This window comes from Athene noctua, chromosome 17 (genome assembly GCF_965140245.1).
Source record: "Athene noctua chromosome 17, bAthNoc1.hap1.1, whole genome shotgun sequence".
Classification (NCBI taxonomy): domain Eukaryota; kingdom Metazoa; phylum Chordata; class Aves; order Strigiformes; family Strigidae; genus Athene; species Athene noctua.
Window position 1 is genome coordinate 17059639 of NC_134053.1, and position 140954 is coordinate 17200592.

At 50.6% G+C, this 140954-nt stretch overlaps 4 protein-coding genes across 4 annotated transcripts; 2 read left to right on the plus strand and 2 right to left on the minus strand.

Annotated features, from left to right (window-relative positions):
• Positions 1-27497: 27497 nt before the first annotated feature.
• Positions 27498-58980, minus strand: LOC141967607 (electroneutral sodium bicarbonate exchanger 1-like). Its single transcript, XM_074921565.1, has 26 exons — positions 58933-58980; positions 57398-57479; positions 56928-57056; positions 56354-56489; positions 55980-56140; positions 55418-55606; positions 55221-55309; positions 54943-55100; positions 54487-54574; positions 53884-54030; positions 53617-53705; positions 52970-53144; positions 52696-52829; positions 51754-51999; positions 51547-51652; positions 50983-51144; positions 50217-50330; positions 49702-49863; positions 49337-49588; positions 48516-48584; positions 47810-47983; positions 47579-47710; positions 47061-47158; positions 30521-30587; positions 27664-27772; positions 27498-27544 (listed from the first exon to the last, which is right to left on the minus strand). Exons 1-26 carry the CDS (start codon positions 58978-58980, stop codon positions 27498-27500), a joined length of 3363 nt encoding a protein of 1120 aa, XP_074777666.1.
• A 325-nt stretch (positions 58981-59305) lies between these two features.
• On the plus strand, positions 59306-67610 carry LOC141967609 (transmembrane protein 209-like). The gene is made up of 9 exons (XM_074921566.1): positions 59306-59451; positions 61860-61918; positions 62675-62813; positions 63736-63979; positions 64339-64540; positions 65148-65335; positions 66049-66120; positions 67045-67141; positions 67474-67610. The coding sequence occupies exons 1-9, from the start codon at positions 59306-59308 to the stop codon at positions 67608-67610; spliced, it is 1284 nt and encodes a 427-aa protein (XP_074777667.1).
• Positions 67611-77003: 9393 nt separating this feature from the next.
• Positions 77004-85306, minus strand: LOC141967610 (transmembrane protein 209-like). The gene is made up of 9 exons (XM_074921567.1): positions 85161-85306; positions 82693-82751; positions 81797-81935; positions 80631-80874; positions 80070-80271; positions 79275-79462; positions 78490-78561; positions 77469-77565; positions 77004-77140 (listed from the first exon to the last, which is right to left on the minus strand). The coding sequence occupies exons 1-9, from the start codon at positions 85304-85306 to the stop codon at positions 77004-77006; spliced, it is 1284 nt and encodes a 427-aa protein (XP_074777668.1).
• Positions 85307-85631: 325 nt separating this feature from the next.
• On the plus strand, positions 85632-116944 carry LOC141967611 (electroneutral sodium bicarbonate exchanger 1-like; the record flags this gene model as incomplete). The annotated part of the gene is made up of 25 exons (XM_074921568.1): positions 85632-85679; positions 87132-87213; positions 87555-87683; positions 88122-88257; positions 88471-88631; positions 89005-89193; positions 89302-89390; positions 89511-89668; positions 90037-90124; positions 90581-90727; positions 90906-90994; positions 91467-91641; positions 91782-91915; positions 92612-92857; positions 92959-93064; positions 93467-93628; positions 94281-94394; positions 94748-94909; positions 95023-95274; positions 96027-96095; positions 96628-96801; positions 96901-97032; positions 97453-97550; positions 114024-114090; positions 116836-116944. Coding segments are annotated over exons 1-25 (3316 nt in total), but the record flags the coding sequence as incomplete, so codon positions are not given.
• Positions 116945-140954: the final 24010 nt, after the last annotated feature.

Consider the following 140954-nt stretch of genomic DNA (forward strand, 5'->3'; position numbering starts at 1 on the left):
ACAGAAAATTGTCATGACCTTAATTTGCTTTGGTTTCATTTCCTTTGGAAGTGGTTTACACTCTCTGTATTAAACCCTGCTCCATTTTCATTACAGCTTTCACACAGGGATTTTATCCCGTTTAACTAAAGCACTTGTTATTCACTCAGTGTGTGAACTTGAATTAAGTATCTTGACTCACCCTGTACAGAGGATATGTAAGTCAAGTCAGAAGAATTGCTTAGAATTGCTTTCTTCATTGGTACTGACTTCAGTTGTCTGCAGACACAACACCCCCAAACGTACGCATGCACATACCTGCATAGAGGTAAGTAAAGATGTCTGGTTGCTTTTGGACCGACAATTTTGCAGAAAGAATTCTCGATGGTTTGCAAAAAAAATCAGTAAAAAACATTTCCAGATTTGGTGAAAATATTACTTTTGTCTCATCTTAATTCAAGAATTATTTTTCTCAAGAAAGTTTGATCTTGGGTCCAAGTGTGTTTAATAAGAAAGTGTTTGAAACCCTGATAATGATGCTGATGCTGTAGATTTTTATTACCCAGCATGGAAGTACTTCAAGTTAAACATAAATCCATGTTCTTATTTCATTTTCTTGGGGACGATGTCCAATATGGCAAGGATCACAGACAAGGATTATCTGCTTCCTTTTGAAATACTCTTTAAATTTGAATCTTCAATATTCTGCAGTGCTGAAATTGTTCATACACTTCACAAAATCCATGAGCGAGCTGGAAAACTAGCAAATAATTAATTTTCTTTTCTTCTTGTTCCCTGCCCCATTAGCATCCATTCATGCTTCAATCTCTTATCATTTATTTATCCCTTTCTGGAAGCTCTCCTGCCGTTTATTCTTTTCACGGCCCAATGTCGTGCTCTCTTCTCCTTCCGGATTCTTCACTCTCCTGTCCTCATTTAGTCTATTCCCACTTTTCTCCCAAAGACTTGCTGTTGGGGGTGGGTGTGGCGTGGTGCGTGCGCGTGCGCGCGTGCGCACGCCTACACGTGCCTAAATCTCTAAACATTGGCAGGACAGGATTATTACACCCTCTGCTGGAATATTCTGTGTTATGGACATACATTTCCCAGAAATCATGTTTTCTTTTCAAGTCATTATACGCATTGTCAGCTCATGTTTACAAAGGAGCAGTTTTAAACCCACGTCCTTGTTGTCATTTGGTTGGCTTGTTTATTTCTCTTCATTTAATGAAGGCTTTTGATGATGGCAAAATTGTTGGTGCTGAGAGCACGTGTGAGACTGCCTGAAGAAACCGCATGGAACGGCTGTTGTGAGGTGCTGCTGACCAAGCCTCTAAGCAAAGCACTGGCATTGTACAACTCCTGGCTATCGCTCTGATGCTTCTGCAGTTCCGTGAAATTCTGAATCTGATGCAGGAGACCTCCAAATCCATAAAGCAGAGAGGACTTAACAACCGCTTGGTGGAAAAATGCAGGGAAGCTGGCACAATGGGTCACTCCCCTCCCCCTGACAGGTGCACCCTTCCTTAATAAGGACCATCTTGCACATCTCTGATGGGCTGCTGACAGCAAAGGTTTAACATTAAAAAGCAACCAACCACCGCCTAGTAACCTGTTATAGTTATCCTTGCTAATTAAAACTGCATGAGACAAACACATATATTTCGAGGCAACTTTCTCTTTGGCTTCAAGGGTATTTGTGCCAGGACCTCAGGTTCCATCTGACAGACAAGACTTCATGGTGCCCAGCTCTTCCAGCTCACCACGCTGTACATCTGCAGCCACACTGGTGAAGGTTGTTCAGGATTTTCTGGCCCTGCCACTTCCACTCAGGAAGAGGAGAGGAACCGTCGCACTCTGTCGTTGTAGGAAGCCTGCAGCTCCCGCATCTCAGGAATCTGTTTATGCGGCAAGGAACGCAGGGATCAGGGATATCCCTGCCAGATGATCTGTCCCAGGGGTTAGAAACAGACAAAGCAGTTCATCTGCCTACAGAAAATCCAGGAATGTGTAAGTAGATCGGGGTGCATAATTATAGAGGAAGTTTACGTGGGATCAGGAAGACCCTAAGCACAGAAGTTTATCTATAGACAAGTATGATGGAAAATTGGAGTGAAAGAACATTTTGCTGTCACTGTTTCTTTCAGTTACACTACAGACATTACCTGACATAGGATAACAAGCTTTGCTTGTCTCTGAAGTGTGAAGTTGTTGAAACACTGTTCTGTGATTCTCTTCAGGGGTACACAGAGGAACACCATGCTCTTCCTTTCTTTTAGAGTATGGTCAGCTCCCTGTTTGGAATAAAGAGAAATATTTTCAGTTACAAAGAAACTGGTAATATGCACGTGGAAAATCAGGTCTGAACACCAGACGAGCTATCTCATGCCCACCCACACAAGAACAAGGAGACGCACTCCGGTCACATCAAGCGGGATGAAAATGCTAAACCCCGCTGAACAAGGACCTTGAGCCAACCCACTTATTTAGCACAGACACCAGTGGCAGTTTCCTGGGCACCTGGGCTGTCACTAGGAGTCTGACTCAAGAAGCAGCCCAGAACTGCTCCTCCGTTGGACAGGTAATGGCAAGAGATCGTGACAAAATGATACAAACATCTTCAGGAGAGGAGCCGAAGGTGTCGCTTACTAACTTTGTCTGCAAAGGGATTTGGTGCTCATACCCAAGATACACAGGCATACAGAAACAGTCGAGTATTGGCGAGATCATCATTCAGACCTAACGGCTTCACGCAGCTCAGTGCAGAGGAGGAGTAACTTTTGTGACAGAAATTTTGGATGACACAAAAGGGCGGGATGTGAGCAAGAAGAGGTAAGATTAAAAACTTCCTCCCGCTTGTCTCTCCCCTCAGATTCCTCTCTGTGTAATCTTCATTAGTCGATTGACTTCTTATGGGTGTCCTGTAAGGCTAGAGGACAGGTTTGGAGCCTCGGATCCATGCACATCGGGGAACCACCCAAGCACCCTGATGTGGTCTGCTGAAGGTCTGAGGAGGTGTTTAAGATCCTTGAGAACAAAGCAGGTAAACAACACTGCAAATCTGAAGTAGATTGCCGAAATCTAATTAGAAAAATGTCCCACCTCAGAAAAAGTATTTTCCAACACTCCAGCAGTTTCCAAAGATCTCTGTGATGTCTGACATAGTACACAGATGGCGATGTGTTGCTCCTAAAGGTCACTGAATCTTAACGCAAATTTCACTGTACGCCCCCGTTTTGGAGGACGTCTCCTCAGCTTGCTGTGTGGAAGGTTAACAACGGGCAGATTCGCAGGCCGTGCTGCAATACTCACCTCCAAAGATGAATTTCACACGCTTCTGGTGGCAGCAGCTGTCCAGATCTGCATTTTGGGATGGTTCACAGAGAAAGGGCCCCTTCTGCAAGTTGGGGGTTCCGTCTCAAGGCTTTAGCAGGGACCGATTCCGCTGCTGGAGACGCCTGTGTTGACAACTCTAATGCTGGACACGCAGGTAATAACCAAGGGCAATGTGAGAGGATTAGCAAGGGATTCTCTGTGGCCATCTGGGTGGAGAGAGGAACTGAGTCTCCTGGATGGACACCACCCAAGGCTGCTCTGACAAGCAAACAGCTTCAGCCAGTGTTTGCCAAACATCTTCTCTTACATGAAGTTGAGCCTCAGGCTTGGAATTCCGGCACCAGTCATCACACAGGCAGGTGACAGCTTCTCTTTTAGCATCAGAGAGAGAAAGATTAGCAAAAGCTTCCTGGACAATGAACTTCTATAGCTCCTCTGTGACTCTTTTGAATGTTTGGGGGGAATTGCTGGTGATGATACATTCATGGCTAGGACACTGGAGACACGTAACCCCTGGGAATGGTGTTCGTAAGCACGCTGCACTCAGACTCCTTTGATGGTCTCAGCTCTCTCGTTTCTAAAGAACATCCCACTTCATTACATCTTTTAGCAATAAGTAACTGGTGTTTGCTTGTGCCTCGCATTTCTCAAGGTCTCAGAACCAACAAATGCTGTGCTGTAATAGTGGGGTGTGGCTTTGGCTTCCTCTTACGACCCCACCTCATTTCACCATTCTTTGCATCCAAGCCATTGCTTAAGAGGTGCAGAGGAGCGCAGTGACGTGTAACTCCGGGGCGCCGTTCGTGCTTGGAAAATGATGTTGTGTTCTGTACCCTAGAACCCACGCAGGGCTGTCATCTTCTGCCACTCATGGATCATCAGCCACTGAAGGGCAAAGGGGCGCCATCAAGCCGAGCTGTGCCACCTGCACGGAGTCTTGTTTCTCGGGAAGATGTTGCAGCCCATACAATAGAAAAACAGCATTCAGAGCTGTAGTCAGTGTCCCCCGGAAAGGAAGAAAAAGCAGCTAGAGAAAAGGTAGAATATTGGGTACGATATGCCGGCACTGCTTAGCAGTTTGGTCTAGTTGTGTTTGGGCAGACGTCTCGTGATGGAGAATGCTTCCCCTTATCAGTGATGGGCAGCCATTGCTGCACAGGCATGAGAGGCCTTCAGGTAATCAGCTGCACTGGGAATAGTTTGAAGAGATGAGAGTTAATTAGTTCAGGGTAAACCAAGAAGCCAGAACACTAAAAGCCGGTTACTTCCAGGACACAGCTAAACGGCTTTACAAAGACAAGAAAAGGCAGCATCTGATAGTTCTTCCAACACCTGAGCTCTGATCACTAAAACAATGGCCTTATCCTCCCCCAGGAAACTGAGTTCTGGATGAGGGCAGATTTGGGAGGGGTTTTGCAGCGTTTTTTAGAAATAATTTCTGCAAGGCCTTGTAAGATACCCAGTTACTCATGAACAGGCTTTAATGTGGAGAAAAACTCATCACCATGAATCAGGATTTCTCTGGAGAACCACTACTGGAAGCAAACTGATCTTCCTTGCAAAGTCGAGCTGTCCCTTCTTCAAGTGGAGTGTGCTCTCAGGCAACATGGCCACCTTGGGAACAGCCTCAGGTCAGCCTCCTGCCAGCTGGTCCTCTCTTCTCTGACAAGAAGAAACTGTCCTGCATAGAACTAAGAACTCAAGGATTTCCTTCCCATTAAAATAGCTAAGAACTCTGTCTGTGGCCTCAGTCCAGAGCTGAAACATGAAGAAGTGCATTTCTGGACATTCAAGCACGTTCAATAGCTTGCATAACAGTTCTGTAAAAACAAAAGGGTGCCAAGGTAGGCTAAGCCTTCTCGGAGGCTGATGTGCCTGGACTGAACAACAGGGATAAGCCAAAGAGTAGTCAGTGTTGTTGCATTAATGAAATCATGCTAGAGCCCAAAGCCAGACACCTTCCCTGCTCAGTCCCACCTGTGCAACAGCTCAAAATCTTCCCAAAGCAGATGAATCGGGTAAGGAGCGGAGCCACACTGCAGCCAGCCACACATGGACGGAACCCGGCAAGCAACTCAACCTGTGCAGCGTGTTGGAGCCGGAAGCACTGAGCTAGCCCAGGGCTAGAGCAACCACCACAGCCAAACACAGCTGAAACTGCCAACCCCGCTGCATTTTTACGTGTGTCCTGATGAGACGCTTCGGCCTTTCTCTCCTACGTTGTCTTCTTTAGTACAGGAATAGGCACACGGTTAGTCTTGAACAGGTTGTTACATTATTCAGCTATTCAAACCAGAGAGGGACCGAGAGAAAGAGAGACGTGCAGATGACCTGAACTACAAAACAGTATCATTGACTACAAAGCACAAGACCCAGAGACCGGCTGTCGGTTTTGTAAGGACAAGAAGTACACGGAAGCGTTGGCAGGTGGAAACCTAGCACGAGACTAAAGATTGTGACCTATCACCAGAAGGCAGCGGATGCTCTCAGAGCTGATCTGACATGTGCCAAGACATTTAATGTGGGATCTCCCGGTGCAGATGGGGTGAACAACCAACTTCACTGTGCTGGCGACAGGGGCCAGCCCTTGGGGCTGGTGCATGACCGGTCAGCAGCGTTCTCCGGGCCGGCTGTATGGTTTTTGTGCTCCAATCGTGCGCAATGTCGGATCCTGCCTGGCCCCAGGTGGCCGGAGCGTCTCTGTTCTCAAGCACCGAAGTACCACAGGAGAGCCCTGATGCTGCATGTCCGGCAGAGCTGGAGCTGCTCCTCTCAAGTGCCAGGGTGCAAAGGGGTCTGCTCCTGCCTTGGCCTCAGTAAGTAGCTGGGGGACTGGGGATTTGGCAATTTGGGGAGGGGCGTGTTTTCCAAATCCCCCTCTTTGCCACCCCCTCCTCCCCCCGGATGCTCGGGACCTGCAGGGCACCCTCCCCTTACTTAAGATGGAGCTTAAGCGGGCACCCAAGAGATGGCAAAATCTTCTCACCAGTCACTACACGTACATGAATCACCACACACAACGCATTAATTTGCATTTTGGGGACAAAGAGACATCTTCTAGATTTTCAGCACACCACTGAACTTCAGAGTTCCTTGCCTACTGGTACTCTGCTCCTTACTAATAGGATTGCTTTTGTTTGTACCTTCGGTGCTCTTTCCCCGAGGAAAAGAAGGGAACCACTTGTGGTGGGTTGATCTCGGCCAGATGCCCGGCAGCCAGAAAAAGCCAGACCCAGGGATGGAACAGCTGATTTCAGCGGAAGCCTCTGAAGCAAGTCCAGAGCTGGTCCAGGCCGTGGGAAAAGAGGCGGGGAGGAGGGGCTCTGGACAACACCAGAAGAAGAAGGAGACACTAAACTTCTTAAGTGTAACCACTGCAAACGTAAATTCAAGAACAAACTTCACCTCTTTAAGGGATAACATTCCACCACGAACTTGCCCAGACAATCAAGGATTTCTTAAAACAAGCCTGTTTATTGGATATTTACATCGGGTAAATCCCTCCTGCGCCTCCAAGCGGGAGGAGCATCACAACAGGGAGCAGACGTAGAGGCTGCATGGGAAGCGGGGACCCAGCTTGTGTTCAGCTCGTCACAGGGCAGAGGAGGAAGCACAGCGCGTAGTTCATCAGGTGCTCCACGGGGATGCAGCAGCGCCTCGCCGGCAGGTCCCCCACAGTGCCCAGCTCTGGTGGAAGACGTGCCCGAGGGGTGATCTCAGGGGCACGAGCAGCAGGCGGTTGGTGATGTTGTTCTTGGAGGTGCTCAGGTGTTCACAGGCGCTGTCCCATCCCAAGGCTGGATGCGGCCCCATCAGAGACGAGTTCTTGGGAAGGGCTTGGCAGATGCAGCGAAGGCTTTTCTCGACCCAGGGAGTCACAGGGCTCTGCTTTGCCCTCCCAGTCCCCCTCCTCTCTCTGCTTCTTGGCACAGCTTGCAGCTTCCCTGCTGGCTGCCGCTGTCAGAGACAGCTCTCCTCCGCCTGCGCAGCTGGTAGAGCTCAAGGAGCAGGAGCAGGGTTTCGGCAGAGGTCCAAAAGCACCAGTACTGGTAGACAGCGTGGAGCACGCCTACCGGAGTGAGGCCAAACAGCTTCTGGCTCCTCTGCTCCATCTGATCCATCTGCTCCATCAGCCAGGTCATCTCCTGCTGCTGCTGCTTCTCACGCTGCTGCAGGAGGTCTTGTGTGGCCGGGTCACTCTGGTCATCCATTCTCAGCACGTGATGCAGGACGGTCAGCACCATCAGGACGCGGGTGATGCCCACAGCCATGGTCTGGAGGAGGAGGGAGAGAAGGGGCTCAGTGGTAGTGGGTGGGAGAGAGATGGCGGCTGGAGCAGCAGGGGAGAACATGCAGGGGCCTGGGGACGGGTGGGAGAGGGCCAGAGGGAGCTGGGAGGCAGTAAGGGGGAGGGTGGTGAGTGCTGCAGGGACGGGGACATCTCCCCACAGCCCCCGGGCACTGGCCGTGGCTGGCAGCCCCGGCACCCCTGCGCCCAGCCCCGAGGGCGGCACCTGCCCTGCCCCAGGCGCTCCCCGCAGCGGCTGTGCCCACGCACCCGCTGGAGAAACCCCCCTCGGGGGCCAGAGCTTCTGCCCCGGCCCTCGGCCGGCCCAGCCTTCCCCCCGCCACCCTCACTCACCGCTGGCTCGAGCCGGACTGCAGCGGGTGCTGCTGCCTGGCACCCTGGTGACACCCTCGGGGACTTCTCCTCTGTGATGTCACAGGCGCCAGAGCCCCACGGGGACACCCGCCCCTTGGGCCACGGCCGCTGCCCCAGGCTCTGCAGCCCCTGCAGCGGGCACAGCACAAACCCCCTGGCAGGACAGAGCTCCCGGGGCCCCTAAACTGCCCCAGACAGAGCAGCGGGACAGCACGAGGGCGGCCCTGGCTTGCACCGGGAGCTCCACGACCCCGCCTGAGCCCCAGGGCTGGGCTCCCGGATACTCCAACCTCTGTTGGATTGATATAGACCTGCATTGCACCCAGAGACTTCTGACTGCCTGGCCTGTCAGGAAATCAGACACCCCCTGGTCACAGAATCACACAGAATCGTCTAGGTTGCAAAAGACCTTGAAGATCATCCAGTCCTCCAAACCTTGACCTATCATTGACAGTTCCCAACGACACCAGATCCCTCAGCACTGTGTTGACCCGACTCTTCAACCCCTCCAGGGATGGGGACTCCCCCCCCTGCACTGGGTAGCCCATTCCAAAGCCCAACAACCCCTTCTGCAAAGAAATCCTTCCTCAGATCTAGTCTAAACCTGCCCTGGCACAATTTGAGGCCAGTACCTCTTGTCCTACCACTTACTATTTGCTTAAAGAGGCTTGTCCCCCTTCTCTGCCCCCTCCTGGCAGGGAGTTGCAGAGGGCCAGGAGGTCTCCCCTCAGCCTCCTCTTCTCCAGACTGAACCCCCCCAGTTCCCCCAGCTGCTCCCCAGCAGACCTGTGCTCCAGACCCTGCCCCAGCTGCGTTGCCCTTCTCTGGACACGCTCGAGTCATTCAATGGCCTTTTTGGGGTGAGGGGCCCAAAACTGAACCCACTCATCGAGGGGCGGCCTCACCAGTGCCGAGCCCAGGGCTCAGATCCCTTCCCTGTCCCTGCTGGCCACGCCAGTGCTGACACAAGCCAGGATGCCACTGGCCTTCTTGGCCCCCTGGGCACACTGCTGGCTCCTGTTCAGCTGGCTGTCAATCACCCCCCAGGTCCCTCTCTGACTGGCAGCTCTCCAGCCACTCCTCCCCAGGCCTGTAGCCCTGCTGGGGGTTGTTGTGGCCCAAGGGCAGCCCCCGGCATTTGCCCTTAGTGAAACTCCCCCAGCTGGGCTCAGCGCATGGCTCCAGCCTGGCCAGGTCTCTCTGCAGAGCCTCCCCACCCTCGAGCAGATCCACACTCCCACCCAACTGGGTGTCATCTGCAAACTGACTGAGGGGGCACTCGATCCCCTCGTCTAGATCATCAATAAAGATGTTAAACAGGAGCGGCCCCAACACCCAGCCCTGGGGGACACCACTCGTGACCGGCCGCCAGCTGGGTTTAACTCTGTTCACCACCACTCTTTGGGCCCGACTATCCAGACAGTTTTTTACCCAGCGAGAGTGATGAATGTGCGTCTGTTAGTGGCCGTATTCCCACTGTCTAGCAAGGAAGAAATGTAATGTGTGTCAAAAAAAAAAAAAAAAAAAAAAAAAGGCCTTTTTCCCACGGCAGCAACTTCTCTTCTTTTTAACATCGTTTAGGCAGGGATAAACCAGCATGACATTAATAAATAAATAAATAAATAAATGTTCATGTCTTAGCGCAGTGGAAGTGCTTCTCAATTACTTTTTCATTCACAGAAAAATCCTCCCAACAGAACACCTGAATTTCAAAGAATTCCGCTATTATAAAGGCATTTCTGCCTTCTCTAGCTTAATTTTTAGGTCTTTATGCAGGCGATCTCTGGGTTTGGAGAGGGATCTCTAGGTGAACTTGGGATGCTAGGGCTCACACTAATTATCCTTCATCATCCTAAGGGAACTTTGTTACGGTGCCGGCACAGCGTTGCCTCCTGTGCGTCCCCCTCTGTGACGGGCCCCTGGCAGGCAGAGACGGTTCTGCCTGTGCAGGCAGGTTGCCGGCCTGGGCACCCTCAGAGGTCGGCGTCACTGACTGAGTCGAAGGGCTGGTGTGGACAAGGAAGGACACTTGGAAATTCATTCTGGATTAGAATCCAATTATTGAAGTGATGTGTTTAATCTGGGTTGAGCCCCTGATTGGACAGTCTCACAGAAAATTGTCATGACCTTAATTTGCTTTGGTTTCATTTCCTTTGGAAGTGGTTTACACTCTCTGTATTAAACCCTGCTCCATTTTCATTACAGCTTTCACACAGGGATTTTATCCCGTTTAACTAAAGCACTTGTTATTCACTCAGTGTGTGAACTTGAATTAAGTATCTTGACTCACCCTGTACAGAGGATATGTAAGTCAAGTCAGAAGAATTGCTTAGAATTGCTTTCTTCATTGGTACTGACTTCAGTTGTCTGCAGACACAACACCCCCAAACGTACGCATGCACATACCTGCATAGAGGTAAGTAAAGATGTCTGGTTGCTTTTGGACCGACAATTTTGCAGAAAGAATTCTCGATGGTTTGCAAAAAAAATCAGTAAAAAACATTTCCAGATTTGGTGAAAATATTACTTTTGTCTCATCTTAATTCAAGAATTATTTTTCTCAAGAAAGTTTGATCTTGGGTCCAAGTGTGTTTAATAAGAAAGTGTTTGAAACCCTGATAATGATGCTGATGCTGTAGATTTTTATTACCCAGCATGGAAGTACTTCAAGTTAAACATAAATCCATGTTCTTATTTCATTTTCTTGGGGACGATGTCCAATATGGCAAGGATCACAGACAAGGATTATCTGCTTCCTTTTGAAATACTCTTTAAATTTGAATCTTCAATATTCTGCAGTGCTGAAATTGTTCATACACTTCACAAAATCCATGAGCGAGCTGGAAAACTAGCAAATAATTAATTTTCTTTTCTTCTTGTTCCCTGCCCCATTAGCATCCATTCATGCTTCAATCTCTTATCATTTATTTATCCCTTTCTGGAAGCTCTCCTGCCGTTTATTCTTTTCACGGCCCAATGTCGTGCTCTCTTCTCCTTCCGGATTCTTCACTCTCCTGTCCTCATTTAGTCTATTCCCACTTTTCTCCCAGAGACTTGCTGTTGGGGGTGGGTGTGGTGTGGTGCGTGCGCGTGCGCGCGTGCGCACGCCTACACGTGCCTAAATCTCTAAACATTGGCAGGACAGGATTATTACACCCTCTGCTGGAATATTCTGTGTTATGGACATACATTTCCCAGAAATCATGTTTTCTTTTCAAGTCATTATACGCATTGTCAGCTCATGTTTACAAAGGAGCAGTTTTAAACCCACGTCCTTGTTGTCATTTGGTTGGCTTGTTTATTTCTCTTCATTTAATGAAGGCTTTTGATGATGGCAAAATTGTTGGTGCTGAGAGCACGTGTGAGACTGCCTGAAGAAACCGCATGGAACGGCTGTTGTGAGGTGCTGCTGACCAAGCCTCTAAGCAAAGCACTGGCATTGTACAACTCCTGGCTATCGCTCTGATGCTTCTGCAGTTCCGTGAAATTCTGAATCTGATGCAGGAGACCTCCAAATCCATAAAGCAGAGAGGACTTAACAACCGCTTGGTGGAAAAATGCAGGGAAGCTGGCACAATGGGTCACTCCCCTCCCCCTGACAGGTGCACCCTTCCTTAATAAGGACCATCTTGCACATCTCTGATGGGCTGCTGACAGCAAAGGTTTAACATTAAAAAGCAACCAACCACCGCCTAGTAACCTGTTATAGTTATCCTTGCTAATTAAAACTGCATGAGACAAACACATATATTTCGAGGCAACTTTCTCTTTGGCTTCAAGGGTATTTGTGCCAGGACCTCAGGTTCCATCTGACAGACAAGACTTCATGGTGCCCAGCTCTTCCAGCTCACCACGCTGTACATCTGCAGCCACACTGGTGAAGGTTGTTCAGGATTTTCTGGCCCTGCCACTTCCACTCAGGAAGAGGAGAGGAACTGTCGCACTCTGTCGTTGTAGGAAGCCTGCAGCTCCCGCATCTCAGGAATCTGTTTATGTGGCAAGGAACGCAGGAATCAGGGATATCCCTGCCAGATGATCTGTCCCAGGGGTTAGAAACAGACAAAGCAGTTCATCTGCCTACAGAAAATCCAGGAATGTGTAAGTAGATCGGGGTGCATAATTATAGAGGAAGTTTACGTGGGATCAGGAAGACCCTAAGCACAGAAGTTTATCTATAGACAAGTATGATGGAAAATTGGAGTGAAAGAACATTTTGCTGTCACTGTTTCTTTCAGTTACACTACAGACATTACCTGACATAGGATAACAAGCTTTGCTTGTCTCTGAAGTGTGAAGTTGTTGAAACACTGTTCTGTGATTCTCTTCAGGGGTACACAGAGGAACACCATGCTCTTCCTTTCTTTTAGAGTATGGTCAGCTCCCTGTTTGGAATAAAGAGAAATATTTTCAGTTACAAAGAAACTGGTAATATGCACGTGGAAAATCAGGTCTGAACACCAGACGAGCTATCTCATGCCCACCCACACAAGAACAAGGAGACGCACTCTGGTCACATCAAGCGGGATGAAAATGCTAAACCCCGCTGAACAAGGACCTTGAGCCAACCCACTTATTTAGCACAGACACCAGTGGCAGTTTCCTGGGCACCTGGGCTGTCACTAGGAGTCTGACTCAAGAAGCAGCCCAGAACTGCTCCTCCGTTGGACAGGTAATGGCAAGAGATCGTGACAAAATGATACAAACATCTTCAGGAGAGGAGCCGAAGGTGTCGCTTACTAACTTTGTCTGCAAAGGGATTTGGTGCTCATACCCAAGATACACAGGCATACAGAAACAGTCGAGTATTGGCGAGATCATCATTCAGACCTAACGGCTTCACGCAGCTCAGTGCAGAGGAGGAGTAACTTTTGTGACAGAAATTTTGGATGACACAAAAGGGCGGGATGTGAGCAAGAAGAGGTAAGATTAAAAACTTCCTCCCGCTTGTCTCTCCCCTCAGATTCCTCTCTGTGTAATCTTCATTAGTCGATTGACTTCTTATGGGTGTCCTGTAAGGCTAGAGGACAGGTTTGGAGCCTCGGATCCATGCACATCGGGGAACCACCCAAGCACCCTGATGTGGTCTGCTGAAGGTCTGAGGAGGTGTTTAAGATCCTTGAGAACAAAGCAGGTAAACAACACTGCAAATCTGAAGTAGATTGCCGAAATCTAATTAGAAAAATGTCCCACCTCAGAAAAAGTATTTTCCAACACTCCAGCAGTTTCCAAAGATCTCTGTGATGTCTGACATAGTACACAGATGGCGATGTGTTGCTCCTAAAGGTCACTGAATCTTAACGCAAATTTCACTGTACGCCCCCGTTTTGGAGGACGTCTCCTCAGCTTGCTGTGTGGAAGGTTAACAACGGGCAGATTCGCAGGCCGTGCTGCAATACTCACCTCCAAAGATGAATTTCACACGCTTCTGGTGGCAGCAGCTGTCCAGATCTGCATTTTGGGATGGTTCACAGAGAAAGGGCCCCTTCTGCAAGTTGGGGGTTCCGTCTCAAGGCTTTAGCAGGGACCGATTCCGCTGCTGGAGACGCCTGTGTTGACAACTCTAATGCTGGACACGCAGGTAATAACCAAGGGCAATGTGAGAGGATTAGCAAGGGATTCTCTGTGGCCATCTGGGTGGAGAGAGGAACTGAGTCTCCTGGATGGACACCACCCAAGGCTGCTCTGACAAGCAAACAGCTTCAGCCAGTGTTTGCCAAACATCTTCTCTTACATGAAGTTGAGCCTCAGGCTTGGAATTCCGGCACCAGTCATCACACAGGCAGGTGACAGCTTCTCTTTTAGCATCAGAGAGAGAAAGATTAGCAAAAGCTTCCTGGACAATGAACTTCTATAGCTCCTCTGTGACTCTTTTGAATGTTTGGGGGGAATTGCTGGTGATGATACATTCATGGCTAGGACACTGGAGACACGTAACCCCTGGGAATGGTGTTCGTAAGCACGCTGCACTCAGACTCCTTTGATGGTCTCAGCTCTCTCGTTTCTAAAGAACATCCCACTTCATTACATCTTTTAGCAATAAGTAACTGGTGTTTGCTTGTGCCTCGCATTTCTCAAGGTCTCAGAACCAACAAATGCTGTGCTGTAATAGTGGGGTGTGGCTTTGGCTTCCTCTTACGACCCCACCTCATTTCACCATTCTTTGCATCCAAGCCATTGCTTAAGAGGTGCAGAGGAGCGCAGTGACGTGTAACTCCGGGGCGCCGTTCGTGCTTGGAAAATGATGTTGTGTTCTGTACCCTAGAACCCACGCAGGGCTGTCATCTTCTGCCACTCATGGATCATCAGCCACTGAAGGGCAAAGGGGCGCCATCAAGCCGAGCTGTGCCACCTGCACGGAGTCTTGTTTCTCGGGAAGATGTTGCAGCCCATACAATAGAAAAACAGCATTCAGAGCTGTAGTCAGTGTCCCCCGGAAAGGAAGAAAAAGCAGCTAGAGAAAAGGTAGAATATTGGGTACGATATGCCGGCACTGCTTAGCAGTTTGGTCTAGTTGTGTTTGGGCAGACGTCTCGTGATGGAGAATGCTTCCCCTTATCAGTGATGGGCAGCCATTGCTGCACAGGCATGAGAGGCCTTCAGGTAATCAGCTGCACTGGGAATAGTTTGAAGAGATGAGAGTTAATTAGTTCAGGGTAAACCAAGAAGCCAGAACACTAAAAGCCGGTTACTTCCAGGACACAGCTAAACGGCTTTACAAAGACAAGAAAAGGCAGCATCTGATAGTTCTTCCAACACCTGAGCTCTGATCACTAAAACAATGGCCTTATCCTCCCCCAGGAAACTGAGTTCTGGATGAGGGCAGATTTGGGAGGGGTTTTGCAGCGTTTTTTAGAAATAATTTCTGCAAGGCCTTGTAAGATACCCAGTTACTCATGAACAGGCTTTAATGTGGAGAAAAACTCATCACCATGAATCAGGATTTCTCTGGAGAACCACTACTGGAAGCAAACTGATCTTCCTTGCAAAGTCGAGCTGTCCCTTCTTCAAGTGGAGTGTGCTCTCAGGCAACATGGCCACCTTGGGAACAGCCTCAGGTCAGCCTCCTGCCAGCTGGTCCTCTCTTCTCTGACAAGAAGAAACTGTCCTGCATAGAACTAAGAACTCAAGGATTTCCTTCCCATTAAAATAGCTAAGAACTCTGTCTGTGGCCTCAGTCCAGAGCTGAAACATGAAGAAGTGCATTTCTGGACATTCAAGCACGTTCAATAGCTTGCATAACAGTTCTGTAAAAACAAAAGGGTGCCAAGGTAGGCTAAGCCTTCTCGGAGGCTGATGTGCCTGGACTGAACAACAGGGATAAGCCAAAGAGTAGTCAGTGTTGTTGCATTAATGAAATCATGCTAGAGCCCAAAGCCAGACACCTTCCCTGCTCAGTCCCACCTGTGCAACAGCTCAAAATCTTCCCAAAGCAGATGAATCGGGTAAGGAGCGGAGCCACACTGCAGCCAGCCACACATGGACGGAACCCGGCAAGCAACTCAACCTGTGCAGCGTGTTGGAGCCGGAAGCACTGAGCTAGCCCAGGGCTAGAGCAACCACCACAGCCAAACACAGCTGAAACTGCCAACCCCGCTGCATTTTTACGTGTGTCCTGATGAGACGCTTCGGCCTTTCTCTCCTACGTTGTCTTCTTTAGTACAGGAATAGGCACACGGTTAGTCTTGAACAGGTTGTTACATTATTCAGCTATTCAAACCAGAGAGGGACCGAGAGAAAGAGAGACGTGCAGATGACCTGAACTACAAAACAGTATCATTGACTACAAAGCACAAGACCCAGAGACCGGCTGTCGGTTTTGTAAGGACAAGAAGTACACGGAAGCGTTGGCAGGTGGAAACCTAGCACGAGACTAAAGATTGTGACCTATCACCAGAAGGCAGCGGATGCTCTCAGAGCTGATCTGACATGTGCCAAGACATTTAATGTGGGATCTCCCGGTGCAGATGGGGTGAACAACCAACTTCACTGTGCTGGCGACAGGGGCCAGCCCTTGGGGCTGGTGCATGACCGGTCAGCAGCGTTCTCCGGGCCGGCTGTATGGTTTTTGTGCTCCAATCGTGCGCGATGTCGGATCCTGCCTGGCCCCAGGTGGCCGGAGCGTCTCTGTTCTCAAGCACCGAAGTACCACAGGAGAGCCCTGATGCTGCATGTCCGGCAGAGCTGGAGCTGCTCCTCTCAAGTGCCAGGGTGCAAAGGGGTCTGCTCCTGCCTTGGCCTCAGTAAGTAGCTGGGGGACTGGGGATTTGGCAATTTGGGGAGGGGCGTGTTTTCCAAATCCCCCTGATGCCTCTTTGCCACCCCCTCCTCCCCCCGGATGCTCGGGACCTGCAGGGCACCCTCCCCTTACTTAAGATGGAGCTTAAGCGGGCACCCAAGAGATGGCAAAATCTTCTCACCAGTCACTACACGTACATGAATCACCACACACAACGCATTAATTTGCATTTTGGGGACAAAGAGACATCTTCTAGATTTTCAGCACACCACTGAACTTCAGAGTTCCTTGCCTACTGGTACTCTGCTCCTTACTAATAGGATTGCTTTTGTTTGTACCTTCGGTGCTCTTTCCCCGAGGAAAAGAAGGGAACCACTTGTGGTGGGTTGATCTCGGCCAGATGCCCGGCAGCCAGAAAAAGCCAGACCCAGGGATGGAACAGCTGATTTCAGCGGAAGCCTCTGAAGCAAGTCCAGAGCTGGTCCAGGCCGTGGGAAAAGAGGCGGGGAGGAGGGGCTCTGGACAACACCAGAAGAAGAAGGAGACACTAAACTTCTTAAGTGTAACCACTGCAAACGTAAATTCAAGAACAAACTTCACCTCTTTAAGGGATAACATTCCACCACGAACTTGCCCAGACAATCAAGGATTTCTTAAAACAAGCCTGTTTATTGGATATTTACATCGGGTAAATCCCTCCTGCGCCTCCAAGCGGGAGGAGCATCACAACAGGGAGCAGACGTAGAGGCTGCGTGGGAAGCGGGGACCCAGCTTGTGTTCAGCTCGTCACAGGGCAGAGGAGGAAGCACAGCGCGTAGTTCATCAGGTGCTCCACGGGGATGCAGCAGCGCCTCGCCGGCAGGTCCCCCACAGTGCCCAGCTCTGGTGGAAGACGTGCCCGAGGGGTGATCTCAGGGGCACGAGCAGCAGGCGGTTGGTGATGTTGTTCTTGGAGGTGCTCAGGTGTTCACAGGCGCTGTCCCATCCCAAGGCTGGATGCGGCCCCATCAGAGACGAGTTCTTGGGAAGGGCTTGGCAGATGCAGCGAAGGCTTTTCTCGACCCAGGGAGTCACAGGGCTCTGCTTTGCCCTCCCAGTCCCCCTCCTCTCTCTGCTTCTTGGCACAGCTTGCAGCTTCCCTGCTGGCTGCCGCTGTCAGAGACAGCTCTCCTCCGCCTGCGCAGCTGGTAGAGCTCAAGGAGCAGGAGCAGGGTTTCGGCAGAGGTCCAAAAGCACCAGTACTGGTAGACAGCGTGGAGCACGCCTACCGGAATGAGGCCAAACAGCTTCTGGCTCCTCTGCTCCATCTGATCCATCTGCTCCATCAGCCAGGTCATCTCCTGCTGCTGCTGCTTCTCACGCTGCTGCAGGAGGTCTTGTGTGGCCGGGTCACTCTGGTCATCCATTCTCAGCACGTGATGCAGGACGGTCAGCACCATCAGGACGCGGGTGATGCCCACAGCCATGGTCTGGAGGAGGAGGGAGAGAAGGGGCTCAGTGGTAGTGGGTGGGAGAGAGATGGCGGCTGGAGCAGCAGGGGAGAACATGCAGGGGCCTGGGGACGGGTGGGAGAGGGCCAGAGGGAGCTGGGAGGCAGTAAGGGGGAGGGTGGTGAGTGCTGCAGGGACGGGGACATCTCCCCACAGCCCCCGGGCACTGGCCGTGGCTGGCAGCCCCGGCACCCCTGCGCCCAGCCCCGAGGGCGGCACCTGCCCTGCCCCAGGCGCTCCCCGCAGCGGCTGTGCCCACGCACCCGCTGGAGAAACCCCCCTCGGGGGCCAGAGCTTCTGCCCCGGCCCTCAGCCGGCCCAGCCTTCCCCCCGCCACCCTCACTCACCGCTGGCTCGAGCCGGACTGCAGCGGGTGCTGCTGCCTGGCACCCTGGTGACACCCTCGGGGACTTCTCCTCTGTGATGTCACAGGCGCCAGAGCCCCACGGGGACACCCGCCCCTTGGGCCACGGCCGCTGCCCCAGGCTCTGCAGCCCCTGCAGCGGGCACAGCACAAACCCCCTGGCAGGACAGAGCTCCCGGGGCCCCTAAACTGCCCCAGACAGAGCAGCGGGACAGCACGAGGGCGGCCCTGGCTTGCACCGGGAGCTCCACGACCCCGCCTGAGCCCCAGGGCTGGGCTCCCGGATACTCCAACCTCTGTTGGATTGATATAGACCTGCATTGCACCCAGAGACTTCTGACTGCCTGGCCTGTCAGGAAATCAGACACCCCCTGGTCACAGAATCACACAGAATCGTCTAGGTTGCAAAAGACCTTGAAGATCATCCAGTCCTCCAAACCTTGACCTATCATTGACAGTTCCCAACGACACCAGATCCCTCAGCACTGTGTTGACCCGACTCTTCAACCCCTCCAGGGATGGGGACTCCCCCCCCTGCACTGGGTAGCCCATTCCAAAGCCCAACAACCCCTTCTGCAAAGAAATCCTTCCTCAGATCTAGTCTAAACCTGCCCTGGCACAATTTGAGGCCAGTACCTCTTGTCCTACCACTTACTATTTGCTTAAAGAGGCTTGTCCCCCTTCTCTGTACCCTCCTGGCAGGGAGTTGCAGAGGGCCAGGAGGTCTCCCCTCAGCCTCCTCTTCTCCAGACTGAACCCCCCCAGTTCCCCCAGCTGCTCCCCAGCAGACCTGTGCTCCAGACCCTGCCCCAGCTCCGTTGCCCTTCTCTGGCCACGCTCGAGTCATTCAATGGCCTTTTTGGGGTGAGGGGCCCAAAACTGAACCCACTCATCGAGGGGCGGCCTCACCAGTGCCGAGCCCAGGGCTCAGATCCCTTCCCTGTCCCTGCTGGCCACGCCAGTGCTGACACAAGCCAGGATGCCACTGGCCTTCTTGGCCCCCTGGGCACACTGCTGGCTCCTGTTCAGCTGGCTGTCAATCACCCCCCAGGTCCCTCTCTGACTGGCAGCTCTCCAGCCACCCCTCCCCAGGCCTGTAGCCCTGCTGGGGGTTGTTGTGGCCCAAGGGCAGCCCCCGGCATTTGCCCTTAGTGAAACTCCCCCAGCTGGGCTCAGCGCATGGCTCCAGCCTGGCCAGGTCTCTCTGCAGAGCCTCCCCACCCTCGAGCAGATCCACACTCCCACCCAACTGGGTGTCATCTGCAAACTGACTGAGGGGGCACTCGATCCCCTCGTCTAGATCATCAATAAAGATGTTAAACAGGAGCGGCCCCAACACCCAGCCCTGGGGGACACCACTCGTGACCGGCCGCCAGCTGGGTTTAACTCTGTTCACCACCACTCTTTGGGCCCGACTATCCAGACAGTTTTTTACGCAGCGAGAGTGATGAATGTGCGTCTGTTAGTGGCCGTATTCCCACTGTCTAGCAAGGAAGAAATGTAATGTGTGTCAAAAAAAAAAAAAAAAAAAAAAAAAAGGCCTTTTTCCCACGGCAGCAACTTCTCTTCTTTTTAACATCATTTAGGCAGGGATAAACCAGCATGACATTAATAAATAAATAAATAAATAAATGTTCATGTCTTAGCGCAGTGGAAGTGCTTCTCAATTACTTTTTCATTCACAGAAAAATCCTCCCAACAGAACACCTGAATTTCAAAGAATTCCGCTATTATAAAGGCATTTCTGCCTTCTCTAGCTTAATTTTTAGGTCTTTATGCAGGCGATCTCTGGGTTTGGAGAGGGATCTCTAGGTGAACTTGGGATGCTAGGGCTCACACTAATTATCCTTCATCATCCTAAGGGAACTTTGTTACGGTGCCGGCACAGCGTTGCCTCCTGTGCGTCCCCCTCTGTGACGGGCCCCTGGCAGGCAGAGACGGTTCTGCCTGTGCAGGCAGGTTGCCGGCCTGGGCACCCTCAGAGGTCGGCGTCACTGACTGAGTCGAAGGGCTGGTGTGGACAAGGAAGGACACTTGGAAATTCATTCTGGATTAGAATCCAATTATTGAAGTGATGTGTTTAATCTGGGTTGAGCCCCTGATTGGACAGTCTCACAGAAAATTGTCATGACCTTAATTTGCTTTGGTTTCATTTCCTTTGGAAGTGGTTTACACTCTCTGTATTAAACCCTGCTCCATTTTCATTACAGCTTTCACACAGGGATTTTATCCCGTTTAACTAAAGCACTTGTTATTCACTCAGTGTGTGAACTTGAATTAAGTATCTTGACTCACCCTGTACAGAGGATATGTAAGTCAAGTCAGAAGAATTGCTTAGAATTGCTTTCTTCATTGGTACTGACTTCAGTTGTCTGCAGACACAACACCCCCAAACGTACGCATGCACATACCTGCATAGAGGTAAGTAAAGATGTCTGGTTGCTTTTGGACCGACAATTTTGCAGAAAGAATTCTCGATGGTTTGCAAAAAAAATCAGTAAAAAACATTTCCAGATTTGGTGAAAATATTACTTTTGTCTCATCTTAATTCAAGAATTATTTTTCTCAAGAAAGTTTGATCTTGGGTCCAAGTGTGTTTAATAAGAAAGTGTTTGAAACCCTGATAATGATGCTGATGCTGTAGATTTTTATTACCCAGCATGGAAGTACTTCAAGTTAAACATAAATCCATGTTCTTATTTCATTTTCTTGGGGACGATGTCCAATATGGCAAGGATCACAGACAAGGATTATCTGCTTCCTTTTGAAATACTCTTTAAATTTGAATCTTCAATATTCTGCAGTGCTGAAATTGTTCATACACTTCACAAAATCCATGAGCGAGCTGGAAAACTAGCAAATAATTAATTTTCTTTTCTTCTTGTTCCCTGCCCCATTAGCATCCATTCATGCTTCAATCTCTTATCATTTATTTATCCCTTTCTGGAAGCTCTCCTGCCGTTTATTCTTTTCACGGCCCAATGTCGTGCTCTCTTCTCCTTCCGGATTCTTCACTCTCCTGTCCTCATTTAGTCTATTCCCACTTTTCTCCCAAAGACTTGCTGTTGGGGGTGGGTGTGGTGTGGTGCGTGCGCGCGTGCGCACGCCTACACGTGCCTAAATCTCTAAACATTGGCAGGACAGGATTATTACACCCTCTGCTGGAATATTCTGTGTTATGGACATACATTTCCCAGAAATCATGTTTTCTTTTCAAGTCATTATACGCATTGTCAGCTCATGTTTACAAAGGAGCAGTTTTAAACCCACGTCCTTGTTGTCATTTGGTTGGCTTGTTTATTTCTCTTCATTTAATGAAGGCTTTTGATGATGGCAAAATTGTTGGTGCTGAGAGCACGTGTGAGACTGCCTGAAGAAACCGCATGGAACGGCTGTTGTGAGGTGCTGCTGACCAAGCCTCTAAGCAAAGCACTGGCATTGTACAACTCCTGGCTATCGCTCTGATGCTTCTGCAGTTCCGTGAAATTCTGAATCTGATGCAGGAGACCTCCAAATCCATAAAGCAGAGAGGACTTAACAACCGCTTGGTGGAAAAATGCAGGGAAGCTGGCACAATGGGTCACTCCCCTCCCCCTGACAGGTGCACCCTTCCTTAATAAGGACCATCTTGCACATCTCTGATGGGCTGCTGACAGCAAAGGTTTAACATTAAAAAGCAACCAACCACCGCCTAGTAACCTGTTATAGTTATCCTTGCTAATTAAAACTGCATGAGACAAACACATATATTTCGAGGCAACTTTCTCTTTGGCTTCAAGGGTATTTGTGCCAGGACCTCAGGTTCCATCTGACAGACAAGACTTCATGGTGCCCAGCTCTTCCAGCTCACCACGCTGTACATCTGCAGCCACACTGGTGAAGGTTGTTCAGGATTTTCTGGCCCTGCCACTTCCACTCAGGAAGAGGAGAGGAACCGTCGCACTCTGTCGTTGTAGGAAGCCTGCAGCTCCCGCAGCTCAGGAATCTGTTTATGCGGCAAGGAACGCAGGAATCAGGGATATCCCTGCCAGATGATCTGTCCCAGGGGTTAGAAACAGACAAAGCAGTTCATCTGCCTACAGAAAATCCAGGAATGTGTAAGTAGATCGGGGTGCATAATTATAGAGGAAGTTTACGTGGGATCAGGAAGACCCTAAGCACAGAAGTTTATCTATAGACAAGTATGATGGAAAATTGGAGTGAAAGAACATTTTGCTGTCACTGTTTCTTTCAGTTACACTACAGACATTACCTGACATAGGATAACAAGCTTTGCTTGTCTCTGAAGTGTGAAGTTGTTGAAACACTGTTCTGTGATTCTCTTCAGGGGTACACAGAGGAACACCATGCTCTTCCTTTCTTTTAGAGTATGGTCAGCTCCCTGTTTGGAATAAAGAGAAATATTTTCAGTTACAAAGAAACTGGTAATATGCACGTGGAAAATCAGGTCTGAACACCAGACGAGCTATCTCATGCCCACCCACACAAGAACAAGGAGACGCACTCTGGTCACATCAAGCGGGATGAAAATGCTAAACCCCGCTGAACAAGGACCTTGAGCCAACCCACTTATTTAGCACAGACACCAGTGGCAGTTTCCTGGGCACCTGGGCTGTCACTAGGAGTCTGACTCAAGAAGCAGCCCAGAACTGCTCCTCCGTTGGACAGGTAATGGCAAGAGATCGTGACAAAATGATACAAACATCTTCAGGAGAGGAGCCGAAGGTGTCGCTTACTAACTTTGTCTGCAAAGGGATTTGGTGCTCATACCCAAGATACACAGGCATACAGAAACAGTCGAGTATTGGCGAGATCATCATTCAGACCTAACGGCTTCACGCAGCTCAGTGCAGAGGAGGAGTAACTTTTGTGACAGAAATTTTGGATGACACAAAAGGGCGGGATGTGAGCAAGAAGAGGTAAGATTAAAAACTTCCTCCCGCTTGTCTCTCCCCTCAGATTCCTCTCTGTGTAATCTTCATTAGTCGATTGACTTCTTATGGGTGTCCTGTAAGGCTAGAGGACAGGTTTGGAGCCTCGGATCCATGCACATCGGGGAACCACCCAAGCACCCTGATGTGGTCTGCTGAAGGTCTGAGGAGGTGTTTAAGATCCTTGAGAACAAAGCAGGTAAACAACACTGCAAATCTGAAGTAGATTGCCGAAATCTAATTAGAAAAATGTCCCACCTCAGAAAAAGTATTTTCCAACACTCCAGCAGTTTCCAAAGATCTCTGTGATGTCTGACATAGTACACAGATGGCGATGTGTTGCTCCTAAAGGTCACTGAATCTTAACGCAAATTTCACTGTACGCCCCCGTTTTGGAGGACGTCTCCTCAGCTTGCTGTGTGGAAGGTTAACAACGGGCAGATTCGCAGGCCGTGCTGCAATACTCACCTCCAAAGATGAATTTCACACGCTTCTGGTGGCAGCAGCTGTCCAGATCTGCATTTTGGGATGGTTCACAGAGAAAGGGCCCCTTCTGCAAGTTGGGGGTTCCGTCTCAAGGCTTTAGCAGGGACCGATTCCGCTGCTGGAGACGCCTGTGTTGACAACTCTAATGCTGGACACGCAGGTAATAACCAAGGGCAATGTGAGAGGATTAGCAAGGGATTCTCTGTGGCCATCTGGGTGGAGAGAGGAACTGAGTCTCCTGGATGGACACCACCCAAGGCTGCTCTGACAAGCAAACAGCTTCAGCCAGTGTTTGCCAAACATCTTCTCTTACATGAAGTTGAGCCTCAGGCTTGGAATTCCGGCACCAGTCATCACACAGGCAGGTGACAGCTTCTCTTTTAGCATCAGAGAGAGAAAGATTAGCAAAAGCTTCCTGGACAATGAACTTCTATAGCTCCTCTGTGACTCTTTTGAATGTTTGGGGGGAATTGCTGGTGATGATACATTCATGGCTAGGACACTGGAGACACGTAACCCCTGGGAATGGTGTTCGTAAGCACGCTGCACTCAGACTCCTTTGATGGTCTCAGCTCTCTCGTTTCTAAAGAACATCCCACTTCATTACATCTTTTAGCAATAAGTAACTGGTGTTTGCTTGTGCCTCGCATTTCTCAAGGTCTCAGAACCAACAAATGCTGTGCTGTAATAGTGGGGTGTGGCTTTGGCTTCCTCTTACGACCCCACCTCATTTCACCATTCTTTGCATCCAAGCCATTGCTTAAGAGGTGCAGAGGAGCGCAGTGACGTGTAACTCCGGGGCGCCGTTCGTGCTTGGAAAATGATGTTGTGTTCTGTACCCTAGAACCCACGCAGGGCTGTCATCTTCTGCCACTCATGGATCATCAGCCACTGAAGGGCAAAGGGGCGCCATCAAGCCGAGCTGTGCCACCTGCACGGAGTCTTGTTTCTCGGGAAGATGTTGCAGCCCATACAATAGAAAAACAGCATTCAGAGCTGTAGTCAGTGTCCCCCGGAAAGGAAGAAAAAGCAGCTAGAGAAAAGGTAGAATATTGGGTACGATATGCCGGCACTGCTTAGCAGTTTGGTCTAGTTGTGTTTGGGCAGACGTCTCGTGATGGAGAATGCTTCCCCTTATCAGTGATGGGCAGCCATTGCTGCACAGGCATGAGAGGCCTTCAGGTAATCAGCTGCACTGGGAATAGTTTGAAGAGATGAGAGTTAATTAGTTCAGGGTAAACCAAGAAGCCAGAACACTAAAAGCCGGTTACTTCCAGGACACAGCTAAACGGCTTTACAAAGACAAGAAAAGGCAGCATCTGATAGTTCTTCCAACACCTGAGCTCTGATCACTAAAACAATGGCCTTATCCTCCCCCAGGAAACTGAGTTCTGGATGAGGGCAGATTTGGGAGGGGTTTTGCAGCGTTTTTTAGAAATAATTTCTGCAAGGCCTTGTAAGATACCCAGTTACTCATGAACAGGCTTTAATGTGGAGAAAAACTCATCACCACGAATCAGGATTTCTCTGGAGAACCACTACTGGAAGCAAACTGATCTTCCTTGCAAAGTCGAGCTGTCCCTTCTTCAAGTGGAGTGTGCTCTCAGGCAACATGGCCACCTTGGGAACAGCCTCAGGTCAGCCTCCTGCCAGCTGGTCCTCTCTTCTCTGACAAGAAGAAACTGTCCTGCATAGAACTAAGAACTCAAGGATTTCCTTCCCATTAAAATAGCTAAGAACTCTGTCTGTGGCCTCAGTCCAGAGCTGAAACATGAAGAAGTGCATTTCTGGACATTCAAGCACGTTCAATAGCTTGCATAACAGTTCTGTAAAAACAAAAGGGTGCCAAGGTAGGCTAAGCCTTCTCGGAGGCTGATGTGCCTGGACTGAACAACAGGGATAAGCCAAAGAGTAGTCAGTGTTGTTGCATTAATGAAATCATGCTAGAGCCCAAAGCCAGACACCTTCCCTGCTCAGTCCCACCTGTGCAACAGCTCAAAATCTTCCCAAAGCAGATGAATCGGGTAAGGAGCGGAGCCACACTGCAGCCAGCCACACATGGACGGAACCCGGCAAGCAACTCAACCTGTGCAGCGTGTTGGAGCCGGAAGCACTGAGCTAGCCCAGGGCTAGAGCAACCACCACAGCCAAACACAGCTGAAACTGCCAACCCCGCTGCATTTTTACGTGTGTCCTGATGAGACGCTTCGGCCTTTCTCTCCTACGTTGTCTTCTTTAGTACAGGAATAGGCACACGGTTAGTCTTGAACAGGTTGTTACATTATTCAGCTATTCAAACCAGAGAGGGACCGAGAGAAAGAGAGACGTGCAGATGACCTGAACTACAAAACAGTATCATTGACTACAAAGCACAAGACCCAGAGACCGGCTGTCGGTTTTGTAAGGACAAGAAGTACACGGAAGCGTTGGCAGGTGGAAACCTAGCACGAGACTAAAGATTGTGACCTATCACCAGAAGGCAGCGGATGCTCTCAGAGCTGATCTGACATGTGCCAAGACATTTAATGTGGGATCTCCCGGTGCAGATGGGGTGAACAACCAACTTCACTGTGCTGGCGACAGGGGCCAGCCCTTGGGGCTGGTGCATGACCGGTCAGCAGCGTTCTCCGGGCCGGCTGTATGGTTTTTGTGCTCCAATCGTGCGCGATGTCGGATCCTGCCTGGCCCCAGGTGGCCGGAGCGTCTCTGTTCTCAAGCACCGAAGTACCACAGGAGAGCCCTGATGCTGCATGTCCGGCAGAGCTGGAGCTGCTCCTCTCAAGTGCCAGGGTGCAAAGGGGTCTGCTCCTGCCTTGGCCTCAGTAAGTAGCTGGGGGACTGGGGATTTGGCAATTTGGGGAGGGGCGTGTTTTCCAAATCCCCCTGATGCCTCTTTGCCACCCCCTCCTCCCCCCGGATGCTCGGGACCTGCAGGGCACCCTCCCCTTACTTAAGATGGAGCTTAAGCGGGCACCCAAGAGATGGCAAAATCTTCTCACCAGTCACTACACGTACATGAATCACCACACACAACGCATTAATTTGCATTTTGGGGACAAAGAGACATCTTCTAGATTTTCAGCACACCACTGAACTTCAGAGTTCCTTGCCTACTGGTACTCTGCTCCTTACTAACAGGATTGCTTTTGTTTGTACCTTCGGTGCTCTTTCCCCGAGGAAAAGAAGGGAACCACTTGTGGTGGGTTGATCTCGGCCAGATGCCCGGCAGCCAGAAAAAGCCAGACCCAGGGATGGAACAGCTGATTTCAGCGGAAGCCTCTGAAGCAAGTCCAGAGCTGGTCCAGGCCGTGGGAAAAGAGGCGGGGAGGAGGGGCTCTGGACAACACCAGAAGAAGAAGGAGACACTAAACTTCTTAAGTGTAACCACTGCAAACGTAAATTCAAGAACAAACTTCACCTCTTTAAGGGATAACATTCCACCACGAACTTGCCCAGACAATCAAGGATTTCTTAAAACAAGCCTGTTTATTGGATATTTACATCGGGTAAATCCCTCCTGCGCCTCCAAGCGGGAGGAGCATCACAACAGGGAGCAGACGTAGAGGCTGCGTGGGAAGCGGGGACCCAGCTTGTGTTCAGCTCGTCACAGGGCAGAGGAGGAAGCACAGCGCGTAGTTCATCAGGTGCTCCACGGGGATGCAGCAGCGCCTCGCCGGCAGGTCCCCCACAGTGCCCAGCTCTGGTGGAAGACGTGCCCGAGGGGTGATCTCAGGGGCACGAGCAGCAGGCGGTTGGTGATGTTGTTCTTGGAGGTGCTCAGGTGTTCACAGGCGCTGTCCCATCCCAAGGCTGGATGCGGCCCCATCAGAGACGAGTTCTTGGGAAGGGCTTGGCAGATGCAGCGAAGGCTTTTCTCGACCCAGGGAGTCACAGGGCTCTGCTTTGCCCTCCCAGTCCCCCTCCTCTCTCTGCTTCTTGGCACAGCTTGCAGCTTCCCTGCTGGCTGCCGCTGTCAGAGACAGCTCTCCTCCGCCTGCGCAGCTGGTAGAGCTCAAGGAGCAGGAGCAGGGTTTCGGCAGAGGTCCAAAAGCACCAGTACTGGTAGACAGCGTGGAGCACGCCTACCGGAATGAGGCCAAACAGCTTCTGGCTCCTCTGCTCCATCTGATCCATCTGCTCCATCAGCCAGGTCATCTCCTGCTGCTGCTGCTTCTCACGCTGCTGCAGGAGGTCTTGTGTGGCCGGGTCACTCTGGTCATCCATTCTCAGCACGTGATGCAGGACGGTCAGCACCATCAGGACGCGGGTGATGCCCACAGCCATGGTCTGGAGGAGGAGGGAGAGAAGGGGCTCAGTGGTAGTGGGTGGGAGAGAGATGGCGGCTGGAGCAGCAGGGGAGAACATGCAGGGGCCTGGGGACGGGTGGGAGAGGGCCAGAGGGAGCTGGGAGGCAGTAAGGGGGAGGGTGGTGAGTGCTGCAGGGACGGGGACATCTCCCCACAGCCCCCGGGCACTGGCCGTGGCTGGCAGCCCCGGCACCCCTGCGCCCAGCCCCGAGGGCGGCACCTGCCCTGCCCCAGGCGCTCCCCGCAGCGGCTGTGCCCACGCACCCGCTGGAGAAACCCCCCTCGGGGGCCAGAGCTTCTGCCCCGGCCCTCGGCCGGCCCAGCCTTCCCCCCGCCACCCTCACTCACCGCTGGCTCGAGCCGGACTGCAGCGGGTGCTGCTGCCTGGCACCCTGGTGACACCCTCGGGGACTTCTCCTCTGTGATGTCACAGGCGCCAGAGCCCCACGGGGACACCCGCCCCTTGGGCCACGGCCGCTGCCCCAGGCTCTGCAGCCCCTGCAGCGGGCACAGCACAAACCCCCTGGCAGGACAGAGCTCCCGGGGCCCCTAAACTGCCCCAGACAGAGCAGCGGGACAGCACGAGGGCGGCCCTGGCTTGCACCGGGAGCTCCACGACCCCGCCTGAGCCCCAGGGCTGGGCTCCCGGATACTCCAACCTCTGTTGGATTGATATAGACCTGCATTGCACCCAGAGACTTCTGACTGCCTGGCCTGTCAGGAAATCAGACACCCCCTGGTCACAGAATCACACAGAATCGTCTAGGTTGCAAAAGACCTTGAAGATCATCCAGTCCTCCAAACCTTGACCTATCATTGACAGTTCCCAACCACACCAGATCCCTCAGCACTGTGTTGACCCGACTCTTCAACCCCTCCAGGGATGGGGACTCCCCCCCCTGCACTGGGTAGCCCATTCCAAAGCCCAACAACCCCTTCTGCAAAGAAATCCTTCCTCAGATCTAGTCTAAACCTGCCCTGGCACAATTTGAGGCCAGTACCTCTTGTCCTACCACTTACTATTTGCTTAAAGAGGCTTGTCCCCCTTCTCTGCCCCCTCCTGGCAGGGAGTTGCAGAGGGCCAGGAGGTCTCCCCTCAGCCTCCTCTTCTCCAGACTGAACCCCCCCAGTTCCCCCAGCTGCTCCCCAGCAGACCTGTGCTCCAGACCCTGCCCCAGCTGCGTCGCCCTTCTCTGGACACATTTGAGTCATTCAATGGCCTTTTTGGGGTGAGGGGCCCAAAACTGAACCCACTCAGCAAGGGGCGGCTTCACCAGTGCCGAGCACAGGGCTCAGATCCCTTCCCTGTCCCTGCTGGCCACGCCAGTGCTGACACAAGCCAGGATGCCACTGGCCTTCTTGGCCCCCTGGGCACACTGCTGGCTCCTGTTCAGCTGGCTGTCAATCACCCCCCAGGTCCCTCTCTGACTGGCAGCTCTCCAGCCACTCCTCCCCAGGCCTGTAGCCCTGCTGGGGGTTGTTGTGGCCCAAGGGCAGCCCCCGGCATTTGCCCTCAGTGAAACTCCCCCAGGTGGGCTCAGCCCATGGCTCCAGCCTGACCAGGTCTCTCTGCAGAGCCTCCCCACCCTCGAGCAGATCAACACTCCCACCCAACTGGGTGTCATCTGCAAACTGACCGAGGGGGCACTCGATCCCCTCGTCTAGATCATCAATAAAGATGTTAAACAGGAGCGGCCCCAACACCCAGCCCTGGGGGACACCACTCGTGACCGGCCGCCAGCTGGGTTTAACTCTGTTCACCACCACTCTTTGGGCCCGACTATCCTGACAGTTTTTTACCCAGCGAGAGTGATGAATGTGCGTCTGTTAGTGGCCGTATTCCCACTGTCTAGCAAGGAAGAAATGTAATGTGTGTCAAAAAAAAAAAAAAAAAAAAAAAAAGGCCTTTTTCCCACGGCAGCAACTTCTCTTCTTTTTAACATCGTTTAGGCAGGGATAAACCAGCATGACATTAATAAATAAATAAAGAAACCACTCCTGGTTCCTGGGCCACTTCCGGACCTGCTGTGTCGGGTTTTTGCTGTTGTGAGCACAGAGCTGCAGGCGTGCAATGGGTACGGACACGCACACCCCCGGCCTGGGCAGGCACAGACCGGGAGGGCTTCTCCTTGTGTCTGAAGGAGACACCGTAACTGCTGGAAAACAGACTTCAGAATGCAGTGTTACAGCTGCAGGAGGTGAGCAAAGTACGCTGGAAATACATTAAATTACTACAGGCATTTTACACTCATACAAAACATTTGCTCCCATTACGCCCCTTCCTACCTGTAGCAGGAACGCCCTTAGCTGCAGGGCGAGGTTGTGAGACAAGACACACACCAATATGGTTAACAGTCAAGCTCCGATCTTTATTAGAAAAACAAGTCCTTAGATACTCTTGTGACAGCAAACCCGTGTGTTGCTCTGGCGCATGCTCATTTCAAAAACTCGTTCCTCTCAGCACTTTCAACAAGCGCTACTAAGCGTGCACAACTGGTAGCTAAATTTCAGCTTTGTTATTCTACAGATTCCTTCCTTATGTGTTCCTTCCCTAATGAGTAAAAATACTTTCACTTTTAGATGTCGTTAGTCTAGACGCCGTTAGTCTTCTAAGACAAGTGCGTCATTAATTTAGACATCGTTAATCTTCTAACTTGAATGCTGATGACACTTTTACATTGTCAGTGACACAGACGGTTCGCGACCCGGCATACGCACCCACACCTACCCACGCCTTAACTGTCAGCTCCCTGGAGAACAAACCATCCTGCTTTACAATTACAGGTTTCTCCGAGCTGAGAGCAGAAGGAAGCAGAAAACTGAGAAAAAAGCACATATTGGAACTCTCACTGGAAATACAAAGGCTGTGTCTAAATAATAACAGAGATTATTCCTAATAACTGAACATATGCGGCCTTGGCTTTCCTGGTGGTGACAAGCTTTAACAGAAGACATTGCCTCTAACTCAGATAACAAAATGGCATTTATTCAGCCATTCTTCCTTCCTTGCCTCTTGGAGGAAGGGCACAAATAAACTGTCAACATTTCTCCTCCTGTCCAAGCAGCAGAACTCCCCAGCCATACAACAGGAGCCGGTTATAATATACTGCTCTTTCTAGGTCTGCAATAGCTGTCAGAGGACATTTCCAAAAACACACACATCCATGGACACATACATGCATGCACGCATATGTGAATATTTATGTGCATAGACAGTTTAAATAATTTGAATATTGTCCATATTTTATTAATATATTGAATATTATTTGCATATACAGTTTATTTTATATATATGCACATTTTGCAGTGTGAAAGTGCCAAAGTTTAGCACTTCAAGTGGCAATTCTGCTGGCAACATAGGGAAAAATAATATATATATTTCAAGATATAAATACCCTCAAAAATTAATAAGATCTTTCACAATTTTTTTTCACACATTGCAGAGGGAATATAAACTGCCATACGTGTCCTATTATGAGCAACATAGAAGGTGTTTCCTTTCAGTCTTCACATTTAACATGATTATTTCTGCTTACCACTTTATAGCAGTGGCCCTTAAGGAGTGAAATTCACTTCCTCACATATCCTCTACGAAACCACTCATTTTCTGTATCCAACACCCTCATCCCTAGTGGCATCATCTCCAAAGCTGCAACAGAGGAAAAAGGAAACAGCAGACACCTCTGCAATGGTATTATGCCATTCGGGATGACCCTTTCCAGATCAAACTGGACAACAACTCTGATCCTACAGCCAGTCTAGGACCTAAGAAAAAGCCCTTTGTGACTTAAAATGATGAGGTTTTAAGAGTACTAACAAGAAGTCAAGTAAAGAAGAAGGATCAAGGAAAAGTGAGAGTCTGAGAAGGCTTTCAATTACATCAGGCTCCTTGTTTAGGAGAAATACAATTTGCATCATTATCATATAATGTGAACAGTCAAAAACTAGTCTACACAGTATTCTGTACAGATATCTGGATCTTGGTCAAATATACAAATATACACCACTTTGTAATACTTTCCAATTCTAAACTCCAGTTATTGCTGAAACTCAAGTGTTCTCTCAATGCTGCATTAGACAGATGTTCAGATTTTGTTTTTTATGGAATGGATTTTTGATGCACATTTTTTCATCTGGCATTACACAAGACAGAGTTTGATGTACTGAAGGAAAGTAAGTAAACTATTTTGAAAGCATTTACTTGTAGCCAGAGTAATGGTGGAATATTTCAGGACCTGCTCTTCCTCAAGAGCTTGGCCACAGCTCAGTTTCTGAGCTCCTGTGCTGAAATCAATGCAAACGAGAAACAGGCAAAGTGCAAACAAAACATCTTCCCTCTTATTAGCAATTTTAAAAGTTGATCATATCGAAATAGTTTCCTTTCACACTGGTCTGGAACAAGATGTTACAAAATGCAAATTAATCTCAGAAATAAAGTCATGTATTTAATTGCCTGAGAAAACAAAGAGGCTGCCAATACTTGTCCTGTGCTCCCCTGGGTCTATTCCTCTTCCAGAATCACAGCTTCAGGGTCGTCAACCATTTATTTTTTATGCTAAAGCTTCCTGCACATTTTCCAGCCCGGCTGCTCTTCAGTCTCCAGTGCTGCCTGTTTCTGATGTGTATGTGGCAACCACGGTGACAACAAGGGCTGGGGTCACTGATCCCCTCTGTCACCGGCAGAACGTGTGACCTTAACTGCGTTAACACGGACCAAATCCTCATCTGCTGTGAACTCATGGGGCTCCACTGAAGTGAATCACGCTGATTTAAACTGTTTGGCCTTTCAAACCTACAAGCCTCAGTAACCCCACCTGTAATTCTTCTCTAACTCTTGCAAAAGCCACACTTGGACGTGTACGATCTAATCACTCCTAGTACAGGGACTCCCAACTGAAGTGGATGAAGCAGGATTTTGTTAGCACCTTTTTTTATGCTGACCAAGTACAAAATCCCTTAATGGATCATAATGAAAATTGATAAAACCCTAACAAATCAGTCATGCAGCTCTGAAGATCCATATACCCGTGCTCCATTCCTGCTTCTCCCTAACTGTCTGCTCAGAGACACTGCTGAACACAGAGCGCTGCGACAGAGGGGCCATGGCCCACCTGACATCCTCACAGTGAACAGGACTGAGCAATAAAAACCCTTCTGGGGGATCCGGATAAGTGTCATGATTTTAAAAATGAAATAAATCAGTGTGTCTAATAGTATTCATGAAAGCAAACAGTGGAAGCTTTGCCTAACGTTAGGCAGACTAATTTACAGATTAGTCTTTGATTAATAGTAAGTTAGCAGAGTGGCTTTCCAGCCAGCCAGCCCCCAGCCCGTACCTACTGCAAGGGGTTATTCCTTCCCAGATGTAGGATTCTGAGTTTGTCTTTGCTGAATTTCATAAGGTTCCTACTGGCTCAGTCCTCCAGCCTGTCTAGATGTCTCTGAATTGCAGCACTGCCCTCAAGCATGTATTAATTAGTCTCCTCCAATTTGATTTTGGGATTGCCCCAACCCACGTGCAGGACCTTGCACTTGGCCTTGTTGACCTTCATGAGGTTTGCATGGGCCTACTTCTCCAGCCTGTCCAGGTCCCTCTGGATGGCACACCCTTCCCTCCAGCGTGTCACTGCACCACACAGCTCGGTGTTGTCAGCAAACTTGCTCAGGGGGCACTTGATCCCACTGCCCATTTAGTAAGAGACTCATTAGAAAGTGAAGAAATGAAGAAAGTCTTCTCTTGTATTGCTTGCTTTAATTTAAAATCTAATTGATATGATAATCAAAGTAAGTAACTTGAGACTTAAGTGACGGTTAAATTCCTTGCTAAAAAAAAATCCAGTTGTTCAAAAGTGACAAAGCCAGTATTTCACATACAACAAGAATTTAAGTATGTATATCTCCAGCCCTCTAAAAATGTTAAGCTCACACACTAATTAACAGCTTTATGAAACCAACAATATGTGTATTTCCCTGGATCCAGTTGCATGCAATCCACTTATGATCATAAACTCATGATCCCAACCCCAGATGCTAGCAGTATTCCCTATGCACGCACTACAGTGTGCACAAGCAAAAAGCTGCCGTCCGTACAGTCAGAGTGTGTATTTATATTTCTATATTTATACAGTCTATATCTACGTTTATTATCTTTATTGCTTGTCACATTTTCTAAGAAAAAATCCTAGTTTAAATGAATAATCACTTCTTACCAACAGAAGTCAACAAACTTGTTGGATTCCTAGTGCACGGTTAGAATGTCTCCTATGAGGACTACGAGGCCTAGAGAGAAAAATGAACAGACAAAAATTATGGGAGTATGCCACCAAAGAAAAACTTCTTTATAAAAATTTAGCATTAAAAAGAAAGCACTTTGATTAAAAGAATGAAAACAAAAAGGGTTTATTGCAATTCCATCTCCAAACAACTAGAAAATGGAGGGAGATTGCAGAAAGAAGGAAAATTACAAAATTGCTCTCAGAGGAGTTCTGAAATTTGCTGATAACCTCATACGCTGGGAACTTTTGATGTCTCAGAAAAAATACATTTCTTTAGTTCATTACAACAACTTAAAACCCCTGTAAATATGGTACATCTGAAATAAAATTTAGTCTTTTTAAATTGCTAGTGCTTCCTAAACTAAGTTTTATGACTGAAATAATTTCTTAGGCTCCCACACTGACACTCTCATATAGCAATATGGGAATTTCCTACATCGAAAACCAGGTGAAAGTCTCAAATAACTGCAGAAAATTCAGTGCTGATCCAGCAAATAATGCTGTTTTTAAAGGGCTGCATGGTGATTCTGACTCTTCAATAATCATGAAGTCTGGAGAAGTACACTTCAAACATACAAGCAAGTTATAGGATAGATTTATGATCAGTACTTTCGGATAAACTTTTTCCCATATTTTAAGTCTAACGGCAGGTCAATAAATTAAAAATCCCGGGTCAAGAAGTATGCTTGATCAGAAGACTGAAAATAACCTTAATTCAACTCAAAACTCGTGGGTGCATATGCCGGGTTGCGAACCGTCTGTGTCACTGACAATGTAAACGTGTCATCAGCATTCAAGTTGGAAGATTAACGATGTCTAAATTAATGACGCACTTGTGTTAGAAGATTAACGGCGTCTAGATTAACGACGGCTAAAAGCGAAAGTACTTTTGCTCATTAGGGAAGAAACAGATAAGAAGGGAATCCCTAGAGTAACAAAGCAGAAATGTATCTACCGGCTGTGCACGCTTAGTAGCGCTTGTTGAAAGTGCTGAGAGGAACGAGTTTTTGAAATGAGCATGCACCAGAGCAACACATGTGTCCTGGTTCAGCTAGGATAGGGTTAAGTTTCCCCAGCAGTGAGGGGGAAGGGATCTCCAGCCGGGTTATTCACACCATGCTGACATCAGGTCTGGGCGCGGGAGCGCAGGAATTTTTTCCTTTGTGGCTTTGGTGGCGGGGAGCACAGGGCTGTCTGTATCCATTGCGGTATTTCTCTGTATATCTTTTGTCTTGTTCACTGTTATTACTGTTTACTGTTGTTATCATTGCTACTGTTGTTGTTCAGATTGCTTATTACACTGTTGTATTAAATTTCTTCTTATCTCAACCCGGGGTTTGTGACCTACTTGTGTCCGAGGGTGGGGGAGGGAAAACGGCAACGTGTTCACCGGTCCTGGCAGGGCTTAAACCAACACAACACGGATTTTCTGTCACAAGAATATCTAAGGACTTGTTTTTCTAATAAACGTTGGAGCTTGACTGTTAACCATATTGGTGTGTGTCTTGTCTCACAGCCTCGTCCTGCAAATAAGGGGGTTCCTGCAACAACTGGCGCCCAAACAGGGACCTCCTCTTTATCACTTAATTGCGGAAGACTCCACAGCATCACCGAAGGTGATACTGGGAGCTTGCAGGCAGGGAAGTAGAAGGGCACAGGAGGAAACGCCGGAGCATGGAGATCCTGCAGGTATGGAAAAAGACGCAGCCCTAAAACTGATGTTAAGTATCCTCTCTATGAGAGGCGAAGAAACCGCTCTTAGAAATCTTAAAACGCTCACTGAGTGAGCGCATGGAGAACTTTTTTTGAGATAAGAAAAAGACAAAATAATGAACGCGGCCAGGCTGTTAACACAGAGAATGAGAACACACAGGGCGAGGATGCATATTTTGAACCCCGGGAGCAAGATTGATGTGCTGGGTCTTTTGACTGTGATAATCTTTTAGACCCTGACGCTGTAAATCCTGAAAAAGAATCTGGCCTGTGTCCTCCCTTAGCTGGGGATGATCCATGGGTAAAAGTGAGGCGAGAAACCTTGGCACAAGGGGATAATGGCCATGGCGAGAAAGATTGTTGCTCCTGTAAGCTATGAGCCGGGACATCTGCCACGTTGGGAAGGACGGCATTTTTCTGTTATTAAAGATTTACAGAAAACCGTTGATGAGGACGGGCTGCAAAACTCATTTACAACAGCTGTACTGAGGCTCAGGGGTATCAGTTGGTCCCATGGAATTGGCCAGCACTTTTAAAAAGGGCATTCACGCCGGCACAGTGCTCTATCTGGAAAACCGAGCTTGTGGATCTCTGTGCTCAGCATTCGCGCCCCCCCCACCTGCAGGCGCGGAGCTGGCGGCGGCGGCCCGGGGCCTCCCCGAGCCCCCCCTGCCACGGAGTGACCGCCTGCGGCCGAGCCCGGCACTGCGCTCTCAGCACCCCCCCCCCCGCCAACAGCGGCAGTTCTGTCACAGAGAAGGTGCTGACGCTGTCATGCAGCAATGGCTTTATATGTTCTTAACGGTGCGTTCGTATTTGTAATGTTTGTCATTTTCTGTTGTGTCTGTAACCAGTGTAAGGGCTCCTCTGTGTGGTTGTTCTGCGGGTGTGAGATGCGGCCCAGCTGCAGCTGCGCAGGGCGGAGTTCTCTGACCCGCCGGGGAAGCGCCCGGGGAGGAACGACAGGGTGCTAGTGCCCGCCCGCTGGGTCATCAGCGCTGCGGTTTGTTGGGGCTCAGGGTTTTAAGTGTCTCAAGTGAAATACTCCTCTGGTGGGAGGCAGAAATTCTGTGTTAATGGTTGTCTTGAATTTAGGTGCATACTCTGCGGGGGGAGGGCACCTCTGCACCATCTGCCTGACGGAAATATTGTCAAAAGATCATCTACAATCTTACGGGAGTTGTTTGATTTATCAGGGGTCGTAGATGCCGATTAAGAAGGGGAAATAAGAATTATGGCCTGGACCCTTGTACCCCCATGTTCAGTAACAAAAAGGTCAAAAAACTGCTCAGTTTGCTTATTTTACTGCGGCTCCCCCTAATAGTATGCCGAGCAGCCGTGATGACTCAGGGTTTGGATCGGCAGGTACCCCTTAAATATTCTGGGCTCAGACAGTGACACAAGGTCAACCTTCTGGTAAAATGTACTCTCACTAAAGCTAAAGAATCTGTTGAGCTGGCAGGCATTTTAGATACTGGTGTGGATGTGACCGTAATATCCGTGAGCAGACTGGCTGTTAGCTCCGGTAACTCAGATGCTTGTCAGGGTTGGTGTCATGCTGTAGCAATTCAAAGCAAGGATCTCATTCATGTAAGGGGCCAAAAAACCTGGGTAGCAAATATTCACCCATTTATATTGGAAATCCCTGTGACATTTTGGGGTCGTGACTGTATGGCTCAATGGGGAACTCAAATTGGATCAAATTTGTCTTAATCACCACGGTAGCACGACGCACCCTGAAACCCACTCGGGAAGCAGAATCACCTGTGTGGGTGGCTCGGTGGCCCTTGCCAAGGAAAAAGTCGTGCCACCTTAATGATTTCATTCAGGGACAATTAAGTTTCTTATTTTAAAGAAAAGTGATAAATAGTGACTTTTACATGATCTCCGACACATTAATGATACCATGGAGGATAAAAATACTTTACAACCATGAATGCCCTCCCCAACAACGATTACCCGAAACTGGCATCTTGTAGTAATTGATCTAAAGGATTGATTTCTTTTATCATTCCCTTGCATCCGAATGATGCACCTAAAATTGCCTTTTCTATTCCCACTATTAATATTACTGAACCTGTGTCCTAGTTTAGCTAAAATAGAGTCAAGGTTTTTTTTTTTCAGCAGAGAGAGATGGGGAAGGAATCTCCAGCTGGGTTATTCATACCATGCTGACGTCAGGTCCAGGGGTGGAGCACTTTTACTTTCGCTTCTGGTTTTGGGGGTTGCCATACACGCGGCGGGCTTGCTCCTTGACCATCTAGTGGTATTTCTCTGTATATCTTTTATCTTGTTCACTGTTATTGCTGCTCATTGTTATTATCATTGCTACTGTTGTTCAGATTGTTCTATCACTCTGTTGCATTAAATTCCTTGTTACTTTAGCCCGGGTCTGTGCCTAACTTCCAGCCCGACCGGCCGCGGGTGGGGGAGGGGCAACGGCAACGTGCTCTCCGATCCCGGCAGGAGCTGAACCTGCACAACCTGCAAAACAATACCACTGCGTTATTTAACAAGTCCCACCAGGTCCCCCAAGCTGTTGTACATCATTATATGGATGACATCCTTATTGCAGCAGAAACACAGGAGATCATGGAAAAGGCTCTTGCTTTAACCAAGCACTCAAATGGGGTTGCAAATAGCACTTGAAAAGGTACAGATATCATCACCAGGCAGTACCTGGGCTGAAGAATTTGTGAACAGACCACTGTCCTGCAACAGGTTAAACGTAAAACTGGTATTAAGACTTTAAAAGATTTACAGACACTGTTAGGAACCATAAATTGGATACAGCCGTTGTGGGCCTAACTCATGATGATCTGCATAGCTTATTTGATATTTTATGAAAAGATCCTTCACTGACATCACCCAGAGTACTTACAGAGAAAGCAAAACAAGATCTCCACCGTACAGCTAGCACCATCTCAAACAGACAAGCATCGCAGGTACACTGCATTCCCCCATGGGACAAGACATCGTAGAAAGAGCACGCCAAACCTTGAAAGCGCTTTTGCAAAAACAAAAGGGGGAGAGGTCTTGGCTCCAGGTCAGCCATATGCTCTGCTCTTTCAGTGGGATGAAAAACACATGCATTTTTCCCACCAGAATGCCAGAGCAATACAAAAACAGTTTTCTTTATCAAGGCATCAGGCTAAAGACATCATTGCCACTTGCCCTGAATACCAGACAGACTCCCTCTCTTCAAAGGGAAGTGGTGTCGACCCTTGGGGGCTCACCTCCTCAGAATTATGCCAAACTGATGTCAATCACTTAGCTCCATTTGAAATGTTAAAATATGTACATGTGTCTGTTAATACCTTTTCTGGAGCAGTGTTTGCATCCTGGCCCATGCAGTGGGGAGTCAAGCATCTGACCGGCATTCTGCACTCACCGGCCGGTCAGGCCACTGTGGAGCACACATCTATCAAGCTAAAGCATCTATTGCAACAATAACAAAAAAAAAAAAAAAGGGGGGGGGAGGGGGAAGATGCAAGGTATCAATCTACACCTCACAAAAGGCTGAATAAGGCTAAATAATGTCATGAACCTTTTAAACATTCCCCCTGTCTCACAGGTTCCACCAATATTGCGTCACTTCTCATCACAGATACCAGATCAACAAGAAGTCCAGGGCAAGGCTCAGGTGTTAGCAAAAAACCTGGAAAGTAGTAACTGGGAAGGACCATTTCCTTTCATAACCTGGGGAAGAGGTGATGCTGGTGTCTGCACAGGTCTCAGTCTCCAATGGTCACGGGCAGGGTGTGTGCAACCCCACCTGAGGGTGAGAGGCAGCCAGCACTCAGGATCCAGCTGTGGGTGCTGTGGGTGCCCCTGTGCCGACAGTTTGCGATCTCTTCGACTGATCATTTAAGCAGAATGTCTGGGTAATGTTTGCTACTGAAACAGGACAAACTACACTACAGTTACCAATTCTTTTAAGAGAAAATGCTGACAGTAATTGCAACTCCTTAATGAGATATATAGGTTTACTAGTCACTAGTGAAGGATGTAGATTAGACAAAATGTAGTTATTAATAAGGATGAAATGCTGCAAGAATGTGTGTATTCAACTTTCTTTGTTTAGCAATATTAAGAATTAAGAACTCAAGTGTTTAACCTTATCAGAAAATCCCTTGGTTTTCCCCCTGGAGTGCTGGCCAGGCTCTGGGCGGAACCCAACAGGAGGATGAGATCAGATGTTTCTGCTCACAGAAAAGTGCCGGTTATTTTGGCCTGTTGATTTAGAGGCCGGACCTGCTTGCAGAGACTTTTGATGCCTCCCCTACGGATGGACGCATCGCATAGGATTTGCGAGGAAGGCCACTCTAAATCCTCGCCGCAGCCAGGGTTCCCCAGCGACTGCGGATCTGAATGTTAGTACCCCATTAAGTAAGTGTGCTACTCCGTATTTTCCTTACTGTTTATTTTGTGGTATTTAGTCATATCCCTTATTTCGAGGTAGGGAAATTAGCCTACTCTTTTAACTAGTAATTGTAACTGCTGTATTGTTTTAGCCTCCTGTGGAACTATTCCAAGTACACTATGTTTTTGAAGTTTGTCGAACCCTTAACTGATACAGCTCTCAAACAAGTCTTGCAGGTGCCGTTGCAAAACCAAGAAAGGGGAGATCTGAGAGGCATCGGCCTTACACAGCCCCTGACAAACAGCTAAGCTTTGATGAAGAACAGGCCTCGTAGGATAGATAAGAAACTGCTGAGTTGTGCCAAGGTGGCAGGGAAAAATCAATCAGCACAGCAGGCATATTGCTGGGTTTAGCAACTGCTGCCGACCCATCTCAGAGCTGTTTGATTGGAGTTAGAGCTGAGAGGCTCTCTTCCCCCAGTAGCTGGGAATAGCGTGCAAGATCAGGCCTGGGGACGGATATAGTTTGGTTTACATCTTAAAGAAGGAAGAATATTTAATAATGATTCGGCTAAAAGGTTACCAAATACTGGATAGTTAAAAGATTTGGTTTTACATGGAATAACAGTTTAAATTGTCATTATAATCCTTTTAATGATGTTAAACTGTGTGTGGAAGTGTTTTGAGAACGATGGACCGAGCAATAAAAGGGGCCTGGATCGCTCAAAAACAAAAAGAGGGATTTGTTGAATGGCTGGAAAACAACGGGCACACTATGAGCGATCCAGACCGAGTGGCCTCACTGTAACAACGGGCTGTAGCTGGTGTGAAGAACACCTGCAAGGCCAAGGGGCTGAGAAACTGCGTGCGCAGCAAAAAGATAAGGAAGCTGGACTGTGGAAAACAAGATGTTTGCCTGGCAGGAGAACAGCTCGTGGACACCACACCGGGACCAATCGTAGAGGGTAAAAGGGCGCGTGGACAAGTAGCTTTAGCCTATGAGCAATCAGGTAGCTGCGCGTGTGCTTTATGGTGGTCTATAGATTGCGGTGTGTCCTTTAATAAAATGGCATTGTGGAGGCCTGGAGAGATTGTCACTGCATCTCTCTTAGCCCCCAGGAGTAGGGGTTGTAAAAGCTCTATCCACCTTGAACAAAATAGCCTGTTGGAGTGAAAAACAATTTAACTTAACATCTAATATAGTAAGTAATTTGTTGACAGATGAAGATAGTGTAAGGCATGCTGTTTTGCAGAATAAAGCAATTATAGATTTTTGTTACTGGCACCAGGACATGGATGTGAAGAATTTGAGGGTATGTGCTGTGTGAATCTTTCTGATCACTCTCAATTTATGTCTAGGCATTGATGGTAACTGCAAGACAATGTGCATTGTGGGATTACTGACATGCTGTCTTCCTGTTTTAATGCGATGTCGTCTGTCTTGTGTGGTAAATAGGATGGAGGCCTTAATAAAAAGAAAAGGGGGAATTGTGGGTGCGTATGCCGGGTCACGAACCGTCTGTGTCACTGACAATGTAAAAGTGTCATCAGCATTCAAGTTAGAAGATTAACGATGTCTAAATTAATGACGCACTTGTGTTAGAAGATTAACGGCGTCTAGATTAACGACGGCTAAAAGCGAAAGTACTTTTGCTCATTAGGGAAGAAACAGATAAGAAGGGAATCCCTAGAGTAACAAAGCAGAAATGTATCTACCGGCTGTGCACGCTTAGTAGCGCTTGTTGAAAGTGCTGAGAGGAACGAGTTTTTGAAATGAGCATGCGCCAGAGCAACACACGGGTTTGCTGTCACAAGAGTATCTAAGGACTTGTTTTTCTAATAAAGATCGGAGCTTGACTGTTAACCATATTGGTGTGTGTCTTGTCTCACAACCTCGTCCTGCAAATAAAGGGTTCCCTGCAACAGGTTAAGTCTGTCCTTAAGTCCCAGCTCTGGTCTCCACTCCGCTCAGTGCTGGGACAAGAGCACAACACGCAGCATCACTTCTCTCTAGGGCAAATTCTTGTTTTCTTGAGACATAAACACCAGCGTGTGAGGGGGCAGAACACAGCGCTGTGCTCCAACAGGCCGGCTGCCCTACACAGCCCAGGGCAATAGAACTGCAGAGCTTCCACTGGCACCCACCTGTCTCACAGGGGAGATGCAGCAGCGCGTGTCTACACGTGCCAGTGCCACCAACAGGACAAACATTTCACCAGAAATTTCAGTTAGGCCACATATTTCACATCTCTGACAGCTAGAGTAGTCTGCTAAGCAATCTGGGGGGGAAAATAATCTTATTGCATTGTATCTTGCCCTAATTTTCACTCCACTTCTTTGTTTTAAACCAGCAAATGAACCTGAATTACCCATTAATGCATAATATTGCAAGTGCTAAAGACAGCCAGAAAAGCCCTACCATAAACAGATTGTAATACAGCCTTCCAGTGTGTTATAAAATGTGCACTTATATATCTTAATTACATATATTGCATAAGATGAGAGAAATAACATTAATTGAAACTTAAATGACCCAATTAGAGTCGTGCCAATTGTTTTACTGTGCAAACCCTTAAGATGCAGAAGCTGGCACAACCACCTGACCTCAGAACTGCCAGTCAACTCCCCTTTTTTAATCCACTGCTTTATGCAATCTTTTTACTATTTGCAGTGTGAAGCCGGTTTTACCATCTCCAAAATTTTTGTTTCAGTTTGTGGCTAGCACAGAAGTAGCTTTAAAGATGCAGGGCAGTGCTGCGTGTGCCTCGGTGCTCACACCACTGTGAAGGTTGCTGCTCTCCCAGCAGCTGCAGACTGAGGAGTTTCTCTTCATCCCTCAGTGGCGAGGCGTGAATAGCTACCGATTCAAGTGTGCACCTGACACAGGTCAACCTCTAGGATGCAGACTTACATATTAAAACACAAGTAATTTGTTTTCAAAATAGGTTAAGTACACCAAAACTCACAAACAAACAAACAAACAAAATAAGCAAACAAACAAAAAAAAACATTAATGGGGAAAAACCTCGGGTTTGGCCTTTACAAGTAAACCCAGCACCACCAACTGAAACCGTGTTTCTGGAACCTTGTCCCCTGTGTGCCCTCCTGCAGCCTCACACAGCAGCGGGGCTCTTCTCAACCCCAGGGTCTGCCCAGGGACACGAGAAATCACAGCGCTGCCAACTCACAGCAAAGGCTCCAGGCTCTCGTCTCTGAAGCAAAACCCTTCCAATCTGCACTTAATGCATATTATACAAAGTCAACCAGCAATCCAAAAAGCTCAGTCCACCGTAAAAGCAACCCTTGGCTGCTATGGGGACGTGTGTAGGTGGTCATGTGTTATCAAGAGCAGAAACCCAGGGTCTGGAGCGTCGCTTCACCGTGGGTATATCCCAGACACACACGATCACAGAGATCCTGGCACCACTGCCCGGGGTTCGCAGCGGTGGCCGGGCCGCAGGCGGGGGGCGCTGGGCGGGGGCTCGGTGTCTCCCGGCCCTGTCTGGGCTCGGCCTGCCCCGCGCGGCCGGGCTGAGGCGCCTCCAGCCCCGGGGGTGCCGAGCGGGGCAGTGCCGGGGCCCAGCGCCGCCCCCCGCTGTCTGCCCGGCCCCGGGGCGCGGAGGGGGCTCAGGTGTCTCCCGCCGTGGCTGGGCAGCTCCCGGCAGCGGAGGACTCCCTGAGCCACGGCCCGGCTGCGGCGGGCACGGGAGAAGGGCACGGGGCTGGGGGTGTGTGGGGTGTGTGTCATTCTGGGGTGCTCTTTAAAAGAGCCTCAAACATCAAAAGGCAAGAAAAATCCTCAGTCTGACTTTCAGTGGTTTAGTGGTTCCAGCCTTTCATGGCAAAACCATGGGCAGCTGTTGGTTTCCTGGGCATCAAGTATTTCCCTGTGCCTGTTCTGCTGGTGATACAGTGTACTTCATATTTACTAAATTCCATGGCCGATGATTATGGTAGTAGCTGTAGCTATTGCACACCTGGGGATAACAGTAAGATCGGTCAGGCGAGACACTGAAATTTGTAAAGAATAGGCTTTGTTCTCCATACCCTGGAAAACAACCAGAAGGTCCTGGGCCATAAGGACAATGTATAGAATTGTGCTGAGAAGGAGTTGTTTGACAGCCTGACAAAGTCATTAATTGATCAGTTAACTTGGCAATGAAACCAACTCTGGAGTGTCCTGAAAGTGAACTACCTTCATTATAATACTAAAAACCACACCCACGGGTCAAAAAGACCCGTGCCGGCGTTAAGACCCTTCCCCTGAGTGTTAGTAGTATTAGAAGTGTTAGGTGAGCTTTATTGTAATAGTATGACAATGACTATCCAATCAGTACCTAGTAGGCGTGTTATGGAAAAGTACTAGCTTCTGATCGTTGTGTATAAAAGGAGCGTGAAAAAGTGCAGTTGGTGAGCTTGATTTGTGGAAAAGTCCACCCAGCACCCAGGCCTGAATAATCACACCATCCCTGCTGAGCGTGCTCAGATCCGGTTACTGCACGCCGGGCACGAAGCTGCTTTTCAGGTAACAGTACCAGTGCCTGGGTTTGTTTTAGCCTTGCTGCAGAACGTGGTGCATCTCCTTGTTGAGCCCCATGAACTGGATCCTGCCTCACCCTCCAGGTCACAGAGGTCTCCGTTAAGGTCCTGCAGTTTCTTTTAAGAGCCAGTCACCTGTCAGTTTGCTCCGGCTGTGCTGGGTGTCACCAAGCCACCAACTAGTGAAAATGCTGAGCCGTGTGGGCCCCAGCACCTGTCCTCGGGGTGCTCCGCGTGTTATAGCCGCTGGCCAGGTGTCCTGCTGTCAGTCATTTTTTGAGCCTGGTCGTCCAGAAAATTTTCAACCCACGTAACAGTCTGTTTATCCTGCCTGTGAGTCCTTAATTTCTAGATGAGAAAGGCCCAAGAGGCTCTGTCAGGAGCTGTTCAGAGCCTTAGTCTCTGCCTGCCTGTCTGTTCTGGGCTTTCCTGCAACTCTCCCCTTTACCTTTTCCTTTCCCAGAAAATGGCAGGAGGGTGGGTCAGTGGCCTGCAGGCATTAGGTCTTCCTTATCTGTTCTCGGTTAATCATGAAGTGTCAATCGCCAGTGTCCTTCCCCTGGGGATTGAGATGGCAATCCCAACCCTTTCCACTTAGAGGCTTTGCATTTTAAGATGGAGAAAGTGATGGAGTTGCAATGAATTGAAACTGTAGGCTGGCAAATTGTTTTATCCATTGGAGTCAAACAGTAGCATTATGGATCTTTTCCCTTTCAGAGGAAGGAGCCATCTCTTCTTGGAAACAGTCAAATCTATCAGAACGACAGAAGAAACGTACTATGGGAATTTCCCCTTTAAGCACTGAGCCAACTTTTTCCATGAAGAAGTCTTTTTGAAAACAGTTGTTTCTTACAGAACCTGTCGACAGTCCCCTGTGCACTCAGAGATGTACGGCAGATACTCCAGCACCCACCAAGCAGTATCACTGCCCAGATTCTGTCTGGTTCTCAGCAAACTATTTTATAATGGAGACGTGATCTTTTCCCTGTTTTTAAAGCAGTGGTCTTGAAGGTTAAACTTTTAGCACGGCGTAGCCATGCTTAGGTCAAGCAAGATGTCCTTTGGCTGTGTTAAAGCCAAAGTCATCCCTCATCAGCAGAACAAGTCCACAGCTGCCTTTGAGCCAGGACAGACTGGAGCCATTTGACCTTGAAGGGGGTACATTGCCAACTGGGCAAGCAAACTCAAGGTCCGGGTATCCTTCACTGAACTGCCCTCATTAGAATACTAAAAATCCTGCCTGTAGGTCAAGGAGACCCTTGGCCAGGTGAAGACCCTTCCCCTGAGCATGCGTAGAGTAGAAGTCTTGTGCCAGCAGTGCTATAAGTGTATGTAAATTACTAACCCATCCTCCTAGAGAGGATGGGCTTGGGAGATTACTAACTCTGCAAGTTCTGTGTATAAATCTAGCAGGAAAAGACCCGTGGGGTGCTTGATTTGTGGGAAAGTGCCGAGCCCCCAGGCTTGTGCAAGCCTACAATAAATAAGGGTGGGATTATTGACCTGTTGCCCAGTGGGCGACGAACCCGCTTTCTGGGCACCAGCCCCAGCCCTGACAAACCGTCTCTCCCACCTCACGTTCTGCCCCCCTAGGGAAGCGTCGGGCAGCTCCCACCAGTGGGGCCGGCAGGGGCCTGGCAGCCTGGGGGCCCCCGGGAAGTGTGTGGGGGATCTCACTCCTCCAGGGCCCGCTGCACACCACAGACCCTACAACAAGGTGCAGCATCAACTGTTTTATTATCGGTGCCATGTCCATGGGTGCATCCCCATCGTCTGCGTCCTGCTCCCCCGGCAGGTCAGGGTCCTGCCCCACGAACGGTGGGTTCGTACGTGTCATCCCAGATATCAAATGTGCCAGGAGCCGCCCTGCAAGAAGTATTTCACACAGCAACCCGTGAGGACAGGAACTTATGCCATCAAGCGCAGCAGCATGAGGCACAGGGGGGGCAGAGAACCAAAGCTCAGCGTAAGCACAGGAGGTTGTGCTGGCTGAGGAGTTTGGGGAGGCAAACCGGAGAGCTGCAGAGCAACAGCTCCAGCAAAGGCTCTTGCTGGTGTTTGGCCCTGCAGTGGGCTCCTAAGCCGCCACCGCTGGTACGGATCGTGCCTGCAACTCCTCATTGCTAAGCGTGAGGATCTCCAGCCACTGTCAAGTCACTGATGAGGCCAGTTTTGGGGTCAAACGTGACTTGATCAGCCACTCTGCTTGGGGTCAGAGCCCTGCGATCACCTCCTGCAGCCCTGCCCCTAAACTGGCATTTCCCACCAGGCTGACTGCTGCTTTCCATGGGATGCTCCATAAAGATACAAGGGGGGAAATCTCTCCAAACGCCCTCCGACCAATCTTGCTGTGGGTCCTGGCGCCAGGCGGGGCTTTACCTGTCACTGCTCTGCTCTGGGGTAACTGAGTCGCTTGTCTTCCCCAGCTTTAGCTGAACTGACTTTGTAGCAGCAGCTTCCATCATCTTCTGGGGCTCCTGGTGTAAGAGGGACAAATCAAGTTCTCTGTCTTTGACCCAAGTGGGCGTAAACTAAACACCCAGCAAAACCAGTGCCTGCTGCCCTCTCCTGCTGACCCTTGGCAGCTTTAGCTGTGAGTGCAGCAGGGTAAAGTCTTTTCACTCCAAAGACTGGAGGTTAAAAACACCATTATGGGCAAAGCTTTCCATAATAACCATCTTTGTTATAAATAATTCATTTTAAAGATTATACCTCAATTCAAGGGTTAAGCTCCCTCCTAATTTAGGAAGAAAGGTTGCAATGTGGGGTCCAGGCTATTAGGATCTATTTCTGCTGAGTCCTGACCTTCCCCCAACATTTCAAGACAAGCTGTGACAGAAACAGGCGATCTCACAGCCTGAGGGTGATGTCCAGCCCCAGCACCCAGCAAGTGTTACCTCTTCTCCTTCGGCTTCATTCTTGGCACCATCCAACAATTTGATTTCTGGCATAAGGTCATCCAGAAAGCTGAGCTCTCGCTTGGAGAAGCAGAAATCCATCATCTTCCGGACAAAAATGAGAGCCAAAACCTTCACGAGTCAGAGGGAAGAAGCGGTGAGGCCAGAGATGAGGCTACATCTCCCTCCAGCGCTGCAAACATCCCGCTGCCCAGCGGCACCGGCTCTTACCATCATGGGGAAGATGAAGGCGACACGGGACACCTTGATGGCCCAGAGCAGGACGAGGCAGATCAGCTGGATCACGGTGAAGAGATGCACCTTTCTCAAGGGGACGTGCCGCAGGTAGAGGAAATCCGGTTGGTGTTTTGCCGGCATCCAGAACAGCTTCAGGCGGTCAAAGAACTGCAAAATAAAAGGGACAAGTGGCCACCTTGGGACTGCGGGAAGTTTCCGGCCCTGTTGAGATGTGGGAGGAGTTTTCAGGACCTCACCTGCAGTGAGAAATCCTGGATCCCACTATGTTCCTCCTGGGAGCAGCACTCATTTTCCCTTCGCTCCATCTATAAACCAGCTTGCCCATGAGGGCTGCCCACCAAATTGCTGTTATTCCACACTGGTCTATTAACAGCCTTTTGTGGCCCACTGAATCCCCCAGCAAGGATTTCCACCAGTGGGAGAAACCGCCCATTTGCCCTGAATTCCCCCATTTTCACAGAACCAAACACCGACCTGCTCTAAACTGTGTAACAGAGAGCACTGAACCCGCCTGCCCCTCCCAGCCCTCTATACCTGCTGTGCCTCCACCAATCTTTCCCTTACACCAAACATTGTCATTGCTCGCTTTTGGAGAGGTTTTTTCCCACACTGCTGCTTTTTTCCTGCTTCTACAGAGGTGAAATACCAGGGAGCCGACATGCTGCACAAGAGTCCATACCTGAATGCTACTCAGCGACGACACGCCCATGTAGAGAAAGACGCCATAAAGCACCGGCATTGGTATAAACTGAAAACGAAGAATGCAATCATTTGGGGCGTTGAATTGCAATTTCAGTATTATCTCTCTCTTCTACAGGCACTGCCGAAAATTGCCTAAAGGTTTCCACTTTCCACGGGGTTAGAGGTGTGTCGGATTCTCCCCCTCAGAGATTCTGTGTGTGCAAGTGAGCTAATGCTCTGCTTTAGGCTGAACCTTGGAGTTCTTTCATGAGAATAATCCTCTTTTCCCGAAAGGTTGGAGGAAAAGAGGTGACTTCACCCATGCTACCCTATGCCATGTTCTGTTTCTACATATTCTTGTGGCAACGTGCAAAGGTGACGTGCCTGCTTTCAGCCTAGAGATGAGATCACTTTGTGTGAGGAAGCCCATGGGGACGATGTCAGTGTGTTCAGCTACTGGCAACAGCAGTTTTGGGGCACTGGGAGCAGCAAACTGCAACCAGTGAAGTGCTGCCTGTTTGAAAGAAAGCAGATGTCCTGCTCTGAATACCCTTAGTTGCAACCCATAAACACGGGTGGGCCTGAAAGATGCCCGAAAGTTAAAGCCGCTGCATTGCTCGCTTGCCTCGAGCACAGCAAACGGGGCTCTGAAGGGCTGGAAAGCGTGGCCGAGGCTGGTTCCTACTGCAGGTCAAGCCCCAAGGTCTGGGATCACCTCCTCCTCTGCTCCACAACCACTCAGCCCTGCAGAGAGGGGACTTCTTGTGCATAACCCCCAAAAAGCTCACGGTGATTGGGTGTTTTGCATTTTCCTCTCACCTTTAACAGAGAAGTGAAGAAGACGGAGCAGCCCATGAGCACAAAGATCATCAAGCCAGTGACCCTCTGCTCTCGTATCCCCAGAAAATGGGGTTGTTCTCCTGGAGCTGAGCACTCGGACTCTACTTTGAGGCTGTTCACGTGGGTGATGGACAGGACGGTCGCAGCCACAAACCAGGGCAGCCCCATCACGGAGCAGACCCCGAGCATCACGGCCACGATGAAAAGGTCCAGGTGGTACCCGCATCCTTTCTGCAGGGAGCAAAACATGAGATACAGCACCCCGCGGCACAAGAGCAAGAACAACGTCACAAGTCCGGCTCAAACCCTACTTGAGCACAAGCCCCTCTCTTGCAGCCCCGTACCTTCAGCCTGTGCTCCTTCCTGTTCACAATAACGGCAGTGATCTGCTGGTCCATGAAGATCAAGATGGTGCAGAGCAGAGCTGGGATGAGCGCAGCCAACACCGTCCACCGAGGGTTGGGTCCTATGGGGTTGATGAACCACCCGCGGTCGTCTCTGGTAGGCTGCAAACAAAGCTCATACCTCAGCATCACCTCCCAGCCCAGCCCCTTCACTGGTTTTGATTTTCCCTCCCTGCCTGTGTCAGAGCATCTCCCAGCCCTGGCTTCATGTCGCCCTCTCCCGTGGGGTTCAGAGTGCCAGCGTCCTCCGTGCAAGCACCTACAGATACTTCTCCTGTAGGTATCTACTTTGGGGCTGCCTTCTCTTTTCCAGAAGGAAACGATGCGTTCAGAGGTGGAAGAAAAGATGGTCACACCACCAGCACCTCCTCCAGACTCAGACCTGCCCTGCCCCGACATCCCCTTGGGGCATCCCCAAGAGCTGAAACCAGCTCCAAGCCAAACCCCTCCGTTACCTTGAACATATGGGGGACGTGGAGCTTCGGGGATGGGATCCCAACCATGAAGTCCATGAGCACCATGATGACGATGGTGAGGAGAACAGCAAAGTCACTTACTGTGGACCGTACCTGGAGCAAGAACCAGAGCTGAGAGGGGCATCGCAAACGGGGCCCTAACACGAGGTGGAAGAGTTGGGGACATCAACAACGTGAAGGTTGGTTAAAAACGCGCCCCCCCCCCCCCCCCCCCCCCCGCCCTCTGCAGACATGCAGCCAGTTCCCTTGGTTAGGTGCTGCTGCTGCTGCGTTTGTCCCTGGGAGATCTGGTGCTTAATTGGGTGGAAAAGCGTTGTTTGAATTCAGACCTTTAAAAAAAAATAATCAAGAAATAAGGAAATGGATGTCTGCCACTACAGCCACGCTCTCTGCTACAGTGGGAATAAGGCACCGAGGCACCATTTGTTCCTCATTTGAACCAACTTTCCCCTTGAGCACATGATGCACAGAAGGTGGGAAAAAACCCAACACTTTGGAAGACCTGATTTCCCACTGCCTGATCAAAAAATCACTCCGGGACAGGTCGCAAGGCAGGTGGGAAATGCTACAATGGCTTTGCACTCATGGAAATGAGCGAGGGACATGGCAGCTGATGGAGAGCTCGGTCTCCAAGGTCGGTGTTTCCCAGCTTGACCAAGTGCTGGCAAACACTGCTCAGTGCTCCAGGAAAGCCATTTTGGGGAATGAGCATGGAAACCGCTGCAGGCCACCATCTTCTGCTTACTCTGGTTGAGAAGTAACGGCTGGTTTTAAACTTCTTCAAGAAGCTCGACAGCGCAAAGGTGGAGAAGAAGAGGATGCAGCACCAGAAGAGGACATCGGGTGCGTAGGGGCCGTTGTGTCCACAGGCAGGTCCTTGAAACTCTCCATGCAAATACCGACATTCCTGGAGAAACAGAGCGTCAGGACACGCAGTGCACGTGCGGCCAGGAAACCTGGGATAACAAGCGGGATTGGAGGATCGTGGTCAAAGGTCCTGTGACTGCTGCTGCTGCTGCTGGAGATTTATAGTTAATGAGCAGCAGCAGCTGAACGAGTGACACAGGGAACTGCACAGAGGAGAGCGGAGAGATGGGAGGTGATGGGACACCATAACACAGAGCCACGGCACATCCTCCCCCAGAATGGCAGGTAGCCGTGGCTGAAGAAGACACCAGAGGGGAAGGAAACGCTGGAAACTCTTGGGGATAGAGAAAGAGGGAACGGGGAAGGAGGTGTAAGAGAGCCATGGCAGGAAAGGGTAAGAGACAAGTCGTCCCTTCCCCCAGCAGTGGCTCAGAGCACTTACAGTCACCGTGAGGTTTTCCCAGGCGATGCCAGACCCAGTGATGTTGTTGCTCTCCCAGAAGCGCAGGGTTTCGTTGCTGGGATGGGTCGGTGCCTCACACTTACAGCTGGGAGGAAACAGGCCAAGAGAGGGGTCAGGGGAAGGCAGTGAAGGTGTAGCCCTGGGCTCCTGCCAAGGGGCAGCCATGTTTTAGGAGGAAAAACCCACTAGTAGGTGGTGAGCAAGTCAAGCTTGCTGTGCATGTGCACAGGGTAGATCTCCCACAGGTGACTCAGCTTCTCCAGAGCCTCGTAGATGAAGATGAAGCAGATGAGGGAGGCGAAGGCTTCTTCGGTGAAGCGGGTGATGTAGCACACCAGAGAGCTGGCATCGGTGGCCACCAGCGCTATGCAGAAGAAGGCGGTCCACAGCCCGATGCACGCCCGCAGAGAGAGATAGGAGAGCGCGTAGTCCCTGGGAAACCAAAATGACACCAAGGGTGGGAAGGCCAGCAACGAGGCTCCGAGCCAGGCCTTCCCGTGAAGGGGGAAACAATTTAGGAGCCCATCAAGGCTGTGGAGGGTAAATGCAGTTTCCACGTACTACCACAGACTGCCTTGGTGCTGCAGTGCAGGGTAGGGGGCTGCAGGAGGAGAGGCCAGTTATTTCATTATCATCATTTAGCACTCATCTAATTGAGGCTAATTGCAGCTGGTGTGCAAGACGGTGTTCTCCCCCATCTCCCTGATGGACAAACACAGAAAAACTATTTGGATATTTGGGAAAAATGTCTTTCTTCTCCCTGCAAAATCCGGGCTAGGAAGTGCCTGCTTTTGAACTCTGAGAAAAGCAAGTCTTCCCTCCTTCCCAAACCAGACTGATTTGTCTCATCTTCCTTGTGCAGCCCATCTTGGGCATCCACATTCTTGTGGCTTCTCCTCCTGCCACTGCTGTACTTCAACCCTTGAAACCCCAAACGCCCCCATCCATCCCTCAGAGGCTGAGGGCTCTTGCACCATCACATACTAAAGCAGCAGCAGCAGGCAATGTCTTGGACACAGAAGACAAATCTAACAACTACCACCGAAAAAAAGAAGAAAAACATTGTTTCTCCATCACTGCTGCCTTCTGAAGACTCTGGCAGCACCCAGCAGCAGCAGGCAGCCTTACTTGCAGAATTTGTAGAGGATCTTCTCGAAGACAAGGACGGGTCCGGTGCTGCCGAGGATGGTGAGAGGTTGGCCAGCAAAGAGGGAATACGCCACGCCGGTCATGGATGCGCCCAGCAGCGACTCCATGGCACTCTGTCCAGGGAAGAGAGGCAGCAGTCAGGGAATAAATCATGAGGGGGAAAAAAACCAAAACCAGAGCAAATTCACTGCAGCAAGGTCTTTTGCACGAGTGTTACCCTCCCCCGTGCCACCCAACAGAGAGAGGTGCTCACGATGTGGTCGTCAGTTGCCTCCCCCAGCAGCCCCCCGAAGGTGATGATGGGGGACATGCAGGCACAGTAGAGGAAGAGGAAGGACGCCAGACACTGCAGCCTCAGCCCATCCCGAAAGTCGCTCCAGAACCATGGGGCTTTCCTCTTCACATCCCGGATCAAACCTCCAAAGAGCCTGGAGGAACGGAAAATAAAAATATAGACTGTTCTTGTGGAAGAACACACGGGAGTTTGCTCTGCTGCAGAAGGGCCCTCACAGGCGCTGATCCACAGAAGCGCTTGCCTCCTCCCATTTCATACCCAGTAGAAACAGGCCCACGAACACACCCCTCCGACCAAAAGACAAAGGACCCAACCTGAGAGCCTCTCCCCTCTTACTGCAACAGTCCCTTGCTTTGGGAAGCAGCAGAGCTCGACCTGGAGGCACTTACACATCTGCTTCCACCCCAAATCAGGAAAACCTGTGTGCAGTGATGCTGTGGCTGAGCCCAGCTGCCCAGATCTCCCACCTGCCCCGCCCAGGGGACCACGCTGGTAACGTGGAGCCCCTTCACTCAGCCATCTAACCCCAGGAACCTGCTAGAAGGGAAGGTACCTGCTCACGTTTGAGAGGCAAACAGAAAAAAAAAACCAAATAAAGCTCACACCTTCCCGTTCGCTCCAGTTCAGGACCGCTGTGTTTCTCCAGCTTGCTGTGAGCACTGTCATCGGGAGCTCCTGACATCATCCTTTTTTGCTGTTGAAATGGGAGTAGGGTAAAGGGATGGATTTGCAAGCCCTGGCTTGCCTTGCTTCTGCTCTGGGAATGTGACTGTGTCAAACTGGACCCTGGGAATTCGGGCCCTGAGCAGCATCCCCAGCCAGGCTGCCGTCCTGCCCGGCCCCCTCGTGCCTCCCTGCGCCGCAGCACCCACCTGCGAAGGGACGTTTTTGGGGGGCTCGATTCGGATCGATGGATCCCACTCTCCTGGTGGCAAGACCGTGACCTGATCCAGGAACTCGTCGATGCCGGCCACGAGGTCAGCCCGGTTCTGGGCTTTATAGGCCACGTCCTGGAAAACCTGCCAAGAGGAGACAACCTGGTGAGAGGACAACCCATCCCGGACAGCCTGAGCAGTGCAATCAGCTCTTGGATAAACGCAAGGTCATTTTCCCCTGCAAATGGCGGGAAATATTCCCCACAAAGGAAAAATCTGTGCATCCAGGTATCTGCATGAGGCCCCGTCCCCCACGGCACACCACAGCCTTTTCCTTCAGGAGCAAGGCAAGTTTTCCTGGCCCTCGCAATGCTAGCACTGGGGACAGCATGCTGGGAACCCCCGGGCAGAAGGACGAGGTGCAGGATGCACCCCGGGTGGGATTTCAGCCTCCAGCAAATGTGCGTGTTTGCTTTGGGCTGAGAACGAGGGGTGGGCTATTTGGAGAGCTGCGGGACAGCAAATCCTCCTCCTCACTACTACAGAGACAGGGAGAGGGGAAGAAAGCCAAAAGTGACCCGGAGATCTCTCTTATCGCACCTTGTCAGTCATGAGGGTAGCCATGGACCTGCCGATCTCATGGTACTGATGGCTGTTTCTTTCTGGTCCGAGCAAAACAAACAGGAACCTGGGCAAGAAAAACAACGTGAGAGAGACGAACGTGCCCTTGGTCAAAGGCCACCCAAGAAAACCCCTGGGAGCTCCCAGCCCAGAGCACAGTTTGAAAGGGGACTCAGGCTCACCGACTCTGTGGTGAATTTGAAATTCACCAAAACCAATCCCAAATCTAACTTTTCGGCCAACTGTCATTAAAATTGGCCAGTGGGTTTAAAAGATACAGCAGGGAAGGGAGAAACAATGGTGAGGAGATGTGCAGGGGAGAAACGTGCTTGCTCCCGCTGGCCTTGTTCCCTTGGGACACCAAACTGATGCATGCAATCTGATACTGTTTTGCTGGGGTTTTTTTTCATAAAATTCTCAGCTTCTCATTCAGACCTTGTCGGGATGGGAACTTCCGTCACGCCAGAGAGGAGGACAGCCGGGGTCAGGCGGACAAATGCCACAATGGGCTGCTGAAGGGAATCCAGCTCTCCTACAAGCACGTTGGACACTTCAGTGCCAACAGGAATCTTCTTCAGGAAGTGCAGCTCCGCCTGGGCACAACAAGCAATTTTCAGGCAATTACCCCCAAAACAAAGCCCACAGAACTCTGCAGCCAAGTTTGCAAGAGCAAATCTGGCCCCAAAAGCATAAGAAAGTTACAAGTGTCTCACCTTGCTTAAAGCCATTGTGCTGGTCTCTTGGTTCACCCCATTTTTAGCTTCTGCAGCTGTGGCAGAAGGAAGAGGGGTGAGTGTTTGGGCTGGTAGGAAAAAGAAAAACAGTCAGAAAGACAGACACAGCACAACTGGGATGCTTCCCCTTTGCCAGGAACAGTGTAATGGGGCCGAAGCCCTGCAGGAACCCTCACCGGTCTTGTCGAGGACATGCAGGTCTGGCGGCTTCTTGCTCTCGTCAGCAAAGAAGTGGACAATGTCAGAAAACTTGTTTCCTTTGTTCTTGTCCTGATGGTGATGCTTCTTCAAAAGAACTTCTCGAACCTTCGCCCGCATGTGTTCGTCAAACTCCGTGGACGGCTCTTGCTGGCACAGGATCACATCTGGGGATGGCAGAGGGAAATGAAGCCATCAGAGCAGAAACCCCCACAAGTCCTGACCCCCAAAGACCCCGGGGAGGCCCATGCCATGCAGGATACCCTAACACGGACTCAGCCTTGCTTAGCAAGACGTTTTAACACAGTTCACCCTTTGCAGCCACAGCAAGAATTTTCTTTTGCTAAAAAACATCATCAAAATGCTTATTCGTTACTCCACTAAGGTAATTATTTCCCATTCTAAAGAATGCAATTCTCTTGTCCCGTCTGGCCGTTCTGTCTGACTCTACACATTTAACCAACTTATAAGCAACCTACGGCACAGTCTTTGCCAGAGTTGCCTTGGCCGATCGACTGCAACTCGCCGCGCCCACGGTACCTGCGATCTCTTCGATGCTGTTGGCACAAATGTCCAGCAGCACCGTGCCGTTGCGGATGTAGCTCCTCAGTGCAAAGAGGCTCTGCAAGGACACCGTTCCCACGTAGGGCTTGCTCCAGCGCTCGCCACCATCTTCCACGTCCTCCTCAAACTTCAGCCACCTGCAGACATCGAGCACCGTCAGCCCCATTGCAAGAAAAAAGCCCCAGCCCTGCAGCCCCCGGGATCGAGCTGTGGGGTGCCGAGAGCAGAAGGCTCCTCACAGCATCACCTGCAGCTGCAAAGCCTTGCCTCCCACAGAGCAGAAAGCAGAGCCCGCGGGCGCTGTCGGCACGGGGACTCCTCTCCTACCGCAGCCAGCAGCAGAGACTTACCTTGCTGTTTCCTTCCACTCGGCACCTTCACCCTCTTTCGCGCAGATCTCGTCCAGCTCGGTGAACAAGTCATGGGGGACGTGCTGCTTGTCCTCCTCGGTCCCCAGGATGAACTGCACCCGCTGGGACGGGGTGTCTGGGGCTAGAAGACAAAGGCCCGTCCCGTTACCGCACTTGAATACGGCGCGTCATGCTCACATGCAAAGTGGTCATCGGATCAGCACCAGTTCAGCCACAAATATTGGGCTGGGCCCTCTCCCCTGGCTCTGGCCAGGCTTGCACAGAGCCTCGGAGAAGGAGAAGCTTCGATTCCACCTCTGCATAGGGATGGGCAGTTTTCCTTCCCCACATTTCCATTCTTAAAGCCAGGATCCCTCTAAGGAAGGTGACCCTAATTCCATTATGCATTTAACTGCCTTAAAGAGAAAAAATCTGAGAAAAGTTTGGAAAAAGGGAGTCTTGCTAAATAATGCCCCTTCCCCTCGGAAGAACAACAAGTCACTCCAGCTAGCCACATGGACCCCAGCACCCACATAGCCCTGAGGAGTTTAATGAAGGCCGCGGCGGGACTCACAGTGGTAGCCCGGCTCCGTTGGGGCAGAGTCCTTCTCCCGCTCCCGTTTCCGATGCTTCTGGCTGTGGCGGCGGTGACGCCGGTGGCTCTGCCTCACCGGTGGCATCCACATGTCCAGGGTCCAGTGGCCTGAGAAAAAGCAGCATTTGCAGCGTTCTCACTATTGTGGGATGGTTGACGCAGACATCACAGTTAAAACAGTGCAGCTATCCCAGGAGGAAACACCAACTTCTCTTAATTTTGTGATTTTCACTGGATCCCTGAATGTCACAGACCTGCCCTTTTATTGAGGTTTATTTTACCCGAGCTTTGCAACAACTGAGCAACAAGCGATGGCTCTGGGTCATTTAAAACTCACACCATCGCCTCTGCAGGGGCTTTTTTCCCTTTGTTAAAAAAGCCATAATAGTAAATTCTGTGAAAAGAACTGTGCTGCTTTATTCAGAAGCACAGCACTTGCAGAGACTCACCTTCCAAATCCTCCCTCTCATAGTGAATATTGGCAAGGTTGCTCACCCTTCCCTGGTCAATCACTGCCTCCTCGTCGTGTCTCTGGATGGCAATGAGAAGAAGGTACAAAGTTGGGGCTGGGTGTGTGGAGCTCCCTTACATCCTCCCACCCATCATCCACCCTGGCCTCCACGCAAGTCCACGAGGCCTCTGCGTGCCTCCTCCTCCTCCAGGCACAGCCCTAAAAACACGGACTTGTAGGAGCTTTTTCTTCCCATACTGAAATAAAACAGCTCATAACATCACCTCCGTTGTACACAACGTGAGTCGGGAAGTATTTACTACAGGGGAGGAGAGCCGAGGGTTTCAGACCAGGAAAACAAACCTCCTGCTTCCTTCCTGTCATTCCTTTCTAAAAACAAACAAAGAGGGATTTCCAAACTGGGGGAAAAAGACCCCAAACCCTGCACCTTTTATCACAGCAGGTTACAGTCTCCAAAGGCGATACCTGCGGGACTCACTAGCTGGCCCTTGGCCACAGGACATGGCCACCAACAACCCTCAAAGGCTCTCAAGAGCCTGTAAGGGCAAAGCTTCATCTTCAGCCCTACGAGGCTCCAGCTTCCCTTGCTGCAGGGGCGCTTCCCACCAAACACACCGATTTTATCCTTGCAAAAGCCAGGGGCTGAGAGCTGACGCCCTCCTCGCCTGAAGTACCACTGCTGGTGCTGCATGAAGAGCAGCTGCGCCTTAAAAGCTGAAGGAGAACTACAGGGGCAAACAGAAATAAGTCCTTTGGCTTCTCTTTCCCCTTGCCACCGGGGCTGGGGAAGGGCATTGCCAGGATTATCGTATTCAAAGCAAGAAAATCCCAGCCACTGGGTCTCACACTCAGGTCACAACTGTGACTGTGAAAGGGCCTCCTGGAAGCACTTGGTGGCACCGGTTAACCTGATGGGCAACAGGAACAAACGCTCCTGTCTGGTGATGAGTTTGCTGGTCCCTGAGTACTAATTTCAGAGCCAACTTGTTGCTACCTCCCTGCCAGCTCCCGGGACGTGCCCATGTTTCCCGGCACCCAGATTACCGTGCCCTCCCTCCGATGACAGCCCCCACCACCCTCCGTCCCTTCCGAGCAACGCATCCTGCTCCCCTCTGGATTTGTCAAGAAAACCCCAAACCCCGACCTTGGAAAAATCACGGGATGAAAGGGCTTAATAAAATTGCTTTCAATCACAATTTAAATTAAAAAAGCAATTTAAATAAAATCACAAGCTCAAGTGTGTTACATGGGTTTTGGAGTGGGCAGAAACGGAGCGATTTGGGAGTCGCCGCTTTCAAACGCCCCTGGGCAACACGGGGAAAGTCTCCTTCTCTCTTAGAAACCACTTTTCCTCTGTGCTCCAACCAGCGACACTAAACCTGCCCCAGCAGCTCTCCCTGGCGCAAAGCATCTCCCTCCTGCGCACCGGGGAAATGCCAGTGGGATTTTGGGGAGAGTTTTCCCCCTGGCTGGGGGATGCTCAGCCCCTCGGCAGAGCCCCGGCTCTGGTACCTGTAACTCTTCCAGAAGGGATGTGTTGTAGCCCCCACTCGGGTTCATCCTCACGTTGGTCACTGGTTTTGGGGTCAGTCGACCCTCCAGAGCAATCGGGGGTCAGATTCCCCCAGGACACCAGTGCAGCTCTCAGCGAGTGGAGCTCAAGTGGCCCCCAGTGCGCCCCAGCAACAGAGCCCCCACTGTGGCCATTGTGACCTCATCAGCTGTGGGGCGGAGCCTGGACTGAAGCCGTGACTTGGCCTGGCTCTCGCTGCCCGAGGAGCTGCTCAGCCCCGACTGCAGCGTCCTCGAGACCGCCGACGCCATCCTGGGCCTGGAGGACTTTGGGATGGGGCTGGAGGCCCGGGAGCCGTGGGGGAATGCGGGGATGGAGCCGCCCCCGTCCCAGCCGGCCGTGCCAGAGGAGAGGGACTGGAAGCGGGGCCAGAGCACCCTGTCACCGCCCCCCAGCAAGCGCAGGGCGCTCGCAGCCAGGCCGGGGGCGCCGGGGGGAGTGATGAGGGGAGCGGGGCGGTGGGCAAGGAGGGTGGGGTATTTTGGGGGGGGACTATTGTTTTCTTTTGTGGGTGGGGTGTTGAGGGTGGTGTATTTGCGGGGGAGGGGGGAATGTTGGTGTTTGGGGGGGGGGAGTGGGATTAGAATAGTTTGGACAGGACCTTCTCTATTGTTTTTTTCATTAAAATTTGTTTTCTAGAAAAACTTCCTGTCAGTGTGGGAGGGGGAGGCAGCGCAGGGGGCGCCGGGAAACAGCACCCGATGGTGCAGCAGCCCCGCTGAGCCCCAGATCAGAGCTGGCAAGCTTTTTGCCCCCCGCGGGAGGCAGGCGGGAGCCTTTAGGACCCAGCGGCGTCCCCGCGGGCTCCGTGCCGGCGGCAGAGGGGGTCCCGGCGGCGGCGGCGCCCCTGCCCGGTGCCCCGGCAGGCGGGTCCGCCCGGCGCAGCGCGGGGAGGCCGGGTCTACCCGGGGCGGCCCTTCCCGCCCGCGCCCCCCCTGTCCGGCCCCGCCTGCCGCCGCGGCAACAGGCGCCCCCCCCGCGCGGCGCGGCCGTTGGCTCCCGGGTGTGGGGGGGCCGCGGCTGCCGGGCACCCCCGCCCGCTGCCGGCTGGAGGAGGGGGAGCCCCTGCGCCGCCTGAGGGCGGGGGGAGCCTCCTCGCCTCTGCGGAGCCCCAGCTCTGCCGCAGGTACTGTGGCTGCCCCCGCCCCGCACCGCCTGGGGCCCTGGGCCTGCGCAGGGCCGGGGTCTGAGGGAGAGGCGGGGGGCCTGTGCGGGGGGGTCGGGGCTGGGGGGTGTGGGGGCACCCGTGTGTGACAGGGGTCGGGACGGGGGATGGGGAGCCTCTCCTGTGCGAGGGGGGTGCGAGCTGTGGGGCTGCCGGCGTGTGACAGCGGGGACGTGCAGGGGCAGCTCCGAGGGTCCCTGTGCGTGGCGGGGGAAGCTGGGGCAGTTGCGTGTGTGTGTGTGGCAGCTCTGGGGGGAGGTGCCGCGGGGCGGGGGAAGCTGGGGCTGTGTGTGGCAGAGGGGGGGCGTGGGGGGAAGCCGGGGGGCTTGGGGCAAGGGGAGGTGTGGGGCACCTCCCTGTGTGGCCCCGGGGTCAGCGCCTGCCGGGCTGTCAGGGCGAAGCCTCCCCTCATTCCTTAGCAGCAGAGGGCAGGGACGTGGGAGGACACCGTTCAGTCTGGAGGGGAAACCCCCCCGGCAGCCCTCCCCTGCCCGTAGAACAGGATCCAGCGTGCCTTTGAGTTCCGTGCCCCGAGAGTGCAGCTTCTGCAGGAGGACGTGGTTCAGGGAGAGAGGTGGGGAGCGTGAGGATGGGGAGAGGGTCTCTGCTTGGGGTCGCTCCTTTTGTCAGTGTGGGAAGGGAGGTCTTGGGGCTGAAAGAAACCGTGTGAAAAACCTGTCAAGAAAACTGCCAGACAACGTGTTCTGATAGAATTCTCCCAGTAACCCTGATATTCACTATTTCACCGTTGAATCCTGTACCAGTAAGGAGGTAGTGATGTGTACGAGAAGTATTTGTCCCAGAAAGCAAATTATTTATGTTCCCCTCTAGTGAGGAACTATGTGACAAGCTTTCAAGTGAGTGGCAGGAAGGAACAGCAGCATATTTTGGTGACAGGACTAGAAGAAAAAGTCACCAGGGTTATTTCTTTCATACCTGGTATTAACTTTTAGATGTACCAAACGCCCAGCATGTGGCTGTACAGTCTGAAAATCCTCTGTTCCCAACTGAAACGAGTGGGATTTTTCAGTAGAAAAACTGCAGAGCTGTGCAAGGCCTGTCCAGCCTCTGGCTCCCTTTGCCTGGAGGAGGCAGGAGCTTTGCCTCTGGCTGCTGAAGGATGTTATTTTTCAAAACTGAGGTTGGAGTCTGTTTCTGTCCTCTTATCTGCACCTCACTGGAGAAGGTGGATGCTGTTCCTCAGTAATGAGGTGGCAGTGCTGACAGGAGTGTTCATCAAAGCAGTATTACCTGTTTTTACTGGTAAAAGGAATCTGTGGTTGGTTAGTTTGTTTTTTTAAGATGCTAAACATGACTCTGGCTAAAGGGCAAGTCCATTCACATAGTCTGTTTTGGATTACTGCTTTTTTTTTCTTGAATCTTGTGCTGACTGAGGGTCTTACTGTATAAAAGCTGTCAAATTCTGGCATTTCTCTGTGTTTGTTGTTACAGATCATGGCAGCAGAAACAGCAACTTCCATCCTCGACAGGGCCGTCAAGATGAGGAAGGAGATGGAAGCCCGGAAAGGGCTCTTGGCCTGGGCACTCCTTAATGTGTCTCTCGCAGGCATGCGATGTACTGAAATGTGCGTTAATTGTCACACCTGAGTCAAAGAAGCAAAGCCTCCTCCTTCGTATCTCCCTAAGTATTTCCTGGGACTGAGTAGTTGCAAAATGATAACTTCTTTTGTGTCTTTTCAGGACTGAAAATCTCATCAGCTCATATTACAACATCACATGCTGGCCAATCTGGCATCTTGGTGAGTTGCTGCAGCATTTAAATTAGTGTTTGGGGTTCTTTTCTTTTTTTTCACTTGTCAGTTTGATTGCTGGAGAGTAGTCTTTAAACAAGCTTTTTTTTTTTTTTTTAAAAAAAGGTTTTTTTGTTTTAAATTTAAACCAAAGCTTTAGTTTGCTTTCTGCTGCCTCCCTTGAAACTTGGAATTTCATCCGTGTTAGTGACAGGTAAGGAGTGTTAACAGCTTTCTTAGATAGGAAGAACTTACTTGGTGCATTAAATCTGTTGACCGTGTAGAGGAAGGCTTTGGGGAACACGGCAGATTTTCCAGCTCTGTTGTCCCGTGGGCGTGGATGGCATTTCACAAGAATTCAGTTTTGGTTTGGAGGAGCAGACTCTAAGCCAGCTGTATCAAATATGGTTAGAGGATGAAGCAAGAGGAGGAGAAAAATCATGAGATGAATGACAGATGATTTGACAGAAGATGGTTTTTGAGAAATACTGTGAAACTTCACCGTAGTGGATTTGAAAATGACTGTCCATCTTTAAAAATTCCATTTTAGCAGTATCAGTTAATGTCAATATAGAAAGGAAAATTGTCTCCAAGGGTTCTGGCATGCAAAGGTGAAGAAATCTTGGCTATTGCCCAAATTGGTACTTACTGACAGCACTGATAATTAGACCTGTTTTTAATGGGCATATGCCCGTTTTTGCAAACGAGACGCTTTGGTTATTCCCTGTGCTCAAGCTACGGTAAAAACTTCTCTGTTTCTTCTAGATCTCGCACCACTTGCATCTCTGTTCATCCTGAACGCTGCCTTTGATTTCTGGGTGTACTTCAAATACGCAGTGGCACCGACCAGCCTGGTCGCGAGTCCTCGCCAGCAGACCCTGCTGGGGTTGCAGAATGCAGCTGGGTGCAGTCAATATCTCCGGCAATTCTTCTTTTTTTTTTTCGCTTGTTTCAAGATGGTGTCTGTCTTAAGGGCAGGATTCTCTAGCGAAGCAAGTTCTGAATCGCCTCCTCTGACAGGAGCCGTAAACTGAATTACCCGCAGCGTATTAAAATTCACCGCATCAAGTGATAATTTGATGAGTGTTTGTGGGAGAACTGGAGGGGAAACAAACACAGACGGTGGGAAAGGGCAGGATGAGAGCGGCGGCTGCAGGACAGGGAGGGACTTGAACCCTGTGAGGTCGGGCAAGGAATTTGTGACTTGTCCATGGAACTAGGATCTGGGCAGAGAGCGCAGGTTCATATTTAATTTTGATGTCTTACTACTGTCACGCTGGGTAAGGAGAACCGAAGGAGAGGGACAGACAGACCTTCTTGTGAGGTCTGAAATGAGCCTCGAGAGTGGTCACTCAGAAAGCTTTTGAAGATCAAAGCAAAGTTCTAAAAAGAACCTGACAAGGCAAATATACCAAAAGCGAAATGCTGGCACGGTAGTATTGCGCTCTGCTCATCTGGCCTAGAAAATGGGGAGCAGACGGTTGTAACGCTGTAACACCAAGGTCTGAGCATCTCCCGTGTTTATTTGCACAGATCACTTGAGACATTCAGCGGCTCAAGATGCACAGAGGAGGCAGGTAGAGGACGTGATGAAATAGGTGATGGAATAGAGAACCCTCCTGCGTTAAGCAAGGTGCCTGGTAACACTGAACTGAAATCTGAAGCTGCAGGATTCGTGCTGAGTTGTGGTCCTGTGTCTCAGTCTTCTCTTTTTTTTTTCTGTCAGTGGCTTGACTGCCGAGTTCTGTGGGGGCCAGATTTTTCTAGCATCCCTTCTAGCATCTTTTCTAAATCGCCTTAAGCTGGCGTTGTGTGTGCGTCTAAAGCGGGGAGGAGAGTTTGGGGCTGCTGCATCCGCAATGCTCATTCTGGTTTTCCCTTCCGGCACCTTCTCCTCCGCCCTGGGGCCAGAGTGTGCTGAGTTACAGCCCATCCCGCTGCCCTCGCACCCACCCACAGTTTGGTACCGGTTGTGTCCCGGGGTACAGCCCCCAAGGACGGGCTCTGCCAAGCGGCAGCACTTCTTACAGCCTTACTGGAACCTCTTCCCCGAGCAGCAGCTGCACTCAGGTAAGGACCAGGACAGCTCCCCAGGGTGCAGTTTGGGTCTTTGTTTGGTGCCCTGTGCTGCTGAAGGGGAGCGGTAGCCAGTGGAGAGTTGTCTATGTGTGTGTTTGCTCCTTTTGCAAAGCGGATCTAAATTTGTCGTATGGGGATTTGTCCTTCTTCCCTCGTGCCGCTTCCTTCCGTTTAGAGCAGCTGGTTTGTTTCAGAACAAGGCAAAACCAAGCAATCAAAATGTAAGTGCAAAGGAGACCAAAAAGACGCAACCCAGACCCCAAACAAGAGTCTTTTACGTTCATGTCGTTTAGAAATCAAGGTGGAATTCTGTCTGCCTTCTATGACACAACCGTTTTCCTTTGCCCAAGGTTTCCAGCCCCAGCTCCTCTCCCAGCAGGTCACCGTCCCCCAGTAGCGCTGGGCCAGTGGAAAGCGGCGGGTTAAGGTCTCGTTGCCGCTCTTCCCCCGCTCTGTGTAATTCTACGGGCACAGAGGAGGATGTGACAGACCTCAAGGCACTGCACGCCTTCCTTCGGAGAGAGGAACAGAGGCGACAGAGAGTTCAACTCGGTAAAAAACAAACTGATTTGATGGGAAAAGCTTGGTCAGGAGAAGGGGCTGGGTTTATTGGAGATTGGCTTTTACGGATGAGAAAAGTCCCAAAGGATTCCAGTGCAGCCTACTAGGAGATAGACCTGACTCGTTTATGGTGATCGCCTGTGACCTTGGTAAAGGTGGCTGCTGACTAGTGGAGTCTTTTCCTGAGGGGTTCGGACGTGAGGTGGGACACCATCATTTCTACCTGTCTCCGTGGCCCTCAGGATGTTTTCCTCCAGAGTTTTGCTGGGGATGAGCTGGGAATGTGTGCTGAAAGATCGTCTCTGTGGCACTTGTTGGCCGTAGCGGCCCGTGATAAGCTGCCGGGCTGTGTTGCCGTGTGATGAGAGGGATATCTTGTGGAGAAGGCGTTTCAGATGCGGGGGGTGAATTACCTGCAGGCAGTTTTTGTCCTGGATAGGGACAGTCGGGGTGCAGTCGGTGTTTCTGCAGACTGACCTCAGTGTCCGTATTCATGGCTGTTCGTGTCCATGTGTCTGGCCAAAGCCTCCACCCGCTGTGCCTGTGCTGTTGCATTGAGAACTTCTATGCAATGACTGTACGTGAGTGTTTAATGAAGGAATCGTTTCCGGGGGTTCGGATTCCAGCTCTCCTTCCAGCAGCCCAGCTTTGGGGAACTGCAGCCGTTCCATCGCCGACTGCGTGCAGGTGCTGAGAAAGTTCCGGTACCAGCTGGCCTGCAGGCCCCGGGCCCCATCACCACACAAGGATGTACCTGACCTGCGCTCGATATGGGCTGCAGAAGAGGTAAATTCCACAGCAAAAGTGGTCAAGGGAGAGAAACGGGTCTGTAAAGTACACAGCTTTGGGCAGACGTTTGGATTTGAGCTGCGTCAAAAAAGTGGGAGAGAGAAATCCTCTAGCTCTGAGCTGTCTTCATCCAGCTTGCGAGGCTCCTGGTCACTGTAAATGGCCATTGCAAATTCTGAATTGTAGTGGGAAAAGTAGTTTTCCCTTGGAGAGCAAGGCTCACACTGGATACAGTAAATTTCTGATCTAAAACTGGAGTTGGAAGGGATTTGTGTTGAACCCCGTGGAACAGCTGAAGGATATAAAGCATAAAGCCTTTACGCTGGCGTCTGAAAGAAGTCTGATGCCAAGGAATGCCACTCCCGTGGCTTCACTGAAATAGGATCGATTATTTCCTACGTTACTTTAATGAAGCTGCCCATTCAGGTACCTCTTCCATCAAGCCTGCAGTTCAGAGCAATTTTATCCTCATAGAGCAGAGAGCTTCAGACTGACTTGGCCTCGTGGCGGGTGGCTGTAGCGTGACTGGAGAGTGAGCGCGTCCTCCGTGAAGCTGCTGTAGGAGTCCCGTGATCCAGCCAGCAGGCGTATAAGAATTTGGGGAAAAATGCGATTGGAATGATGCAGCTAGTGTCAGAAGTTGTCACAGACCCTAAAAACTCTTGGTATTCTCGGAAGTTCTTACACGTACTTAATGAACCTTTCCATAGGTCTGGGCACGGGGGACGATGCAGCGCCACCTCCTTGGTCCCGTGGATTCCTGGACCATGAAGTTCAGAAACGTAAGTCCCGTCTGGGGCCGAGACGTCCCGTCTCTGTGACAAGGTTTGGTTTTCCTTGCTGGAACCCAGACTGCTAAATTGGTATTTCTGCAGTATTTCTAACTCACTCCCCCGGGCTCAAAGCGTGGCAAATTCCAACCCAAAGGCTGTTTTTTTTCTGACTGTCCCGAGCAGCGTAATAAAAGCAAAAGGGAAAACCTCAATGTTAGCAACAGCCCTTGCTGGAGCAGGGCAGAGTGAATTGCAAAATAATGAGTCGGTCTGGCTTTGGATTGCCCCTTCACTCACAGCCATCTATCAGGTCTAAAGTTTTGCTTGTGTGTTTTGTGTGTTTTTTTGTTTTTTAATAAGAGTTGTGAAAAGCAAAGATGGGTATGAGATCCATGCCAGATTGCTGAGCATCTATTCCTAAACCCAGGGCTAGCGGGCTTCAGTTATCAAATCCCACACGGAGTGTTTTTCAGCTTCTTGATTTCCCCAGACAAATGTGAGAGAGAGTGGCCTCATCAAAGTATAAATTCCCTTTATGGTTGGAGGGCTGTGTTCCTAATGCCCCTTTCCTCACGGTTCAGAAAAGCTGCAGAAAGAAAAGCTTTATTTGATACTTTCTAGAGATGTGTTTTCCTGCCTCCTTTATTTGAATTTTCTGGTCTTTTAGACCTGTTAGGTTTTTTTAGACCTTTTAGTCCATTTCTGTACTGAATTTTCTGGTCTTTTAGAAAGTATTAGAGAGTCACTGAAACTCCGCCTAACTTGATATGCTAATTGAATTCCTTTTCTCCTTGGTTGGCTTCAGCATTTCCGTTGTTAAGCTCCTTTGTGATCGTAACAGTGATGATTAGTAGGATGTAAGCTAAAGGTTGGGGATTTTTAAACATTTTTCTTGCTTCTGACCTCTTGAATTTTCACCTTTTTCTTTCCTAGTGGATTAATGAGACTATTGTAGTGCCACTTGTCCAAAAGATTGAGTCTGTGCGCATTCAGCTGCAAAGAATGGTGTGTCCAGAGTTGCAGATCAGAGGTAGGATGAGGCTTTGGAGCCCCCTTCCCCCCCTCTTTGCTTCCCCCACCCCTTCCCTGCTTCCTTCCTTCCTTGCTTCCCCTCCCCCCCCCGCCCCCCCCTTGCTTCTCCTCCCCCATTTTTCTGGCTGGAAATTCTCACTCTCTCTCTACAAACTCTCCCTCTCTCCACTACTACGCCTTTTGACAAATGCTGCCCTCAACAACTTGTTTGAACAATTCTCATCAACTCCACCCACTTGATCTTTTTCTGACACTTAGACAATTCTCAAACAACTGTTGCTCTTCTTGCATCAAATCCAGGTGCCCTTCACCCACAACTCCATTTCATAGGCTGCCTTTCCATCTGTGCTGCTGAAGCCGTGTCACGCAGATCCCCTGCAAAGCAAATGCTTCTGGCTTGCGGGCGCGACTGTGCCGAAGCCATTGGCCGGCGCCCGTGGGTGATGCAGTTCAGGGGCTACGGGTGACCGGCGGCGGAGGGGGAAGCGCAGAGCTCTGCCTTGGCAGGGAGTCCCCGGGAGGGTCGGGATTAGACCGGAGGCTGCGCTTGGGCAGGTCCCGAGCCGCACTGGCTCATCTGAGCGGCTTCACTGAGCGCAGAGAGAAGACGCTCGAGGCGGGAGGGTTGATTCGCCCGGCGCAGGCCAGCGCTGGAGCCATCTGCACGGCCTCTCCACGCACGCTCAGACAATCCTCTCGCTCCGCAAACCGGGAGCGGGGTCCCGGCTCCAGCCGGGCTCCGTGCTGTGCCCGGGAGCCGCAGCCCCCCAGGAGCCCCAAGCGGCCCCATCCCATGTCCCCGGGGCTGCAGCCGAGCCCCGGCCCTTCCCTCCCAGGGGCCAGGGCTCTTTCCTTGGGGGTAGAAGCCGCCTTTAGAGAACCCCGGCGCTGGGGGCGGGTGGGTTGGCAGCGGCAGCAGACAGCTTCACTAGTGCCGCTCGGCCTTGGGGGAGAGCAGGCGAGTGGGGAACCACGAGGCAGCCGATCTGCCGAGGCGCTCGGGCGGCAGGACACCTGGAGCACCGGGCAAGGCCCAGATGAACGGTGCAGTAGTGGTTGGAGGGAACTGGAAAGCTGACAATTCATTATCTAAAGTACTTATAAATGGCACTTGTGCATAAGAATTTAACAATTAGGGAAATTAATCCTTTGCTTAGGAGCATGCAGACTCATACCAGTTCTTGTATTGCTCTAAAAACCCACACTTCAGATACTCTGGTTCTATATACAGATAGGAAAAATGAAAAGATCAAATCTCCCAAGAACACCCCACAATTTCTGAGCTCATACTGTACTGATGAAATAATCTTTGTTCTCTCATGCTTCCTTCTGACAGCCACATTTACAGGATGGATACAAGCGAGGAAACCACCCGTACCCCATCCTGACAGCTCACTCTGCACTGTACCAGATGGTTTCCCCCCGCTCACATATTCACCTTTTTCCTCGCTTTTTGACACACTGGCAATGCCATGGGCAGCTGCTTGGCACAGCGCGGCTGCAGGGTGACGTGAGCCCGACCCATGCCTGGGACACTGCGCTGTTCACGTCTGGCTCCTGTAAGGCAACTGATTTCTAAAATGGTTGGAGGACTTGAACCAGACACGGAATTGAGCTGAATTTGGCAGTTTCCGCTTCAGAGCCCTGCTGTGCTGCTGGTGGTGTGGCTGTCAGACGTGCCAGCTGTGTGCTTTCAAAACACGGGCACGCCTGTAGGCTGAGCAGGTGGAGTTTTGGTAAGACGCAAAACCATCCAAATGGATAATTTTATGGTTTTGGAAATGCTACTCATGGTAATTTCTGCTCTCCTAACCCTTGCTAGGAAGTAATTAACTTCAAAGTGAAAAAAGGTAGGTGGCACTTAGGGAAAACCAAGATGTGCACAACATCAAAAAAAAAAAGAGAACTAATATTACACTGAATATCTGTGAGAAAAGCAAACTGTCCAACAGTGTTGCCACTGGCAAAACATTGTTGTCTCACCACAAAGGCTTTTTTTTACGCCTTAAACTGTCGGGTATTCTCAGTAGCTTGTCACTAAGTTATAAGGGACTGTGTTGGACTATGTCTCAACTTTGCTGCTGGGCCACTACCACTTCCTGGCCTCAGCATCCTGTCACTGTGGAGGAGTACACTTTGAAAGAGACAAATTATTCCCAACAAAACAACGATATCTTCCCAAATCTGAAACCTCATGCTTGGCAGTGCCTGCCAAGCTGCACCTGTGTGTGAGACGGGTGAAGAGGAATTTTGGGTGAGGAAGATGTGCGGAGATTGGAGATGCCAACAGGTCGACCCCCCACTGGTATGACCACCATGAACACCTGGGCATGTGCCATGGCCATGGGTGGAGCAGCAGGGTCAAGGGATCCTGGGAGGGAGAGATATCTGTAGAGTGGGGAGCAGAGGTGGCCTAGGGCAGGGATGGTGTCTGGGGTTAGCACAGGGGGTGACAGGGCACACGGAGGGGTGATGGGAGCAGGGGTGGGGGAGATAGAGCAGGGCAGGGGTGTCAGCTGAGGGAGGGTGCTCTAGGGGTCTGCAGGGCACGAAGAAGGGGCAGCCAATGGAGCTTGCAGGTGAGGGGTCAGCCAGGAGGGGTGTGAGGGAAGGGGCCGAGGACCAGGGTGAGGCGGGGGGGGGGGGGGGGGGAGTGGGGTGCAATGTAAGTAGTTACATCAGATTGACTTGGGGTTTCCCAAGTTTGACTACTGAAAATAAACCTGGCAAATTAAACCAAAGAGCTGAAATGTGCACTCTGGTTGTGGCTTAAGTGAAAAGCAATAAGCAAGTGCAACATGTTTAATAAAATTATATTCCTGTATGATATACTTGAAATAATCAAGTTTGCAGAAGATATATTTATCTTTGATGTAACAGCTGGTACATATTCCTAGAGACATTCTGCAAACACTGCACGAGAGACAGCACACCTGCCAGGACAGGGCATTTACCTACAGAAATGTAAAAGACAAATACCTCAATGTTTGTGCTACCAATATTATAGTTTGTATTTACAAAAGCTATTTTTTCTATCCATCCATGGCCAAAAATTACATGTACCATGACTCACAGAAAATCTATCTTCATGACAAAACATTTTTCCTACAGCAGGCATATTACGGGTTAACTAATTTGATGGATGTTTTCAGAATAAGCTTTCATGGTTTTGTAATTAAAAGCACTAGAAGAAGGAAGAGATTCAAGTTCCACACAGATATTTTGTGTCCAGTTCTGTCCTCACAGCATTAGAGTAACAGAGCAAGCCTGAGAGCATTAGAGCAACAGAGCCTGCCCTTGGGGAGGCAGCTAACTTAAACATTTTTATCTCCCAGGCTGTAAAAAGTCCTGCCTAATAATGAACAAACTTTGCACGGAAACGGGGTGTGGTCCCGGAGCCTGCAGCACCGTTGAGGTCCAGTCCTGGGGCGGGCAGTGTGGCACCGCGTGCCGGTCCCGGGGCTGGCAGAGACATGGGGGTCCGGTCATGGGGCAGGTAGCGCTGTCGTGGTCTGGTCTTGGGGTGGGCAGTGCCGTTGGGGTGTGGTCCCGGGGCCAGTAGAACTGTGGGGGTCCCATCACGAGCAGGATAGCACTGACAGTGTCCCATCCTGGGGCCAGCAGCGTGGAACCGGGGTGAGGTCCCAGAGTGGGCAGCGTGACAGCAGACACCGGTCCTGGAGCGGGCAGTGCCTCCGGGGTCCGGTCCAGGGGGGAGCAGTGCTGTCGAGGTCCAGTCCTGGGGCGGACAGCGCGGCTCTACTGTTCAGTCCCGGGGCTGCATAGCCTTCGGGGTCCGGTCCTGGGGCGGGCAGCTCGCACCAGGCACTGGTTCCGGGGCTGGCAGCACTGTCGGGGTCCCCTCCTGGGACGGGCAGTGCGGAACTGGGGTGTGGTCCCATGGCAGTTAGAGCCATTGGGGTCTGGTCCCAGGGCCGGCAGCGCCGTTGAGAGTCTGGTTGGAGGGCAGGCACCACCGTCGGCATCCGGTCCCAGGGCGGGCAGTACGGAACTGCATGTGGTCCCGGGGCGGGCAGCGCCCTCAGGGTCCCATCCTGGGGCGCGCGGAGCCATGGGGGCCAGTCCCTGGGCAGACTGTACACACATTTCACTGATGAAGCATATTTACTTCTGTCTAATAGGCAGGATCCTTAGTTATAGACCAGTTTGCTACCTTTCCCATATGCCCAGAATGAGACAAAAGGTCTGTGTGTGCAAGAGAAGAAAAAACCAGAAGAACAGAGAAGGAAACCAGCTAGAAATAAAATTCAGACTTTATATCACGGTCCTAGCTTGTTCCTAACTTGTTTAAGGTGATTGCCATGTATGGGAAACATTATTTCCTACACAAGCAAACAGACTACAATCAACCAGAGTTATTAATATTAAAGAAGTAATAATAAAAAATAAATTAAACAGGAGTTTGCAATGCCGTAGGGATTTGTGTTATGTATTGGTGACCCTGTTCCACAAAGCTAACAGGTGTGGGGTACCTTGAAGGCAGAGATGAACTGGATCCAGTGCTCTGCCACTTTTTACCAGCACCCTTTCCAGTCACCTTCTCCTCACAGGTTGCTGTTACTGGAGTGAGGACATTCTCAGGCAGCCTCTGGCTGTATCCAGAGTAGAGCAATGTATAGAACAATATATGCACCCGTTTGCTTGCCCCTTGCACATGGAAGGCCTCCCTCAAGATGACCATTGACGAAACTTGACTGTTTTTCCCATCAAGCATTGTGCGTTTATGCCTTTATTCCAGGAAAATGGAAACTGTGCTCACTTTATGTTACCTAGTTTACAGACAGCTTTCGGTGCCAAGAACATCTAATTGGTGTGAAAACCATTAAGAGGAAATTCCATGGAAGAGAGGAGATGTACAGAAAAGTGTGGCATTCCCAGCACAGTCTGTCTCCTTCTGTACTACCTCTGCCAGTCAGCAGCTGAATTTGACTTTTCAGGCAAGAGTGGCTTGGCACAGAAATTTCCGTCCCAGTATTGCTGTTCAGAGTCAGGTTTAAGTAACAGTTATCCTTTGACATATCAGTGATTAACTTGTTTGTAATGCACAAAAAGTCAGCCCTCCATATATTGAAGAATTTTTGCTGCCTTTTTTGATTAGATTTGATCCAGGAGACCATACTATCTCAAAGTGCACAAATCAAAGCACATACGCTAAATCATCACTAGCATCAGTGATTCAGGGAGAGATGTGCACACTGAACACACATAAATCATGCAGGAGTAATATCATGCAGGCAAAAGGAATGATTTTGAGCACGCACAATATTTTAAAGTTCAAAATGTAATTTAAGCTGGCTCCATATTCCCCTTCAGAACTGCCTTCCTCTGCAGCCTCTTCCCCTTCAGGGACTACTCTACAGGCAGTCCCTTCTTCTGTCAAGTTGGAATCCTCTGCATCCTCCTCTGCCTCAGAGACAGCACCTTCTTCATCGTCCTCCCCTGCAAAACTTCCCTCCTCCGTGCTGGTGCTTCCACCGTACAGAGCAACACACGTGAACCACGAAAGCCAAGTAGGTTCTGCCAACCCATGTCGTCCATGCATGCCATTCATTTCACAATCCTAAAGCAATAAAAGTGGAGAAGATTTAACTTCTCAAGGTTACAGGTGTTTTTTCATTTGTTTTGTTTCACTTTCTGAAAAATTCAGTGGGGGAGAATGAGAACCATAGCCATAAGCCACATGTTGCAGATCTGCCACCAGCCCCTGGTTCCACCCAGCAGTTACTTCCCGTTCTGCTCAGTTCATGTTTCAGTTCCAGTATCATTTACACCAACATTCTACTGGACTAATGTAAGTGTTAGAAGAAAGACACAGAACGGCTTGGGATGCAGCTCCCTGTGGGACTTCCGGACCCTGTAGGAAATCCCCAGCCCCATCAGAATTCCAGCTGGGAGCTGATCCCACCCCGTGAGCATCCTGCCCTGCCCCGTGCCCGCTGGCGCTACCGCTGGATCCCACCACCACCACCATGGCAGCCTCTTCCTCCCTGAGGCCGAGGCAGGTCTCTGTGACCAGTGAGCCCTCTCAGTTTAACACCTAAATGTCGTGAAACAGGAATTCAGCGCTGCAGACAAAGAAAGCACCAGTGCAGCACCCCGGCTGCGGCCCAGCGTTTCAGGGGACTAAACGCTGCTTCCACTGGAAGGGAGCAGCTGACAGCCCGTCCTACTTCCCTAGGTACAGTCACAACTTTCAGAGGTGATGAGCATTTTCTCAGAGCATTCCTCTGGCAGAACCCGCAGAGAACTCTGCACCCCATCTTTGCAAAGCTTTAGCAACAAGGTGCTGTGGCTACACACACACTGCAATGTCAAACTGCCCAGAGCTTTAATAAAAAAGAGCAAGAGGAGGCATCAGTCTTTCCCACAGATCCAAGGTAATCATCAATCATCACGGTAACTTTTCAAACCAATGATTAGCTTTATTATTTTGCAAATGCCTTGTCTGGCAGGAATATTTCCCATTATGGCTATAGAATTTGGGGAGCTTATAGCTTGAGAGGATTAGGCACTGAGACAGGAGCTACCCCTGCCCAACTCCGCTAACCCCACAGCACCCCAGGTCAGGGACAGGCACATCTGCACCACAAACCCCAAATGGCCAGAACTTGTTCAGGTTAAGAGCATCCTCCTTGATCTCTTCCCATTTTTGGTTCACGAAAGCAGAAAAAGTGTGTAAAACACACAGAACTTAGTACGCTGTCCCCTCAGATAAATCACTCGGGGTGAAAAAAGGAGGTGTCCCCTGAACAAATTCCAGTTCATTGCTAACAAAGAGTTCTGACCATGATGCTCACACCCCCCCAGGTCAAACAGGACCTCACCAACACCCAGTGAACTCAGCCATGTTGTTTCCCTGCAGCTGTAACAATCCACCTCCACATTGCAAACCACAACACCATCACATCCAGATTTCTTTGCAAGTAGAGGAAGTATGTCATATTCTTTTCTAGAAGTAGAAACAACACTGGAAACTGCCATGCTTTGAGGAAAGTCATGCAGAGCTGACGGGACAAGGCACATTAGGGATGCTGATAAAAATTCCCTACCTGTCCCCTTGGCCAGAGGGTTCCTGCAGCAGAGCTCCCGAGGCACAGTCAGGGCACAAGCTGAGGCAGGGAGGGGTGACAGAGATCAGACCTCATTCTGCGGTTTTTGCAATGGCCAGTGCATTCCTTTTCAACGGGATCTTTGTTTCTCAGAAATACCTCAGCACTATGTCTTTTTCCCTTGCTTAAAACACTCATGCGATGACTCTTCATTAATCCAGCAGCTGTACCCGAACACCAGAAACTAAACTGGACTAGAGAACAGAAAATAGAGCAAGGAAAGTAGACTTAATTTGCATTAATACCTCTACGTACAAGGTGCTTGGTACGATCTGTGAACACCTTCTTGGAAAGGGTCAGAAGTGGACGTGCAGAAACAACAAAAGAAAATCGGAAGGCTTTGGAAGGCAAAACTTTTATAGTTTAGAAAGCTCCTTACAAGGCCAACTGCTTGCAAATAATTTTACTATTAACTAAAATTACTGGGCTTTTTTAAGAAAACAATGTTTTAGAAACATCAGGCTTAGGGAGAAGGTGTGTTTCATAGGAGTGATCAGTTATTAATACAAATGAAAAGGCTGAAACGTGAATTACTGCATAGAGCACGTTCTACAGTTGTTTGTGGGAATGAAATTAGTCTGGGCTGTTCCCAGAGCAGCACGCTGAAATATTTATACAGAATGAGATGCTCCAACGATTCTTACCCTGCTTCTAAGACCAGCCGCTGCCTGTCAGCTGTAGTTTAACATATCAGCAACAGATGATCTAGATTAAAAGAAACTAGTGTCCAGCCACACCACTGCTTGCACGGCGACCCGGAGCCACGGGGCTGGGGCAGCCACAGGGCTGGAGACATTTTCTGGCTGGTGGCCCTCGCCGCGTTCCTGGGCAGCTCCAGCGAGCCCACGGCTCGGCATGGCCACCTCGGCCCCACCAGGCATGCAGAGGGCTTGGCTGCACCCCATTTGTACCGCCGAGTCCACAAAACACTGCCGCGAGCCCCCGGCCCACAAGCCCCGCCATGCCGCCCCACGGCAAGGTGCTGCCGGCTGGGCAGGCCGTGCCCAGGACTCAGTGTGCGGTGCCAGGAGCTGGACTTGGAACACCCTTCCTCATCCTGCGCCTGCAGGGCCAGAGGCGTCTGTTTAGCCCCTGCTGAATGTCCCTGGGTGCGATTTCAGCCCTGTGAGCGTCTGCAGCACCATCAGCAGCATCCAGTGACAAGCTACTGAGAATACCCGACAGTTTAAGGCGTAAAAAAAAGCCTTTGTGGTGAGACAACAATGTTTTGCCAGTGGCAACACTGTTGGACAGTTTGCTTTTCTCACAGATATTCAGTGTAATATTAGTTCTCTTTTTTTTTTTTTGATGTTGTGCACATCTTGGTTTTCCCTAAGTGCCACCTACCTTTTTTCACTTTGAAGTTAATTACTTCCTAGCAAGGGTTAGGAGAGCAGAAATTACCATGAGTAGCATTTCCAAAACCATAAAATTATCCATTTGGATGGTTTTGCGTCTTACCAAAACTCCACCTGCTCAGCCTACAGGCGTGCCCGTGTTTTGAAAGCACACAGCTGGCACGTCTGACAGCCACACCACCAGCAGCACAGCAGGGCTCTGAAGCAGAAACTGCCAAATTCAGCTCAATTCCGTGTCTGGTTCAAGTCCTCCAACCATTTTAGAAATCAGTTGCCTTACAGGAGCCAGACGTGAACAGCGCAGTGTCCCAGGCATGGGTCGGGCTCACGTCACCCTGCAGCCGCGCTGTGCCAAGCAGCTGCCCATGGCATTGCCAGTGTGTCAAAAAGCGAGGAAAAAGGTGAATATGTGAGCGGGGGGAAACCATCTGGTACAGTGCAGAGTGAGCTGTCAGGATGGGGTACGGGTGGTTTCCTCGCTTGTATCCATCCTGTAAATGTGGCTGTCAGAAGGAAGCATGAGAGAACAAAGATTATTTCATCAGTACAGTATGAGCTCAGAAATTGTGGGGTGTTCTTGGGAGATTTGATCTTTTCATTTTTCCTATCTGTATATAGAACCAGAGTATCTGAAGTGTGGGTTTTTAGAGCAATACAAGAACTGGTATGAGTCTGCATGCTCCTAAGCAAAGGATTAATTTCCCTAATTGTTAAATTCTTATGCACAAGTGCCATTTATAAGTACTTTAGATAATGAATTGTCAGCTTTCCAGTTCCCTCCAACCACTACTGCACCGTTCATCTGGGCCTTGCCCGGTGCTCCAGGTGTCCTGCCGCCCGAGCGCCTCGGCAGATCGGCTGCCTCGTGGTTCCCCACTCGCCTGCTCTCCCCCAAGGCCGAGCGGCACTAGTGAAGCTGTCTGCTGCCGCTGCCAACCCACCCGCCCCCAGCGCCGGGGTTCTCTAAAGGCGGCTTCTACCCCCAAGGAAAGAGCCCTGGCCCCTGGGAGGGAAGGGCCGGGGCTCGGCTGCAGCCCCGGGGACATGGGATGGGGCCGCTTGGGGCTCCTGGGGGGCTGCGGCTCCCGGGCACAGCACGGAGCCCGGCTGGAGCCGGGACCCCGCTCCCGGTTTGCGGAGCGAGAGGATTGTCTGAGCGTGCGTGGAGAGGCCGTGCAGATGGCTCCAGCGCTGGCCTGCGCCGGGCGAATCAACCCTCCCGCCTCGAGCGTCTTCTCTCTGCGCTCAGTGAAGCCGCTCAGATGAGCCAGTGCGGCTCGGGACCTGCCCAAGCGCAGCCTCCGGTCTAATCCCGACCCTCCCGGGGACTCCCTGCCAAGGCAGAGCTCTGCGCTTCCCCCTCCGCCGCCGGTCACCCGTAGCCCCTGAACTGCATCACCCACGGGCGCCGGCCAATGGCTTCGGCACAGTCGCGCCCGCAAGCCAGAAGCATTTGCTTTGCAGGGGATCTGCGTGACACGGCTTCAGCAGCACAGATGGAAAGGCAGCCTATGAAATGGAGTTGTGGGTGAAGGGCACCTGGATTTGATGCAAGAAGAGCAACAGTTGTTTGAGAATTGTCTAAGTGTCAGAAAAAGATCAAGTGGAGTTGATGAGAATTGTTCAAACAAGTTGTTGAGGGCAGCATTTGTCAAAAGGCGTAGTAGTGGAGAGAGGGAGAGTTTGTAGAGAGAGAGTGAGAATTTCCAGCCAGAAAAATGGGGGAGGAGAAGCAAGGGGGGGGCGGGGGGGGGAGGGGAAGCAAGGAAGGAAGGAAGCAGGGAAGGGGTGGGGGAAGCAAAGAGGGGGGGAAGGGGGCTCCAAAGCCTCATCCTACCTCTGATCTGCAACTCTGGACACACCATTCTTTGCAGCTGAATGCGCACAGACTCAATCTTTTGGACAAGTGGCACTACAATAGTCTCATTAATCCACTAGGAAAGAAAAAGGTGAAAATTCAAGAGGTCAGAAGCAAGAAAAATGTTTAAAAATCCCCAACCTTTAGCTTACATCCTACTAATCATCACTGTTACGATCACAAAGGAGCTTAACAACGGAAATGCTGAAGCCAACCAAGGAGAAAAGGAATTCAATTAGCATATCAAGTTAGGCGGAGTTTCAGTGACTCTCTAATACTTTCTAAAAGACCAGAAAATTCAGTACAGAAATGGACTAAAAGGTCTAAAAAAACCTAACAGGTCTAAAAGACCAGAAAATTCAAATAAAGGAGGCAGGAAAACACATCTCTAGAAAGTATCAAATAAAGCTTTTCTTTCTGCAGCTTTTCTGAACCGTGAGGAAAGGGGCATTAGGAACACAGCCCTCCAACCATAAAGGGAATTTATACTTTGATGAGGCCACTCTCTCTCACATTTGTCTGGGGAAATCAAGAAGCTGAAAAACACTCCGTGTGGGATTTGATAACTGAAGCCCGCTAGCCCTGGGTTTAGGAATAGATGCTCAGCAATCTGGCATGGATCTCATACCCATCTTTGCTTTTCACAACTCTTATTAAAAAACAAAAAAACACACAAAACACACAAGCAAAACTTTAGACCTGATAGATGGCTGTGAGTGAAGGGGCAATCCAAAGCCAGACCGACTCATTATTTTGCAATTCACTCTGCCCTGCTCCAGCAAGGGCTGTTGCTAACATTGAGGTTTTCCCTTTTGCTTTTATTACGCTGCTCGGGACAGTCAGAAAAAAAACAGCCTTTGGGTTGGAATTTGCCACGCTTTGAGCCCGGGGGAGTGAGTTAGAAATACTGCAGAAATACCAATTTAGCAGTCTGGGTTCCAGCAAGGAAAACCAAACCTTGTCACAGAGACGGGACGTCTCGGCCCCAGACGGGACTTACGTTTCTGAACTTCATGGTCCAGGAATCCACGGGACCAAGGAGGTGGCGCTGCATCGTCCCCCGTGCCCAGACCTATGGAAAGGTTCATTAAGTACGTGTAAGAACTTCCGAGAATACCAAGAGTTTTTAGGGTCTGTGACAACTTCTGACACTAGCTGCATCATTCCAATCGCATTTTTCCCCAAATTCTTATACGCCTGCTGGCTGGATCACGGGACTCCTACAGCAGCTTCACGGAGGACGCGCTCACTCTCCAGTCACGCTACAGCCACCCGCCACGAGGCCAAGTCAGTCTGAAGCTCTCTGCTCTATGAGGATAAAATTGCTCTGAACTGCAGGCTTGATGGAAGAGGTACCTGAATGGGCAGCTTCATTAAAGTAACGTAGGAAATAATCGATCCTATTTCAGTGAAGCCACGGGAGTGGCATTCCTTGGCATCAGACTTCTTTCAGACGCCAGCGTAAAGGCTTTATGCTTTATATCCTTCAGCTGTTCCACGGGGTTCAACACAAATCCCTTCCAACTCCAGTTTTAGATCAGAAATTTACTGTATCCAGTGTGAGCCTTGCTCTCCAAGGGAAAACTACTTTTCCCACTACAATTCAGAATTTGCAATGGCCATTTACAGTGACCAGGAGCCTCGCAAGCTGGATGAAGACAGCTCAGAGCTAGAGGATTTCTCTCTCCCACTTTTTTGACGCAGCTCAAATCCAAACGTCTGCCCAAAGCTGTGTACTTTACAGACCCGTTTCTCTCCCTTGACCACTTTTGCTGTGGAATTTACCTCTTCTGCAGCCCATATCGAGCGCAGGTCAGGTACATCCTTGTGTGGTGATGGGGCCCGGGGCCTGCAGGCCAGCTGGTACCGGAACTTTCTCAGCACCTGCACGCAGTCGGCGATGGAACGGCTGCAGTTCCCCAAAGCTGGGCTGCTGGAAGGAGAGCTGGAATCCGAACCCCCGGAAACGATTCCTTCATTAAACACTCACGTACAGTCATTGCATAGAAGTTCTCAATGCAACAGCACAGGCACAGCGGGTGGAGGCTTTGGCCAGACACATGGACACGAACAGCCATGAATACGGACACTGAGGTCAGTCTGCAGAAACACCGACTGCACCCCGACTGTCCCTATCCAGGACAAAAACTGCCTGCAGGTAATTCACCCCCCGCATCTGAAACGCCTTCTCCACAAGATATCCCTCTCATCACACGGCAACACAGCCCGGCAGCTTATCACGGGCCGCTACGGCCAACAAGTGCCACAGAGACGATCTTTCAGCACACATTCCCAGCTCATCCCCAGCAAAACTCTGGAGGAAAACATCCTGAGGGCCACGGAGACAGGTAGAAATGATGGTGTCCCACCTCACGTCCGAACCCCTCAGGAAAAGACTCCACTAGTCAGCAGCCACCTTTACCAAGGTCACAGGCGATCACCATAAACGAGTCAGGTCTATCTCCTAGTAGGCTGCACTGGAATCCTTTGGGACTTTTCTCATCCGTAAAAGCCAATCTCCAATAAACCCAGCCCCTTCTCCTGACCAAGCTTTTCCCATCAAATCAGTTTGTTTTTTACCGAGTTGAACTCTCTGTCGCCTCTGTTCCTCTCTCCGAAGGAAGGCGTGCAGTGCCTTGAGGTCTGTCACATCCTCCTCTGTGCCCGTAGAATTACACAGAGCGGGGGAAGAGCGGCAACGAGACCTTAACCCGCCGCTTTCCACTGGCCCAGCGCTACTGGGGGACGGTGACCTGCTGGGAGAGGAGCTGGGGCTGGAAACCTTGGGCAAAGGAAAACGGTTGTGTCATAGAAGGCAGACAGAATTCCACCTTGATTTCTAAACGACATGAACGTAAAAGACTCTTGTTTGGGGTCTGGGTTGCGTCTTTTTGGTCTCCTTTGCACTTACATTTTGATTGCTTGGTTTTGCCTTGTTCTGAAACAAACCAGCTGCTCTAAACGGAAGGAAGCGGCACTAGGGAAGAAGGACAAATCCCCATACGACAAATTTAGATCCGCTTTGCAAAAGGAGCAAACACACACATAGACAACTCTCCACTGGCTACCGCTCCCCTTCAGCAGCACAGGGCACCAAACAAAGACCCAAACTGCACCCTGGGGAGCTGTCCTGGTCCTTACCTGAGTGCAGCTGCTGCTCGGGGAAGAGGTTCCAGTAAGGCTGTAAGAAGTGCTGCCGCTTGGCAGAGCCCGTCCTTGGGGGCTGTACCCCGGGACACAACCGGTACCAAACTGTGGGTGGGTGCGAGGGCAGCGGGATGGGCTGTAACTCAGCACACTCTGGCCCCAGGGCGGAGGAGAAGGTGCCGGAAGGGAAAACCAGAATGAGCATTGCGGATGCAGCAGCCCCAAACTCTCCTCCCCGCTTTAGACGCACACACAACGCCAGCTTAAGGCGATTTAGAAAAGATGCTAGAAGGGATGCTAGAAAAATCTGGCCCCCACAGAACTCGGCAGTCAAGCCACTGACAGAAAAAAAAAAGAGAAGACTGAGACACAGGACCACAACTCAGCACGAATCCTGCAGCTTCAGATTTCAGTTCAGTGTTACCAGGCACCTTGCTTAACGCAGGAGGGTTCTCTATTCCATCACCTATTTCATCACGTCCTCTACCTGCCTCCTCTGTGCATCTTGAGCCGCTGAATGTCTCAAGTGATCTGTGCAAATAAACACGGGAGATGCTCAGACCTTGGTGTTACAGCGTTACAACCGTCTGCTCCCCATTTTCTAGGCCAGATGAGCAGAGCGCAATACTACCGTGCCAGCATTTCGCTTTTGGTATATTTGCCTTGTCAGGTTCTTTTTAGAACTTTGCTTTGATCTTCAAAAGCTTTCTGAGTGACCACTCTCGAGGCTCATTTCAGACCTCACAAGAAGGTCTGTCTGTCCCTCTCCTTCGGTTCTCCTTACCCAGCGTGACAGTAGTAAGACATCAAAATTAAATATGAACCTGCGCTCTCTGCCCAGATCCTAGTTCCATGGACAAGTCACAAATTCCTTGCCCGACCTCACAGGGTTCAAGTCCCTCCCTGTCCTGCAGCCGCCGCTCTCATCCTGCCCTTTCCCACCGTCTGTGTTTGTTTCCCCTCCAGTTCTCCCACAAACACTCATCAAATTATCACTTGATGCGGTGAATTTTAATACGCTGCGGGTAATTCAGTTTACGGCTCCTGTCAGAGGAGGCGATTCAGAACTTGCTTCGCTAGAGAATCCTGCCCTTAAGACAGACACCATCTTGAAACAAGCGAAAAAAAAAAAGAAGAATTGCCGGAGATATTGACTGCACCCAGCTGCATTCTGCAACCCCAGCAGGGTCTGCTGGCGAGGACTCGCGACCAGGCTGGTCGGTGCCACTGCGTATTTGAAGTACACCCAGAAATCAAAGGCAGCGTTCAGGATGAACAGAGATGCAAGTGGTGCGAGATCTAGAAGAAACAGAGAAGTTTTTACCGTAGCTTGAGCACAGGGAATAACCAAAGCGTCTCGTTTGCAAAAACGGGCATATGCCCATTAAAAACAGGTCTAATTATCAGTGCTGTCAGTAAGTACCAATTTGGGCAATAGCCAAGATTTCTTCACCTTTGCATGCCAGAACCCTTGGAGACAATTTTCCTTTCTATATTGACATTAACTGATACCGCTAAAATGGAATTTTTAAAGATGGACAGTCATTTTCAAATCCACTATGGTGAAGTTTCACAGTATTTCTCAAAAACCATCTTCTGTCAAATCATCTGTCATTCATCTCATGATTTTTCTCCTCCTCTTGCTTCATCCTCTAACCATATTTGATACAGCTGGCTTAGAGTCTGCTCCTCCAAACCAAAACTGAATTCTTGTGAAATGCCATCCACGCCCACGGGACAACAGAGCTGGAAAATCTGCCGTGTTCCCCAAAGCCTTCCTCTACACGGTCAACAGATTTAATGCACCAAGTAAGTTCTTCCTATCTAAGAAAGCTGTTAACACTCCTTACCTGTCACTAACACGGATGAAATTCCAAGTTTCAAGGGAGGCAGCAGAAAGCAAACTAAAGCTTTGGTTTAAATTTAAAACAAAAAAACCTTTTTTTAAAAAAAAAAAAAAAAAGCTTGTTTAAAGACTACTCTCCAGCAATCAAACTGACAAGTGAAAAAAAAGAAAAGAACCCCAAACACTAATTTAAATGCTGCAGCAACTCACCAAGATGCCAGATTGGCCAGCATGTGATGTTGTAATATGAGCTGATGAGATTTTCAGTCCTGAAAAGACACAAAAGAAGTTATCATTTTGCAACTACTCAGTCCCAGGAAATACTTAGGGAGATACGAAGGAGGAGGCTTTGCTTCTTTGACTCAGGTGTGACAATTAACGCACATTTCAGTACATCGCATGCCTGCGAGAGACACATTAAGGAGTGCCCAGGCCAAGAGCCCTTTCCGGGCTTCCATCTCCTTCCTCATCTTGACGGCCCTGTCGAGGATGGAAGTTGCTGTTTCTGCTGCCATGATCTGTAACAACAAACACAGAGAAATGCCAGAATTTGACAGCTTTTATACAGTAAGACCCTCAGTCAGCACAAGATTCAAGAAAAAAAAAGCAGTAATCCAAAACAGACTATGTGAATGGACTTGCCCTTTAGCCAGAGTCATGTTTAGCATCTTAAAAAAAACAAACTAACCAACCACAGATTCCTTTTACCAGTAAAAACAGGTAATACTGCTTTGATGAACACTCCTGTCAGCACTGCCACCTCATTACTGAGGAACAGCATCCACCTTCTCCAGTGAGGTGCAGATAAGAGGACAGAAACAGACTCCAACCTCAGTTTTGAAAAATAACATCCTTCAGCAGCCAGAGGCAAAGCTCCTGCCTCCTCCAGGCAAAGGGAGCCAGAGGCTGGACAGGCCTTGCACAGCTCTGCAGTTTTTCTACTGAAAAATCCCACTCGTTTCAGTTGGGAACAGAGGATTTTCAGACTGTACAGCCACATGCTGGGCGTTCGGTACATCTAAAAGTTAATACCAGGTATGAAAGAAATAACCCTGGTGACTTTTTCTTCTAGTCCTGTCACCAAAATATGCTGCTGTTCCTTCCTGCCACTCACTTGAAAGCTTGTCACATAGTTCCTCACTAGAGGGGAACATAAATAATTTGCTTTCTGGGACAAATACTTCTCGTACACATCACTACCTCCTTACTGGTACAGGATTCAACGGTGAAATAGTGAATATCAGGGTTACTGGGAGAATTCTATCAGAACACGTTGTCTGGCAGTTTTCTTGACAGGTTTTTCACACGGTTTCTTTCAGCCCCAAGACCTCCCTTCCCACACTGACAAAAGGAGCGACCCCAAGCAGAGACCCTCTCCCCATCCTCACGCTCCCCACCTCTCTCCCTGAACCACGTCCTCCTGCAGAAGCTGCACTCTCGGGGCACGGAACTCAAAGGCACGCTGGATCCTGTTCTACGGGCAGGGGAGGGCTGCCGGGGGGGTTTCCCCTCCAGACTGAACGGTGTCCTCCCACGTCCCTGCCCTCTGCTGCTAAGGAATGAGGGGAGGCTTCGCCCTGACAGCCCGGCAGGCGCTGACCCCGGGGCCACACAGGGAGGTGCCCCACACCTCCCCTTGCCCCAAGCCCCCCGGCTTCCCCCCACGCCCCCCCTCTGCCACACACAGCCCCAGCTTCCCCCGCCCCGCGGCACCTCCCCCCCGAGCTGCCACACACACACACGCAACTGCCCCAGCTTCCCCCGCCACGCACAGGGACCCTCGGAGCTGCCCCTGCACGTCCCCGCTGTCACGCGCCGGCAGCCCCACAGCTCGCACCCCCCTCTCACAGGAGAGGCTCCCCATCCCCCGTCCCGACCCCTGTCACACACGGGTGCCCCCACACCCCCCAGCCCCGACCCCCCCGCACAGGCCCCCCGCCTCTCCCTCAGACCCCGGCCCTGCGCAGGCCCCGGGCCCCAGGCGGTGCGGGGCGGGGGCAGCCACAGTACCTGCGGCAGAGCTGGGGCTCCGCAGAGGCGAGGAGGCTCCCCCCGCCCTCAGGCGGCGCAGGGGCTCCCCCTCCTCCAGCCGGCAGCGGGCGGGGGTGCCCGGCAGCCGCGGCCCCCCCACACCCGGGAGCCAACGGCCGCGCCGCGCGGGGGGGGCGCCTGTTGCCGCGGCGGCAGGCGGGGCCGGGCAGGGGGGGCGCGGGCGGGAAGGGCCGCCCCGGGTAGACCCGGCCTCCCCGCGCTGCGCCGGGCGGACCCGCCTGCCGGGGCACCGGGCAGGGGCGCCGCCGCCGCCGGGACCCCCTCTGCCGCCGGCACGGAGCCCGCGGGGACGCCGCTGGGTCCTAAAGGCTCCCGCCTGCCTCCCGCGGGGGGCAAAAAGCTTGCCAGCTCTGATCTGGGGCTCAGCGGGGCTGCTGCACCATCGGGTGCTGTTTCCCGGCGCCCCCTGCGCTGCCTCCCCCTCCCACACTGACAGGAAGTTTTTCTAGAAAACAAATTTTAATGAAAAAAACAATAGAGAAGGTCCTGTCCAAACTATTCTAATCCCACTCCCCCCCCCCAAACACCAACATTCCCCCCTCCCCCGCAAATACACCACCCTCAACACCCCACCCACAAAAGAAAACAATAGTCCCCCCCCAAAATACCCCACCCTCCTTGCCCACCGCCCCGCTCCCCTCATCACTCCCCCCGGCGCCCCCGGCCTGGCTGCGAGCGCCCTGCGCTTGCTGGGGGGCGGTGACAGGGTGCTCTGGCCCCGCTTCCAGTCCCTCTCCTCTGGCACGGCCGGCTGGGACGGGGGCGGCTCCATCCCCGCATTCCCCCACGGCTCCCGGGCCTCCAGCCCCATCCCAAAGTCCTCCAGGCCCAGGATGGCGTCGGCGGTCTCGAGGACGCTGCAGTCGGGGCTGAGCAGCTCCTCGGGCAGCGAGAGCCAGGCCAAGTCACGGCTTCAGTCCAGGCTCCGCCCCACAGCTGATGAGGTCACAATGGCCACAGTGGGGGCTCTGTTGCTGGGGCGCACTGGGGGCCACTTGAGCTCCACTCGCTGAGAGCTGCACTGGTGTCCTGGGGGAATCTGACCCCCGATTGCTCTGGAGGGTCGACTGACCCCAAAACCAGTGACCAACGTGAGGATGAACCCGAGTGGGGGCTACAACACGTCCCTTCTGGAAGAGTTACAGGTACCAGAGCCGGGGCTCTGCCGAGGGGCTGAGCATCCCCCAGCCAGGGGGAAAACTCTCCCCAAAATCCCACTGGCATTTCCCCGGTGCGCAGGAGGGAGATGCTTTGCGCCAGGGAGGGCTGCTGGGGCAGGTTTAGTGTCGCTGGTTGGAGCACAGAGGAAAAGTGGTTTCTAAGAGAGAAGGAGACTTTCCCCGTGTTGCCCAGGGGCGTTTGAAAGCGGCGACTCCCAAATCGCTCCGTTTCTGCCCACTCCAAAACCCATGTAACACACTTGAGCTTGTGATTTTATTTAAATTGCTTTTTTAATTTAAATTGTGATTGAAAGCAATTTTATTAAGCCCTTTCATCCCGTGATTTTTCCAAGGTCGGGGTTTGGGGTTTTCTTGACAAATCCAGAGGGGAGCAGGATGCGTTGCTCGGAAGGGACGGAGGGTGGTGGGGGCTGTCATCGGAGGGAGGGCACGGTAATCTGGGTGCCGGGAAACATGGGCACGTCCCGGGAGCTGGCAGGGAGGTAGCAACAAGTTGGCTCTGAAATTAGTACTCAGGGACCAGCAAACTCATCACCAGACAGGAGCGTTTGTTCCTGTTGCCCATCAGGTTAACCGGTGCCACCAAGTGCTTCCAGGAGGCCCTTTCACAGTCACAGTTGTGACCTGAGTGTGAGACCCAGTGGCTGGGATTTTCTTGCTTTGAATACGATAATCCTGGCAATGCCCTTCCCCAGCCCCGGTGGCAAGGGGAAAGAGAAGCCAAAGGACTTATTTCTGTTTGCCCCTGTAGTTCTCCTTCAGCTTTTAAGGCGCAACTGCTCTTCATGCAGCACCAGCAGTGGTACTTCAGGCGAGGAGGGCGTCAGCTCTCAGCCCCTGGCTTTTGCAAGGATAAAATCGGTGTGTTTGGTGGGAAGCGCCCCTGCAGCAAGGGAAGCTGGAGCCTCATAGGGCTGAAGATGAAGCTTTGCCCTTACAGGCTCTTGAGAGCCTTTGAGGGTTGTTGGTGGCCATGTCCTGTGGCCAAGGGCCAGCTAGTGAGTCCCGCAGGTATCGCCTTTGGAGACTGTAACCTGCTGTGATAAAAGGTGCAGGGTTTGGGGTCTTTTCCCCCAGTTTGGAAATCCCTCTTTGTTTGTTTTTAGAAAGGAATGACAGGAAGGAAGCAGGAGGTTTGTTTTCCTGGTCTGAAACCCTCGGCTCTCCTCCCCTGTAGTAAATACTTCCCGACTCACGTTGTGTACAACGGAGGTGATGTTATGAGCTGTTTTATTTCAGTATGGGAAGAAAAAGCTCCTACAAGTCCGTGTTTTTAGGGCTGTGCCTGGAGGAGGAGGAGGTACGCAGAGGCCTCGTGGACTTGCGTGGAGGCCAGGGTGGATGATGGGTGGGAGGATGTAAGGGAGCTCCACACACCCAGCCCCAACTTTGTACCTTCTTCTCATTGCCATCCAGAGACACGACGAGGAGGCAGTGATTGACCAGGGAAGGGTGAGCAACCTTGCCAATATTCACTATGAGAGGGAGGATTTGGAAGGTGAGTCTCTGCAAGTGCTGTGCTTCTGAATAAAGCAGCACAGTTCTTTTCACAGAATTTACTATTATGGCTTTTTTAACAAAGGGAAAAAAGCCCCTGCAGAGGCGATGGTGTGAGTTTTAAATGACCCAGAGCCATCGCTTGTTGCTCAGTTGTTGCAAAGCTCGGGTAAAATAAACCTCAATAAAAGGGCAGGTCTGTGACATTCAGGGATCCAGTGAAAATCACAAAATTAAGAGAAGTTGGTGTTTCCTCCTGGGATAGCTGCACTGTTTTAACTGTGATGTCTGCGTCAACCATCCCACAATAGTGAGAACGCTGCAAATGCTGCTTTTTCTCAGGCCACTGGACCCTGGACATGTGGATGCCACCGGTGAGGCAGAGCCACCGGCGTCACCGCCGCCACAGCCAGAAGCATCGGAAACGGGAGCGGGAGAAGGACTCTGCCCCAACGGAGCCGGGCTACCACTGTGAGTCCCGCCGCGGCCTTCATTAAACTCCTCAGGGCTATGGGGGTGCTGGGGTCCATGTGGCTAGCTGGAGTGACTTGTTGTTCTTCCGAGGGGAAGGGGCATTATTTAGCAAGACTCCCTTTTTCCAAACTTTTCTCAGATTTTTTCTCTTTAAGGCAGTTAAATGCATAATGGAATTAGGGTCACCTTCCTTAGAGGGATCCTGGCTTTAAGAATGGAAATGTGGGGAAGGAAAACTGCCCATCCCTATGCAGAGGTGGAATCGAAGCTTCTCCTTCTCCGAGGCTCTGTGCAAGCCTGGCCAGAGCCAGGGGAGAGGGCCCAGCCCAATATTTGTGGCTGAACTGGTGCTGATCCGATGACCACTTTGCATGTGAGCATGACGCGCCGTATTCAAGTGCGGTAACGGGACGGGCCTTTGTCTTCTAGCCCCAGACACCCCGTCCCAGCGGGTGCAGTTCATCCTGGGGACCGAGGAGGACAAGCAGCACGTCCCCCATGACTTGTTCACCGAGCTGGACGAGATCTGCGCGAAAGAGGGTGAAGGTGCCGAGTGGAAGGAAACAGCAAGGTAAGTCTCTGCTGCTGGCTGCGGTAGGAGAGGAGTCCCCGTGCCGACAGCGCCCGCGGGCTCTGCTTTCTGCTCTGTGGGAGGCAAGGCTTTGCAGCTGCAGGTGATGCTGTGAGGAGCCTTCTGCTCTCGGCACCCCACAGCTCGATCCCGGGGGCTGCAGGGCTGGGGCTTTTTTCTTGCAATGGGGCTGACGGTGCTCGATGTCTGCAGGTGGCTGAAGTTTGAGGAGGACGTGGAAGATGGTGGCGAGCGCTGGAGCAAGCCCTACGTGGGAACGGTGTCCTTGCAGAGCCTCTTTGCACTGAGGAGCTACATCCGCAACGGCACGGTGCTGCTGGACATTTGTGCCAACAGCATCGAAGAGATCGCAGGTACCGTGGGCGCGGCGAGTTGCAGTCGATCGGCCAAGGCAACTCTGGCAAAGACTGTGCCGTAGGTTGCTTATAAGTTGGTTAAATGTGTAGAGTCAGACAGAACGGCCAGACGGGACAAGAGAATTGCATTCTTTAGAATGGGAAATAATTACCTTAGTGGAGTAACGAATAAGCATTTTGATGATGTTTTTTAGCAAAAGAAAATTCTTGCTGTGGCTGCAAAGGGTGAACTGTGTTAAAACGTCTTGCTAAGCAAGGCTGAGTCCGCGTTAGGGTATCCTGCATGGCATGGGCCTCCCCGGGGTCTTTGGGGGTCAGGACTTGTGGGGGTTTCTGCTCTGATGGCTTCATTTCCCTCTGCCATCCCCAGATGTGATCCTGTGCCAGCAAGAGCCGTCCACGGAGTTTGACGAACACATGCGGGCGAAGGTTCGAGAAGTTCTTTTGAAGAAGCATCACCATCAGGACAAGAACAAAGGAAACAAGTTTTCTGACATTGTCCACTTCTTTGCTGACGAGAGCAAGAAGCCGCCAGACCTGCATGTCCTCGACAAGACCGGTGAGGGTTCCTGCAGGGCTTCGGCCCCATTACATTGTTCCTGGCAAAGGGGAAGCATCCCAGTTGTGCTGTGTCTGTCTTTCTGACTGTTTTTCTTTTTCCTACCAGCCCAAACACTCACCCCTCTTCCTTCTGCCACAGCTGCAGAAGCTAAAAATGGGGTGAACCAAGAGACCAGCACAATGGCTTTAAGCAAGGTGAGACACTTGTAACTTTCTTATGCTTTTGGGGCCAGATTTGCTCTTGCAAACTTGGCTGCAGAGTTCTGTGGGCTTTGTTTTGGGGGTAATTGCCTGAAAATTGCTTGTTGTGCCCAGGCGGAGCTGCACTTCCTGAAGAAGATTCCTGTTGGCACTGAAGTGTCCAACGTGCTTGTAGGAGAGCTGGATTCCCTTCAGCAGCCCATTGTGGCATTTGTCCGCCTGACCCCGGCTGTCCTCCTCTCTGGCGTGACGGAAGTTCCCATCCCGACAAGGTCTGAATGAGAAGCTGAGAATTTTATGAAAAAAACCCCCAGCAAAACAGTATCAGATTGCATGCATCAGTTTGGTGTCCCAAGGGAACAAGGCCAGCGGGAGCAAGCACGTTTCTCCCCTGCACATCTCCTCACCATTGTTTCTCCCTTCCCTGCTGTATCTTTTAAACCCACTGGCCAATTTTAATGACAGTTGGCCGAAAAGTTAGATTTGGGATTGGTTTTGGTGAATTTCAAATTCACCACAGAGTCGGTGAGCCTGAGTCCCCTTTCAAACTGTGCTCTGGGCTGGGAGCTCCCAGGGGTTTTCTTGGGTGGCCTTTGACCAAGGGCACGTTCGTCTCTCTCACGTTGTTTTTCTTGCCCAGGTTCCTGTTTGTTTTGCTCGGACCAGAAAGAAACAGCCATCAGTACCATGAGATCGGCAGGTCCATGGCTACCCTCATGACTGACAAGGTGCGATAAGAGAGATCTCCGGGTCACTTTTGGCTTTCTTCCCCTCTCCCTGTCTCTGTAGTAGTGAGGAAGAGGATTTGCTGTCCCGCAGCTCTCCAAATAGCCCACCCCTCGTTCTCAGCCCAAAGCAAACACGCACATTTGCTGGAGGCTGAAATCCCACCCGGGGTGCATCCTGCACCTCGTCCTTCTGCCCGGGGGTTCCCAGCATGCTGTCCCCAGTGCTAGCATTGCGAGGGCCAGGAAAACTTGCCTTGCTCCTGAAGGAAAAGGCTGTGGTGTGCCGTGGGGGACGGGGCCTCATGCAGATACCTGGATGCACAGATTTTTCCTTTGTGGGGAATATTTCCCGCCATTTGCAGGGGAAAATGACCTTGCGTTTATCCAAGAGCTGATTGCACTGCTCAGGCTGTCCGGGATGGGTTGTCCTCTCACCAGGTTGTCTCCTCTTGGCAGGTTTTCCAGGACGTGGCCTATAAAGCCCAGAACCGGGCTGACCTCGTGGCCGGCATCGACGAGTTCCTGGATCAGGTCACGGTCTTGCCACCAGGAGAGTGGGATCCATCGATCCGAATCGAGCCCCCCAAAAACGTCCCTTCGCAGGTGGGTGCTGCGGCGCAGGGAGGCACGAGGGGGCCGGGCAGGACGGCAGCCTGGCTGGGGATGCTGCTCAGGGCCCGAATTCCCAGGGTCCAGTTTGACACAGTCACATTCCCAGAGCAGAAGCAAGGCAAGCCAGGGCTTGCAAATCCATCCCTTTACCCTACTCCCATTTCAACAGCAAAAAAGGATGATGTCAGGAGCTCCCGATGACAGTGCTCACAGCAAGCTGGAGAAACACAGCGGTCCTGAACTGGAGCGAACGGGAAGGTGTGAGCTTTATTTGGTTTTTTTTTTCTGTTTGCCTCTCAAACGTGAGCAGGTACCTTCCCTTCTAGCAGGTTCCTGGGGTTAGATGGCTGAGTGAAGGGGCTCCACGTTACCAGCGTGGTCCCCTGGGCGGGGCAGGTGGGAGATCTGGGCAGCTGGGCTCAGCCACAGCATCACTGCACACAGGTTTTCCTGATTTGGGGTGGAAGCAGATGTGTAAGTGCCTCCAGGTCGAGCTCTGCTGCTTCCCAAAGCAAGGGACTGTTGCAGTAAGAGGGGAGAGGCTCTCAGGTTGGGTCCTTTGTCTTTTGGTCGGAGGGGTGTGTTCGTGGGCCTGTTTCTACTGGGTATGAAATGGGAGGAGGCAAGCGCTTCTGTGGATCAGCGCCTGTGAGGGCCCTTCTGCAGCAGAGCAAACTCCCGTGTGTTCTTCCACAAGAACAGTCTATATTTTTATTTTCCGTTCCTCCAGGCTCTTTGGAGGTTTGATCCGGGATGTGAAGAGGAAAGCCCCATGGTTCTGGAGCGACTTTCGGGATGGGCTGAGGCTGCAGTGTCTGGCGTCCTTCCTCTTCCTCTACTGTGCCTGCATGTCCCCCATCATCACCTTCGGGGGGCTGCTGGGGGAGGCAACTGACGACCACATCGTGAGCACCTCTCTCTGTTGGGTGGCACGGGGGAGGGTAACACTCGTGCAAAAGACCTTGCTGCAGTGAATTTGCTCTGGTTTTGGTTTTTTTCCCCCTCATGATTTATTCCCTGACTGCTGCCTCTCTTCCCTGGACAGAGTGCCATGGAGTCGCTGCTGGGCGCATCCATGACCGGCGTGGCGTATTCCCTCTTTGCTGGCCAACCTCTCACCATCCTCGGCAGCACCGGACCCGTCCTTGTCTTCGAGAAGATCCTCTACAAATTCTGCAAGTAAGGCTGCCTGCTGCTGCTGGGTGCTGCCAGAGTCTTCAGAAGGCAGCAGTGATGGAGAAACAATGTTTTTCTTCTTTTTTTCGGTGGTAGTTGTTAGATTTGTCTTCTGTGTCCAAGACATTGCCTGCTGCTGCTGCTTTAGTATGTGATGGTGCAAGAGCCCTCAGCCTCTGAGGGATGGATGGGGGCGTTTGGGGTTTCAAGGGTTGAAGTACAGCAGTGGCAGGAGGAGAAGCCACAAGAATGTGGATGCCCAAGATGGGCTGCACAAGGAAGATGAGACAAATCAGTCTGGTTTGGGAAGGAGGGAAGACTTGCTTTTCTCAGAGTTCAAAAGCAGGCACTTCCTAGCCCGGATTTTGCAGGGAGAAGAAAGACATTTTTCCCAAATATCCAAATAGTTTTTCTGTGTTTGTCCATCAGGGAGATGGGGGAGAACACCGTCTTGCACACCAGCTGCAATTAGCCTCAATTAGATGAGTGCTAAATGATGATAATGAAATAACTGGCCTCTCCTCCTGCAGCCCCCTACCCTGCACTGCAGCACCAAGGCAGTCTGTGGTAGTACGTGGAAACTGCATTTACCCTCCACAGCCTTGATGGGCTCCTAAATTGTTTCCCCCTTCACGGGAAGGCCTGGCTCGGAGCCTCGTTGCTGGCCTTCCCACCCTTGGTGTCATTTTGGTTTCCCAGGGACTACGCGCTCTCCTATCTCTCTCTGCGGGCGTGCATCGGGCTGTGGACCGCCTTCTTCTGCATAGCGCTGGTGGCCACCGATGCCAGCTCTCTGGTGTGCTACATCACCCGCTTCACCGAAGAAGCCTTCGCCTCCCTCATCTGCTTCATCTTCATCTACGAGGCTCTGGAGAAGCTGAGTCACCTGTGGGAGATCTACCCTGTGCACATGCACAGCAAGCTTGACTTGCTCACCACCTACTAGTGGGTTTTTCCTCCTAAAACATGGCTGCCCCTTGGCAGGAGCCCAGGGCTACACCTTCACTGCCTTCCCCTGACCCCTCTCTTGGCCTGTTTCCTCCCAGCTGTAAGTGTGAGGCACCGACCCATCCCAGCAACGAAACCCTGCGCTTCTGGGAGAGCAACAACATCACTGGGTCTGGCATCGCCTGGGAAAACCTCACGGTGACTGTAAGTGCTCTGAGCCACTGCTGGGGGAAGGGACGACTTGTCTCTTACCCTTTCCTGCCATGGCTCTCTTACACCTCCTTCCCCGTTCCCTCTTTCTCTATCCCCAAGAGTTTCCAGCGTTTCCTTCCCCTCTGGTGTCTTCTTCAGCCACGGCTACCTGCCATTCTGGGGGAGGATGTGCCGTGGCTCTGTGTTATGGTGTCCCATCACCTCCCATCTCTCCGCTCTCCTCTGTGCAGTTCCCTGTGTCACTCGTTCAGCTGCTGCTGCTCATTAACTATAAATCTCCAGCAGCAGCAGCAGCAGTCACAGGACCTTTGACCACGATCCTCCAATCCCGCTTGTTATCCCAGGTTTCCTGGCCGCACGTGCACTGCGTGTCCTGACGCTCTGTTTCTCCAGGAATGTCGGTATTTGCATGGAGAGTTTCAAGGACCTGCCTGTGGACACAACGGCCCCTACGCACCCGATGTCCTCTTCTGGTGCTGCATCCTCTTCTTCTCCACCTTTGCGCTGTCGAGCTTCTTGAAGAAGTTTAAAACCAGCCGTTACTTCTCAACCAGAGTAAGCAGAAGATGGTGGCCTGCAGCGGTTTCCATGCTCATTCCCCAAAATGGCTTTCCTGGAGCACTGAGCAGTGTTTGCCAGCACTTGGTCAAGCTGGGAAACACCGACCTTGGAGACCGAGCTCTCCATCAGCTGCCATGTCCCTCGCTCATTTCCATGAGTGCAAAGCCATTGTAGCATTTCCCACCTGCCTTGCGACCTGTCCCGGAGTGATTTTTTGATCAGGCAGTGGGAAATCAGGTCTTCCAAAGTGTTGGGTTTTTTCCCACCTTCTGTGCATCATGTGCTCAAGGGGAAAGTTGGTTCAAATGAGGAACAAATGGTGCCTCGGTGCCTTATTCCCACTGTAGCAGAGAGCGTGGCTGTAGTGGCAGACATCCATTTCCTTATTTCTTGATTATTTTTTTTTAAAGGTCTGAATTCAAACAACGCTTTTCCACCCAATTAAGCACCAGATCTCCCAGGGACAAACGCAGCAGCAGCAGCACCTAACCAAGGGAACTGGCTGCATGTCTGCAGAGGGCGGGGGGGGGGGGGGGGGGGGGGGCGCGTTTTTAACCAACCTTCACGTTGTTGATGTCCCCAACTCTTCCACCTCGTGTTAGGGCCCCGTTTGCGATGCCCCTCTCAGCTCTGGTTCTTGCTCCAGGTACGGTCCACAGTAAGTGACTTTGCTGTTCTCCTCACCATCGTCATCATGGTGCTCATGGACTTCATGGTTGGGATCCCATCCCCGAAGCTCCACGTCCCCCATATGTTCAAGGTAACGGAGGGGTTTGGCTTGGAGCTGGTTTCAGCTCTTGGGGATGCCCCAAGGGGATGTCGGGGCAGGGCAGGTCTGAGTCTGGAGGAGGTGCTGGTGGTGTGACCATCTTTTCTTCCACCTCTGAACGCATCGTTTCCTTCTGGAAAAGAGAAGGCAGCCCCAAAGTAGATACCTACAGGAGAAGTATCTGTAGGTGCTTGCACGGAGGACGCTGGCACTCTGAACCCCACGGGAGAGGGCGACATGAAGCCAGGGCTGGGAGATGCTCTGACACAGGCAGGGAGGGAAAATCAAAACCAGTGAAGGGGCTGGGCTGGGAGGTGATGCTGAGGTATGAGCTTTGTTTGCAGCCTACCAGAGACGACCGCGGGTGGTTCATCAACCCCATAGGACCCAACCCTCGGTGGACGGTGTTGGCTGCGCTCATCCCAGCTCTGCTCTGCACCATCTTGATCTTCATGGACCAGCAGATCACTGCCGTTATTGTGAACAGGAAGGAGCACAGGCTGAAGGTACGGGGCTGCAAGAGAGGGGCTTGTGCTCAAGTAGGGTTTGAGCCGGACTTGTGACGTTGTTCTTGCTCTTGTGCCGCGGGGTGCTGTATCTCATGTTTTGCTCCCTGCAGAAAGGATGCGGGTACCACCTGGACCTTTTCATCGTGGCCGTGATGCTCGGGGTCTGCTCCGTGATGGGGCTGCCCTGGTTTGTGGCTGCGACCGTCCTGTCCATCACCCACGTGAACAGCCTCAAAGTAGAGTCCGAGTGCTCAGCTCCAGGAGAACAACCCCATTTTCTGGGGATACGAGAGCAGAGGGTCACTGGCTTGATGATCTTTGTGCTCATGGGCTGCTCCGTCTTCTTCACTTCTCTGTTAAAGGTGAGAGGAAAATGCAAAACACCCAATCACCGTGAGCTTTTTGGGGGTTATGCACAAGAAGTCCCCTCTCTGCAGGGCTGAGTGGTTGTGGAGCAGAGGAGGAGGTGATCCCAGACCTTGGGGCTTGACCTGCAGTAGGAACCAGCCTCGGCCACGCTTTCCAGCCCTTCAGAGCCCCGTTTGCTGTGCTCGAGGCAAGCGAGCAATGCAGCGGCTTTAACTTTCGGGCATCTTTCAGGCCCACCCGTGTTTATGGGTTGCAACTAAGGGTATTCAGAGCAGGACATCTGCTTTCTTTCAAACAGGCAGCACTTCACTGGTTGCAGTTTGCTGCTCCCAGTGCCCCAAAACTGCTGTTGCCAGTAGCTGAACACACTGACATCGTCCCCATGGGCTTCCTCACACAAAGTGATCTCATCTCTAGGCTGAAAGCAGGCACGTCACCTTTGCACGTTGCCACAAGAATATGTAGAAACAGAACATGGCATAGGGTAGCATGGGTGAAGTCACCTCTTTTCCTCCAACCTTTCGGGAAAAGAGGATTATTCTCATGAAAGAACTCCAAGGTTCAGCCTAAAGCAGAGCATTAGCTCACTTGCACACACAGAATCTCTGAGGGGGAGAATCCGACACACCTCTAACCCCGTGGAAAGTGGAAACCTTTAGGCAATTTTCGGCAGTGCCTGTAGAAGAGAGAGATAATACTGAAATTGCAATTCAACGCCCCAAATGATTGCATTCTTCGTTTTCAGTTTATACCAATGCCGGTGCTTTATGGCGTCTTTCTCTACATGGGCGTGTCGTCGCTGAGTAGCATTCAGGTATGGACTCTTGTGCAGCATGTCGGCTCCCTGGTATTTCACCTCTGTAGAAGCAGGAAAAAAGCAGCAGTGTGGGAAAAAACCTCTCCAAAAGCGAGCAATGACAATGTTTGGTGTAAGGGAAAGATTGGTGGAGGCACAGCAGGTATAGAGGGCTGGGAGGGGCAGGCGGGTTCAGTGCTCTCTGTTACACAGTTTAGAGCAGGTCGGTGTTTGGTTCTGTGAAAATGGGGGAATTCAGGGCAAATGGGCGGTTTCTCCCACTGGTGGAAATCCTTGCTGGGGGATTCAGTGGGCCACAAAAGGCTGTTAATAGACCAGTGTGGAATAACAGCAATTTGGTGGGCAGCCCTCATGGGCAAGCTGGTTTATAGATGGAGCGAAGGGAAAATGAGTGCTGCTCCCAGGAGGAACATAGTGGGATCCAGGATTTCTCACTGCAGGTGAGGTCCTGAAAACTCCTCCCACATCTCAACAGGGCCGGAAACTTCCCGCAGTCCCAAGGTGGCCACTTGTCCCTTTTATTTTGCAGTTCTTTGACCGCCTGAAGCTGTTCTGGATGCCGGCAAAACACCAACCGGATTTCCTCTACCTGCGGCACGTCCCCTTGAGAAAGGTGCATCTCTTCACCGTGATCCAGCTGATCTGCCTCGTCCTGCTCTGGGCCATCAAGGTGTCCCGTGTCGCCTTCATCTTCCCCATGATGGTAAGAGCCGGTGCCGCTGGGCAGCGGGATGTTTGCAGCGCTGGAGGGAGATGTAGCCTCATCTCTGGCCTCACCGCTTCTTCCCTCTGACTCGTGAAGGTTTTGGCTCTCATTTTTGTCCGGAAGATGATGGATTTCTGCTTCTCCAAGCGAGAGCTCAGCTTTCTGGATGACCTTATGCCAGAAATCAAATTGTTGGATGGTGCCAAGAATGAAGCCGAAGGAGAAGAGGTAACACTTGCTGGGTGCTGGGGCTGGACATCACCCTCAGGCTGTGAGATCGCCTGTTTCTGTCACAGCTTGTCTTGAAATGTTGGGGGAAGGTCAGGACTCAGCAGAAATAGATCCTAATAGCCTGGACCCCACATTGCAACCTTTCTTCCTAAATTAGGAGGGAGCTTAACCCTTGAATTGAGGTATAATCTTTAAAATGAATTATTTATAACAAAGATGGTTATTATGGAAAGCTTTGCCCATAATGGTGTTTTTAACCTCCAGTCTTTGGAGTGAAAAGACTTTACCCTGCTGCACTCACAGCTAAAGCTGCCAAGGGTCAGCAGGAGAGGGCAGCAGGCACTGGTTTTGCTGGGTGTTTAGTTTACGCCCACTTGGGTCAAAGACAGAGAACTTGATTTGTCCCTCTTACACCAGGAGCCCCAGAAGATGATGGAAGCTGCTGCTACAAAGTCAGTTCAGCTAAAGCTGGGGAAGACAAGCGACTCAGTTACCCCAGAGCAGAGCAGTGACAGGTAAAGCCCCGCCTGGCGCCAGGACCCACAGCAAGATTGGTCGGAGGGCGTTTGGAGAGATTTCCCCCCTTGTATCTTTATGGAGCATCCCATGGAAAGCAGCAGTCAGCCTGGTGGGAAATGCCAGTTTAGGGGCAGGGCTGCAGGAGGTGATCGCAGGGCTCTGACCCCAAGCAGAGTGGCTGATCAAGTCACGTTTGACCCCAAAACTGGCCTCATCAGTGACTTGACAGTGGCTGGAGATCCTCACGCTTAGCAATGAGGAGTTGCAGGCACGATCCGTACCAGCGGTGGCGGCTTAGGAGCCCACTGCAGGGCCAAACACCAGCAAGAGCCTTTGCTGGAGCTGTTGCTCTGCAGCTCTCCGGTTTGCCTCCCCAAACTCCTCAGCCAGCACAACCTCCTGTGCTTACGCTGAGCTTTGGTTCTCTGCCCCCCCTGTGCCTCATGCTGCTGCGCTTGATGGCATAAGTTCCTGTCCTCACGGGTTGCTGTGTGAAATACTTCTTGCAGGGCGGCTCCTGGCACATTTGATATCTGGGATGACACGTACGAACCCACCGTTCGTGGGGCAGGACCCTGACCTGCCGGGGGAGCAGGACGCAGACGATGGGGATGCACCCATGGACATGGCACCGATAATAAAACAGTTGATGCTGCACCTTGTTGTAGGGTCTGTGGTGTGCAGCGGGCCCTGGAGGAGTGAGATCCCCCACACACTTCCCGGGGGCCCCCAGGCTGCCAGGCCCCTGCCGGCCCCACTGGTGGGAGCTGCCCGACGCTTCCCTAGGGGGGCAGAACGTGAGGTGGGAGAGACGGTTTGTCAGGGCTGGGGCTGGTGCCCAGAAAGCGGGTTCGTCGCCCACTGGGCAACAGGTCAATAATCCCACCCTTATTTATTGTAGGCTTGCACAAGCCTGGGGGCTCGGCACTTTCCCACAAATCAAGCACCCCACGGGTCTTTTCCTGCTAGATTTATACACAGAACTTGCAGAGTTAGTAATCTCCCAAGCCCATCCTCTCTAGGAGGATGGGTTAGTAATTTACATACACTTATAACACTGCTGGCACAAGACTTCTACTCTACGCATGCTCAGGGGAAGGGTCTTCACCTGGCCAAGGGTCTGCTTGACCTACAGGCAGGATTTTTAGTATTCTAATGAGGGCAGTTCAGTGAAGGATACCCGGACCTTGAGTTTGCTTGCCCAGTTGGCAATGTACCCCCTTCAAGGTCAAATGGCTCCAGTCTGTCCTGGCTCAAAGGCAGCTGTGGACTTGTTCTGCTGATGAGGGATGACTTTGGCTTTAACACAGCCAAAGGACATCTTGCTTGACCTAAGCATGGCTACGCCGTGCTAAAAGTTTAACCTTCAAGACCACTGCTTTAAAAACAGGGAAAAGATCACGTCTCCATTATAAAATAGTTTGCTGAGAACCAGACAGAATCTGGGCAGTGATACTGCTTGGTGGGTGCTGGAGTATCTGCCGTACATCTCTGAGTGCACAGGGGACTGTCGACAGGTTCTGTAAGAAACAACTGTTTTCAAAAAGACTTCTTCATGGAAAAAGTTGGCTCAGTGCTTAAAGGGGAAATTCCCATAGTACGTTTCTTCTGTCGTTCTGATAGATTTGACTGTTTCCAAGAAGAGATGGCTCCTTCCTCTGAAAGGGAAAAGATCCATAATGCTACTGTTTGACTCCAATGGATAAAACAATTTGCCAGCCTACAGTTTCAATTCATTGCAACTCCATCACTTTCTCCATCTTAAAATGCAAAGCCTCTAAGTGGAAAGGGTTGGGATTGCCATCTCAATCCCCAGGGGAAGGACACTGGCGATTGACACTTCATGATTAACCGAGAACAGATAAGGAAGACCTAATGCCTGCAGGCCACTGACCCACCCTCCTGCCATTTTCTGGGAAAGGAAAAGGTAAAGGGGAGAGTTGCAGGAAAGCCCAGAACAGACAGGCAGGCAGAGACTAAGGCTCTGAACAGCTCCTGACAGAGCCTCTTGGGCCTTTCTCATCTAGAAATTAAGGACTCACAGGCAGGATAAACAGACTGTTACGTGGGTTGAAAATTTTCTGGACGACCAGGCTCAAAAAATGACTGACAGCAGGACACCTGGCCAGCGGCTATAACACGCGGAGCACCCCGAGGACAGGTGCTGGGGCCCACACGGCTCAGCATTTTCACTAGTTGGTGGCTTGGTGACACCCAGCACAGCCGGAGCAAACTGACAGGTGACTGGCTCTTAAAAGAAACTGCAGGACCTTAACGGAGACCTCTGTGACCTGGAGGGTGAGGCAGGATCCAGTTCATGGGGCTCAACAAGGAGATGCACCACGTTCTGCAGCAAGGCTAAAACAAACCCAGGCACTGGTACTGTTACCTGAAAAGCAGCTTCGTGCCCGGCGTGCAGTAACCGGATCTGAGCACGCTCAGCAGGGATGGTGTGATTATTCAGGCCTGGGTGCTGGGTGGACTTTTCCACAAATCAAGCTCACCAACTGCACTTTTTCACGCTCCTTTTATACACAACGATCAGAAGCTAGTACTTTTCCATAACACGCCTACTAGGTACTGATTGGATAGTCATTGTCATACTATTACAATAAAGCTCACCTAACACTTCTAATACTACTAACACTCAGGGGAAGGGTCTTAACGCCGGCACGGGTCTTTTTGACCCGTGGGTGTGGTTTTTAGTATTATAATGAAGGTAGTTCACTTTCAGGACACTCCAGAGTTGGTTTCATTGCCAAGTTAACTGATCAATTAATGACTTTGTCAGGCTGTCAAACAACTCCTTCTCAGCACAATTCTATACATTGTCCTTATGGCCCAGGACCTTCTGGTTGTTTTCCAGGGTATGGAGAACAAAGCCTATTCTTTACAAATTTCAGTGTCTCGCCCGACCGATCTTACTGTTATCCCCAGGTGTGCAATAGCTACAGCTACTACCATAATCATCGGCCATGGAATTTAGTAAATATGAAGTACACTGTATCACCAGCAGAACAGGCACAGGGAAATACTTGATGCCCAGGAAACCAACAGCTGCCCATGGTTTTGCCATGAAAGGCTGGAACCACTAAACCACTGAAAGTCAGACTGAGGATTTTTCTTGCCTTTTGATGTTTGAGGCTCTTTTAAAGAGCACCCCAGAATGACACACACCCCACACACCCCCAGCCCCGTGCCCTTCTCCCGTGCCCGCCGCAGCCGGGCCGTGGCTCAGGGAGTCCTCCGCTGCCGGGAGCTGCCCAGCCACGGCGGGAGACACCTGAGCCCCCTCCGCGCCCCGGGGCCGGGCAGACAGCGGGGGGCGGCGCTGGGCCCCGGCACTGCCCCGCTCGGCACCCCCGGGGCTGGAGGCGCCTCAGCCCGGCCGCGCGGGGCAGGCCGAGCCCAGACAGGGCCGGGAGACACCGAGCCCCCGCCCAGCGCCCCCCGCCTGCGGCCCGGCCACCGCTGCGAACCCCGGGCAGTGGTGCCAGGATCTCTGTGATCGTGTGTGTCTGGGATATACCCACGGTGAAGCGACGCTCCAGACCCTGGGTTTCTGCTCTTGATAACACATGACCACCTACACACGTCCCCATAGCAGCCAAGGGTTGCTTTTACGGTGGACTGAGCTTTTTGGATTGCTGGTTGACTTTGTATAATATGCATTAAGTGCAGATTGGAAGGGTTTTGCTTCAGAGACGAGAGCCTGGAGCCTTTGCTGTGAGTTGGCAGCGCTGTGATTTCTCGTGTCCCTGGGCAGACCCTGGGGTTGAGAAGAGCCCCGCTGCTGTGTGAGGCTGCAGGAGGGCACACAGGGGACAAGGTTCCAGAAACACGGTTTCAGTTGGTGGTGCTGGGTTTACTTGTAAAGGCCAAACCCGAGGTTTTTCCCCATTAATGTTTTTTTTTTGTTTGTTTGCTTATTTTGTTTGTTTGTTTGTTTGTGAGTTTTGGTGTACTTAACCTATTTTGAAAACAAATTACTTGTGTTTTAATATGTAAGTCTGCATCCTAGAGGTTGACCTGTGTCAGGTGCACACTTGAATCGGTAGCTATTCACGCCTCGCCACTGAGGGATGAAGAGAAACTCCTCAGTCTGCAGCTGCTGGGAGAGCAGCAACCTTCACAGTGGTGTGAGCACCGAGGCACACGCAGCACTGCCCTGCATCTTTAAAGCTACTTCTGTGCTAGCCACAAACTGAAACAAAAATTTTGGAGATGGTAAAACCGGCTTCACACTGCAAATAGTAAAAAGATTGCATAAAGCAGTGGATTAAAAAAGGGGAGTTGACTGGCAGTTCTGAGGTCAGGTGGTTATGCCAGCTTCTGCATCTTAAGGGTTTGCACAGTAAAACAATTGGCACGACTCTAATTGGGTCATTTAAGTTTCAATTAATGTTATTTCTCCCATCTTATGCAATATATGTAATTAAGATATATAAGTGCACATTTTATAACACACTGGAAGGCTGTATTACAATCTGTTTATGGTAGGGCTTTTCTGGCTGTCTTTAGCACTTGCAATATTATGCATTAATGGGTAATTCAGGTTCATTTGCTGGTTTAAAACAAAGAAGTGGAGTGAAAATTAGGGCAAGATACAATGCAATAAGATTATTTCCCCCCCCAGATTGCTTAGCAGACTACTCTAGCTGTCAGAGATGTGAAATATGTGGCCTAACTGAAATTTCTGGTGAAATGTTTGTCCTGTTGGTGGCACTGGCACGTGTAGACACGCGCTGCTGCATCTCCCCTGTGAGACAGGTGGGTGCCAGTGGAAGCTCTGCAGTTCTATTGCCCTGGGCTGTGTAGGGCAGCCGGCCTGTTGGAGCACAGCGCTGTGTTCTGCCCCCTCACACGCTGGTGTTTATGTCTCAAGAAAACAAGAATTTGCCCTAGAGAGAAGTGATGCTGCGTGTTGTGCTCTTGTCCCAGCACTGAGCGGAGTGGAGACCAGAGCTGGGACTTAAGGACAGACTTAACCTGTTGCAGGGAACCCTTTATTTGCAGGACGAGGTTGTGAGACAAGACACACACCAATATGGTTAACAGTCAAGCTCCGATCTTTATTAGAAAAACAAGTCCTTAGATACTCTTGTGACAGCAAACCCGTGTGTTGCTCTGGCGCATGCTCATTTCAAAAACTCGTTCCTCTCAGCACTTTCAACAAGCGCTACTAAGCGTGCACAGCCGGTAGATACATTTCTGCTTTGTTACTCTAGGGATTCCCTTCTTATCTGTTTCTTCCCTAATGAGCAAAAGTACTTTCGCTTTTAGCCGTCGTTAATCTAGACGCCGTTAATCTTCTAACACAAGTGCGTCATTAATTTAGACATCGTTAATCTTCTAACTTGAATGCTGATGACACTTTTACATTGTCAGTGACACAGACGGTTCGTGACCCGGCATACGCACCCACAATTCCCCCTTTTCTTTTTATTAAGGCCTCCATCCTATTTACCACACAAGACAGACGACATCGCATTAAAACAGGAAGACAGCATGTCAGTAATCCCACAATGCACATTGTCTTGCAGTTACCATCAATGCCTAGACATAAATTGAGAGTGATCAGAAAGATTCACACAGCACATACCCTCAAATTCTTCACATCCATGTCCTGGTGCCAGTAACAAAAATCTATAATTGCTTTATTCTGCAAAACAGCATGCCTTACACTATCTTCATCTGTCAACAAATTACTTACTATATTAGATGTTAAGTTAAATTGTTTTTCACTCCAACAGGCTATTTTGTTCAAGGTGGATAGAGCTTTTACAACCCCTACTCCTGGGGGCTAAGAGAGATGCAGTGACAATCTCTCCAGGCCTCCACAATGCCATTTTATTAAAGGACACACCGCAATCTATAGACCACCATAAAGCACACGCGCAGCTACCTGATTGCTCATAGGCTAAAGCTACTTGTCCACGCGCCCTTTTACCCTCTACGATTGGTCCCGGTGTGGTGTCCACGAGCTGTTCTCCTGCCAGGCAAACATCTTGTTTTCCACAGTCCAGCTTCCTTATCTTTTTGCTGCGCACGCGGTTTCTCAGCCCCTTGGCCTTGCAGGTGTTCTTCACACCAGCTACAGCCCGTTGTTACAGTGAGGCCACTCGGTCTGGATCGCTCATAGTGTGCCCGTTGTTTTCCAGCCATTCAACAAATCCCTCTTTTTGTTTTTGAGCGATCCAGGCCCCTTTTATTGCTCGGTCCATCGTTCTCAAAACACTTCCACACACAGTTTAACATCATTAAAAGGATTATAATGACAATTTAAACTGTTATTCCATGTAAAACCAAATCTTTTAACTATCCAGTATTTGGTAACCTTTTAGCCGAATCATTATTAAATATTCTTCCTTCTTTAAGATGTAAACCAAACTATATCCGTCCCCAGGCCTGATCTTGCACGCTATTCCCAGCTACTGGGGGAAGAGAGCCTCTCAGCTCTAACTCCAATCAAACAGCTCTGAGATGGGTCGGCAGCAGTTGCTAAACCCAGCAATATGCCTGCTGTGCTGATTGATTTTTCCCTGCCACCTTGGCACAACTCAGCAGTTTCTTATCTATCCTACGAGGCCTGTTCTTCATCAAAGCTTAGCTGTTTGTCAGGGGCTGTGTAAGGCCGATGCCTCTCAGATCTCCCCTTTCTTGGTTTTGCAACGGCACCTGCAAGACTTGTTTGAGAGCTGTATCAGTTAAGGGTTCGACAAACTTCAAAAACATAGTGTACTTGGAATAGTTCCACAGGAGGCTAAAACAATACAGCAGTTACAATTACTAGTTAAAAGAGTAGGCTAATTTCCCTACCTCGAAATAAGGGATATGACTAAATACCACAAAATAAACAGTAAGGAAAATACGGAGTAGCACACTTACTTAATGGGGTACTAACATTCAGATCCGCAGTCGCTGGGGAACCCTGGCTGCGGCGAGGATTTAGAGTGGCCTTCCTCGCAAATCCTATGCGATGCGTCCATCCGTAGGGGAGGCATCAAAAGTCTCTGCAAGCAGGTCCGGCCTCTAAATCAACAGGCCAAAATAACCGGCACTTTTCTGTGAGCAGAAACATCTGATCTCATCCTCCTGTTGGGTTCCGCCCAGAGCCTGGCCAGCACTCCAGGGGGAAAACCAAGGGATTTTCTGATAAGGTTAAACACTTGAGTTCTTAATTCTTAATATTGCTAAACAAAGAAAGTTGAATACACACATTCTTGCAGCATTTCATCCTTATTAATAACTACATTTTGTCTAATCTACATCCTTCACTAGTGACTAGTAAACCTATATATCTCATTAAGGAGTTGCAATTACTGTCAGCATTTTCTCTTAAAAGAATTGGTAACTGTAGTGTAGTTTGTCCTGTTTCAGTAGCAAACATTACCCAGACATTCTGCTTAAATGATCAGTCGAAGAGATCGCAAACTGTCGGCACAGGGGCACCCACAGCACCCACAGCTGGATCCTGAGTGCTGGCTGCCTCTCACCCTCAGGTGGGGTTGCACACACCCTGCCCGTGACCATTGGAGACTGAGACCTGTGCAGACACCAGCATCACCTCTTCCCCAGGTTATGAAAGGAAATGGTCCTTCCCAGTTACTACTTTCCAGGTTTTTTGCTAACACCTGAGCCTTGCCCTGGACTTCTTGTTGATCTGGTATCTGTGATGAGAAGTGACGCAATATTGGTGGAACCTGTGAGACAGGGGGAATGTTTAAAAGGTTCATGACATTATTTAGCCTTATTCAGCCTTTTGTGAGGTGTAGATTGATACCTTGCATCTTCCCCCTCCCCCCCCCTTTTTTTTTTTTTTGTTATTGTTGCAATAGATGCTTTAGCTTGATAGATGTGTGCTCCACAGTGGCCTGACCGGCCGGTGAGTGCAGAATGCCGGTCAGATGCTTGACTCCCCACTGCATGGGCCAGGATGCAAACACTGCTCCAGAAAAGGTATTAACAGACACATGTACATATTTTAACATTTCAAATGGAGCTAAGTGATTGACATCAGTTTGGCATAATTCTGAGGAGGTGAGCCCCCAAGGGTCGACACCACTTCCCTTTGAAGAGAGGGAGTCTGTCTGGTATTCAGGGCAAGTGGCAATGATGTCTTTAGCCTGATGCCTTGATAAAGAAAACTGTTTTTGTATTGCTCTGGCATTCTGGTGGGAAAAATGCATGTGTTTTTCATCCCACTGAAAGAGCAGAGCATATGGCTGACCTGGAGCCAAGACCTCTCCCCCTTTTGTTTTTGCAAAAGCGCTTTCAAGGTTTGGCGTGCTCTTTCTACGATGTCTTGTCCCATGGGGGAATGCAGTGTACCTGCGATGCTTGTCTGTTTGAGATGGTGCTAGCTGTACGGTGGAGATCTTGTTTTGCTTTCTCTGTAAGTACTCTGGGTGATGTCAGTGAAGGATCTTTTCATAAAATATCAAATAAGCTATGCAGATCATCATGAGTTAGGCCCACAACGGCTGTATCCAATTTATGGTTCCTAACAGTGTCTGTAAATCTTTTAAAGTCTTAATACCAGTTTTACGTTTAACCTGTTGCAGGACAGTGGTCTGTTCACAAATTCTTCAGCCCAGGTACTGCCTGGTGATGATATCTGTACCTTTTCAAGTGCTATTTGCAACCCCATTTGAGTGCTTGGTTAAAGCAAGAGCCTTTTCCATGATCTCCTGTGTTTCTGCTGCAATAAGGATGTCATCCATATAATGATGTACAACAGCTTGGGGGACCTGGTGGGACTTGTTAAATAACGCAGTGGTATTGTTTTGCAGGTTGTGCAGGTTCAGCTCCTGCCGGGATCGGAGAGCACGTTGCCGTTGCCCCTCCCCCACCCGCGGCCGGTCGGGCTGGAAGTTAGGCACAGACCCGGGCTAAAGTAACAAGGAATTTAATGCAACAGAGTGATAGAACAATCTGAACAACAGTAGCAATGATAATAACAATGAGCAGCAATAACAGTGAACAAGATAAAAGATATACAGAGAAATACCGCTAGATGGTCAAGGAGCAAGCCCGCCGCGTGTATGGCAACCCCCAAAACCAGAAGCGAAAGTAAAAGTGCTCCACCCCTGGACCTGACGTCAGCATGGTATGAATAACCCAGCTGGAGATTCCTTCCCCATCTCTCTCTGCTGAAAAAAAAAAACCTTGACTCTATTTTAGCTAAACTAGGACACAGGTTCAGTAATATTAATAGTGGGAATAGAAAAGGCAATTTTAGGTGCATCATTCGGATGCAAGGGAATGATAAAAGAAATCAATCCTTTAGATCAATTACTACAAGATGCCAGTTTCGGGTAATCGTTGTTGGGGAGGGCATTCATGGTTGTAAAGTATTTTTATCCTCCATGGTATCATTAATGTGTCGGAGATCATGTAAAAGTCACTATTTATCACTTTTCTTTAAAATAAGAAACTTAATTGTCCCTGAATGAAATCATTAAGGTGGCACGACTTTTTCCTTGGCAAGGGCCACCGAGCCACCCACACAGGTGATTCTGCTTCCCGAGTGGGTTTCAGGGTGCGTCGTGCTACCGTGGTGATTAAGACAAATTTGATCCAATTTGAGTTCCCCATTGAGCCATACAGTCACGACCCCAAAATGTCACAGGGATTTCCAATATAAATGGGTGAATATTTGCTACCCAGGTTTTTTGGCCCCTTACATGAATGAGATCCTTGCTTTGAATTGCTACAGCATGACACCAACCCTGACAAGCATCTGAGTTACCGGAGCTAACAGCCAGTCTGCTCACGGATATTACGGTCACATCCACACCAGTATCTAAAATGCCTGCCAGCTCAACAGATTCTTTAGCTTTAGTGAGAGTACATTTTACCAGAAGGTTGACCTTGTGTCACTGTCTGAGCCCAGAATATTTAAGGGGTACCTGCCGATCCAAACCCTGAGTCATCACGGCTGCTCGGCATACTATTAGGGGGAGCCGCAGTAAAATAAGCAAACTGAGCAGTTTTTTGACCTTTTTGTTACTGAACATGGGGGTACAAGGGTCCAGGCCATAATTCTTATTTCCCCTTCTTAATCGGCATCTACGACCCCTGATAAATCAAACAACTCCCGTAAGATTGTAGATGATCTTTTGACAATATTTCCGTCAGGCAGATGGTGCAGAGGTGCCCTCCCCCCGCAGAGTATGCACCTAAATTCAAGACAACCATTAACACAGAATTTCTGCCTCCCACCAGAGGAGTATTTCACTTGAGACACTTAAAACCCTGAGCCCCAACAAACCGCAGCGCTGATGACCCAGCGGGCGGGCACTAGCACCCTGTCGTTCCTCCCCGGGCGCTTCCCCGGCGGGTCAGAGAACTCCGCCCTGCGCAGCTGCAGCTGGGCCGCATCTCACACCCGCAGAACAACCACACAGAGGAGCCCTTACACTGGTTACAGACACAACAGAAAATGACAAACATTACAAATACGAACGCACCGTTAAGAACATATAAAGCCATTGCTGCATGACAGCGTCAGCACCTTCTCTGTGACAGAACTGCCGCTGTTGGCGGGGGGGGGGGTGCTGAGAGCGCAGTGCCGGGCTCGGCCGCAGGCGGTCACTCCGTGGCAGGGGGGGCTCGGGGAGGCCCCGGGCCGCCGCCGCCAGCTCCGCGCCTGCAGGTGGGGGGGGCGCGAATGCTGAGCACAGAGATCCACAAGCTCGGTTTTCCAGATAGAGCACTGTGCCGGCGTGAATGCCCTTTTTAAAAGTGCTGGCCAATTCCATGGGACCAACTGATACCCCTGAGCCTCAGTACAGCTGTTGTAAATGAGTTTTGCAGCCCGTCCTCATCAACGGTTTTCTGTAAATCTTTAATAACAGAAAAATGCCGTCCTTCCCAACGTGGCAGATGTCCCGGCTCATAGCTTACAGGAGCAACAATCTTTCTCGCCATGGCCATTATCCCCTTGTGCCAAGGTTTCTCGCCTCACTTTTACCCATGGATCATCCCCAGCTAAGGGAGGACACAGGCCAGATTCTTTTTCAGGATTTACAGCGTCAGGGTCTAAAAGATTATCACAGTCAAAAGACCCAGCACATCAATCTTGCTCCCGGGGTTCAAAATATGCATCCTCGCCCTGTGTGTTCTCATTCTCTGTGTTAACAGCCTGGCCGCGTTCATTATTTTGTCTTTTTCTTATCTCAAAAAAAGTTCTCCATGCGCTCACTCAGTGAGCGTTTTAAGATTTCTAAGAGCGGTTTCTTCGCCTCTCATAGAGAGGATACTTAACATCAGTTTTAGGGCTGCGTCTTTTTCCATACCTGCAGGATCTCCATGCTCCGGCGTTTCCTCCTGTGCCCTTCTACTTCCCTGCCTGCAAGCTCCCAGTATCACCTTCGGTGATGCTGTGGAGTCTTCCGCAATTAAGTGATAAAGAGGAGGTCCCTGTTCGGGCGCCAGTTGTTGCAGGAACCCCCTTATTTGCAGGACGAGGCTGTGAGACAAGACACACACCAATATGGTTAACAGTCAAGCTCCAACGTTTATTAGAAAAACAAGTCCTTAGATATTCTTGTGACAGAAAATCCGTGTTGTGTTGGTTTAAGCCCTGCCAGGACCGGTGAACACGTTGCCGTTTTCCCTCCCCCACCCTCGGACACAAGTAGGTCACAAACCCCGGGTTGAGATAAGAAGAAATTTAATACAACAGTGTAATAAGCAATCTGAACAACAACAGTAGCAATGATAACAACAGTAAACAGTAATAACAGTGAACAAGACAAAAGATATACAGAGAAATACCGCAATGGATACAGACAGCCCTGTGCTCCCCGCCACCAAAGCCACAAAGGAAAAAATTCCTGCGCTCCCGCGCCCAGACCTGATGTCAGCATGGTGTGAATAACCCGGCTGGAGATCCCTTCCCCCTCACTGCTGGGGAAACTTAACCCTATCCTAGCTGAACCAGGACACATGTGTTGCTCTGGTGCATGCTCATTTCAAAAACTCGTTCCTCTCAGCACTTTCAACAAGCGCTACTAAGCGTGCACAGCCGGTAGATACATTTCTGCTTTGTTACTCTAGGGATTCCCTTCTTATCTGTTTCTTCCCTAATGAGCAAAAGTACTTTCGCTTTTAGCCGTCGTTAATCTAGACGCCGTTAATCTTCTAACACAAGTGCGTCATTAATTTAGACATCGTTAATCTTCCAACTTGAATGCTGATGACACGTTTACATTGTCAGTGACACAGACGGTTCGCAACCCGGCATATGCACCCACGAGTTTTGAGTTGAATTAAGGTTATTTTCAGTCTTCTGATCAAGCATACTTCTTGACCCGGGATTTTTAATTTATTGACCTGCCGTTAGACTTAAAATATGGGAAAAAGTTTATCCGAAAGTACTGATCATAAATCTATCCTATAACTTGCTTGTATGTTTGAAGTGTACTTCTCCAGACTTCATGATTATTGAAGAGTCAGAATCACCATGCAGCCCTTTAAAAACAGCATTATTTGCTGGATCAGCACTGAATTTTCTGCAGTTATTTGAGACTTTCACCTGGTTTTCGATGTAGGAAATTCCCATATTGCTATATGAGAGTGTCAGTGTGGGAGCCTAAGAAATTATTTCAGTCATAAAACTTAGTTTAGGAAGCACTAGCAATTTAAAAAGACTAAATTTTATTTCAGATGTACCATATTTACAGGGGTTTTAAGTTGTTGTAATGAACTAAAGAAATGTATTTTTTCTGAGACATCAAAAGTTCCCAGCGTATGAGGTTATCAGCAAATTTCAGAACTCCTCTGAGAGCAATTTTGTAATTTTCCTTCTTTCTGCAATCTCCCTCCATTTTCTAGTTGTTTGGAGATGGAATTGCAATAAACCCTTTTTGTTTTCATTCTTTTAATCAAAGTGCTTTCTTTTTAATGCTAAATTTTTATAAAGAAGTTTTTCTTTGGTGGCATACTCCCATAATTTTTGTCTGTTCATTTTTCTCTCTAGGCCTCGTAGTCCTCATAGGAGACATTCTAACCGTGCACTAGGAATCCAACAAGTTTGTTGACTTCTGTTGGTAAGAAGTGATTATTCATTTAAGCTAGGATTTTTTCTTAGAAAATGTGACAAGCAATAAAGATAATAAACGTAGATATAGACTGTGTAAATATAGAAATATAAATACACACTCTGACTGTACGGACGGCAGCTTTTTGCTTGTGCACACTGTAGTGCGTGCATAGGGAATACTGCTAGCATCTGGGGTTGGGATCATGAGTTTATGATCATAAGTGGATTGCATGCAACTGGATCCAGGGAAATACACATATTGTTGGTTTCATAAAGCTGTTAATTAGTGTGTGAGCTTAACATTTTTAGAGGGCTGGAGATATACATACTTAAATTCTTGTTGTATGTGAAATACTGGCTTTGTCACTTTTGAACAACTGGATTTTTTTTTAGCAAGGAATTTAACCGTCACTTAAGTCTCAAGTTACTTACTTTGATTATCATATCAATTAGATTTTAAATTAAAGCAAGCAATACAAGAGAAGACTTTCTTCATTTCTTCACTTTCTAATGAGTCTCTTACTAAATGGGCAGTGGGATCAAGTGCCCCCTGAGCAAGTTTGCTGACAACACCGAGCTGTGTGGTGCAGTGACACGCTGGAGGGAAGGGTGTGCCATCCAGAGGGACCTGGACAGGCTGGAGAAGTAGGCCCATGCAAACCTCATGAAGGTCAACAAGGCCAAGTGCAAGGTCCTGCACGTGGGTTGGGGCAATCCCAAAATCAAATTGGAGGAGACTAATTAATACATGCTTGAGGGCAGTGCTGCAATTCAGAGACATCTAGACAGGCTGGAGGACTGAGCCAGTAGGAACCTTATGAAATTCAGCAAAGACAAACTCAGAATCCTACATCTGGGAAGGAATAACCCCTTGCAGTAGGTACGGGCTGGGGGCTGGCTGGCTGGAAAGCCACTCTGCTAACTTACTATTAATCAAAGACTAATCTGTAAATTAGTCTGCCTAACGTTAGGCAAAGCTTCCACTGTTTGCTTTCATGAATACTATTAGACACACTGATTTATTTCATTTTTAAAATCATGACACTTATCCGGATCCCCCAGAAGGGTTTTTATTGCTCAGTCCTGTTCACTGTGAGGATGTCAGGTGGGCCATGGCCCCTCTGTCGCAGCGCTCTGTGTTCAGCAGTGTCTCTGAGCAGACAGTTAGGGAGAAGCAGGAATGGAGCACGGGTATATGGATCTTCAGAGCTGCATGACTGATTTGTTAGGGTTTTATCAATTTTCATTATGATCCATTAAGGGATTTTGTACTTGGTCAGCATAAAAAAAGGTGCTAACAAAATCCTGCTTCATCCACTTCAGTTGGGAGTCCCTGTACTAGGAGTGATTAGATCGTACACGTCCAAGTGTGGCTTTTGCAAGAGTTAGAGAAGAATTACAGGTGGGGTTACTGAGGCTTGTAGGTTTGAAAGGCCAAACAGTTTAAATCAGCGTGATTCACTTCAGTGGAGCCCCATGAGTTCACAGCAGATGAGGATTTGGTCCGTGTTAACGCAGTTAAGGTCACACGTTCTGCCGGTGACAGAGGGGATCAGTGACCCCAGCCCTTGTTGTCACCGTGGTTGCCACATACACATCAGAAACAGGCAGCACTGGAGACTGAAGAGCAGCCGGGCTGGAAAATGTGCAGGAAGCTTTAGCATAAAAAATAAATGGTTGACGACCCTGAAGCTGTGATTCTGGAAGAGGAATAGACCCAGGGGAGCACAGGACAAGTATTGGCAGCCTCTTTGTTTTCTCAGGCAATTAAATACATGACTTTATTTCTGAGATTAATTTGCATTTTGTAACATCTTGTTCCAGACCAGTGTGAAAGGAAACTATTTCGATATGATCAACTTTTAAAATTGCTAATAAGAGGGAAGATGTTTTGTTTGCACTTTGCCTGTTTCTCGTTTGCATTGATTTCAGCACAGGAGCTCAGAAACTGAGCTGTGGCCAAGCTCTTGAGGAAGAGCAGGTCCTGAAATATTCCACCATTACTCTGGCTACAAGTAAATGCTTTCAAAATAGTTTACTTACTTTCCTTCAGTACATCAAACTCTGTCTTGTGTAATGCCAGATGAAAAAATGTGCATCAAAAATCCATTCCATAAAAAACAAAATCTGAACATCTGTCTAATGCAGCATTGAGAGAACACTTGAGTTTCAGCAATAACTGGAGTTTAGAATTGGAAAGTATTACAAAGTGGTGTATATTTGTATATTTGACCAAGATCCAGATATCTGTACAGAATACTGTGTAGACTAGTTTTTGACTGTTCACATTATATGATAATGATGCAAATTGTATTTCTCCTAAACAAGGAGCCTGATGTAATTGAAAGCCTTCTCAGACTCTCACTTTTCCTTGATCCTTCTTCTTTACTTGACTTCTTGTTAGTACTCTTAAAACCTCATCATTTTAAGTCACAAAGGGCTTTTTCTTAGGTCCTAGACTGGCTGTAGGATCAGAGTTGTTGTCCAGTTTGATCTGGAAAGGGTCATCCCGAATGGCATAATACCATTGCAGAGGTGTCTGCTGTTTCCTTTTTCCTCTGTTGCAGCTTTGGAGATGATGCCACTAGGGATGAGGGTGTTGGATACAGAAAATGAGTGGTTTCGTAGAGGATATGTGAGGAAGTGAATTTCACTCCTTAAGGGCCACTGCTATAAAGTGGTAAGCAGAAATAATCATGTTAAATGTGAAGACTGAAAGGAAACACCTTCTATGTTGCTCATAATAGGACACGTATGGCAGTTTATATTCCCTCTGCAATGTGTGAAAAAAAATTGTGAAAGATCTTATTAATTTTTGAGGGTATTTATATCTTGAAATATATATATTATTTTTCCCTATGTTGCCAGCAGAATTGCCACTTGAAGTGCTAAACTTTGGCACTTTCACACTGCAAAATGTGCATATATATAAAATAAACTGTATATGCAAATAATATTCAATATATTAATAAAATATGGACAATATTCAAATTATTTAAACTGTCTATGCACATAAATATTCACATATGCGTGCATGCATGTATGTGTCCATGGATGTGTGTGTTTTTGGAAATGTCCTCTGACAGCTATTGCAGACCTAGAAAGAGCAGTATATTATAACCGGCTCCTGTTGTATGGCTGGGGAGTTCTGCTGCTTGGACAGGAGGAGAAATGTTGACAGTTTATTTGTGCCCTTCCTCCAAGAGGCAAGGAAGGAAGAATGGCTGAATAAATGCCATTTTGTTATCTGAGTTAGAGGCAATGTCTTCTGTTAAAGCTTGTCACCACCAGGAAAGCCAAGGCCGCATATGTTCAGTTATTAGGAATAATCTCTGTTATTATTTAGACACAGCCTTTGTATTTCCAGTGAGAGTTCCAATATGTGCTTTTTTCTCAGTTTTCTGCTTCCTTCTGCTCTCAGCTCGGAGAAACCTGTAATTGTAAAGCAGGATGGTTTGTTCTCCAGGGAGCTGACAGTTAAGGCGTGGGTAGGTGTGGGTGCGTATGCCGGGTCGCGAACCGTCTGTGTCACTGACAATGTAAAAGTGTCATCAGCATTCAAGTTAGAAGATTAACGATGTCTAAATTAATGACGCACTTGTCTTAGAAGACTAACGGCGTCTAGACTAACGACATCTAAAAGTGAAAGTATTTTTACTCATTAGGGAAGGAACACATAAGGAAGGAATCTGTAGAATAACAAAGCTGAAATTTAGCTACCAGTTGTGCACGCTTAGTAGCGCTTGTTGAAAGTGCTGAGAGGAACGAGTTTTTGAAATGAGCATGCGCCAGAGCAACACACGGGTTTGCTGTCACAAGAGTATCTAAGGACTTGTTTTTCTAATAAAGATCGGAGCTTGACTGTTAACCATATTGGTGTGTGTCTTGTCTCACAACCTCGCCCTGCAGCTAAGGGCGTTCCTGCTACAGGTAGGAAGGGGCGTAATGGGAGCAAATGTTTTGTATGAGTGTAAAATGCCTGTAGTAATTTAATGTATTTCCAGCGTACTTTGCTCACCTCCTGCAGCTGTAACACTGCATTCTGAAGTCTGTTTTCCAGCAGTTACGGTGTCTCCTTCAGACACAAGGAGAAGCCCTCCCGGTCTGTGCCTGCCCAGGCCGGGGGTGTGCGTGTCCGTACCCATTGCACGCCTGCAGCTCTGTGCTCACAACAGCAAAAACCCGACACAGCAGGTCCGGAAGTGGCCCAGGAACCAGGAGTGGTTTCTTTATTTATTTATTAATGTCATGCTGGTTTATCCCTGCCTAAACGATGTTAAAAAGAAGAGAAGTTGCTGCCGTGGGAAAAAGGCCTTTTTTTTTTTTTTTTTTTTTTGACACACATTACATTTCTTCCTTGCTAGACAGTGGGAATACGGCCACTAACAGACGCACATTCATCACTCTCGCTGGGTAAAAAACTGTCAGGATAGTCGGGCCCAAAGAGTGGTGGTGAACAGAGTTAAACCCAGCTGGCGGCCGGTCACGAGTGGTGTCCCCCAGGGCTGGGTGTTGGGGCCGCTCCTGTTTAACATCTTTATTGATGATCTAGACGAGGGGATCGAGTGCCCCCTCGGTCAGTTTGCAGATGACACCCAGTTGGGTGGGAGTGTGGATCTGCTCGAGGGTGGGGAGGCTCTGCAGAGAGACCTGGTCAGGCTGGAGCCATGGGCTGAGCCCACCTGGGGGAGTTTCACTGAGGGCAAATGCCGGGGGCTGCCCTTGGGCCACAACAACCCCCAGCAGGGCTACAGGCCTGGGGAGGAGTGGCTGGAGAGCTGCCAGTCAGAGAGGGACCTGGGGGGTGATTGACAGCCAGCTGAACAGGAGCCAGCAGTGTGCCCAGGGGGCCAAGAAGGCCAGTGGCATCCTGGCTTGTGTCAGCACTGGCGTGGCCAGCAGGGACAGGGAAGGGATCTGAGCCCTGTGCTCGGCACTGGTGAAGCCGCCCCTTGCTGAGTGGGCTCAGTTTTGGGCCCCTCACCCCAAAAAGGCCATTGAATGACTCAAATGTGTCCAGAGAAGGGCGACGCAGCTGGGGCAGGGTCTGGAGCACAGGTCTGCTGGGGAGCAGCTGGGGGAACTGGGGGGGTTCAGTCTGGAGAAGAGGAGGCTGAGGGGAGACCTCCTGGCCCTCTGCAACTCCCTGCCAGGAGGGGGCAGAGAAGGGGGACAAGCCTCTTTAAGCAAATAGTAAGTGGTAGGACAAGAGGTACTGGCCTCAAATTGTGCCAGGGCAGGTTTAGACTAGATCTGAGGAAGGATTTCTTTGCAGAAGGGGTTGTTGGGCTTTGGAATGGGCTACCCAGTGCAGGGGGGGTAGTCCCCATCCCTGGAGGGGTTGAAGAGTCGGGTCAACACAGTGCTGAGGGATCTGGTGTCGTTGGGAACTGTCAATGATAGGTCAAGGTTTGGAGGACTGGATGATCTTCAAGGTCTTTTGCAACCTAGACGATTCTGTGTGATTCTGTGACCAGGGGGTGTCTGATTTCCTGACAGGCCAGGCAGTCAGAAGTCTCTGGGTGCAATGCAGGTCTATATCAATCCAACAGAGGTTGGAGTATCCGGGAGCCCAGCCCTGGGGCTCAGGCGGGGTCGTGGAGCTCCCGGTGCAAGCCAGGGCCGCCCTCGTGCTGTCCCGCTGCTCTGTCTGGGGCAGTTTAGGGGCCCCGGGAGCTCTGTCCTGCCAGGGGGTTTGTGCTGTGCCCGCTGCAGGGGCTGCAGAGCCTGGGGCAGCGGCCGTGGCCCAAGGGGCGGGTGTCCCCGTGGGGCTCTGGCGCCTGTGACATCACAGAGGAGAAGTCCCCGAGGGTGTCACCAGGGTGCCAGGCAGCAGCACCCGCTGCAGTCCGGCTCGAGCCAGCGGTGAGTGAGGGTGGCGGGGGGAAGGCTGGGCCGGCCGAGGGCCGGGGCAGAAGCTCTGGCCCCCGAGGGGGGTTTCTCCAGCGGGTGCGTGGGCACAGCCGCTGCGGGGAGCGCCTGGGGCAGGGCAGGTGCCGCCCTCGGGGCTGGGCGCAGGGGTGCCGGGGCTGCCAGCCACGGCCAGTGCCCGGGGGCTGTGGGGAGATGTCCCCGTCCCTGCAGCACTCACCACCCTCCCCCTTACTGCCTCCCAGCTCCCTCTGGCCCTCTCCCACCCGTCCCCAGGCCCCTGCATGTTCTCCCCTGCTGCTCCAGCCGCCATCTCTCTCCCACCCACTACCACTGAGCCCCTTCTCTCCCTCCTCCTCCAGACCATGGCTGTGGGCATCACCCGCGTCCTGATGGTGCTGACCGTCCTGCATCACGTGCTGAGAATGGATGACCAGAGTGACCCGGCCACACAAGACCTCCTGCAGCAGCGTGAGAAGCAGCAGCAGCAGGAGATGACCTGGCTGATGGAGCAGATGGATCAGATGGAGCAGAGGAGCCAGAAGCTGTTTGGCCTCATTCCGGTAGGCGTGCTCCACGCTGTCTACCAGTACTGGTGCTTTTGGACCTCTGCCGAAACCCTGCTCCTGCTCCTTGAGCTCTACCAGCTGCGCAGGCGGAGGAGAGCTGTCTCCGACAGCGGCAGCCAGCAGGGAAGCTGCAAGCTGTGCCAAGAAGCAGAGAGAGGAGGGGGACTGGGAGGGCAAAGCAGAGCCCTGTGACTCCCTGGGTCGAGAAAAGCCTTCGCTGCATCTGCCAAGCCCTTCCCAAGAACTCGTCTCTGATGGGGCCGCATCCAGCCTTGGGATGGGACAGCGCCTGTGAACACCTGAGCACCTCCAAGAACAACATCACCAACCGCCTGCTGCTCGTGCCCCTGAGATCACCCCTCGGGCACGTCTTCCACCAGAGCTGGGCACTGTGGGGGACCTGCCGGCGAGGCGCTGCTGCATCCCCGTGGAGCACCTGATGAACTACGCGCTGTGCTTCCTCCTCTGCCCCGTGACGAGCTGAACACAAGCTGGGTCCCCGCTTCCCATGCAGCCTCTACGTCTGCTCCCTGTTGTGATGCTCCTCCCGCTTGGAGGCGCAGGAGGGATTTACCCGATGTAAATATCCAATAAACAGGCTTGTTTTAAGAAATCCTTGATTGTCTGGGCAAGTTCGTGGTGGAATGTTATCCCTTAAAGAGGTGAAGTTTGTTCTTGAATTTACGTTTGCAGTGGTTACACTTAAGAAGTTTAGTGTCTCCTTCTTCTTCTGGTGTTGTCCAGAGCCCCTCCTCCCCGCCTCTTTTCCCACGGCCTGGACCAGCTCTGGACTTGCTTCAGAGGCTTCCGCTGAAATCAGCTGTTCCATCCCTGGGTCTGGCTTTTTCTGGCTGCCGGGCATCTGGCCGAGATCAACCCACCACAAGTGGTTCCCTTCTTTTCCTCGGGGAAAGAGCACCGAAGGTACAAACAAAAGCAATCCTATTAGTAAGGAGCAGAGTACCAGTAGGCAAGGAACTCTGAAGTTCAGTGGTGTGCTGAAAATCTAGAAGATGTCTCTTTGTCCCCAAAATGCAAATTAATGCGTTGTGTGTGGTGATTCATGTACGTGTAGTGACTGGTGAGAAGATTTTGCCATCTCTTGGGTGCCCGCTTAAGCTCCATCTTAAGTAAGGGGAGGGTGCCCTGCAGGTCCCGAGCATCCGGGGGGAGGAGGGGGTGGCAAAGAGGCATCAGGGGGATTTGGAAAACACGCCCCTCCCCAAATTGCCAAATCCCCAGTCCCCCAGCTACTTACTGAGGCCAAGGCAGGAGCAGACCCCTTTGCACCCTGGCACTTGAGAGGAGCAGCTCCAGCTCTGCCGGACATGCAGCATCAGGGCTCTCCTGTGGTACTTCGGTGCTTGAGAACAGAGACGCTCCGGCCACCTGGGGCCAGGCAGGATCCGACATCGCGCACGATTGGAGCACAAAAACCATACAGCCGGCCCGGAGAACGCTGCTGACCGGTCATGCACCAGCCCCAAGGGCTGGCCCCTGTCGCCAGCACAGTGAAGTTGGTTGTTCACCCCATCTGCACCGGGAGATCCCACATTAAATGTCTTGGCACATGTCAGATCAGCTCTGAGAGCATCCGCTGCCTTCTGGTGATAGGTCACAATCTTTAGTCTCGTGCTAGGTTTCCACCTGCCAACGCTTCCGTGTACTTCTTGTCCTTACAAAACCGACAGCCGGTCTCTGGGTCTTGTGCTTTGTAGTCAATGATACTGTTTTGTAGTTCAGGTCATCTGCACGTCTCTCTTTCTCTCGGTCCCTCTCTGGTTTGAATAGCTGAATAATGTAACAACCTGTTCAAGACTAACCGTGTGCCTATTCCTGTACTAAAGAAGACAACGTAGGAGAGAAAGGCCGAAGCGTCTCATCAGGACACACGTAAAAATGCAGCGGGGTTGGCAGTTTCAGCTGTGTTTGGCTGTGGTGGTTGCTCTAGCCCTGGGCTAGCTCAGTGCTTCCGGCTCCAACACGCTGCACAGGTTGAGTTGCTTGCCGGGTTCCGTCCATGTGTGGCTGGCTGCAGTGTGGCTCCGCTCCTTACCCGATTCATCTGCTTTGGGAAGATTTTGAGCTGTTGCACAGGTGGGACTGAGCAGGGAAGGTGTCTGGCTTTGGGCTCTAGCATGATTTCATTAATGCAACAACACTGACTACTCTTTGGCTTATCCCTGTTGTTCAGTCCAGGCACATCAGCCTCCGAGAAGGCTTAGCCTACCTTGGCACCCTTTTGTTTTTACAGAACTGTTATGCAAGCTATTGAACGTGCTTGAATGTCCAGAAATGCACTTCTTCATGTTTCAGCTCTGGACTGAGGCCACAGACAGAGTTCTTAGCTATTTTAATGGGAAGGAAATCCTTGAGTTCTTAGTTCTATGCAGGACAGTTTCTTCTTGTCAGAGAAGAGAGGACCAGCTGGCAGGAGGCTGACCTGAGGCTGTTCCCAAGGTGGCCATGTTGCCTGAGAGCACACTCCACTTGAAGAAGGGACAGCTCGACTTTGCAAGGAAGATCAGTTTGCTTCCAGTAGTGGTTCTCCAGAGAAATCCTGATTCATGGTGATGAGTTTTTCTCCACATTAAAGCCTGTTCATGAGTAACTGGGTATCTTACAAGGCCTTGCAGAAATTATTTCTAAAAAACGCTGCAAAACCCCTCCCAAATCTGCCCTCATCCAGAACTCAGTTTCCTGGGGGAGGATAAGGCCATTGTTTTAGTGATCAGAGCTCAGGTGTTGGAAGAACTATCAGATGCTGCCTTTTCTTGTCTTTGTAAAGCCGTTTAGCTGTGTCCTGGAAGTAACCGGCTTTTAGTGTTCTGGCTTCTTGGTTTACCCTGAACTAATTAACTCTCATCTCTTCAAACTATTCCCAGTGCAGCTGATTACCTGAAGGCCTCTCATGCCTGTGCAGCAATGGCTGCCCATCACTGATAAGGGGAAGCATTCTCCATCACGAGACGTCTGCCCAAACACAACTAGACCAAACTGCTAAGCAGTGCCGGCATATCGTACCCAATATTCTACCTTTTCTCTAGCTGCTTTTTCTTCCTTTCCGGGGGACACTGACTACAGCTCTGAATGCTGTTTTTCTATTGTATGGGCTGCAACATCTTCCCGAGAAACAAGACTCCGTGCAGGTGGCACAGCTCGGCTTGATGGCGCCCCTTTGCCCTTCAGTGGCTGATGATCCATGAGTGGCAGAAGATGACAGCCCTGCGTGGGTTCTAGGGTACAGAACACAACATCATTTTCCAAGCACGAACGGCGCCCCGGAGTTACACGTCACTGCGCTCCTCTGCACCTCTTAAGCAATGGCTTGGATGCAAAGAATGGTGAAATGAGGTGGGGTCGTAAGAGGAAGCCAAAGCCACACCCCACTATTACAGCACAGCATTTGTTGGTTCTGAGACCTTGAGAAATGCGAGGCACAAGCAAACACCAGTTACTTATTGCTAAAAGATGTAATGAAGTGGGATGTTCTTTAGAAACGAGAGAGCTGAGACCATCAAAGGAGTCTGAGTGCAGCGTGCTTACGAACACCATTCCCAGGGGTTACGTGTCTCCAGTGTCCTAGCCATGAATGTATCATCACCAGCAATTCCCCCCAAACATTCAAAAGAGTCACAGAGGAGCTATAGAAGTTCATTGTCCAGGAAGCTTTTGCTAATCTTTCTCTCTCTGATGCTAAAAGAGAAGCTGTCACCTGCCTGTGTGATGACTGGTGCCGGAATTCCAAGCCTGAGGCTCAACTTCATGTAAGAGAAGATGTTTGGCAAACACTGGCTGAAGCTGTTTGCTTGTCAGAGCAGCCTTGGGTGGTGTCCATCCAGGAGACTCAGTTCCTCTCTCCACCCAGATGGCCACAGAGAATCCCTTGCTAATCCTCTCACATTGCCCTTGGTTATTACCTGCGTGTCCAGCATTAGAGTTGTCAACACAGGCGTCTCCAGCAGCGGAATCGGTCCCTGCTAAAGCCTTGAGACGGAACCCCCAACTTGCAGAAGGGGCCCTTTCTCTGTGAACCATCCCAAAATGCAGATCTGGACAGCTGCTGCCACCAGAAGCGTGTGAAATTCATCTTTGGAGGTGAGTATTGCAGCACGGCCTGCGAATCTGCCCGTTGTTAACCTTCCACACAGCAAGCTGAGGAGACGTCCTCCAAAACGGGGGCGTACAGTGAAATTTGCGTTAAGATTCAGTGACCTTTAGGAGCAACACATCGCCATCTGTGTACTATGTCAGACATCACAGAGATCTTTGGAAACTGCTGGAGTGTTGGAAAATACTTTTTCTGAGGTGGGACATTTTTCTAATTAGATTTCGGCAATCTACTTCAGATTTGCAGTGTTGTTTACCTGCTTTGTTCTCAAGGATCTTAAACACCTCCTCAGACCTTCAGCAGACCACATCAGGGTGCTTGGGTGGTTCCCCGATGTGCATGGATCCGAGGCTCCAAACCTGTCCTCTAGCCTTACAGGACACCCATAAGAAGTCAATCGACTAATGAAGATTACACAGAGAGGAATCTGAGGGGAGAGACAAGCGGGAGGAAGTTTTTAATCTTACCTCTTCTTGCTCACATCCCGCCCTTTTGTGTCATCCAAAATTTCTGTCACAAAAGTTACTCCTCCTCTGCACTGAGCTGCGTGAAGCCGTTAGGTCTGAATGATGATCTCGCCAATACTCGACTGTTTCTGTATGCCTGTGTATCTTGGGTATGAGCACCAAATCCCTTTGCAGACAAAGTTAGTAAGCGACACCTTCGGCTCCTCTCCTGAAGATGTTTGTATCATTTTGTCACGATCTCTTGCCATTACCTGTCCAACGGAGGAGCAGTTCTGGGCTGCTTCTTGAGTCAGACTCCTAGTGACAGCCCAGGTGCCCAGGAAACTGCCACTGGTGTCTGTGCTAAATAAGTGGGTTGGCTCAAGGTCCTTGTTCAGCGGGGTTTAGCATTTTCATCCCGCTTGATGTGACCAGAGTGCGTCTCCTTGTTCTTGTGTGGGTGGGCATGAGATAGCTCGTCTGGTGTTCAGACCTGATTTTCCACGTGCATATTACCAGTTTCTTTGTAACTGAAAATATTTCTCTTTATTCCAAACAGGGAGCTGACCATACTCTAAAAGAAAGGAAGAGCATGGTGTTCCTCTGTGTACCCCTGAAGAGAATCACAGAACAGTGTTTCAACAACTTCACACTTCAGAGACAAGCAAAGCTTGTTATCCTATGTCAGGTAATGTCTGTAGTGTAACTGAAAGAAACAGTGACAGCAAAATGTTCTTTCACTCCAATTTTCCATCATACTTGTCTATAGATAAACTTCTGTGCTTAGGGTCTTCCTGATCCCACGTAAACTTCCTCTATAATTATGCACCCCGATCTACTTACACATTCCTGGATTTTCTGTAGGCAGATGAACTGCTTTGTCTGTTTCTAACCCCTGGGACAGATCATCTGGCAGGGATATCCCTGATTCCTGCGTTCCTTGCCGCATAAACAGATTCCTGAGCTGCGGGAGCTGCAGGCTTCCTACAACGACAGAGTGCGACGGTTCCTCTCCTCTTCCTGAGTGGAAGTGGCAGGGCCAGAAAATCCTGAACAACCTTCACCAGTGTGGCTGCAGATGTACAGCGTGGTGAGCTGGAAGAGCTGGGCACCATGAAGTCTTGTCTGTCAGATGGAACCTGAGGTCCTGGCACAAATACCCTTGAAGCCAAAGAGAAAGTTGCCTCGAAATATATGTGTTTGTCTCATGCAGTTTTAATTAGCAAGGATAACTATAACAGGTTACTAGGCGGTGGTTGGTTGCTTTTTAATGTTAAACCTTTGCTGTCAGCAGCCCATCAGAGATGTGCAAGATGGTCCTTATTAAGGAAGGGTGCACCTGTCAGGGGGAGGGGAGTGACCCATTGTGCCAGCTTCCCTGCATTTTTCCACCAAGCGGTTGTTAAGTCCTCTCTGCTTTATGGATTTGGAGGTCTCCTGCATCAGATTCAGAATTTCACGGAACTGCAGAAGCATCAGAGCGATAGCCAGGAGTTGTACAATGCCAGTGCTTTGCTTAGAGGCTTGGTCAGCAGCACCTCACAACAGCCGTTCCATGCGGTTTCTTCAGGCAGTCTCACACGTGCTCTCAGCACCAACAATTTTGCCATCATCAAAAGCCTTCATTAAATGAAGAGAAATAAACAAGCCAACCAAATGACAACAAGGACGTGGGTTTAAAACTGCTCCTTTGTAAACATGAGCTGACAATGCGTATAATGACTTGAAAAGAAAACATGATTTCTGGGAAATGTATGTCCATAACACAGAATATTCCAGCAGAGGGTGTAATAATCCTGTCCTGCCAATGTTTAGAGATTTAGGCACGTGTAGGCGTGCGCACGCGCGCACGCGCACGCACCACACCACACCCACCCCCAACAGCAAGTCTTTGGGAGAAAAGTGGGAATAGACTAAATGAGGACAGGAGAGTGAAGAATCCGGAAGGAGAAGAGAGCACGACATTGAGCCGTGAAAAGAATAAACGGCAGGAGAGCTTCCAGAAAGGGATAAATAAATGATAAGAGATTGAAGCATGAATGGATGCTAATGGGGCAGGGAACAAGAAGAAAAGAAAATTAATTATTTGCTAGTTTTCCAGCTCGCTCATGGATTTTGTGAAGTGTATGAACAATTTCAGCACTGCAGAATATTGAAGATTCAAATTTAAAGAGTATTTCAAAAGGAAGCAGATAATCCTTGTCTGTGATCCTTGCCATATTGGACATCGTCCCCAAGAAAATGAAATAAGAACATGGATTTATGTTTAACTTGAAGTACTTCCATGCTGGGTAATAAAAATCTACAGCATCAGCATCATTATCAGGGTTTCAAACACTTTCTTATTAAACACACTTGGACCCAAGATCAAACTTTCTTGAGAAAAATAATTCTTGAATTAAGATGAGACAAAAGTAATATTTTCACCAAATCTGGAAATGTTTTTTACTGATTTTTTTTGCAAACCATCGAGAATTCTTTCTGCAAAATTGTCGGTCCAAAAGCAACCAGACATCTTTACTTACCTCTATGCAGGTATGTGCATGCGTACGTTTGGGGGTGTTGTGTCTGCAGACAACTGAAGTCAGTACCAATGAAGAAAGCAATTCTAAGCAATTCTTCTGACTTGACTTACATATCCTCTGTACAGGGTGAGTCAAGATACTTAATTCAAGTTCACACACTGAGTGAATAACAAGTGCTTTAGTTAAACGGGATAAAATCCCTGTGTGAAAGCTGTAATGAAAATGGAGCAGGGTTTAATACAGAGAGTGTAAACCACTTCCAAAGGAAATGAAACCAAAGCAAATTAAGGTCATGACAATTTTCTGTGAGACTGTCCAATCAGGGGCTCAACCCAGATTAAACACATCACTTCAATAATTGGATTCTAATCCAGAATGAATTTCCAAGTGTCCTTCCTTGTCCACACCAGCCCTTCGACTCAGTCAGTGACGCCGACCTCTGAGGGTGCCCAGGCCGGCAACCTGCCTGCACAGGCAGAACCGTCTCTGCCTGCCAGGGGCCCGTCACAGAGGGGGACGCACAGGAGGCAACGCTGTGCCGGCACCGTAACAAAGTTCCCTTAGGATGATGAAGGATAATTAGTGTGAGCCCTAGCATCCCAAGTTCACCTAGAGATCCCTCTCCAAACCCAGAGATCGCCTGCATAAAGACCTAAAAATTAAGCTAGAGAAGGCAGAAATGCCTTTATAATAGCGGAATTCTTTGAAATTCAGGTGTTCTGTTGGGAGGATTTTTCTGTGAATGAAAAAGTAATTGAGAAGCACTTCCACTGCGCTAAGACATGAACATTTATTTATTTATTTATTTATTAATGTCATGCTGGTTTATCCCTGCCTAAATGATGTTAAAAAGAAGAGAAGTTGCTGCCGTGGGAAAAAGGCCTTTTTTTTTTTTTTTTTTTTTTTTTTGACACACATTACATTTCTTCCTTGCTAGACAGTGGGAATACGGCCACTAACAGACGCACATTCATCACTCTCGCTGCGTAAAAAACTGTCTGGATAGTCGGGCCCAAAGAGTGGTGGTGAACAGAGTTAAACCCAGCTGGCGGCCGGTCACGAGTGGTGTCCCCCAGGGCTGGGTGTTGGGGCCGCTCCTGTTTAACATCTTTATTGATGATCTAGACGAGGGGATCGAGTGCCCCCTCAGTCAGTTTGCAGATGACACCCAGTTGGGTGGGAGTGTGGATCTGCTCGAGGGTGGGGAGGCTCTGCAGAGAGACCTGGCCAGGCTGGAGCCATGCGCTGAGCCCAGCTGGGGGAGTTTCACTAAGGGCAAATGCCGGGGGCTGCCCTTGGGCCACAACAACCCCCAGCAGGGCTACAGGCCTGGGGAGGAGTGGCTGGAGAGCTGCCAGTCAGAGAGGGACCTGGGGGGTGATTGACAGCCAGCTGAACAGGAGCCAGCAGTGTGCCCAGGGGGCCAAGAAGGCCAGTGGCATCCTGGCTTGTGTCAGCACTGGCGTGGCCAGCAGGGACAGGGAAGGGATCTGAGCCCTGGGCTCGGCACTGGTGAGGCCGCCCCTCGATGAGTGGGTTCAGTTTTGGGCCCCTCACCCCAAAAAGGCCATTGAATGACTCGAGCGTGGCCAGAGAAGGGCAATGGAGCTGGGGCAGGGTCTGGAGCACAGGTCTGCTGGGGAGCAGCTGGGGGAACTGGGGGGGTTCAGTCTGGAGAAGAGGAGGCTGAGGGGAGACCTCCTGGCCCTCTGCAACTCCCTGCCAGGAGGGTACAGAGAAGGGGGACAAGCCTCTTTAAGCAAATAGTAAGTGGTAGGACAAGAGGTACTGGCCTCAAATTGTGCCAGGGCAGGTTTAGACTAGATCTGAGGAAGGATTTCTTTCCAGAAGGGGTTGTTGGGCTTTGGAATGGGCTACCCAGTGCAGGGGGGGGAGTCCCCATCCCTGGAGGGGTTGAAGAGTCGGGTCAACACAGTGCTGAGGGATCTGGTGTCGTTGGGAACTGTCAATGATAGGTCAAGGTTTGGAGGACTGGATGATCTTCAAGGTCTTTTGCAACCTAGACGATTCTGTGTGATTCTGTGACCAGGGGGTGTCTGATTTCCTGACAGGCCAGGCAGTCAGAAGTCTCTGGGTGCAATGCAGGTCTATATCAATCCAACAGAGGTTGGAGTATCCGGGAGCCCAGCCCTGGGGCTCAGGCGGGGTCGTGGAGCTCCCGGTGCAAGCCAGGGCCGCCCTCGTGCTGTCCCGCTGCTCTGTCTGGGGCAGTTTAGGGGCCCCGGGAGCTCTGTCCTGCCAGGGGGTTTGTGCTGTGCCCGCTGCAGGGGCTGCAGAGCCTGGGGCAGCGGCCGTGGCCCAAGGGGCGGGTGTCCCCGTGGGGCTCTGGCGCCTGTGACATCACAGAGGAGAAGTCCCCGAGGGTGTCACCAGGGTGCCAGGCAGCAGCACCCGCTGCAGTCCGGCTCGAGCCAGCGGTGAGTGAGGGTGGCGGGGGGAAGGCTGGGCCGGCCGAGGGCCGGGGCAGAAGCTCTGGCCCCCGAGGGGGGTTTCTCCAGCGGGTGCGTGGGCACAGCCGCTGCGGGGAGCGCCTGGGGCAGGGCAGGTGCCGCCCTCGGGGCTGGGCGCAGGGGTGCCGGGGCTGCCAGCCACGGCCAGTGCCCGGGGGCTGTGGGGAGATGTCCCCGTCCCTGCAGCACTCACCACCCTCCCCCTTACTGCCTCCCAGCTCCCTCTGGCCCTCTCCCACCCGTCCCCAGGCCCCTGCATGTTCTCCCCTGCTGCTCCAGCCGCCATCTCTCTCCCACCCACTACCACTGAGCCCCTTCTCTCCCTCCTCCTCCAGACCATGGCTGTGGGCATCACCCGCGTCCTGATGGTGCTGACCGTCCTGCATCACGTGCTGAGAATGGATGACCAGAGTGACCCGGCCACACAAGACCTCCTGCAGCAGCGTGAGAAGCAGCAGCAGCAGGAGATGACCTGGCTGATGGAGCAGATGGATCAGATGGAGCAGAGGAGCCAGAAGCTGTTTGGCCTCATTCCGGTAGGCGTGCTCCACGCTGTCTACCAGTACTGGTGCTTTTGGACCTCTGCCGAAACCCTGCTCCTGCTCCTTGAGCTCTACCAGCTGCGCAGGCGGAGGAGAGCTGTCTCTGACAGCGGCAGCCAGCAGGGAAGCTGCAAGCTGTGCCAAGAAGCAGAGAGAGGAGGGGGACTGGGAGGGCAAAGCAGAGCCCTGTGACTCCCTGGGTCGAGAAAAGCCTTCGCTGCATCTGCCAAGCCCTTCCCAAGAACTCGTCTCTGATGGGGCCGCATCCAGCCTTGGGATGGGACAGCGCCTGTGAACACCTGAGCACCTCCAAGAACAACATCACCAACCGCCTGCTGCTCGTGCCCCTGAGATCACCCCTCGGGCACGTCTTCCACCAGAGCTGGGCACTGTGGGGGACCTGCCGGCGAGGCGCTGCTGCATCCCCGTGGAGCACCTGATGAACTACGCGCTGTGCTTCCTCCTCTGCCCTGTGACGAGCTGAACACAAGCTGGGTCCCCGCTTCCCACGCAGCCTCTACGTCTGCTCCCTGTTGTGATGCTCCTCCCGCTTGGAGGCGCAGGAGGGATTTACCCGATGTAAATATCCAATAAACAGGCTTGTTTTAAGAAATCCTTGATTGTCTGGGCAAGTTCGTGGTGGAATGTTATCCCTTAAAGAGGTGAAGTTTGTTCTTGAATTTACGTTTGCAGTGGTTACACTTAAGAAGTTTAGTGTCTCCTTCTTCTTCTGGTGTTGTCCAGAGCCCCTCCTCCCCGCCTCTTTTCCCACGGCCTGGACCAGCTCTGGACTTGCTTCAGAGGCTTCCGCTGAAATCAGCTGTTCCATCCCTGGGTCTGGCTTTTTCTGGCTGCCGGGCATCTGGCCGAGATCAACCCACCACAAGTGGTTCCCTTCTTTTCCTCGGGGAAAGAGCACCGAAGGTACAAACAAAAGCAATCCTATTAGTAAGGAGCAGAGTACCAGTAGGCAAGGAACTCTGAAGTTCAGTGGTGTGCTGAAAATCTAGAAGATGTCTCTTTGTCCCCAAAATGCAAATTAATGCGTTGTGTGTGGTGATTCATGTACGTGTAGTGACTGGTGAGAAGATTTTGCCATCTCTTGGGTGCCCGCTTAAGCTCCATCTTAAGTAAGGGGAGGGTGCCCTGCAGGTCCCGAGCATCCGGGGGGAGGAGGGGGTGGCAAAGAGGCATCAGGGGGATTTGGAAAACACGCCCCTCCCCAAATTGCCAAATCCCCAGTCCCCCAGCTACTTACTGAGGCCAAGGCAGGAGCAGACCCCTTTGCACCCTGGCACTTGAGAGGAGCAGCTCCAGCTCTGCCGGACATGCAGCATCAGGGCTCTCCTGTGGTACTTCGGTGCTTGAGAACAGAGACGCTCCGGCCACCTGGGGCCAGGCAGGATCCGACATCGCGCACGATTGGAGCACAAAAACCATACAGCCGGCCCGGAGAACGCTGCTGACCGGTCATGCACCAGCCCCAAGGGCTGGCCCCTGTCGCCAGCACAGTGAAGTTGGTTGTTCACCCCATCTGCACCGGGAGATCCCACATTAAATGTCTTGGCACATGTCAGATCAGCTCTGAGAGCATCCGCTGCCTTCTGGTGATAGGTCACAATCTTTAGTCTCGTGCTAGGTTTCCACCTGCCAACGCTTCCGTGTACTTCTTGTCCTTACAAAACCGACAGCCGGTCTCTGGGTCTTGTGCTTTGTAGTCAATGATACTGTTTTGTAGTTCAGGTCATCTGCACGTCTCTCTTTCTCTCGGTCCCTCTCTGGTTTGAATAGCTGAATAATGTAACAACCTGTTCAAGACTAACCGTGTGCCTATTCCTGTACTAAAGAAGACAACGTAGGAGAGAAAGGCCGAAGCGTCTCATCAGGACACACGTAAAAATGCAGCGGGGTTGGCAGTTTCAGCTGTGTTTGGCTGTGGTGGTTGCTCTAGCCCTGGGCTAGCTCAGTGCTTCCGGCTCCAACACGCTGCACAGGTTGAGTTGCTTGCCGGGTTCCGTCCATGTGTGGCTGGCTGCAGTGTGGCTCCGCTCCTTACCCGATTCATCTGCTTTGGGAAGATTTTGAGCTGTTGCACAGGTGGGACTGAGCAGGGAAGGTGTCTGGCTTTGGGCTCTAGCATGATTTCATTAATGCAACAACACTGACTACTCTTTGGCTTATCCCTGTTGTTCAGTCCAGGCACATCAGCCTCCGAGAAGGCTTAGCCTACCTTGGCACCCTTTTGTTTTTACAGAACTGTTATGCAAGCTATTGAACGTGCTTGAATGTCCAGAAATGCACTTCTTCATGTTTCAGCTCTGGACTGAGGCCACAGACAGAGTTCTTAGCTATTTTAATGGGAAGGAAATCCTTGAGTTCTTAGTTCTATGCAGGACAGTTTCTTCTTGTCAGAGAAGAGAGGACCAGCTGGCAGGAGGCTGACCTGAGGCTGTTCCCAAGGTGGCCATGTTGCCTGAGAGCACACTCCACTTGAAGAAGGGACAGCTCGACTTTGCAAGGAAGATCAGTTTGCTTCCAGTAGTGGTTCTCCAGAGAAATCCTGATTCATGGTGATGAGTTTTTCTCCACATTAAAGCCTGTTCATGAGTAACTGGGTATCTTACAAGGCCTTGCAGAAATTATTTCTAAAAAACGCTGCAAAACCCCTCCCAAATCTGCCCTCATCCAGAACTCAGTTTCCTGGGGGAGGATAAGGCCATTGTTTTAGTGATCAGAGCTCAGGTGTTGGAAGAACTATCAGATGCTGCCTTTTCTTGTCTTTGTAAAGCCGTTTAGCTGTGTCCTGGAAGTAACCGGCTTTTAGTGTTCTGGCTTCTTGGTTTACCCTGAACTAATTAACTCTCATCTCTTCAAACTATTCCCAGTGCAGCTGATTACCTGAAGGCCTCTCATGCCTGTGCAGCAATGGCTGCCCATCACTGATAAGGGGAAGCATTCTCCATCACGAGACGTCTGCCCAAACACAACTAGACCAAACTGCTAAGCAGTGCCGGCATATCGTACCCAATATTCTACCTTTTCTCTAGCTGCTTTTTCTTCCTTTCCGGGGGACACTGACTACAGCTCTGAATGCTGTTTTTCTATTGTATGGGCTGCAACATCTTCCCGAGAAACAAGACTCCGTGCAGGTGGCACAGCTCGGCTTGATGGCGCCCCTTTGCCCTTCAGTGGCTGATGATCCATGAGTGGCAGAAGATGACAGCCCTGCGTGGGTTCTAGGGTACAGAACACAACATCATTTTCCAAGCACGAACGGCGCCCCGGAGTTACACGTCACTGCGCTCCTCTGCACCTCTTAAGCAATGGCTTGGATGCAAAGAATGGTGAAATGAGGTGGGGTCGTAAGAGGAAGCCAAAGCCACACCCCACTATTACAGCACAGCATTTGTTGGTTCTGAGACCTTGAGAAATGCGAGGCACAAGCAAACACCAGTTACTTATTGCTAAAAGATGTAATGAAGTGGGATGTTCTTTAGAAACGAGAGAGCTGAGACCATCAAAGGAGTCTGAGTGCAGCGTGCTTACGAACACCATTCCCAGGGGTTACGTGTCTCCAGTGTCCTAGCCATGAATGTATCATCACCAGCAATTCCCCCCAAACATTCAAAAGAGTCACAGAGGAGCTATAGAAGTTCATTGTCCAGGAAGCTTTTGCTAATCTTTCTCTCTCTGATGCTAAAAGAGAAGCTGTCACCTGCCTGTGTGATGACTGGTGCCGGAATTCCAAGCCTGAGGCTCAACTTCATGTAAGAGAAGATGTTTGGCAAACACTGGCTGAAGCTGTTTGCTTGTCAGAGCAGCCTTGGGTGGTGTCCATCCAGGAGACTCAGTTCCTCTCTCCACCCAGATGGCCACAGAGAATCCCTTGCTAATCCTCTCACATTGCCCTTGGTTATTACCTGCGTGTCCAGCATTAGAGTTGTCAACACAGGCGTCTCCAGCAGCGGAATCGGTCCCTGCTAAAGCCTTGAGACGGAACCCCCAACTTGCAGAAGGGGCCCTTTCTCTGTGAACCATCCCAAAATGCAGATCTGGACAGCTGCTGCCACCAGAAGCGTGTGAAATTCATCTTTGGAGGTGAGTATTGCAGCACGGCCTGCGAATCTGCCCGTTGTTAACCTTCCACACAGCAAGCTGAGGAGACGTCCTCCAAAACGGGGGCGTACAGTGAAATTTGCGTTAAGATTCAGTGACCTTTAGGAGCAACACATCGCCATCTGTGTACTATGTCAGACATCACAGAGATCTTTGGAAACTGCTGGAGTGTTGGAAAATACTTTTTCTGAGGTGGGACATTTTTCTAATTAGATTTCGGCAATCTACTTCAGATTTGCAGTGTTGTTTACCTGCTTTGTTCTCAAGGATCTTAAACACCTCCTCAGACCTTCAGCAGACCACATCAGGGTGCTTGGGTGGTTCCCCGATGTGCATGGATCCGAGGCTCCAAACCTGTCCTCTAGCCTTACAGGACACCCATAAGAAGTCAATCGACTAATGAAGATTACACAGAGAGGAATCTGAGGGGAGAGACAAGCGGGAGGAAGTTTTTAATCTTACCTCTTCTTGCTCACATCCCGCCCTTTTGTGTCATCCAAAATTTCTGTCACAAAAGTTACTCCTCCTCTGCACTGAGCTGCGTGAAGCCGTTAGGTCTGAATGATGATCTCGCCAATACTCGACTGTTTCTGTATGCCTGTGTATCTTGGGTATGAGCACCAAATCCCTTTGCAGACAAAGTTAGTAAGCGACACCTTCGGCTCCTCTCCTGAAGATGTTTGTATCATTTTGTCACGATCTCTTGCCATTACCTGTCCAACGGAGGAGCAGTTCTGGGCTGCTTCTTGAGTCAGACTCCTAGTGACAGCCCAGGTGCCCAGGAAACTGCCACTGGTGTCTGTGCTAAATAAGTGGGTTGGCTCAAGGTCCTTGTTCAGCGGGGTTTAGCATTTTCATCCCGCTTGATGTGACCGGAGTGCGTCTCCTTGTTCTTGTGTGGGTGGGCATGAGATAGCTCGTCTGGTGTTCAGACCTGATTTTCCACGTGCATATTACCAGTTTCTTTGTAACTGAAAATATTTCTCTTTATTCCAAACAGGGAGCTGACCATACTCTAAAAGAAAGGAAGAGCATGGTGTTCCTCTGTGTACCCCTGAAGAGAATCACAGAACAGTGTTTCAACAACTTCACACTTCAGAGACAAGCAAAGCTTGTTATCCTATGTCAGGTAATGTCTGTAGTGTAACTGAAAGAAACAGTGACAGCAAAATGTTCTTTCACTCCAATTTTCCATCATACTTGTCTATAGATAAACTTCTGTGCTTAGGGTCTTCCTGATCCCACGTAAACTTCCTCTATAATTATGCACCCCGATCTACTTACACATTCCTGGATTTTCTGTAGGCAGATGAACTGCTTTGTCTGTTTCTAACCCCTGGGACAGATCATCTGGCAGGGATATCCCTGATTCCTGCGTTCCTTGCCGCATAAACAGATTCCTGAGCTGCGGGAGCTGCAGGCTTCCTACAACGACAGAGTGCGACAGTTCCTCTCCTCTTCCTGAGTGGAAGTGGCAGGGCCAGAAAATCCTGAACAACCTTCACCAGTGTGGCTGCAGATGTACAGCGTGGTGAGCTGGAAGAGCTGGGCACCATGAAGTCTTGTCTGTCAGATGGAACCTGAGGTCCTGGCACAAATACCCTTGAAGCCAAAGAGAAAGTTGCCTCGAAATATATGTGTTTGTCTCATGCAGTTTTAATTAGCAAGGATAACTATAACAGGTTACTAGGCGGTGGTTGGTTGCTTTTTAATGTTAAACCTTTGCTGTCAGCAGCCCATCAGAGATGTGCAAGATGGTCCTTATTAAGGAAGGGTGCACCTGTCAGGGGGAGGGGAGTGACCCATTGTGCCAGCTTCCCTGCATTTTTCCACCAAGCGGTTGTTAAGTCCTCTCTGCTTTATGGATTTGGAGGTCTCCTGCATCAGATTCAGAATTTCACGGAACTGCAGAAGCATCAGAGCGATAGCCAGGAGTTGTACAATGCCAGTGCTTTGCTTAGAGGCTTGGTCAGCAGCACCTCACAACAGCCGTTCCATGCGGTTTCTTCAGGCAGTCTCACACGTGCTCTCAGCACCAACAATTTTGCCATCATCAAAAGCCTTCATTAAATGAAGAGAAATAAACAAGCCAACCAAATGACAACAAGGACGTGGGTTTAAAACTGCTCCTTTGTAAACATGAGCTGACAATGCGTATAATGACTTGAAAAGAAAACATGATTTCTGGGAAATGTATGTCCATAACACAGAATATTCCAGCAGAGGGTGTAATAATCCTGTCCTGCCAATGTTTAGAGATTTAGGCACGTGTAGGCGTGCGCACGCGCGCACGCGCACGCACCACACCACACCCACCCCCAACAGCAAGTCTTTGGGAGAAAAGTGGGAATAGACTAAATGAGGACAGGAGAGTGAAGAATCCGGAAGGAGAAGAGAGCACGACATTGAGCCGTGAAAAGAATAAACGGCAGGAGAGCTTCCAGAAAGGGATAAATAAATGATAAGAGATTGAAGCATGAATGGATGCTAATGGGGCAGGGAACAAGAAGAAAAGAAAATTAATTATTTGCTAGTTTTCCAGCTCGCTCATGGATTTTGTGAAGTGTATGAACAATTTCAGCACTGCAGAATATTGAAGATTCAAATTTAAAGAGTATTTCAAAAGGAAGCAGATAATCCTTGTCTGTGATCCTTGCCATATTGGACATCGTCCCCAAGAAAATGAAATAAGAACATGGATTTATGTTTAACTTGAAGTACTTCCATGCTGGGTAATAAAAATCTACAGCATCAGCATCATTATCAGGGTTTCAAACACTTTCTTATTAAACACACTTGGACCCAAGATCAAACTTTCTTGAGAAAAATAATTCTTGAATTAAGATGAGACAAAAGTAATATTTTCACCAAATCTGGAAATGTTTTTTACTGATTTTTTTTGCAAACCATCGAGAATTCTTTCTGCAAAATTGTCGGTCCAAAAGCAACCAGACATCTTTACTTACCTCTATGCAGGTATGTGCATGCGTACGTTTGGGGGTGTTGTGTCTGCAGACAACTGAAGTCAGTACCAATGAAGAAAGCAATTCTAAGCAATTCTTCTGACTTGACTTACATATCCTCTGTACAGGGTGAGTCAAGATACTTAATTCAAGTTCACACACTGAGTGAATAACAAGTGCTTTAGTTAAACGGGATAAAATCCCTGTGTGAAAGCTGTAATGAAAATGGAGCAGGGTTTAATACAGAGAGTGTAAACCACTTCCAAAGGAAATGAAACCAAAGCAAATTAAGGTCATGACAATTTTCTGTGAGACTGTCCAATCAGGGGCTCAACCCAGATTAAACACATCACTTCAATAATTGGATTCTAATCCAGAATGAATTTCCAAGTGTCCTTCCTTGTCCACACCAGCCCTTCGACTCAGTCAGTGACGCCGACCTCTGAGGGTGCCCAGGCCGGCAACCTGCCTGCACAGGCAGAACCGTCTCTGCCTGCCAGGGGCCCGTCACAGAGGGGGACGCACAGGAGGCAACGCTGTGCCGGCACCGTAACAAAGTTCCCTTAGGATGATGAAGGATAATTAGTGTGAGCCCTAGCATCCCAAGTTCACCTAGAGATCCCTCTCCAAACCCAGAGATCGCCTGCATAAAGACCTAAAAATTAAGCTAGAGAAGGCAGAAATGCCTTTATAATAGCGGAATTCTTTGAAATTCAGGTGTTCTGTTGGGAGGATTTTTCTGTGAATGAAAAAGTAATTGAGAAGCACTTCCACTGCGCTAAGACATGAACATTTATTTATTTATTTATTTATTAATGTCATGCTGGTTTATCCCTGCCTAAATGATGTTAAAAAGAAGAGAAGTTGCTGCCGTGGGAAAAAGGCCTTTTTTTTTTTTTTTTTTTTTTTTTGACACACATTACATTTCTTCCTTGCTAGACAGTGGGAATACGGCCACTAACAGACGCACATTCATCACTCTCGCTGCGTAAAAAACTGTCTGGATAGTCGGGCCCAAAGAGTGGTGGTGAACAGAGTTAAACCCAGCTGGCGGCCGGTCACGAGTGGTGTCCCCCAGGGCTGGGTGTTGGGGCCGCTCCTGTTTAACATCTTTATTGATGATCTAGACGAGGGGATCGAGTGCCCCCTCAGTCAGTTTGCAGATGACACCCAGTTGGGTGGGAGTGTGGATCTGCTCGAGGGTGGGGAGGCTCTGCAGAGAGACCTGGCCAGGCTGGAGCCATGCGCTGAGCCCAGCTGGGGGAGTTTCACTAAGGGCAAATGCCGGGGGCTGCCCTTGGGCCACAACAACCCCCAGCAGGGCTACAGGCCTGGGGAGGAGTGGCTGGAGAGCTGCCAGTCAGAGAGGGACCTGGGGGGTGATTGACAGCCAGCTGAACAGGAGCCAGCAGTGTGCCCAGGGGGCCAAGAAGGCCAGTGGCATCCTGGCTTGTGTCAGCACTGGCGTGGCCAGCAGGGACAGGGAAGGGATCTGAGCCCTGGGCTCGGCACTGGTGAGGCCGCCCCTCGATGAGTGGGTTCAGTTTTGGGCCCCTCACCCCAAAAAGGCCATTGAATGACTCGAGCGTGTCCAGAGAAGGGCAACGCAGCTGGGGCAGGGTCTGGAGCACAGGTCTGCTGGGGAGCAGCTGGGGGAACTGGGGGGGTTCAGTCTGGAGAAGAGGAGGCTGAGGGGAGACCTCCTGGCCCTCTGCAACTCCCTGCCAGGAGGGTACAGAGAAGGGGGACAAGCCTCTTTAAGCAAATAGTAAGTGGTAGGACAAGAGGTACTGGCCTCAAATTGTGCCAGGGCAGGTTTAGACTAGATCTGAGGAAGGATTTCTTTGCAGAAGGGGTTGTTGGGCTTTGGAATGGGCTACCCAGTGCAGGGGGGGGAGTCCCCATCCCTGGAGGGGTTGAAGAGTCGGGTCAACACAGTGCTGAGGGATCTGGTGTCGTTGGGAACTGTCAATGATAGGTCAAGGTTTGGAGGACTGGATGATCTTCAAGGTCTTTTGCAACCTAGACGATTCTGTGTGATTCTGTGACCAGGGGGTGTCTGATTTCCTGACAGGCCAGGCAGTCAGAAGTCTCTGGGTGCAATGCAGGTCTATATCAATCCAACAGAGGTTGGAGTATCCGGGAGCCCAGCCCTGGGGCTCAGGCGGGGTCGTGGAGCTCCCGGTGCAAGCCAGGGCCGCCCTCGTGCTGTCCCGCTGCTCTGTCTGGGGCAGTTTAGGGGCCCCGGGAGCTCTGTCCTGCCAGGGGGTTTGTGCTGTGCCCGCTGCAGGGGCTGCAGAGCCTGGGGCAGCGGCCGTGGCCCAAGGGGCGGGTGTCCCCGTGGGGCTCTGGCGCCTGTGACATCACAGAGGAGAAGTCCCCGAGGGTGTCACCAGGGTGCCAGGCAGCAGCACCCGCTGCAGTCCGGCTCGAGCCAGCGGTGAGTGAGGGTGGCGGGGGGAAGGCTGGGCCGGCCGAGGGCCGGGGCAGAAGCTCTGGCCCCCGAGGGGGGTTTCTCCAGCGGGTGCGTGGGCACAGCCGCTGCGGGGAGCGCCTGGGGCAGGGCAGGTGCCGCCCTCGGGGCTGGGCGCAGGGGTGCCGGGGCTGCCAGCCACGGCCAGTGCCCGGGGGCTGTGGGGAGATGTCCCCGTCCCTGCAGCACTCACCACCCTCCCCCTTACTGCCTCCCAGCTCCCTCTGGCCCTCTCCCACCCGTCCCCAGGCCCCTGCATGTTCTCCCCTGCTGCTCCAGCCGCCATCTCTCTCCCACCCACTACCACTGAGCCCCTTCTCTCCCTCCTCCTCCAGACCATGGCTGTGGGCATCACCCGCGTCCTGATGGTGCTGACCGTCCTGCATCACGTGCTGAGAATGGATGACCAGAGTGACCCGGCCACACAAGACCTCCTGCAGCAGCGTGAGAAGCAGCAGCAGCAGGAGATGACCTGGCTGATGGAGCAGATGGATCAGATGGAGCAGAGGAGCCAGAAGCTGTTTGGCCTCACTCCGGTAGGCGTGCTCCACGCTGTCTACCAGTACTGGTGCTTTTGGACCTCTGCCGAAACCCTGCTCCTGCTCCTTGAGCTCTACCAGCTGCGCAGGCGGAGGAGAGCTGTCTCTGACAGCGGCAGCCAGCAGGGAAGCTGCAAGCTGTGCCAAGAAGCAGAGAGAGGAGGGGGACTGGGAGGGCAAAGCAGAGCCCTGTGACTCCCTGGGTCGAGAAAAGCCTTCGCTGCATCTGCCAAGCCCTTCCCAAGAACTCGTCTCTGATGGGGCCGCATCCAGCCTTGGGATGGGACAGCGCCTGTGAACACCTGAGCACCTCCAAGAACAACATCACCAACCGCCTGCTGCTCGTGCCCCTGAGATCACCCCTCGGGCACGTCTTCCACCAGAGCTGGGCACTGTGGGGGACCTGCCGGCGAGGCGCTGCTGCATCCCCGTGGAGCACCTGATGAACTACGCGCTGTGCTTCCTCCTCTGCCCTGTGACGAGCTGAACACAAGCTGGGTCCCCGCTTCCCACGCAGCCTCTACGTCTGCTCCCTGTTGTGATGCTCCTCCCGCTTGGAGGCGCAGGAGGGATTTACCCGATGTAAATATCCAATAAACAGGCTTGTTTTAAGAAATCCTTGATTGTCTGGGCAAGTTCGTGGTGGAATGTTATCCCTTAAAGAGGTGAAGTTTGTTCTTGAATTTACGTTTGCAGTGGTTACACTTAAGAAGTTTAGTGTCTCCTTCTTCTTCTGGTGTTGTCCAGAGCCCCTCCTCCCCGCCTCTTTTCCCACGGCCTGGACCAGCTCTGGACTTGCTTCAGAGGCTTCCGCTGAAATCAGCTGTTCCATCCCTGGGTCTGGCTTTTTCTGGCTGCCGGGCATCTGGCCGAGATCAACCCACCACAAGTGGTTCCCTTCTTTTCCTCGGGGAAAGAGCACCGAAGGTACAAACAAAAGCAATCCTATTAGTAAGGAGCAGAGTACCAGTAGGCAAGGAACTCTGAAGTTCAGTGGTGTGCTGAAAATCTAGAAGATGTCTCTTTGTCCCCAAAATGCAAATTAATGCGTTGTGTGTGGTGATTCATGTACGTGTAGTGACTGGTGAGAAGATTTTGCCATCTCTTGGGTGCCCGCTTAAGCTCCATCTTAAGTAAGGGGAGGGTGCCCTGCAGGTCCCGAGCATCCGGGGGGAGGAGGGGGTGGCAAAGAGGGGGATTTGGAAAACACGCCCCTCCCCAAATTGCCAAATCCCCAGTCCCCCAGCTACTTACTGAGGCCAAGGCAGGAGCAGACCCCTTTGCACCCTGGCACTTGAGAGGAGCAGCTCCAGCTCTGCCGGACATGCAGCATCAGGGCTCTCCTGTGGTACTTCGGTGCTTGAGAACAGAGACGCTCCGGCCACCTGGGGCCAGGCAGGATCCGACATTGCGCACGATTGGAGCACAAAAACCATACAGCCGGCCCGGAGAACGCTGCTGACCGGTCATGCACCAGCCCCAAGGGCTGGCCCCTGTCGCCAGCACAGTGAAGTTGGTTGTTCACCCCATCTGCACCGGGAGATCCCACATTAAATGTCTTGGCACATGTCAGATCAGCTCTGAGAGCATCCGCTGCCTTCTGGTGATAGGTCACAATCTTTAGTCTCGTGCTAGGTTTCCACCTGCCAACGCTTCCGTGTACTTCTTGTCCTTACAAAACCGACAGCCGGTCTCTGGGTCTTGTGCTTTGTAGTCAATGATACTGTTTTGTAGTTCAGGTCATCTGCACGTCTCTCTTTCTCTCGGTCCCTCTCTGGTTTGAATAGCTGAATAATGTAACAACCTGTTCAAGACTAACCGTGTGCCTATTCCTGTACTAAAGAAGACAACGTAGGAGAGAAAGGCCGAAGCGTCTCATCAGGACACACGTAAAAATGCAGCGGGGTTGGCAGTTTCAGCTGTGTTTGGCTGTGGTGGTTGCTCTAGCCCTGGGCTAGCTCAGTGCTTCCGGCTCCAACACGCTGCACAGGTTGAGTTTCTTGCCGGGTTCCGTCCATGTGTGGCTGGCTGCAGTGTGGCTCCGCTCCTTACCCGATTCATCTGCTTTGGGAAGATTTTGAGCTGTTGCACAGGTGGGACTGAGCAGGGAAGGTGTCTGGCTTTGGGCTCTAGCATGATTTCATTAATGCAACAACACTGACTACTCTTTGGCTTATCCCTGTTGTTCAGTCCAGGCACATCAGCCTCCGAGAAGGCTTAGCCTACCTTGGCACCCTTTTGTTTTTACAGAACTGTTATGCAAGCTATTGAACGTGCTTGAATGTCCAGAAATGCACTTCTTCATGTTTCAGCTCTGGACTGAGGCCACAGACAGAGTTCTTAGCTATTTTAATGGGAAGGAAATCCTTGAGTTCTTAGTTCTATGCAGGACAGTTTCTTCTTGTCAGAGAAGAGAGGACCAGCTGGCAGGAGGCTGACCTGAGGCTGTTCCCAAGGTGGCCATGTTGCCTGAGAGCACACTCCACTTGAAGAAGGGACAGCTCGACTTTGCAAGGAAGATCAGTTTGCTTCCAGTAGTGGTTCTCCAGAGAAATCCTGATTCGTGGTGATGAGTTTTTCTCCACATTAAAGCCTGTTCATGAGTAACTGGGTATCTTACAAGGCCTTGCAGAAATTATTTCTAAAAAACGCTGCAAAACCCCTCCCAAATCTGCCCTCATCCAGAACTCAGTTTCCTGGGGGAGGATAAGGCCATTGTTTTAGTGATCAGAGCTCAGGTGTTGGAAGAACTATCAGATGCTGCCTTTTCTTGTCTTTGTAAAGCCGTTTAGCTGTGTCCTGGAAGTAACCGGCTTTTAGTGTTCTGGCTTCTTGGTTTACCCTGAACTAATTAACTCTCATCTCTTCAAACTATTCCCAGTGCAGCTGATTACCTGAAGGCCTCTCATGCCTGTGCAGCAATGGCTGCCCATCACTGATAAGGGGAAGCATTCTCCATCACGAGACGTCTGCCCAAACACAACTAGACCAAACTGCTAAGCAGTGCCGGCATATCGTACCCAATATTCTACCTTTTCTCTAGCTGCTTTTTCTTCCTTTCCGGGGGACACTGACTACAGCTCTGAATGCTGTTTTTCTATTGTATGGGCTGCAACATCTTCCCGAGAAACAAGACTCCGTGCAGGTGGCACAGCTCGGCTTGATGGCGCCCCTTTGCCCTTCAGTGGCTGATGATCCATGAGTGGCAGAAGATGACAGCCCTGCGTGGGTTCTAGGGTACAGAACACAACATCATTTTCCAAGCACGAACGGCGCCCCGGAGTTACACGTCACTGCGCTCCTCTGCACCTCTTAAGCAATGGCTTGGATGCAAAGAATGGTGAAATGAGGTGGGGTCGTAAGAGGAAGCCAAAGCCACACCCCACTATTACAGCACAGCATTTGTTGGTTCTGAGACCTTGAGAAATGCGAGGCACAAGCAAACACCAGTTACTTATTGCTAAAAGATGTAATGAAGTGGGATGTTCTTTAGAAACGAGAGAGCTGAGACCATCAAAGGAGTCTGAGTGCAGCGTGCTTACGAACACCATTCCCAGGGGTTACGTGTCTCCAGTGTCCTAGCCATGAATGTATCATCACCAGCAATTCCCCCCAAACATTCAAAAGAGTCACAGAGGAGCTATAGAAGTTCATTGTCCAGGAAGCTTTTGCTAATCTTTCTCTCTCTGATGCTAAAAGAGAAGCTGTCACCTGCCTGTGTGATGA

What these genes read in the sequence shown, in the direction of transcription:
- LOC141967607 (XM_074921565.1), bottom strand. Translation starts at nt 58,980, where the DNA reads ATGAACCCGAGTGGGGGCTACAACACATCCCTTCTGGAAGAGTTACAG. An exon ending in GAAGTTCCCATCCCGACAAG is followed by an intron (nt 54,575 to 54,942) that starts GTCTGAATGAGA and finishes TTTCTTGCCCAG; the next exon opens with GTTCCTGTTTGTTTTGCTCG. An exon ending in GCCGTTACTTCTCAACCAGA is followed by an intron (nt 50,331 to 50,982) that starts GTAAGCAGAAGA and finishes TTCTTGCTCCAG; the next exon opens with GTACGGTCCACAGTAAGTGA.
- LOC141967609 (XM_074921566.1), top strand. Translation starts at nt 59,306, where the DNA reads ATGGAGCCGCCCCCGTCCCAGCCGGCCGTGCCAGAGGAGAGGGACTGG. An exon ending in GTGATGAGGGGAGCGGGGCG is followed by an intron (nt 59,452 to 61,859) that starts GTGGGCAAGGAG and finishes GTGTCTTTTCAG; the next exon opens with GACTGAAAATCTCATCAGCT. An exon ending in GGGTTGCAGAATGCAGCTGG is followed by an intron (nt 62,814 to 63,735) that starts GTGCAGTCAATA and finishes GTGCGTCTAAAG; the next exon opens with CGGGGAGGAGAGTTTGGGGC.
- LOC141967610 (XM_074921567.1), bottom strand. Translation starts at nt 85,306, where the DNA reads ATGGAGCCGCCCCCGTCCCAGCCGGCCGTGCCAGAGGAGAGGGACTGG. An exon ending in CGATATGGGCTGCAGAAGAG is followed by an intron (nt 78,562 to 79,274) that starts GTAAATTCCACA and finishes ACCTTTCCATAG; the next exon opens with GTCTGGGCACGGGGGACGAT. An exon ending in GGACCATGAAGTTCAGAAAC is followed by an intron (nt 77,566 to 78,489) that starts GTAAGTCCCGTC and finishes TTTCTTTCCTAG; the next exon opens with TGGATTAATGAGACTATTGT.